Source organism: Chrysemys picta, chromosome 5 (assembly GCF_011386835.1).
Source record: "Chrysemys picta bellii isolate R12L10 chromosome 5, ASM1138683v2, whole genome shotgun sequence".
Taxonomy (NCBI): Eukaryota; Metazoa; Chordata; order Testudines; family Emydidae; genus Chrysemys; species Chrysemys picta.
Genome location: NC_088795.1, coordinates 97,819,385 through 97,963,563, shown reverse-complemented (window position 1 = coordinate 97,963,563; position 144,179 = coordinate 97,819,385). Strand labels below are relative to the sequence as shown.

Genomic DNA, 144,179 nt, shown 5'->3' with positions numbered 1-144,179 from the left:
ACTTGAGCACAACATTTAAAGTGAGGGCATAGCATTTATTTATACAATGGCATGATAATATTTTCCGTATTATTTCTTATTCCATTCCTTATGCATCCTAACTTTTTTTTTAACCCTGCCGCTTATGCATATTGTGTAGATGTTTTCACAGAGCCATTCACAGTCATGCCCAATTCTTTTCCTTAGTGGTTTCAGTTTAGTTAGAACCCAGTTCTTTGTTTGAGGAGTTCAAGTGATTCCTTCCAATGTGCATTTCTTTACATTAGTCAGCACCAAATGTCACCTGCCATTGTGCTGCTCATTTACCAAATTTTGTTGGGTCCTTCTGAAGTTCCTCATAGTCTTCTCTTGTCTTGATTAACCTAAATAATGTGGTGTCCTCTGTAAATGTTGCCAGCTCATTGTTTGTCTCCTCTTTCAGATAATTTAAAAATACTTTAAATACCAATCCTACTACAGAACCTTAGGAGACTTCACTTTTGCCATGAGGAAAATTGACCATTTATTCCTACTTTTGACTTCAGTCCTTTAGCCAGTACTTTAACTGTCTTCCCATGATTATTAATTTCCTATGAGTTTCTTATGGGAGTCTTTGTCAAGATAATTAACTGAGCTTGTTCTTCTTTATCCAGCATTTTATAGACATGTTCAAAGAATTCTAATAGATTAGAAAGGGAGGATTTTTCTTTCCAGAAGCCCTGCTGGTTTGTTTCTGTCATATCATATGCACCTAGGTGTTTTGTATTTGTCTCTTTAATTATTAAACCAGTTTACCTGAAACAAAAGTAAAGCTCATTTTTTGCAGTTCTTTGAATCATCCCTAGTGGCTTTTTTAAAGCTATGTACAAAATGTGTTACCTTCCAGACTTCCCGCACTCTGATAACTCCTTAAAATAGCCCTTTTTTCTTGAAAGAGAATAGATTTGAAATACATGTGCAGTGAATTCAATGATGCTGAGAACAGCAATACCTGTTGTTTTATTGTAATACCTTAAATTGAATTGTGAACCAAGAATAAATCATTTTGCTGCGACCTGAGCTATTTATGTTAAAGGTACATAATGCTATTAGTCCTTCAAACCCTAGATCCACAAAATCATTAAATTGAGACAGCTGTGAGCTATTTTATATATGTCCTACATTTACATTTTACTCATAATAAATATAAATTGAAATAATTCCCTTTTTAAAAAAGACAGTAGGAAAAGTAATTATATGAGAATCATGAATTGATGCTTATTAGCCTCTCTACATCTTATTGTGTTATAAGTTTAGAAATTGTAAGTAAAGTCACTTTTTTTTCTTTCATACAATTTACTGGGTTCATCATGATGGAAAAAGCAATCGCAAGAAACAGATAATTTATTTAAATAGTTACACTGTTTCCTTCATTTAGACAGCAATTGCAGGGCTAGAATAGGTTGTAGCCTCTCAGCTTCCCTTTGCTGCTGGAAACTTTGTAATAGCGCTTAAAGAAAGAAAGAAACTGAGTAGGAGATTATTGCTTTCATTGTGCTATTGAATATATGTATTATATAGTCACCCTATAGATTGACACAATTAATTGAATGTGGGACAAGACAAACGTTGTATATGACAGTGGGGTAGTATTGAAAGATGACCCCATATCTAGAAGGCTAAGAGTTATGGATCCATTGATAGCTGTTACTAGCATTTTAAAGCGTGGCTGTTAAATTTTGCCTGCTGGCTTCTGGCTGCTGGCCTGTCTGCCTGGGCAACAGAGCATTTGAATGGAACTGCAGGCAGCTTTGGAACTTTGTTCTTCTTTCATAATAACTGACCACTGACAGGAGGAGCCTCTGAAACAAGCCCCACAGAACACTTCACAGCTAATCTTTGTTGCTTATTTCATTGACTGCACTTTTGTTGTTAAAGCTATCTAACTAACTGAGAACCTTTCAAACTGCTGCATATTGTGACACAGCTGAAGAAAAGTGTCCATGTGCATAGAAAATATTGTAAACAAAACTGGGAGTTCCAGTAAAACATTCAGTACACTCTCTATGGAGATAAGATACCCAAGTTTTGACCTTAGTGCATTAAGTTAGCTACGTTAAACCATATTTAGACACCTAGCAACAGTGGTGGCACCACATCTATGAATATCAGGTCACTTTTATTTAGGTAACTAACTTTAGTATCTTATCTGGAAGATGTTGGCCTAGGCTTTCATTTCCTTTTATTTATTTATTTATTTATTTACTTAGTATCTGATTTTATATATATATAATGGGTGTAGTGTAGTATTAAGGTTTTATTGTCATGAATATGGGATGACTCCATTACTCACATATAGCAAAGCCAACAGTGAGTTATGCCAGTCATCACAAATAAGAGGCCATTAAATCTTTATACCACAGCACACCTTCATGCATTCCACATACACCATGTATTTCATGGGGAAATTATTTTAGCAATGTTTCTGAGAATTTTTTTTTAAAGCTGTCAGAACTGTTTCCCCCATGCCCCTGTCTATGTCAGTACCATGAGTCCATCTGTGCAGGCCTCAAAGGGAGAGAAAAGTTATAACTGCTAAATCTTAGAAAGCTCCCAAAATACCTGAAATTGCTTTTCTGTGTGTAATAAAGTTGCAATGTTAAGATCTGACACGATCTGTCCAGGCTGGGGAAAAAAGCCTTAGACCATTGTAAAGTTATGGATTCCTGGCTGTCTACAGATAGAGAACAGATTCAGAAAGGTGCTTAAGAATGAATCTCACTAAATATGAGTAGTCCCATTGACTTCACAGGGTTAAAAATGGGCATTGCTGAATGGGGACCATAAAGTGTCATTTCTACCTTAGCTGGTCATGAGATGTTGGTTCTTCAGCAAATCACTAGTCCAGGACTGAATATTGCTTATTGTGGGTATCAGGACTGTATAATTTCACATTGGGGGATAGTAAGAAGTTTTTTTTTTAACTATAGGCTTTTTTGAAGCTACCCAGTTTTGGAATATTAGCTGTAGTCCTGGTAGGGATGGATTGGTGGGCAGAGTGTAGGTTAAACATCCAAGTGCACGATAAATGGAGTTTCACATGACTCTGCAGTTTATTACAGTGATATTGGCTACACACATATATATTGGTACAGAAGTTATCTCTATGATTTGAAAGATACCTTGCACACTTATGGGGACCTATAAATAAACATTTTCCTTGTCAATAATGATTATAAATAATGGGTCCACTCTTTCTTTATTCTGGCAAAATCCATGATGAGGATAGGAAACTTGTGTATTCCTCTGTGCAGTTTCCACCATATTACTCTGTCAGGAAGGGGGTGGGCCTCCCAAAATCTCCATTCACCCACCCCTGAATCCCATGGAACTGGCAGGTGGTTTGGCCACTTAATTTTGTGTATCCTCTGGGATCCATGCAGATAACAGAGATATGTGGAGTCCCTGTGCCTTTGCAGCTTCCTGTGTCCTCATTGGCCTCTGTGGCAACGCTTTTCCCATGGGAGTTGTGCATGCAGAAACTCCTCTGCTGGTCACTGCCCATAATTCCCTGTTATCCCTAACCCTTCCCTTCCCCCTTTGTATGTGTGAGGGAGACAAACACTTAGCACAGAGAGAATTCAAGTAAGACAATGCAGTTAATTACATTATTGAGAGATTCTGTGCAGGACCAGGGTTATAATACAGAAGAAAGCAGCCAAGCTCCTGATATCACCCCCACCCACCCATTTCTTATTTGTGGAGCATCTGTGGAGGATTTTCTGTGGGTTGGAGGGAAGATGTACTGTGGAGCTGGCATCTCCCCCATCCACTTTCATGCCCTTTCCAACAGGATCCATTAAATATGGGTCTTCTCAGCTTGCAAAAGGTGGAGAGGGGATGATCTGGTGCAATAGTTTTATCCTAACCGTGATAGAAGGAAACATGGTTTGGTTGTTAGAGCATTGGACTAGGAGACTTAGGTTCTGATCCCTGCTCTGAGACTCTTACTTACTGTGTGACCTTAACAAGTGAGTGTGTCAGACTGATGGTTAGTTCACAAGTAGCTACTGGTTTGGGGTGCCTGAGTTTGTGAGTACTCTACCTGAGAAATCGTGAGCCAGATTTTCAGACGGTTTCAGCACCTGCAACTCCAACTGAAAAATCAGGCCCCAGCTGTCTCAAATTATATACCCCAAAACTATTAGCACCCAATATCAAAATGTTGGCCTTAGCCTTGCTGTGCCTCGTTTTTCCATATCTGTAAAATATGGCTAATAATACTTACCATGCCTACCTCACAGGGTTGTTGTGAAACTTAATTGGCTAATGTTTGCGATGTGCTTTGAGATCCTCAGAAGGAAGGTGTTTTATAAGTGCTAAATAAGATTGCTTCGTTACTGTTAAATTATTAATGAAGTATAAAAGTCACTGAGATCCTTGGATCTAGGACACTGGAAATGCAGTGCAATGATGTTATCAATGCTAAAATAAAGAGAATCTAGAGATAAAAGCAGTTAGATCAGACACAGTTCCGTGTAGGAAAAACAATACAGTATTTAAAATGACAACCAACAGTTTAAAAATTTCCCTTTCCAATGGGACGTCTTCTTTCATGTTCATGAAATAAATTGCAATGTACTAATAATTGCATTTAACTCACTGACTTCCTTTGCCTCCTATTTTTAAAGCATTTTATTATTACTTTGCCAGATAACAATGCTCAGGAGTGTTCTATTTCTGTTCTGTTCATATTTCCTAATAAAGCTGCTCTATTATTTTTTTCCTAACTTCCTGGGGTGCAGGAAATTTTGCATAGTATACAGTTAAATTATTCTATTAAAGCAAGACTTCTCTTCTCATCATCTGCAAACTATGGGCCCGATTCTGAAAACTTTACTGGTGTGAGTAATCCCTAGGAAGCCTGTAAGGGGCTGCTCATGTGACTAAGTGTTTGAAGGTGGTTCCTGTTAGATCCTGGCCGAATCCTGTTCATTTTACTCATGCATATAGCCCCATTGAAGTTGATGGGGGTTACTTAAGTGAGTAAGGTGGGTCAGATTTAGCCCACTGACTTCAGTGGAAATTTTACTAGAGTAAGGGCTGTGGAATTGGTCCCAAAGTAGATAATTTAAAGACAAAGTGATAGGGACAAACTGTAGAAATGAATAGCCATCCCTTTCTCAGGAGCTGATATATTGTTTTGTCCAATCCTAAGTCTGTTTAATAAAATATATACATTAATTATGCATTTTAAACAGTATTGAAGAAAACACATACAGGCATGGATATGTTGCAACAAATATTTCCAAAATGTTCCTTTATTGAGAAATATAAAATGATACAATTACCTTACTTTTGCACAGTGCTTTTCATCCCAAAGGATCCCAGAGCAGGTCTGCTGCTCTTGTTCTTGTGTATTCAAAACAGTATTTCATTGTAAATGGAGTGGTATACATAAGGACTACAAGATAAGTCCCTATATTGGGCAATTTCTAGCCATTGATTTGGCCATATAGCATTTCTGTTCCTATAGAAATCACTTTGCCCATTATTGAAATGCATACTTAGGGCTTAATCTTGCAAATACTACTCAGGATTGTGCTTCAACGGGACTCCTCATGGGAGTAAGCATTATGGTCAGCAGGGAGTGTTTATAGATCAGGCTTTAGATACCAAGGGCTGATCTACATATACAAGTTTGGTTTTTTTTTTAACCAATTTAAGCAAAATTGCCATTGATCATTCTTCATTCAAAATAAGTGTGTCCAAAGTAGGGGTTTGCACTGATTTAACTAAATCAGTTTGTATACTGTGGGTCATCCGAGCATGACCTAGTTGGCACTTCTTTTAAACCACCTTAACCCTTCAGTTTTATATTATATCTGAAAGATGCATTTCCAGCAGTACAGTACCCTAGCATCATGCTGGCACATGAGTTCAAAGGGAAGAATGCCACTAACTGATTCACCAACATCACATTACTTCCTATATAGCCTCTGGAGTTTGCTTGAAATACTGACCAGGCCTGGCCTCCTTTTAGCTTGGGAGAGCTGAGGCGTTCACAGCTCCAGGAGATATAGCTCATGCTTTCCTGTACAATATGCACCCAAACATTTTGCTCAGCTCCTTAACGGTTGCATATATTTAAATCTGTCCTCTTGTACTTTCAGCAACAATGGTTCTTGTGCATCTCTCTAGAGAGAGACACCCTTGGGCTGTATGTGTGTATTGTTTTAATTTCAGCATCCTTGTGCCTATGTAATATATGTAGATATGATTTTTAAAGGCATTCTTTTCTTTGCTAAATAACGATCTATTCTAACATGGAGTGGAGACCGTCATTAATCACCAAAATGTTCCCCTGGTAAATTACCAACTGGACCATGCACGTGTCCCAAGGGGAGGGGAAACCCAGCTTTGTCCAGCGCTAAAGATGCTGCGAACGTTCCGTTTGTACTTTGACTTTCTTCGGGCTCCTTTCTCTGTCCCCCTCCGTCTCAGCCAGTTCCCTGGAGCGAGTGCCCTAGTGCCATGCTGTGTTCTCAGGCAGCTGGATCTCAGCCCTCCCTCCACCGGAGTGGGGGTGGTGGTGGTGTGTGTCAGATACGTCCCCTTTCACCCTCCTCACTTCCTCTCCAGCGCTCTCCTGCTTCAGGCGGCTGGTGGCTCAGTGCACAAACTGATTAGGTAACAACAGAGCACCTTCCCTCCCTGTTTTGTCTCAATGCGTTTGGGCCACGGCTTTTGAAGGAGCCCAGCCCTGCCACTATCCAGCCATTATGACGGGATGTATGGGGCTTTATCCGGAAAAAGCTCAGCCTTGCCCCTGGCTTCATCAATCATTTAGACCAGTTCAAATCCCCTTCATAGTGTTCCGCCTCATTAAACCCATCCAGGGCACTGAAGAGAGGCTGTATAGCTCCAGAATGCCTGTACACTCCTTCTCACTAGCTGATATTGCCGAGATGAAAAAGGCCGCAAAAACATTAAGGAAAAGAATCCCGTGAAAGGAATTGCGCTGCTATATCGACTGACTATATCGAAGGCCGCGAACCTTCCCAAGGTTTTCCTATGATTACAGCTGGGGGAGTGAATTGAGGACTGCTTCACACACTCCGCCGGAGCTTAATTCTGTAAAATCCTCCAAGGGCTCAGGGACTCTTCCTAGAAAAAGCTAGGCTCTGAGAATGAGTGTTGTCTCTTCATCTTAAGGCGTGGGTTAACAAAAAAGCGCATTTTGCTGCGATTATCAGGGGATTTGAAAATTGGAACTACCCTTTCCCTTTCATTTTACCAGCTGCACACATTTTCCTTGCTTTTGTAATACACTGTGTCACAGTATCAATGGACCGAGGGTGTTTTCCTTAAATTGACAATGTAGATGAGCTCTGACTCCTAAAATTACAGTTAAAAAAAGAGAGAAGGGTTCAAAATGCTGAATATATATTTAAACAAATCTGATTTATATATATGTATGATCTGTGTTCTTAAATTACAGATTCTTCCGGGGCAACATTTAACTTCTTTACATCTGTTTGACAAGTAAAGGGAATATGTGAACACATACATTAGAGAGAGAGATTAATGTACCTGGTCCATTTTAAAAAAATGTATTATTTCGAGCATTTAGCAAGAAAAACAGAACAATAACTTCGTGCCGATAAATTAATTTTTGCAATAAAATTTTCTGATATGACGGTTGCATCAACTCGAAAACTATTTTCTTAACATGTAAGTTCAGCCTGCTATTAGAATAGTAGTGAATTGACTAAACCTAAATGCCACCGAATCCACAAAATACATTGGAAATGTAGAAGTCAGTTACACAGTTGTAGAAATCCTAAAAAAATACTTTTAATAAGCCTGATCAAACCCAATCAAGTCGTTCTGCTTATAATGTGGGCGGGGAACGCAGTCATTCTCCTAAGTGAGGCAATTTAATTCTCAAATGTTGACATTTACATTTAAAACAAAGAGGCGTGAGGTACATTAGCACCGATCCCCTTTGATATGAATAATAAAAATGGCATTATTACAAAAAGAGAAAGTGTTAAATGTCAGGAACCTGGGTAGGATTTTAAAAGGCAATGCACTGAATCCAAGTCTGTACTTTAACTTTTTTAATAACGATTTTTCTGTGCTGTAAACTTGCACCGAATCCTGGAGGAATTGCTAAATCAGATTAAGGTTATATTTTGCAACAGACTGGATGGAGCAATAAAGGAGAGAGCGCGGAAATGGGACTTCACCCATCAATTAGATCTCTATTAGCAGCCGATGCAGGCTTCACCACAGGAAATGTCACATCCCGGCATAAGCAGCCCCTTCCACTTTCTCCTGAAATTAAACAATTCTTCATGCTCGCAGATTCAGCGCAAACAACCCTTTTGTTTATTCGAGTGCGTGCGTGTGTTTTAACAGCACCTGCTTGCTCACCAAAATAATAAACGAAGAAGCGCATGAGATCACAGTGTGAACAGGTCGCTTGAGACACCTGCGCAGCACACCCGTCAGCACAGCACTGAAGACGAGGGTTTGGCGTTATTAATATGAAAAGGGGTTATTATAGTCATAAACTGGCTTCGGTTAAAGGCGATTACCAACACAATGGACAATATTTTGAATAGCACTTCGGCTCATCTGCCTCCATAGATCATATCTGCCAAAGCCCAACCGGTTTGCTGGCTCGGATGGTTTTGTGTCACGAAAATGGCAGGGCGGGGGAGGGGTGTTAAACGGTTCAGCAAAATATAAGAAAGTCAGCGGCTGGATTAATTTATTTCATTTATTCGGAGGTTATTTCAGCGGCGTCTTCGCCAGTGTGGACGGTAAATAAAGAAGCCCGTATACGTGTGTGATCCCTAAATATAACCGCAGCAGCACAATCGGCCTGGTACATATTAAGGAAATAAATCACAGTGTCACTTCCTGACACGGTCGCTATGGGATTACCAGGACGGCACCTTTCTTAGCCCTCCGTGGGCCTGGGAGCCGGTGGCAGGGCAGGGTGGTTCTGGTGTCCGTGTTTGCAGAGGAGCGAATGCAAGGCCCTTGGTGGCGTGTGTGCTGCACACACAGGAGCGCTCGGGCTCTGCCGCCGGGTTCCTCCCTTGGAGCCAAAGGTTCCATCCGCCGGGAGTGAGGCGGGGGCGACACGGGCCTTTGGCGCTAACTCGCTGCCCCTCCCCCCAAACAGAACTTTCTGCATTTGCCCAGGAGCGAGAAAGGTGCAACCTCCAGGGAATGCGCAAGCAGGGGCCGTGGCGGGCGGGATAAAGGGAGCTCTGTTGCTCTCCTCCTTGTTCTTGCGGCTGCTCCATTCAGGCTCCGAATTCAAATGGTTCTTTACAGCCCAGCCCAGCTGAACGTGGCTCAATGCCTGAAAGCTGCCGGGCTGCCTCCGCGGACATGCTCTGCGCCGCCTGATATGATAATTGTCATAATGCGCTTTTATGTAGCGCCAGCCTCCTCCGGTGAGGAGCCCGCAGCGCGGCTGAAAGAGGCTTTGAGAGACCGGGGAGCGAGGCTGCTGAGAGCGGCGAGCCCCCCGCCGGAGTGAGTGGCACCGAGTGCCCCGGCCAGGGCGCGTCTCCCGCCATAGCCCCTTGTCTCCGCGCCCTTCCCCTGCGCCTGATTAACATGCACAGGCGGTACGGAGCTTGTCCTACAGCCGCCGCGGCGCTCCGGCAGGCCGGTTCCAGCCCTCTGCACTCCGGATCTGGCCAGGCCCGGGCCCGGGCCTGAGGCTACAGGCTCCGCCAGAGTCTCCAGCACGCGCACAGCAAAGGCTCGGCCCCAGAACGACTTCCCCCAGCCCGAGTGGCTTGTCCCCGCGCCAAACAGCCAAACACACCCAGCTCGCGGCTGCACTTTGGCTGGCTGAGACGGACCAGGCCCTTTGGGTACTTTCACCTCCCGTCAGCGAGAGGAGAGCGTGAAGGCTTGAGCAGTGACTCTAGCCCGCACACGCCCGTGTGACTTGTTAGGACTATGAATCCCTCACAGGGCAGTATGACGGATCCATAGTAGCAGAGCAATGCCGATCATGGGTGCACGTTGACATAACACGGATACATTTATCCGCTCATACTTCCGCGTTTGAAAGACCAGGGATTAGGCAGATATTGGATAGTGTGTACGAGCCCACGGGATCGTAACGCCAGGCTCGCGAATACGTTCCAGATACATATTTACAGGATAGTCGGTAATGATTTGCACTTACATTGGGGTGAATTATTTACATTTTTAAAAGACTCGGATAGGTTGGGAAGCTCATAAATATTTACACGATCAGGTAAAGAATCGGCATTTTAATAAGGCGCCTTTTAAAAAATTAAGATGATGGTTCTAATAGCTCAGAAAGCCCTCTTAAAATGGATATTGTTTTTTTTTCTTAAAAGCACAGCAGCAAAAGAAATACAACCACAGCAATACCTAAACACCTTCGTGTAGAATAGCAGGTATATAACCCACTACTGATGTTAAATAATACAGATTTTCTTCCTAAAATGCTAGAGAGATATTTTCATAACGCCCATTAATGTTGGTAGGGAATTATTTGCGCGTAGCACAGGACGAAAAAATAGACATTGTAAAATATATGGATTTTTAAAACCTAACTAGGTATTTTTGCTAGGAAACAATTTTTGAGTTTAAAAAATGCCCTTAATTTTTTGTTTGTCAAACAGATGGAAAGAGCCCAAGGAAAACAAAGCGCGACAATCCAAACACCCCGATAAATTCAAAGCTAAAGATGAAAATTGAATTTGACACGTTGACTCTCAGAGACACACCCAGAGCCAAACTCTCCCCTTGGATGCATGTGCTCAGCTCCCATTGACTTCTGTGGGAGCTACGCACATATCCCCGGGCAGAATCAGGTTCCTGGGTTTGTCTAGGTATATTGGGGGGTCTTTCGCCCAACGGACCAAATTCTAGCCTTTGATTTTCTCTGCTTTTTCTTGCATATACCAGTTGTTTTTGAGTTAATGGGAAATCAGCAACTCGGTTGGAGATTAGAATCTGATGCAACTATTATGTGTTTATATTACAGTGAAGTCCAAAGGCCCGAGACAGGAGCACTGTAGGAGACGCTGAACAAACACATAGGACACAATCTCTGCCTCAGGAATTCACACTCTATGTTAATCACCAGATAATTAAACGCTACAAAATGACTCTGGATAGAGAGTCAAAGAAGCGTTCTATGTATCTGTTTACATGAAGGCCTTTATAGTTTGATCATAACTAGAGGACACCATAGAAAACGAGTTACCATTGCAAACTACCTATAACAAATATCTTCACGCGACACCTTTTGCAGAACAAGGTCTAGAAGCTGCAATTTGTTTCTCGTGTCCCCCGCTCTCCCGATTTATAAATACAAGTTGACAATGCTTTTGCAATGGCACCAAATAATAATATTCTAAAATCTGTATTTTCTTCCCCATTTTTGGTCGGACTATGTCGGATTTACGAATGAAATGACAGCTATATGCACCTCCCTCAGAGCTCATCCATGCCTTTGAAAAGCAGTCAGGGCGGTCTCCTTTCACTCAGGTGATTTGGGGGTTTGTAAAGGAGGGGAGTATTAATTTTTACATGTCACATTGGTGACCCATAAATCCAGCAGCTTCACCGTTACCTCTTCCCTTCTACATTAAAGGGGCTTAGTGGTGAAATATTTGTTAGAGGATTCACACTTGCAAAGAATAAGTAATTCGGGGGTGGCGGGGGTAGTAATACTTGTGTTCAAGTATCTATTTCGGTTACTATCTCTGGCCTTTCTAATGCCTCTGAGAGCTCTCTCTCTCAGGCCAAAATAACGTGAGACTAGCCATCTCCTTGTATTTCATTTCTGGAGGAGACCAGATCCCAGACCAAGCCTGTGGCAAAACTCCCATTGCCTTCAGCTGCCTGAATAGGGACTGTAGGTTCAGGGTTTTCCCATTTTGTTTTAGTTGCACATTGCTCAGAGTTCCTGTGTCAAGTGTGTGTGTGTGAGAGGGAGAGCCCAGGAAACACAAACACAAATACCAACACTGAGATATTTGGGTTTATTCAGGTCCATTCAAATCTCTAACACGGCTTTCCTGCTCAGAGAGGCAGAGGAGCCAGTGTATACCTCCCCCCCCCCCAAAAAAAAATATGGCTGTGATTTTACTTGTATATTTAAGGAAAAGAAAGCGAACAGTGAGCGGTAACACATTCAATAGGGCCAACGAGAGGCCTGATCTTGCTCACTTGAAAGTCAACAGCAAAATTCCCATTTACTTTAAGGAAATCAGTATCCCCGGCAAAGTGTGTACACGTGAATGATCTAGCCTGTTCTGTATATGGATTACATATTCCAAGGGTGTTTGCTTGAATGCTGTAGTGGTTAGAATAAACCCAGCTGCCTTTATTATTTCCCCAGTTGGCATATACATGTACATAGACGGTCATATGTACGTGTGTATCTGGGACACCACACAATACTTTGTTACCCAGTCTGTCTGTCCTGCAGTGCAAAGCTTCCTCTGATTTTAGTGGGAGCTTTTATTTGGCCCTTACCAGAAATAGCTGCCTGGTTTTGTAAAGTGGCACATGATTTTCAAACAGATAGCTTTCTTGTTCCTACATCAATGACAATTTGAAACATGTGATAATACAATATTTTAATATCCAGTTGCAAAAAAATGAAGATAAAATATTTCTGAACTTGGGGGGGAGGGAGATCATTTTTGTCATGGTCAGATGGAATTTTACCAAACTTTCCCAAAAGATTCGCCTTAGAGATGAGAATAAATGGAGATACCTGGCCACACCAGGATTAGCTTATTACTCAATTTAAGAGGGGTGTGGAGATGGGTGGGGGCGGCGTATAAAGACGTGATGTCCATGAAACCCTAGTGTGTGAAAAACCTGCTTAGCCTCTTAGCAAACGCCAACCACTGGTGAGTGGAATGGAGCATTTCATTTTAAATTTCATACAGCAGTGCCTTTAAAATATATCCCTGGAAAACAAAACATTGTTTTCCTATTAGTGAAAAGGGGCCCATAACATAACCACCCCATTGTCTTGGATTTATCGAGATAGTGAGAGAGCAGAGAATCTATGATTTTTAAACAAAAGTCTGGGTGATTTGGGGAGTAGAGTTTGGAAAGAAGAGAAAGACCCGCTGTGAGGACCCAGGATAGCATTAACACTGGCATTTCTGGAGAAATGTTTTCAGGGTTGTTTTAATAGGAACCCTGCCTCAGCTCATGTTACAAAATGTAATTAATAGTAAAAGCAGCTTTCACCAGATGCATGAGAGGAAGCTGTACATTGCAGGTCAGAGGCTGCATTATCCATTAACTGAGTGTTTAGCACTTAGTAGTGTTGTGGTGTTCAAGGCTAGCGAGAAAAAGCTTGAGGGAAAAAATCTCTCTCCCTCTCTCTTATGTATATTGTATATGACAGATCTGGTGGAAGAAACAAGTGATTTTCAGATATCTACTTTCATAATAATTAACCACTAAAAGAAGTCACTATCCTGCATCGTTCTGAACCAATAAAAGTACATACGTTTTTTTCCCCAGGTCATATTGGAATAAGCCTTCAGTCCTTGCTCCTACAAAACTCTCATTGACTTAAATGGGCGTCTTGGCTGCTGGAATAGGTCAATTTTATGCTATATCTATATTAGATTGCACTTTATTTATGTTTATAAGATTGTTTCTTATAGCTTTTAGTGCACAAGAGCAGTTAATAGAAAATCACCGAGTTATAAGAATTAAAGATGAAAAAGACTCATTACGTCCTCCCCTCCGCCAGCAGGAGTATTCCCTTTGTTTCCTAGTTGTAGGGGGAAAGTGTGTATATATAACTAGTATATAACTAGCTAAGTACAGAGGTTAGGTGGATGGACTCATAGGATTGGAAGGGACCTCCAGAGGTCATCTAGTCCAGTCCCCTGCACTCATGGCAGGACTAAGTAGAGACCATCCCTGACAGGTATTTGTCTAACCTGCTCTTAAAAGTCTCCAATGATGGAGACTCCACAACCTCCCTAGGCAATTTATTCCAGTGCTTAACCACCTTGACAGTTCCGAAGTTTTTCCTAATGTCTGACCCAAACCGCCCTTGCTGCAATTGAAGCCCATTGCTTCTTGTCCTATCCTCGGAGGTTAAGGAGAACAATTTACTTCCCTCCCCCTTGGAACAACCTTTTATGTACTTGAAATCTGTTATCATGTCCCCTGTCAGTCTTCTCTTCTCCAGACTAAACAAACCCATTTTTTTTTCAATCTTCCCTCATAGGTCATGTTTTCTAGACCTTAAATCATTCCTGTTGCTCTTCTCTGGAATGCTCAAAAGAATCCACTGCTTAGCTGAATGTATTTGATCAACTCAGGTAATATAGATTGCTCCTCTATATAGGGACCTGAGACTGGGAATCAAGAGGCATGGATTCCATTCCCTGCTCTGCCACTGACTTCCTTTCTAACCTTGGAAGCGTTACTTAACCATTTTGTGCCTCGGTTTTTCCGTCTGTAGAATGAGATTAATTATACTTAACTTCCTTCGTAATGCACCTTAAGATCCATGGCTCTATGCGAGGGCTATTTTATTACTATAAGTATTAAAGATGTTTATGCATATTAATATACATCGCATAACTATGTAATGGCACATGTCTGTACACAATGCACACCTGTGTTTACTAAACGGCAAATTGGACTGCACCAGTCATACTATATTCCTATGCAAGATGTTTCCCTCTAGCAAAGTTCAGGCCAGGAATCCGGCGAAACATAATGTCCGAAAACGTGTTAAAACCAAACAGCAGTTTGGGGCAGCAGAGTCAAGAGTAGAAAGAGAATACGGGCTAAACAGAGCATGAGCCATGTGGCAGGCAGCATCTCAACTAGGATTAAAATAATTTGTTTTACTGTGAGAAAAAAGAATGGAAACTGGGTTTTTTTTTCATTCACAGATCACTTTCAGATAAGATTTCAAGCAGCCCCCCACCCCCAGGGTCTGAGGCAGACTGGTAAGACCCGTTGAGGCTTCTTTAACTGCTTTGATTTCTTTTAGGGCGTCTCTTCATTCGCCTTATTCAAAAGGCCCTTCGTCAAGTTCAAGAATACACTCTGAGCAAGTCCAACAGGTTTGTGTGAAACCCAACTTGGACCACAGGTATCGAAAGAAGCACACGGCAAATCACCAACAGAACACAGTTAAGCTTGATATGGGCTACTACCAGAAGAAATAATCTATTGATTTTGTCTCTAAAAAAAAGAAACCTTTTCTGTTCTTTGGGGAAAACAAGCAAACAAACACATACCACTTGGTAACTCAGTGGGGAAAAAGGTCAAGTTACTATTGACAAGTATGTAAAGACATCTTCTAAACCATGGGAAAACATGTATAAATTGTTTCGACTCACTGCATTCAAAACCAAGGAAGTGAATTACAAAACTGCACTTCTTGCATTGTTGGGCTGAATGGATATCTATTTATCATCTCATAAGACAGCCGAATGATCTTTATCTGCTTTGCCCACTTTCTGACCCAAATTCAGGGTTTTTATGGAAAATTGCAGTCAGTTTGATTGATGAAATCCAAAGATGTCTAAAATGGCACCAAAGATCTCCAACTGTGCAGACTCCAACCGAGGGCTTCAATGTTGGCATTGTTCCTGCAAAAAAAGTTGAGAAAACGAGCAAAAGTTAGGGAATTTCTGTTTAAAAACTTCAAATTTCAATGAAGATCCCAAACCTATTATCCCTATTCACAGGGCGAACTGTGTGAACATAAAAGTATTTCCCACACATTGCAATAAAAACAACCACTTTAATTTTAAACCATGTCATAAACCTCCTTTGTAAAAAGCTGAATAACTCTCTATGACAAAATAGCAGGTCGCGTTTAGAAGTAAAATATTTAAATCGGATGAAGAAGAATTGTGCAAGCTAAAGGGGTTTAAAGGAGCAAAAGAAAAGATCTGAGGCGCTATAGTTCTGAAATGAAATACGTTGGACTCCTAATCGCAATTCCGTTTTAAAACTAAAACATGACTTAAAAGTAATGGTCTACGTTTTAAAGCAGACAGTTCCTTATAGAAAGCTGCACCCTAAACAGGCTTGAAGCGCATTCTCCACAAAATACCCCTTTCTTATAGGAGCATTGTAAAATGATGCCTGTTATAATTTAGTTGGTAATACATTTAACTCCAGGCTGCAAACTTCCTATATAAATGAGAGCTCGGTGCCTCTTGGATCAAACTAAAACCAAAGGGAAGCAGCTACAGTGCAGAATCCCAGTGTTATTCAGTGACAGATTTGTTCGTCTGTGGCTCCCCTGTCCTGTTTAGGGCTCTGCATTATTGTGGAATATTGTCACCTGCCTAATTGTTCTAAATGGCCACCTCCTATTATTAATAATAGCTGGAACGTGGCTCCTAGACATGTTACCAAGGCTGGGAAGCTGATGAATGAAACCCCTACTAGGGCAAAATCTTGGTAGCTGTCTTCTGTCCTATTACCCAAGGGGGCCGACTATAAATCTTCCTTCATTTTAACCACGTTTACCCTCATACTCCTCCAGGCTAGGGATGCTGTGTTAAGATTGCACTGATGTGCCAATGCTTTGGACCAGCTGCTCCTAAATACAGACAAGTCCTTGTCAATTAAGCCATTGAGGAGCAGGTCCTTGGAGCCCTGGGGCATTTTAGCAGCCAGCAGTGTGCAGCCCCAACAATTAGTATCCATTTTGAAGGGACCTCCAGGGCACAAATGCACAGGCAGGGAAGAATCAAAACACCAGGCAACTTCAATTCTGGAAATTGGTCACATAATGATACTGAACAGACCGGCCACAAGAAGTGAGCCAATCTTTCTTGGGAAGGACATTTATTCCTTTACATATTCTCTCCATCCGCCAAGCTGTATGGCCGAGGCATGAAGCAAAGTGTTGAATTAGGAGAGATAAATGAACACATTCATTTGCCTGTGTGAGCTGAAGTTTCCTTTGCGGTTCTCCTTTGTAACTCAGTGTCACCTCAAGCAGCTGGTGGCATGCAATGCTCCCATGAGCCTGGCCTTTGGCCCAGGAGGAGCTGGACAAGGCAACCCGCTCCAAGGAGAAGAGCTGCGATGTCTCAGGTCAGAAAGGCCAAGCTGCCAGTAGGACAGGCAGAGCATTAGCAGTTCAGCTAAACAAAACCCGAAAGGGATTAGGAAGCCTAGGGGATCATTAGGGAAGGTGTTTGTTTAAGTAATTAGGAAGTTGGTAGCTAGGGGAAAAAGGCTTGTTATACAAGGCACCTCATCAGAATAGCAAGGTTGGAAATGCAGAGAATATCACAGCACAAGACTATGTGACCCTACCAAGTTCAACAACAGAGCAAACAGCACATGCCATTAGGGACAGCAGTCAACCGGGAGGTAACAAAGAGGGGAGGGCACTGGAAAAATGTTTCAGTATTAAATATGGAAAAGTATGGGGATAGGGGCCGAGGGTCAATAAAAGTCAACAAGAGAGCAGCCTTAATGAGAGAAAGAATTTAATATCAAAAATACATAAATCTGCGTGGGAGGGCAGCCTCAGAATAGACAGAAAAGAAGTCCGGGTTGGAGTCAACATTCACTTGGTAATAGCGCCATAATAGCTAGGGCCAGGTTGTTAACATTTAACACAAAAGTTAACAGGAGAATAAAAGAATAAAGGGGAGCTCCTTTAATTGTAGATTCGCGGGAAGATTTCCATATGCCACGTTAAATGGATAACACCAGATCCGCTTTACAAGGACTCGGAGGGGACTTTTCAGGGGAAGCCTCTTTTCTTCCTTACCATTCACTCTTGGTGCCCCTCCCCACCTTCCCTTCCTATAGTTAGGCGCCGAGTTTCCCAAAGGACAGAAACAAAGATCTTGTTTCAACAAACGTTGTGTGAGAAGCCTGAACTCCATTCCCGTATTTTAGTAGGCAAAGGAATAGGGCTAAAATAGCCAAATCATGGGATCAGCAATTGTAGCTAAGAGGCAATAGATCAAAATGGAAACTGATTACAACGTTCTTACTGAATGAAAAATGCAATGTTTCTTTAGTTGGTGTCGCAACAGCTCACAATAGTGACGCACTAGTTTCCCATTACAATTATGTTTTCAAGGGCTTCTTCTGGTGTGTTTAGGTATGTTATTTGTTCATTTACACATTTAAAAAATAAATACTATCTACAGAGATACAGATAAATGTTTGTGTGTATTTCAGCATTTCAGTCATTCAATATTTTTCACTTGACAGTGAAATGCTGTAAGTAGTTGGTCTAGAGTGTAGACAAACTATTTGTTTGCCTCTTTCCTTTGGAAAATTATTTAATTTCACATTTGACTACTGAGCACGTGCAGTAAACGGTTGTGCTGTTGAAGCCAATGTACCATACTGTTGTCACTCAGATAACAGCATTCAGATGTGTTACGAGATATTGGGTTAAGGTCTCCAAACTCGCTCTGGTTAAACTCCATGCTTTCAGAAAGGACACGAACAAAGGTGTCTATGAGAGACGTGCTTTTTACAGTGTAGTGTGAAGGTCCCACTCGCTTCTCCATTGTCAGGCCTGCAGGTCTTCTTCCATAGCTGTTATATTGCATCAAGTTAATAAAATGAGATGTGAGAAACGTTCTGTATCTGCTTACACGTATATAATTGTGTAGAGCCGCATCTGATCTACAATGATCTCAAATCCTCCTCCTACAGGGACTCTTCAAATCGAACAAATACTCCAGTGAGGTTGAGGAAGTGCTGAAGTTGTCTATGTGCTGTTCCAGATGTAGGTCTCTCAAAAGGAGCCGCACCCTGCAGCCCTTATTCCATCTGGGCCATATCTTTAGGGCCTTATTCACAAATACCTTCCGGGCAGTTCCAGGGGAGACTGCAGATTTGTCATTCACTTGGCAGTAGCTTGAGTAGGGACTGTAGAAACGGACTCGCACGGGGTGATGGGTTTGATTCAAAGCCCACAGAAGTGAATGAAAAATCGCCCCTTGGTTTCGGTGGGCTTTGGACCAGTCGCTATATCCCTTATGTGCAAATAAACCCTCGGGGGTGAGTAGAAGCTATGTCTTCAGGCCGAATTTAGATGAGCTCTCAGAACACTTATGTGGATTTCAGCAGCGTAGAGTCTGAGCGCCAGATTTGTTGTATTTGGAGACGTGAGTGTGCAGGAGTGGAATCGTCTATAAACTCCATGTCAGTCTGCTTATCCCATCTGCTCTGAGGCCCTTCTTCTGCAATCCTGTTTAAAAGCGTGGGCGTTGGGATGCTTTAAATCAAAGCTCATATTTTAAATATTCGGTCCGTGCTTTGGCCTTTCGCAGAGTAGCCGGTGGGTTCATGCCATGCGAAAGGGAAGCGAGAAGGGGACAGAATTAGGAAAGTGGTGGTGGCGGTTAAAAAATTAACCCAGGAGAAATCGAAGCTCTCCGTCCGCTTGAGCACGGATGAAATAAAGAGCCTGTACCACAATCTTTGGGCAGAACTGGCTTGGGAAGTAGCTCGAAATTTGTTTATATTTTAATAGCTTAAAAACCTGTCTCCTGGCTCAATACAGCAGTGTTTTCGCACTAGTTCAGGAGGTCAGGCAGGCGTAGCCACAGCATGGGAGTTATTTATGTCAAGTCGGGTTATTGTAAACTAAATCCAGCAAATTGCAGATAAGCTCATCAGGGCCGCCAGTGGGCCAGTGCGCCGAGGTCAGTCTGTCCATCCGCTTGGAGACAGTAATTGTCCCAGGTCTGACACCGCGTCGGGGGCTCGCAGCAGCTCCATCCATCTCCATCCAGTTAGCGCCGTGCTCCCAATAGAGCGCGGGCTGAATTGGCTTTACGTCCTGGAGCTAAGGCTAGCTTTGCGCGGCCCTGCCATTCATGGCCGGGGTAACTGCCCAGTCTGCTTTTGCTTTGGGGAGACAGCAGAATTCAGAGACACAGTTGGCCCTTGTACAGGGACAAATGGGAGAATTTGCTGTTTTAAAAAAGCCTTTGACGTGCAAGTGCTTCAGGTCCCCCCGACAGTATCCCCCCCCCTCAAAAGAGGGGAGAGAGAGAGAAATCCTTATTGAAAAATCATTTTACCAGAGGAAGCTCTAGCACTAAAATTACGTCCGTTTTCCTAGATTAATTCCTTTTATTTTACTAAATAATGATTTACACAGGCAATTTTCCCTCCCCAGCAGTTTTGCTTTTAGAGCATAATCCCCCCCCCCTTTTCGGTTTTTCCTTGTTAGTCTCCGATCTGTCTCCCCCTGAACCCAACTCTATAATTCCCCATAAACCCTTATTATTAGGGAAATTCTTCCTTTCTGACAATTTAATAGTCTAAAGTAATCAGCTGCGTGACATCGCCCATCCATCTTCTCAAAAGAGAAAACAAAGGGGATGTTTTTTTCTCCGGGCCTCTCCAAATCCTTTTCTATTTTGAGAAGGGTTCCCCACAATGGGATCCTTATGAACCATAATGGTTATGTTTATGAAGCCAGCGATACCAGTGTATGAAGACAATTTTATGCCTAATTAGAAAATGATGTAACCAAGAGGGAGACAAAGAGGAGTTGTTTCCCATTGCTAGGTCCCGGGCCATCACTCCTGGGCTAATGTATCGCCTCTGATGTGCCTTACGTCCACTATTTTTCTAACATCCCGTCCATTAGCTCCTCAGACTGTTTAGGGTGTTGTGGACAGTTAGTAAAACAGCTCAATTTAGCGGTGGATTAAAGCAATTTTGAAACACGTTCTGAAGGGAATCGCAGGGAAAGGAGAGGAAGAGGCCCTCCCCGCTTCTATCCAAGGGGACCTCACCTCTGTGGAGACTCCAATAACTTCAACCCCAGCCCTGCTCGATTAAAGGATAATTTTTAATATATATGCAATAAATGTTCACTTTGTTAGACTGAATGACAGACAATAATATCGGCAAATCTTCATCTCCATCCATTACCGGCAAATGAGCCGCACAAAGGACATATTTGCTTTTGATTAATTTATTTGCAGACGCTGTTTGATAAAGCAATAACTATTTGGTTAAACTTGACATTTGGTCTTCGGGGGGTTATCTGACAAATCCCCCTCGTTCTGGGGAGATAATAAAGCTGTTTAAATTGGATTAATTATTAATTGGTTGCAATTAATTTCCTCTCTTTCTCTGCGATGACAAACAATGAATATCACTCCTTTCCAAACAAAAGACTGCCCTAGGAGCTCCTCGTCCATTACAATCTTTTCAGTTATTCTGTAGTTAAAGTTTAGATCGAAGTAAGGCGATCTATCTATCTAATCTACCCACCCCCACATAAGTAGTCTCCAAGAATCTCTGCTCTTCCCTTATAAAGGCGATACAAATGTTTATATGGCGTCGTTTATGTGCCAGATAAACATATTGCCTCCCGTCTTTTCAAGACACAATTGGACAAGATTTTAACTTGGAGGACAGGCACCTTTCTAATTCCTCCCACCGGTTATCAGGAAGAAACCAGCTTCACGGAGCTCTGGGGAAACTTCTCCCCCCCTCCCACCCCTCCAAGTCCTTCCTTGCTCAGTGAGTGTGACTGAAAGTTCCCTGGTCGAATGGATCAGGGCAGGAGTTTGGGGCATACTCCGGCCCAGCCGCGAGCCTCCAGTCTCTCTATGTGACTGCACTGGGTGGAACGCACCAAGCACCTTACTAAAGAAAGCGGTATTGTGTAGTGATCAGGTTCGAGCCCTTTCTCCTCGTTTGTGGCCCTCTTCTTCAGATCCTTTGTCCTACTGCTCGGGGAGCCCAGAGATGGGAATGTGACATAAACCTAGAGGTGCTGCCGCGAGGCTCCTAGCAGAGGTCCAGGGAGGGAGAATTTAGCTGAAGACAGAACTCCCAATTCAACTCCAGTGATGAATTGCTTTGGAGAAGGGAAGAGGGAGAAAGTTTCTCTCTCTCTCTCTCTCTCTCTCTCTCTCTCTCTCTGTCTTTTCAGAGATGAATGGGCCTGGAGGATGGATGGTCCAGAGTGTGTTATATCTTCATCAAACTGTGAAACCCCTCCCTTTACTAATAATCTGTCACAACTTTACAGAACACACACTGAGACCAAAGGGAAGTCTCTGCCCTGGAGCCTTGTCAAGAAGGGCTTTATCCGGGCAGGAGGCTATGGAAAGGACGGGGGAGGGGGACGAGCCAAACCAAAGGCTGCCGCTGTGTCAAACTTTCCCGATCGCTCTGGACTTCAGCCCCCTAGGAAAGAGAAGCTTTAAACAGAGAGATCCTGCGCCCACTTAAATCATTGCGAGTAGGAGCAGGATCGGGATTGTAGGCTCGGCATAGAGTTAACCCCCTTAGCCATTCTTTGATCTTTAATCTATTAGTTTGTTCTGGCTTCAAAAGCAGGAAAGTCACTGGGTTTGCGTAGCATTGTTGAATCCGTGTAATTCCATGCCAATTAGCCTTCGAATATGTGTCACACATTGCGCGCAGAATTATTCCCACTCTGCAGAAGGAAGGCGCCTGGCTATGAGCTGGGAATGTGTCTGTTGTGTATCATTTCAAAGGCTGCACAAAGAGATGTCTAAAAATATCCAATTCAAGGAACAAAATCACCCGAGAAAATCTTGGCTTCGTAAGGAATGTTTTGTTCTTTTTTTTTGGGGGGGGGGGGGAGGGAAGAAGACGGAATGACATGCGTTACCCCTGTGCAAAAGCGAAGCGCATGACTAGGAGTAGCATGTGCACTCTCTTTCGTTTTAAATAATATTTTAAATCAGTTTTAAGTTACGATCGAATTAGACGTATCTTCCTTCCATCTCTGTAACCACACTCACACACACAACTGGTGTAGACAGAAATTCGAGGAGATGTAACGGAAGCGCATTTGTTGTATATACTCTTTACAACTTCAGGACTTATTTGTTTTAAAATAATAAGCCAATATGAAATGCCGTGAATATATAGATATAGGTTATATTTCAGGACTTGGTTTTTTTAATGGATCACTATGAAATACTTGAAACATACGATTATTTCATAGTGATTCATTTTAAAACCGAAATCCTGAAATATAACCTATCTCTATAGCCAGAGATTAGCTAAATCGATGGTTGGATCTATTTACCCAGAGAGAGGGTGTTTGTCCCATATTACTTTAGTTTTATACCTAATAATCGCCGCTCTATCCCGGGAATAGTGTAAGGCACAAAACTGAAGCGATGAAAGACATTAGTCTAATGAGGTTTGTCTTGTGGAAGCTGTTGATATTATGTTTTCATTCATCTCATTTAAAGTCCAAGGAAATGCATTCATGAGATTGTTTCTTTATTTTTCCTTCTTCCCTTTTCTTACTGTTTGAAAAAAAATCGCTTTCTTTGGCTGTTTGCTTTAGGGCTTTTCATCCGTGTGTTTCAGATAAGAAAAGAAATCAGGTTCTTTTATTTTTCGATTGGATCCGAATTCCTATTTTGGGAGCCTTTTGATGTCCCTATTTAGTGCCTTTGACTTCTCTTGTGAATGGCAGCCTTTTGTTTCCGTCCCACATGCCCTTTAAGAAATTCTCTCTTAAACGCCTGGTACCCGCTGATGGATCCGTTTTCAAATGGACCAGAAGGAAAAGGCGATGCGAGAGGGGCCCGTTTCCTTAGTAATTGCTCTCGTTTGGGTGAAAATGCAGATATTTTGTCTGATGTGGGAGGATTTGGCGCAACAACATCAGCAGGGGTTTAAAACAAAGATTGTCAGCTGCGATCTCTGTGCACAAGTCAAGGAGCTCCTTTGGCAGTGCTTGGTGCTAGATAGCTAGGGAGCTGGAGGTGTTTCCGAGACTAGAGCAACTTTGACTTAACCGCCCCCCCTCCAGTCATTACTTCTATTTCAATAAGCGCCGTGGAATACTGGAGACAATGCATGTTCATTGAGAAACCGCTCGCTCGGCTGAAAACTATTGGAGCGCCGGAGATTCTGACCAGCGCCGAGAGCTCTAGAACGGAGTTTTCTTTTCCGCTACAGACCATTGTCTGTGGCGTTATTTTCAGCAATATTTCCTTTTCCCCGCTAAATAAATAAACGCGCCTTCCAGATGACCTGTCAGAGGACGCTAGTACTAAAGAATCCGCCGTCCCTTTAGATTCTTACCCAAAGCATCAAGAGACGTTTTAGTACCCCACCACTTTTTTTTATGCTGGATCTCTAGTAAGCAAAGCATAGATCGCACCGAGCCCCGATTACTAAAAATAACATCTTTCACAATTCACAAATATTTATTGTTCATAAATGTTCGCCGCTTTCCCGGACTCGCGCTTCAGTTGTTTACCCTGCCAAGTATTCCAGTTAAACAAGACATCTTCCTAGTGTTTTGTCTACTGTCATTCGTGGGGGCTCTTGATCAGAGTTTTAAGTAAACGATTATAAGTCTATGGAGTAGGAAAAGCACCATTGCCACTGAAGATCCAGTTACTAACTCACGAGAGGGTTAGTCCACATATTGTATATATAAAGTAAAGCCACAATTCTAGTTGGTTACCTATTAAAAGCGGCAGAAGTAATGCCATGACGACTTACCTTTTCTTTCACTCACTTTTATACACTCCTTTATATCCGAATTTTTATGACTCAGGATATTGACGGATAATTAAATACAAAGAGAAATAGACAAGGCTGGATTGAGGATTTAAAATTATTTCTCTCTCTCCTCCCCCCCCCGCAGCGCCCAGTATTTCGGGTTTTAAAGGAGGACTGATATTTGGAGCTTGGGAGAAATAGAGGCAGGTGCCTGCTACCTGGCTGAGATGTCTTTGCTGGATACCCGGGGAGCTGGGCAAAGGTCGAAGGGATAGAAAAGCTAAATCCCCCTTGTTCTGTTTCTTTTGGCAGGACATTGCAGTGGCCGGAGTGAAAGAATCACTTTTCTTGGGGGGCGGGGGTATGGGGCTCTTCAGTACAGACACCATCTCCCCAAAAGTACCAGAACTACCAGGAGTCCTCCAAGGGATCTATTCTCCAAGGGAAAGAGGCTCGCGCTGAAGAGAAGGGAAAAAAATCAAGCAACAGTTCCTCTAGAATACAAATGTGCGGGGAAATATTGCGGGTATTTGGAAACAAATCTGTAGCCAGATATAACATTCATATTCTCCATGTACAATGGCAGTAAGAGCCGAAGGAAAGGTGCCTACTTACGTTTTAGGTGACTGCTTTCCATTCCGCACTGACCTGTCTCCTCTGCTGTAGATTATTTTATACATTTCTCCGAGATACACTTATAAACAAGTGGAAATTTTGCATCCTCCTGCACCATTTTATACATGATGAGCCATCAGTAATAGGATTATTAAACAAAAACCGTCTGAGGCGCTGGCGTTAACCTTTTTTAAAATGGCTAATTAGGTTTTGCACAGAAAAATTAGATTTAACATTGCATTGCCTACATTTTCAGTTGATGCTACAATAATTTGGGGGTAGGATGGGTAAAACAATTCGAACAGATAATACAAAATTAACTATTTTAACATATATTACAGGTTCCCTTTGCTAGTATAAGGCAAAGAATATTTTCATGATCAAATATTATATACATAAAACTAATTATCTTTCGCTGCTGCCGCCATCAATTACGGAAGAGAAGAGAGGTCCAAGGTGCCCTCTTGTGGTTGAATCAGGAAACGCACTTGCCAGGTCTAAAAATGGAAAATATCTTTATTATTTATTATTGTTCAATGTATTTGATAGTTTGAAAAAAAATTACCATTCTCTTAATAAGTCTGTAGATTCACATTCAGATAAAACACAGGACATTGGCGAGAGGGCGTGAGGATGCTGATTACTAGAGAACATGAGCTGGAAAGCTGTCCACAAAAATAATCACAAACGCCGTAGTTATTAAAGTAAGAAAAGCGAAACGGTTCATTTTTCTCTTTCAACACATTTGTGTAGGGTTCCGTCACAATTGTGGCCACACGAAGTCTTTAACATCAGGCACTTATAAATGCTCACATATATATCTACCAGAAGCATAGACGGACAGACAGAACCCAGACAGAACCCGTCCTGGCTACGATACTGAAATCAGAACAAATGTGTCGGTGTCGGAGAGCGTTCTCCTTGCAATGGCCCGGACATCGCAACCATCAGTCTCCTCTAGCTGATGCTTACGACAAAATCCGGTGACGATACTTCAAAAGGAGCTGCTTTTGGAGACCCATCTTTCAGTTCTGATCCGAATGCATCAAGGGTCTCCAAAACAGACGCTCGGACAAAACTATGTTCAATCAATTGCTTCCTTTATACCGCCCCATTTCCCCAGACGGAACTCATCAGTGGGTGATCTTTTTGTTTGTTTTTTGGTGAAAATAAGATTTAGGGAACATTGGACAAAATAGCGGTAGTAAGGAAGAGAAAGGCAACACGGAAGCACAGTCCAGAAGTGAAACGGGAGGGTTCTATCTTATTTTTTAATTGTAGTTATGTGTATACCCAAAATAGCTGAGAAATAGTGTCAACATAGCTACAGCGGTGAGATAGGTCTTTAAAAAGATTGCTCCAGACTCCGAAAGACTGGAATCTGATGTGTGCGGGGGAAGCTCAGATAAAGACAAACGATCAAACATCAATGGCAGGAGTCTGCTAAATCAAAATTTGTATTTAGCCAAATCTGCGTACTAAAATCCCCTGAAATAAATGCCGTTTTACTCACCCAAGGTGTCTATGAACATTCAGCGTTGAGATATAGATTCATTTTGAAACAGAAAGGGACACAGAACATGACGGCTTAGGGCTTTTTAAAGAGTTCAGATCCCTTTTAACGAATCTGCAACAAAAGCTTTAGGGATTTTTGTGTATTTGTATTTAAAGGAATAGCCACTGGCCCTGATCTTTTTCTCTACTCAGCTCCTATTGATTTCAATCGGCGTTTCGTTTGTGTAAAGGAGGAAACGACCAGATTTACCGATCTTCAGATTTAAGACCCAAATCTAAAGGCTTTCCTTAGTACAGGGGAAAATATCTATTTACTTAGAATATAGGGAATGTAGGTACAGGGGACTAAAACCATAGTCTGTCTGATTACTCTACCTCGAATTGTTAAATAAATAAATCACATGAAGTGGGAAGACATTTTCAGAAGGTAGGGTTGTCAAGAGATAATCACACCCCTAGGGAGGATTTGGTTGTGTCTAGTGTAATCTCACCCTAGGGCAGTGATTATCTCATGGTATCCATACTCACACGTCATGCTTTATTTCTTAGCTAATAAATCATTACAAATGGCGCAGTATATGCTTGGGGCAGTACAACCAAGAAAGACAGCGTATTGAAACCAGTGAAACAGAGGAAATATAAGAACCACTAGCTACTTCACTTTGAAAGGTTGGAATCTGAATTAGGTCCGACTGCAAGGACACCTTTTCATTTCAGAGTTCTGGCTTTGTATGCATGGGGGATGGCTGGCTGTCGCATCCAGGGCATCTCGTGTGATCTCTTGTAGCTGTATAGTCCAATCTGTGATGAGCAATGTCCTGAACAGATGTCGCATAGGAATGTGTAGACTTGGAATGATGCGTGGCCAATTTTTCAATCAGTTTTTCTCATCTGTCTTTGCCAAAGTGTTTACAACCTTTATTGATAGTTGCTCTCCATTCAGGTCTGTCCTTGACCATATCTTCAAAATTATCAATATTTATGCTGCAGGAGTTGAGATTCTGATTAAGGTTGTTTTGAAGCATTTACATGGACCATCCTTGCGCTTTCTGAAATTCAGGAGGAATTTTGGGGGGAATCTATCATCAACCATTTTGATAACATGACCCGTCCAAGCTAAGTTTTGATAATCATTGCTTCAATGCGCCTTCTTCATCCTCTTTCAAGGATGTTAATGTTTGATGCTTTGTCATGCTAGAGTGACTTTGTAACATCAATGGTGATGTTTGGGTCAGTGGTAGTGGTTGAAAGAAGACTTATTTTTTTCCAAGCTGATGGTGACTCCAAACTGTTTAGTTGTCCCTGAGAACCTGTCAAGGATAAGCTGTAGGTCATTTTCACTATGACTAAGTACAACATAATCACAGGGCTTCATCTATGAGTTCTTCGAGAACTTTTGTCTTTGCAGTAAGCCTTCAGAGATTGTAGAGTTTTCCATCAGTTTATGCAGATGGCCTTTTGAAGATCAGAGAGACAAGGTGGGTGAGGTAATATCTTTTATTGGTCAACTTCTACTGGTCAAAGAGACAAGCTTTCAAGCTACACAGAGCTCTTCTTCAGGGCTTGAAAACTGTCAGTTGTATAATTCAGAGTGGATAAAAAACCTCACTTCTTCAGATGCATGGCTCCATGCATCTGAAGAAGTGAGTTTTTTTGCCCACGAAAGCTTATGCCCAAATAAATCCATTAGTCTTTAAGGTGCCACCGGACTCCTTGTTGTTTTTGTGGATACAGACTAACACAGCTACTTCCTGATAATTCAGAGTGGCTACCAAAGAGGACCAGTGAAAGCATGAAGCCTTGTTTCCCTCTGTTAGATACGGGGAATGGTTCGGGTAGGCTGTGACAATCTGCACCCGTAAGTTCACCCCTTTTCCAAGACTATAATACATTTTGTACAAAGTGTGCCTTGTGAGGTGCCATTTGAAAACTTATGATTTGCTGATTTTTATTTTTCTGGTAAAATATGTGTGGCAACATTTTATGTAAAATTATAAGAGTCTACTGTATGACGTTACTAAGACATATTCCAAAATCTGGGGAAGCAGCCACAAACCAGTTCCTCAGAGAGAAAAGGCCAAATGATGCCTCAGCCAGGTCAACTAAATCAAATGGACTATCACCTGGTTAAGTGGCCACTCTTGGCAGGAAAAAGGGTGTAAGCAAGAAAATTACATCTTGGCAAAGAAACAACTGGAGGTTTCTGTCCCCACAGACTTCCCATCTCCTGAACCCCAGTTGGAGATGATTCTCAAAGAAGAGAAAAAGGTATAAGAATGGGAAGCAGATGCCCCAAGATATTCCTCCTTTTCTCTCTACCCACAGCAGCCACAACTCCTGAGGAACAAAGAAACAGGTTTGGAAGGAAGGGATTGGGCCAGTAAGATTCTGAAAGGAATCCGGCCAGTAAGACTGCTGAAGCATGTGGTGAGAGAGACTTTTGCTTTGAATTCTCTTAGCTTGTTAGTTGCATTTTACCTTTTATTTCTTTGTAACCAATTCTGACTTTTATGCCTCATTCCTTGTAATCACTTTAAATCTATCTTTCTGTAATTAAATAAACTTGTTTTATTGTTTTACCTAAACCAGTGTGCTTGGATTTAAGTGTTTGGGACAATTTCATTTGAGATAACAATATTTGGGCATATCATTTTCTATTAATAAAATGACAGGCTTTATATGAGCTTGTGTTATCCAGGAGGGGGCTGGGCAGTACAAGATACACATTTCTTAGGGAAAGTCTGGGACTGGGAATTTACTCGTGTGGCTCCAAAGTGTAATTCCAGAGTAGCACTCATACTGTATAGCTGGGAGTAATTTATAAGTTGGCGGCTGTGTGTGATTGTTCTCACAGCAAAGCAGTGTAAAAGGCACCCCAAGCTGAAGAATTGAGACCACACAGTTGTTCAACACTCCAGATTGTACCCTGGGTAATTTCACAGCAGCCACCAGGTGAGAGTACTTGACCAGTCATGGCTTGATGGAATTGACATGTGATGTTAATGAATTTGGTGGAGCAGTCATAGTTTCCTAGAATTTTCTAGAGACTATTTCTGCATATATGTTGAATGCATATTTTAGATCAGTTACGACAGAATACAATTCCATGTTTTGTTCATTGCGTTTTTCTTGAATCTGTCTCAAAAACAAAAACAATGTCTATGGTGCTCCAACCTGAGCTAAATCCACACTGGGAGTGGGCCTCTGGCAGAATCTTCTTTCAGACTGTTTTGACAAGTCAATTGAGCAAAGTATGAGCAAGAATTTTACCACTAAGGAGATACCCTGGTAATGGCCACAGTCAGATTTGTTGCCTTTATTTTTGTATAGCGTAACTATGATTGCGTCTTTGAAATCCTGAGGAATTTTCTCAGATTGATAGATATCCTTGATAATTTTGCATAGATAGTGGACAGTTTTGTAGCCTGCAAGTTACAGATTTCAGCTGGTATGCTGTCTTTGCCCAGTGATTTACTTGCCTTCATTTGTCTGATAGCTTTTTGCCCTTCCTCATCAGTAGTTAATTGGGCAATTTCTTCCTGTGTGGGATGCTAGATTAGTTCCTCTAGCCTGTGGGTTGACAGAAGAGGGATGGCTGAGTAACTCAGTAAAGTGCTACACCCATCTTAGAGAGATGCCTCTTTTGTTCTTTATTAAGGCAGCTCCATCTGAATTCTTTAGTGGAGCTGGTCCCAATTTTCATGGGCCATAAATGGAGTTATTCAGAGAGTAATAAAACAACTTGGTGTTGTTTGTATGGACATAATGCTGTATTTCTTCTGCTTTCTTTTCCCACCAGTTATCCTGTAGAACACAAAGTCATATTTGAGCCTTGGCTTGCAGGTATTTGAATTTGTCTTTCTTTTATGTTGATTCTTTGTCATTTTGCCCGGACATAAATACATTGTTCTTTTCCTTGAGGATCTTTTTGATTTCCTCATCATTTTCATCAACTCAATCCTTATGCTGCCTTTGATTTTAACCTAGAGTTTGCAAAAAGGGTGGCTGATTTGAATAGATTCCACTTTTCAAGTGTGTTATTGAGTGATGATGTAATGCTACCAATTTTTACCTATATGTTTTCCCTCAGTATTTCTTGATGAAATGGATGTTTCAACCTTACTAAATTCAGTTTGGGTTTAAACTGTTTAGCACTGTTTCACTGAGAGGCAACAATGTATAAACTGAAAATGGTTCTGATCATCCAGTGGTCAGTTCAGCCGTTTTCTCCTCGCATTGCTGTGGTGATCTCTATGCTGTCTGATGACTCTGCTGTATAATGACATAGTCAATCAAGTGCAAGTGCTCTGATCTCGGAGGCACCCCCCAACTTTTATATTTGTCGGTTTGCCTGAAGATTGTGTTGGTAAGGATGAGCCCGTGCTCAGTGCACTTGCTGTAGTATATTACTCTAGCAGTGCCCATCCTGGTTCTGGTATCTCTGTGGTGGGATGTGTCCGTGTACTTAAAAGTTTCATGTACAATTAATGCTCTTCCCATTGTATTTGTATTCCTGAGCCCTGATTTTCTTTGTGTGCTTCATCTCCTTTAGCAATCAAGGCCTGCTATATAATGTGGTTATATGCCTATGTACATTGCAACATCTTAAGAAATTTGGGACCATCACAATCCTATTTGCATCTTGTAAACAAAGTTTGTGGATAGTATAAAAATGTTTGTTTTAACTTACAGATTGCATCAAGCAAGGAGAGAAGTAACCTCCCTAGAAACCTACAGGGTGTTTGAGTTCACTCCTAACTTGTATGCTGTCCTGAAACCAAGGAGGGAATGGGAAAGAACAACAGTAAGAAAGACAGTGGGAAGAAGAGAACTGTCACAAGGTAGGGGATTAGATAAGAACAACAGTGAGAGAACCTGACAGGAAATGGCCATGAATGGGAGCAATAGCGACTGAGGCAGCCTTCTTACAGGCTCTTAATTAATTCTCTTAATTAATTGGCCTCTCAGAGGTGGTAAGACAACTCCCACCTGTTTATGCTCTCTGTATGTGTGTATATATATCTCCTCAATATATGTTCCATTCTATATGCATCCGAAGAAGTGGGCTGTAGTCCATGAAAGCTTATGCTCTAATAAATTTGTTAGTCTCTAAGGTGCCACAAGTACTCCTGTTCTTCTTTTTGCGGATACAGACTAACACGGCTGCTACTCTGAAACCTTACAGGCACAGTGAGGATGGAGGAGGGTCTTCTCCTACTTGTTCAACTTTGAATATGCCTTTGAAAACTGATTTGGCCAAGCCAAATATCAGAATTTTGCCTAAAATTCAACCAAATACCTCTCAGAAGCCAAGGTTTAAAGTAGGAACTGAATTTCCTTGGGCTATAGATTCTGCTAAAGAACAAAGTACAAAGCTGCCCTCATCCTGATTGGGACCTGTGGTAGCTCCTGTAGCATAAATGATTAATAACAATAATAATGTATCTTGGGTCCTGATCTTGGAGATTTTATGCTGGTGAAATTTCTATTGAAGACAACAGCAGTTTAATCTTCAGAGAGACTAGAATTGAGCCCCCATCAAGTGAACAATACAAATAATGGAGAGGCAAGGTGGGTGGGGTCATATCTCTTATTGGACCAATTTCTGTTGGTGAAATGGACAAGCTTTCAAGCTATATGGAGCTCTTTTTGCCATGAAGAAGAGCTCTGTGTAGCTAAAAAGCTTTTGTCTTTCACCAACAGAAGTTGGTCCAATAGAAGATATTTCCTCACCCATCTTGTGTCTCTAATATCCTGGGACCAACATGGCTACAATAACAATGCAAATAAAAATGATGAATAATAAATAAGCATGTATATAGAGTCCTGTTGTTGAAAAGTCCAAGCTATGCTCAGTACAAGTTCTGAGGTGTGAGAGTCAGAACGATTGTTTTATTCCACCTTTGCAACTCCTTAATCCTAGTGCTGGTCAAGAGCCAGTTTGGCTCTAGCATAAATAAGAACAACCCAAAGGCTGCCTATATGCTCAGCTGCCCACAGCCTTAGGTAGCCTGGAATAGACAGAACACAGAGGCTTCCTGACCACACTCTCTATGGTTCTATGAGCAGTGGTGGCGTGGAGTCACTACTTCAGTTCTACAACATATCTGACTTTATACCATCTATTCTGAATAAGCTGGTTCTGCAGCCCCTTTATAGTGCCAGAATGGCACAAAGGACCAGAGCAGGACCAAGATCTTTGCCCTCAGTCTCTTCAATCTGAGGCTTTCATAGCACTTTACAGAGGTTTGTTTTATTATCCCAATTTTCAGTTGGAAAAACTGAGGCGCAGACTAGTTGTGACTTTGGCCCAGGTTACTCCACAAGCTAGAAAACATCCTATTGCCCTTTCAAGCAGCTTTTATTTCTTTAGATTGACAAACACAATGAATTGTGTGGCGGCTTGTGACTTGGACAAACATCTGCAGGGAACAATGATAAGGACAGTAAATTGATTTTTACTTGTGATCCTAAAAAAAGATTTCAACCTAGGTCTCCAGAGGTGAGAGGTTATGGGGGATTAACCGCTGCACTACCAAGCTTTCTTCTAATAGTCTTAAGAATTTTATTCTTCCTTTTAAAAAAAAGACACATTTTCATAATATCTTTTAATAACTTTACTCATAGTGATCTCAGTTGATAACATTACTAAAAAAAGTTTTTAGAAACCAATGGAATGGAAGAGCCATCCCCACTCTTACACAACATACACATACTTTACATTAGTTTCTACTATTTTTCAAATCAGAGAGCTTGATGACATTATGATACATCTAACATATATAATGAATTATAGAATAGGAAAAAAATTAATTTTTTACTCACACTGATGAACACAGTGGGAAGAAATTAGATTTCTGATAACTAGGAATGTGCAAGGTTTCATGAAAACAACCTTTTAAAATTATGATTTGAGTATAAAGAACACCCAGAACAGATCAAATCCAAAATGCAATAACTGTCTTTCTATTCACTGGGTATCAATGTGCCTCTTTTATTGGTCTTTCAGAATCCCAGGAAGTCATGATTGCATGGCATGTGCTTTCCATTTTCAAAAGAATAGATTAAAAAGCATGAAAGTCCTCTTAACAGTTTTGGGGAAAAAAGTATTTCTGGTAAACTCTGCTGTTCTTTGAGAAATACCACAAAATTCCTTCAAGCTATCATGCAATTATAGCACTGTAAATGCCAGAAAAATTACAATGTCAATAACACCGAAAAAGCCCTGCGAAATATTATATGCTTTTACTAACCGCTATTTTTGTCACAAATAATGTTCATTATTCATTTTTAGTGATATTCACTTTTGTTTCTGTGTTAGACTTCCATATTGCTTTGTACTTTAGCACAAAAATTATTTTAATACAGTGGTTACCAGTGAAATGTTTTGAGGTAACTAATCAATAAATGGTGCATAAAGTTAGGTAACTCTACTATTATGCAAGCCTTGTCGCTCTTTCCTTTATTGTTATTATTTATTGTGCTGAAATCAAATATTTTTTTTATTATTTATTTATTTTATCTGTACCAACAGAATAAGAGACAATCTTTTCCCTAGAATGTTTATAATCTTCTGTCTGAAGTAAATGGGATTATTCACATTCTTGAAATTAAACACATGCATAGGTGTTTGACGGAAACAAGGCAAAATCTTTGTCAGCCTAGTGGCACAGCAACAGTGTGTAGTTAAATATACAGAGCTCCAGGAGTCCAACTCCTGGGCCACTTGGAAACCTGGCACATCATGAGGTCACTTACTTGGTTTCCACTGGAAGGCGTCAACAGCCCCACTCTTTGAGTACACATCAGTGGCTAACCAAGGAATGACATTAGTTATAGTATCAGAAAAAAATATTTCATGTTGTCTCCCTGGTTGGAGGGAAAAGCAACACTATGGATGAGGGGATGGAAGAGAGCTTGACCAGAGAAAATCAAGGGAGAAGGTGTCGTATCTCAGAACTTGCTGTTCTTCAGTGGAAGATGTTATCTGTGCTGTATGTCACAGCCAAAAGGAAGGGTGTGAGAAGGCTTGAAAAGGGGGTGACTTGGAAAAGTAGAAATTCTAGATGGAGAGCTCATACTGAGACAACAAAGAGGAACCTCAGGGAACATCTGCACTGCAAAAAAAAAAAAAAAAAAAAGACTTGTGGCAGTGAATCTCTGAGCTATTGGGCGAGAAATAGCAGTGTAGATGTTGAGGCTTGGGCTGGAGCCCAGGCTCTGAAACCCAGATTGTGACAGAAGGTCTCCGAGCTCAAGCTACAACCTGAGCTCAAACTCTACACTTTTATTTTTAGTCACATAGTGTGAACCCCTTCAGCCCAAGTCAGTTGACCAGGGCTCTGAGACTCGTTGCCAGTAGTCTTTTTGCATTTGCAGTGTAGACGTTTCCACGGTTAACACAAATATTAACGTGTCCCCTGATTCAAGCAGCTAATTTACAAGTAGGTAGGAGTATATCTACCAGGAGTATAACCACCAGATAGGTAGTTAGTTACCTGCCCTTATGTTGAGGATACCTGAATTATTGCATATATGCTCAAAACATCCTATTTCCAAAGATATAACAAACTCACTAGGAATACCAGTTTGGGATGCATGTGTCTGAAAACTTTTTTCACATAAGACAAAACATAACATTTATCAAACTTATCTGTTTAAATTCATATGGCCTAGTGACTACAACACATGGCGGGGTGAGGGGGGGCAGAGACTCAACTGACTCACTGGGTGAACTTGGACAAGTATCAACCTCTGTGTGAGTCAGTTTCTCAATCTGTAAAAATATTTACCCTCCCTTATTAAATGCGTTCAGACTAGGGCTGTCGATTAACTGCACTTAACTCACATGATTAACTAAAAAAAATATAATCACGATTAAAAAAATGAAGCATGATTAATTGCAGTTTTAATCGCACTGTAGAATACCAATTGAAATTTATTAAATATTTTGGAGGTTTTTCTACATTTTCATATATATTGTATTCTGGGTTGTAATTGAAATCAAAGTGTATATTATTTTTTATTACAAATATTTGCATTGTAAAATAATAAAAGAAATAGTATTTTTCAATTCACCTCCTACAAATACTGTAGTGAAATCTCTTTGTCGTCAAAGTACAACCTACAAATGTAGATTTTTTTTTTGTTACATAGCTGTAGTCAAAAACAAAACAATGTAAAACTTCAGAGCCTACAAGTCCACTCAGTCCTACTTCTTGTGCAGCCAATCGCTAAGACAAACAAGTTTGCTAACATTTACAGGAGATAATGCTGCCCTCTTCTTATTTACAATGTCACCAGAAAGTGAGAACAGGCATTTGCATGGCACTTTTGTAGCCGGCATTGCAAGGTATTTACGTGCCAGATATGCTAAACATTTTTATACCCCTTCATGCTTCAGCCACCATTCCAAAGGACATGCTTCCATTCTGATGACGCTTGTTAAAAAAATAATGTATTAATTAAATTTATGACTGAACTCCTTCGGGGAGAATTGTATGTCTCCTGCTCTGTTTTACCTGCATTCTGCCATATATTTCATGTTATTCATTTTAAGAAAACGTTCATCGCAGATTTCACAAAACACAAAGAAGGTACCAATGTGAAATTTCTAAGATAGCTACAGCACTTGACCCAAGGTTTAAGTATCTGAAGTGCCTTCGAAAATCTGAGAGGGACGAGGCGTAGAGCATGCTTTCAGAGTTTTAAAAGAGCAACACTCTGATGAGGATACTATAGAACCTGAACCACCAAAAAAGAAAATCAACCTTCTGCTGATGGAATCTGACTCATATGATGAAAATGAACTTGCTTCGGTCTGCACTGCTTTGGATGGTTATCGAGCAGAACCCGTTATCAGCATGGACGCATGTCCTTTGGAATGGTGGTTGAAGTGTGAAGGGACATATGAATCTTTAGTGCATCTGGCACATAAATATCTTGTGACACTGGCTACCACAGTGCCATGAGAACGCTTGTTCTGACATTGTAAACAAGAAGCGGACATCATTATCTCCTGAAAATATAAACAAACTTGTTTGTCTGAGTGATTGGCTGAACAAGAAGTAGGACTGAGTGGACTTGCAGGCTCTAAAATTTTACAGTTTTATTTTTGAATGCAATTTATTTTTTTGTACATAATTCTACATTCGTAACTTCAACTTTCATGACAAAGAGATTGCACTACAGTACTTGAATTGAGTAATACTATTTCTTTTGTTTTTTTTTACAGTGCAAATACTTGTAATAAAAATTAAATATAAAGTGAGCACTGTACACTTTGTATTTTGTGTTGTAATTGAAATCAATATATTTGAAAATGTAGAAAACATCCAAAAATATTTAAATAAATGGCATTCTATTATTGTTTAACAGTGTGATTAATCAAGCAGTTAATTATTTTAATCGCTTGACAGTCCTAGTTCAGAGCTTTGGCTGAAAGGCACTAGGTGCAAAGTTACAGTATTATTTCTTTAGAGGTATAAATTCTAAGACAATACAATATAGTAAGGAAGCAATGGCATTATGGGGAAGACATTATTCCCAGATATTTGGAATAAAAATTACCACTATGTTATGTTCAAGATCCCAGTGTTCCTAAACAAATACTGGAAAACACTGTGCCCAACACACTATTTCCTTATAATTGACAACTCTATAGTTGTCAGAAAATTCCTCCAGATCACTCAGTGTTAAATGATTGAATATAACAAATATATAACAAATAAACTGCAATAAGGACTCTAAAATCATATTAAAAATGGTTTACCAAGCATTGTCTATATTGTCACCAATGGTGTGTTCCCAAAAATAGTCATTCAGTGGGATGGAGACAGTTGAAGATGTGACCTGCATCTGATTTCATCTTGCTATCCTAAAAGAATATTTTATTATTTTATTCAGCACTTGCACGAATATAGTGACAAGAATTCATCCTTAAGATACAGTAACTCTTGCTGGTGCAGCTGAAGTGATGTCTTCAGGCTTCAATGGGCCTGAAGTGATCAGGGAACATACTAATTTTTTTCAGCATAACAAAACGTATTTAATCACGCTAGCCAAAACAATTTAATAACAGTGACTGGATCATCCTCTCCGTTTACATGAATGGATGCTGAGCAGACTCTCTCTAGCTGCATAGAAGAGACATGCTATCTCTGTGACACTGTCCCCACTACCTGCAACTTCATGAATTCCCCTCCACTGATTCTCTGCACATAAGAAACTGTGGATTTGGGAGGAGGGGCAGTGACAGGCGCATGAAATATAATTGATGGATCTGCTGCTGCGTGAAGCATGATATCCTGATCAGCATGGGGATTTCTGTACAGTGGCAGTTAATGCTGCTTTACAGTCATCACCTAGATATTTTAGTACAGTGACTGCATTTTAAATATGTATTGATGTGTAATGATTTCTCTTTCCACAATGTACTCTGCACATTTAATTTCCTATAATTTTTAATAAAAAAATTATAATTGCTGCAGTTGTATTGAAATTTCTCTTTAAAGATGTCATTCTAGTTATCACCTTTACCTTTGACCTCCACATGGCCTACCAGCCCCATTTCTGCAAGTTTTCTATGATTTGGCTTTCCTCTGAATCATGCAATAGAAGGGAGCATATCATCTTGATATGGAAATTCAGATAGATAATATTTGTCATCACTTCTTGACTGATATTTGTTTTGACCAACAGTATAATAACCAAGTAGAAGAAAATACAGGTGTTATTTTTCTTATGCTAAATCATTTTAGCATTTGGAAGATACTGATAATGATATTTCTTAATTTTAAATTATTTGTTTATTAGAAGTGAAATTAATATAGTAATACATTGCTAACATTCAACTGAGGACATTGTTTCAAGGCAGCGTTGCATATTCTTCTTGACTCTTCACAAATTTAATTTTTGGTGGCTCATTTCCATTTTAACACTAGGTGAGATAAACCCCAACAAACACTGTAGAAATAAATTACAGCTAAATATTTTGTTTACCTAGACTGACTTTTTTCTATTACATTTGGCAGCCAGGTAAGTGAGAACAAGGGAGAATAACAGTCTTTTGGATAATGCCTGATGTGACTGTGATTTAAAAAATGATCTGATTGAAAAATGATGTGGTTGCATTTGATCTTTATAGTTGTGCAGGGCCATTTTGGGGTCTAATATAATCAGCTCTAATTTACAAAAGCCAATATGCACACTCTGCATTCCAGATATTTTCTTTTCTTCTTTTAAACTCAGAACTCCATGGAAGGAGATACCTTTTGTGGTGGAAGAACTTATTGAAGAAATGGATTTTGTGTATAGATCTGAACACAAGCTTAGGCTCCATCTAATGTGCTGTGACCATATTTTCCACCACCAAAAATGCTCTGATCCCTGCACCCAGAATAAGAATCTTAATTTGGGCATGACAAACTGTAACTGTAATTCCCATGGAGGGTTGCCTTCTTGGATAGTCCTGGATGGGTGGGTAATCCTTGAGACAGCCTAGTCCTAGACATTAAAGGCCTTGAGTGTGAGGTCCTTGTCCTAAATCTACAAGACAAATAGAGAGCAAGATGAGGTCAGAGAGCACTGGTATGATGTGTTCACGCCATCCTTTGTTCCTCACTAAGCAGGTAGCTGTCTGCTGTACAATTTGTAGTTTCCATCTGGCATTTACCTTCAGCCCTAAGTAGAGTGAGTTGCAGAAGTTCAAAGGTGACAAAGACACTGTCACACACACCAGAATGTAGGCAGTACAACCCCAGTGGTTGGAACAGGAGTCTGGCCTACTGATTGGAGCGGAATCAGAGTAGTGGTCAGGAGACAAGCCAGTGAACCAGGAGTTCTGAAGAAGGCAGGGACTAGGGGTGGAGCAGCAGCAGGCATAGGCTGGAGCAAGAGCTGGTACAGGCAGCAGGATTGATGCAGTTATGGATGTGGAACACACAAAGCAGCAGCTGTGCTGCTGTTGCTACAAGGCTTAAATGGTGAGCTGTTGTTCCTTCTGTCCAATCAGGGAGCACTGTTACTTAGTGAGGGTTTATTGGGAACAGCCAGCTCATTGAGTTGCTTGGCAACCACACCCTGAGCCAGCTGAGTTCCTGACAGGCATGGAACCTGCAAGGTCCTTTGCTGAGAAAAAGGAGGGGGTTAAATAATCGTTATATATAATACATATATTTTATTGTGGATGTGTAAGATTAATTATTATAATGGATTTATAAAATGTTTCTACAGTGTCTGTAATGCTCCTCTCACAGTAAAAATATGTATGTGTTTTTAAAAGTTAACTAACCCTAAAAGGATCTGTTTTCACTGGACCTCAAAGGATGTGTCTACACAGCAAGGTAAACCCAGGCCTGAGTATGGGCTCAAACCTAACTCCCCTTGCATCCACATGCCAACTGTGCTAACCTAGGGCTCAGACCTAGGGTCCGAGGACCTTGCAGGGCTGGAGGGTGTGAGGCTGTGTTAAGCTGGGACCTAGGATCTGAGCCCTATTGCTTTCCTGTGTGCACACAGCCTCGACTTGACTTGGGTCCTAGAAGTCCCCCACAGACTCGTTCTCAGCCGCAGAAGAGCAGCACTGTAGGCAGCCAGCGCAGCGGCAGGAAGTGCCATTACTGCCTGGCTGAGCCCGCTCCCCCTTCTTGCTCCGGCTCCTCCTTGCTGCTGCCTGGAGCTGGCCTGGAGTAGGGTTACCATACATCCTCTTTTTCCCGGACATGTCCGGCTTTTCGGCAGTCAAACCCCCGTCCGGGAAAATGGCGGCTCTGCTCCTCCCCGACTCTTTGGCTCTGTTTAAGAGCCGGGCTGCCCGAGCGCTACCGGCTTCGGGCAGCCCCGTGCCTCCAGACCCTGCACCGTCGGAGCCCGGGAGGGGAAGTGCCCGGCTGGGGGCGCAGGGTCCGGAGGCACGGGGGCTGCCCGAAGCCGGTAGCGCTCGGGCAGCCCGGCTCTTAAACAGAGCCGAAGAGTCGGGGAGGAGCAGAGCCACAGCGGCTGGAGGCTCTGCTCCTCTTCGGCTCTGTTTAAGAGCCGGGCTGCCCGAGCGCTACCGGCTTCAGGCAGCCCCCGTGCCTCCGGACCCTGCGCCGCCGGAGCCCGGGAGGGGAAGTGCCCGGCTGAGGGCGCAGGGTCCGGAGGCATAGGGGCTGCCCAAAGCCCGAGCGCTACCGGCTTCACGGTTTGCTGGGCAGCCTCCAGACCCTGCGCCCCCGGCTGGGCGCTTCCCCTCCCGGGCTCCAGCTGCGCTGGGGAAGCGCCGGCTGGGGGCGCAGGGTCTGGGGGCTGCCCGGCAAACCCTGAAGCCGGTAGCACTGGGGCAGCCCTTTCCCCCTGGCTGGGAGTGGAAGGGAGGAGGGGGCGGAGTTAGGGTGGGGAAGGGGCGGAGTTGGGGCGGGGCTAGGGGTGGGGAAATGGGTGGGGCCAGGGCCCGTGGAGGGTCCTCTTTTTTTTATTTATGAGATATGGTAACCCTAGCCTGGAGCAGGAAGCAAAGTTGATAGGTGGGAGGCGGCTTCCGGCTGTCAGGATGTTAGGGGTCATTCCCTCCCCCAGCCATGCAGAGCCGAGGGTTCTGCAGCTAACCCTCCCTGCAAGGCAGCCACTTGGTCCTGCTCCGCTCTTTGGCTCTTGCTTCCGAACTCCCCCTACCCCCTGGGGCTGCATGTGCAGAGGCACCAAGGCAGCATGTACTGCGAGGGTGGTGAGTGGAAGCCAGGCCCAAAGCTTCCCTACAGCCTCCTGGGGATCCCTTAACCCTGCCTCCTGGGGTGCAGCAGTGGCAGGGATAAGGGATTCCCAAGGGGCGCTGGAACAAACTGCACCCCAAGCCCTGGGGATGCATTTCACCTCTCTGCAGCTGCCAGCAGCCAGGCTGGGGTGTGTGTGTGTTTTCTTCCTCTGAAACCCACATTTTAGGTCAAACTTCAAAACAAACAGACAACAAAAGAAAATCAACAAAAACACCTTCATTGAACATCCCAGTGTAAAAATTAAGAATTGCAAAGTTTCATTTTAATAGTTTGACAGCCCTGGAGACTAATGTCCTAATTATCCTAATTAGAACAGCTGCACATAGGCATTTTCCTGCCCATGTGACTCAGCGTAAAGGTGGAGAGCCCACTTCTCAGATTAGATGATAGTTCAGTATAAAGCCTTCTCAAACTGCAGTCATTCTATTGAGACAGCCACCGAAGGAGTTGATTATGCAGTGTGTGTACTCATGTGCTCCTTATGGGCACCTGAGCCCCATCAAAACCATTATCACAGGTAGGAAACTGGGTGGGCAGTAGAGTTTTCCCACAGTGCAACACATTTGTAGGGCTAGAGCAATGTTTCTCAGTCTGGGGCTCGTGACTCTTAGGGTGGTCATGGGATGGGTTTAGGGAGTTGCAAGCAGGGCTGGCACTAGGAAGTAGGAAGCAGGGCAATTGTCTGGGGCCCCATGCTACAGGGGGCCCCACAAAGCTAATTCACGTTTCAGCCCTGCTTGGTGTGGGACTGAAGTCCAGAGCCCCGCACCCGACGGGGCTGAAGCCTGAGTCCCGAGCTTAACATAGACGGTCGCAATTTTTTCTAGTAAGGGGGTCATGATTTTTTTTTAAGTCCAAAAGGGAACACCAGTGCAAAAAGTTTGAGAAACACGGGGCTACAGTGTAGGCACTGTGGGGGAAAGGGGAGGTGCTAGGCAATCTGGGATAGGGTTACTTTGACTTGGGTCTGTGCACTGTAGTGTGGACACTAGAGCCCTAGGTGCAAGCATGGGTCAGAAAATCCTTAACCTAGGGTTAAAATCCAATGTAGACACTCAAGCCCAGGGTTTCCTGATATGGCTCAATTGACTCAAGTCCCACTAACCCTAGGCTTATATTGCTGTGTAAACATACCCAAAGTGGCATCTAAATTTGCATATGCAATTTTGCAGATGACTCTGTATGGAAGCAGTAGTGATTTGGGGTTAAAGAAGAGAACTGGGAGTCAGGAACCCTAGGTTATATTCCCAGTCCTGCCACTGATTCGTATGTCCTTGGGCAAATTATTAACTTTTCTGACCGGCATTCTCCAGACCGTACCTAACTTACAGCATTGTTGTGAGCCTCAGATTAAAGATACTAAATAAATGCAAAGTATTATTATTTCATTATATGTGTGAGCTAAACCCACATTTATGCACACAAATGGGTTTTTGTAAGTGCTAATTGGGATGCTGGAAATGGGTGTATGCATTTTTGCAATTGAAAAATTAGAAGCCACAGCTCAAAATTTGGCCTGATGTGTCCACATTTTTATAACATAAGAGAATGTGTGAAGGAGTCGACTCATCGCTGGCACCTCCTCATGGCTGGGCATGGCGTAGCAGCACTCTCTCTGCTGGGGTCTACTGCCATTGGCTGCTCTGTCTCTTCCTGTGACTTGGTCTCTGGCCTGGTCACTTCAAAGTCTCTCCCCTTCCAGGGTAGTCCATAAACAAAAACCAAGGGGAATTAACACAAATAAATGGAGTTAGTAAGAGATAGAGGAGAATGACTTCCTCTCAGTGTGTATCAGAATCTGATCCTCTCTCCCCACAGGGAGGGGCCTTCAGGCAGTGGTTGTCTAGGAAGTTCCTGCCTTCAGTCAGCCCTTTCCTCAGAAGCTTAGAGTTGAAGGTTTGTTCTCTTCCCTAGTCTGCCCAAAGGGACCTGTTCTGCTCCCTTCTAAAGCCTCTCTTCCAGCCTGTGCATGCCTTACAGGTGTGGTGGGTCCGAACTGGCTGAGCCCAGTGCAGTCCTCGACCCTTTGTTGTCCTGTGCGGGGTTTGTATACCCCATCACAGAAGGAAGATTGGGTGTTCTTATTCTCACTGCTTTCTCCTAGCCTGATAGGCTTATAGTCACACCATATCTTGAGGGGAAACAAAAGGAAATGTGTTAGTTAAAATTTCAAAGGAAATATGCCATCTCTGTATAATTTACTGTGCCCAGGGTGTCCTGCTCCCACCTACCAGGAATGGGAATAGATTCCCAATGAGATAAATAACTCCTCACTTAGCAATTATTATGAGATTCTACCAAACAACTGATAGAGGCAGAAGAGAGAAAATTGATAGCTTGATGGGATAGTAGAATCCTCTTGTAACAGTAGAGAGCCGAATCGGTAATAACATAGGAATCAATTCCTGCTCCTCCTTTGTGGCGCAGTCATGACATTATAGCAGAGAGCAAACAGGAAAGGGGGAAAACTAATAGTTGAGGCAGCTACCACTTAAGCTACCACTTTGTTTCCCCCCCCTCAGATTAAAAGGGACAGTATTGTTGTCCAGAAAACTCAAGATAAGAGACTCTCATCAAATGAAAAGCAACGACTGATATAGATATAAATTTATGGAAGCACAAAAAAAAAGAAAAAAAAAAGAAAAAAGGGAAAATACCGCAGAAAAATTAAAATGAACCCAAGACAAGAGAAACACCACTTGAGAATTGCTCTCAACTTGTCATGGCCCAAATGTGTAATATTTTGAAGTTATGTGGGATTAATTTCTTTCACACAGTTTTCCATAATGTAAATGTCAAGGTTTGTCCTTTCCAAAGTCATTACAGTCTGGTAATAAACAATGAAATAACATCAGATTTGTATGGGACTAAGCTAAATCTGTAATATTCTTTGTAATAAAGGGAGAGCGTATAGTCTGTACGAGCAGCAGATACTGAAGGTGAGTACTTTGTATGTGTGCATTCAGTCATTCCTGAGCTATCAATGACAGGTAATAACTATATGATTCTGATTAAGGTATTCTAGGCCCACATTCACAAATGTATTTAGGTGCCTAACTCCCATTGACTTCAATGGAAGTTAGGCACCTAAGTGCCTTTGTGAATCTGGGCCTTAGTGTTTGTGGTTTCAGATCAGATAAAAATGATTTGTAAAGACAGATTAGGTTTTTTCTCATGACATCACTACAGGGCAGAGTTAAGGTGTATAGTTGCCTTAACTGTGCATTTTCATACCTGAACATGATTGGATTTCTTTTAAGTTTCAATCTAAACTCTGAATTTCCTAGATTTTTAATGCTTTTTAAGGGGATAATTACAGTTGTCTTGGAATGTTTTTTATCCTTAAATTACTGATCTAAACCCACAACCTTAATTCCAATTTCACATCAGTTTTTCTTTTTGGCTCAGGATATATAGTAGAAATTTCCAACTTAACATAATACACATTTTTGTTGGTTATGTTTGGTTTTACTGAATACAAAAACCCGTGTGCAACATCTTATGGCCATATTTACAGTTCTGATTCTGCATTGTCTTGCACCCTGGGTAATCATTTACATCTGTGGAAAATGAGTGTAAAACACTACCAAAAGAGATGTGTTGCACTTAAGCCCACTTTGCATTCACTTTATCCAATTGCAAGTGACTACACAAGGTACAAATAGTGAAGAATTGGGTCCTACATTTTCAGTTTAAGTTTGTTAATTGGCTCTAGGCCTTACTTGTAACTGTTATTAGCTGCCAATGTTCTTTTACTCCCTGCCTATCTAGGTATTTCACTGCACACTCTCCTGGTTTACTGAATCTTTTCCAATCAATCCTCAGAGTTAATTATCATAAATCAGAAATTACTCTGATTAGCTGATATTGATTCCAATATATTTAGTCACCTAAATATGCCTTTTTGCTAATAAAGAGTAACTTTAAGTATCTTGAGATATTAGAAATCTGAGCAGATGGCTTTGTTTCCCAAAATCTCTGTCACCGGGAGGGGGAACCTCATACACATCGTTAAGAGAAACCACAAGAGTTCAAATCATGTCAGAAGATGAAAAGTGAAATGCAAAGGTGCCAGATGGTGAGGACCTGAGTTTGTTCTCCTTGACTAGAAACTGACTTTAATGGAGTTACTCCAGATTTACATAGGGATGAATAAAGCCCTCAGACTATAGATGAAGGAGGTGGTTCTGTAAGGAAATTTTTGCTTTCACCATTTTGTTTCTTACAAGTTGTTGTTTACTCTCCATATTGAGCCCCTTACTTGTTGAAAGGTTTGGCGCTCTTTTCTTGTGTGGCGGGAAAGCGGCGGTCAGGTGACTTGGTAATCAGCAGGGTATATAAGGCTTGATCACCTGGTATCAGTCGCTGTCTACCATAGTGGCAGCCCAGTGTCTGTGCTTGCTCACAGCCAAGACATCGTGTCAAGAATAGAAACATTGTGTCAAGAGAAGATAGAAGAATAGCTTACCTGTGTCTGACCCTGGTGTGTCCTGATGTCTTCGTGGTGTCCTTCGTTCCTGAATCCTTGCTGGTGTCCTGTGATCCTGATCGTCTTCTCTGGTGTCCGTATCTATTGTGAAGAATGGTGATGTGTTAATCCCTTTTATCCTCTTCTTTTCCCCACCCATAGTGTGTATTGGTTTTGGGGGTTCTGGGCTTAAAGCCTATTGTTCAGTTAAGAACCGAGTGGTTTTATATACTTGTTATGGTTATTTTGGGGGTCCTTGTTTAATAAATTATTTGTTGCACCTATCCGTGTCTGTTTGGTCCCTTAATTAATAAATCTAGAGGCAGGAGGGGGTGTAACCTGTATCCCTGGAGTAACCCTTTCAAAGATTAACATTTTCTGCCTCAGATTAAATTAAAAATGTTACAGCAAACCTGTATTTAAGTTCTCCAGTTTTAAAGTGCAAGGATTCTTAACTTTAAATTAAATATCAGTTCTGTTGTGAGGTAATTAATTAATTAATTTTAAAATCATATGTATGGCACAAGTTTTATATAAACTCCTGGACTGAGTTCATACTCCCTTCTCCCAATCTAGGGCCTGGCGGTTTTGCAGGGATAATAACCGGAGTTGGTAAAGCTCAGAGCTTATGCCTTTTTCTATGGCCAGGGTATCATTGGCAAACTGGGTGAGAAATTTAGAGAGTCTCCTGTAGAGTTGGGTTAGCTGTCCCACCCCATAAGTAGGGATGAATATCATCCCAAACCTGTCTCCCTCCCCGATGGGTTCAATGGTAGCTCTCAAGGACCGATAGTACCTGGGGTGACCTGAGGGAGCCTGGGTCAGAACATGGAGGGGAGGAGCGAGATAGCCTTTATAACAGCTACCATGCCAACCATGAGGAAGCCATTTGTAGGCAGTATTACCACAGACCCAAATGCTTCACCATAACTAGCCTTTCCATTGTTACCTTGTAGGTCCCGTAGGGTGGCTTGTGGGGAAAGGGCAAAAAAATGCAGTGCCGGTATGCCAACCGGTGGCATTTAGTACAGGAACAGTGAGACTTATACCAGGACCAATATAAAATCTACATGTACTAATGCCGGCAAACCAGGTATGATTACTTGTACTGGCTTGCTGAAAACATATGAGACCAGTGGGTGGAGAGCGTAAACGAATAGGCTGGGGCTTAAGAGTGCTACTATAGTGGGAATTCCAAGAGCCATTGTGTAGGCCATAAGGAGCTTTCGCAGTACAGTTAGATCGCAAACTTAAATTGTCAGAGGTGCTGCTGCTGGTAACCATCCACCTTTGACAAAAGTCTGACCAATTTTGGGGAACTATTCTCCAGGGCAATCCAGCCGAATGGTGGGGAGTCTGGGCACATATCCAACAGTGGGAGAGATTGAACTCACGAGCAAAGGCAATTTTCAGGGCCTCATAGGTATTGCTAGCCATGTCTGCAGGGATGGCTCCCCATCCTGCATGCGATGTGGGTAAAACAGTAGGTAACAGAAGGATTGCTTCTGTGACAAAAAGGAATGTTGTGAGAGACCCTAAACCTGAACCCATATTGTGATTACAACAACCCAAATGCCCAGAAGATAAAAATTATTGACACCAAACAAATCAAAAAATAAAAGGACCAGGACCATAGGCTAGGTTGGCCTTCTGTGAATAGATAGAACCAATGCTCAGGGTTCTCACGGGGAGTGGGCTGTGGCTGTTCAGAGAGATCACTAGGTATTCCCAGCTGCCCTTACTGTCTTTGGAATAACAGCTTAAGTCCCAAATCGTCGCTGGCAGTCTTTCCTGCAGGGTGGACAGTCCACTGTTCAGGAGTGGGTACTGCTTTCAGTCGAGAGTGATGAATCCAGTTCTTGTGTCCTTCGACCTTTGCTGCCGTGTGGGAGACCAGCAGGACGGTGTGGGGTCCCTTCCACTTCTCTTGGAGAGGCTCGTCCTTCCAGGTCCGAACGAGAACGGAGTCACATGGTTGCAGGGAGTGGACAGGGGCATCCAGCAGAAGAGGCTGTGAATCTTTGGTGTATCTGTGAAGAGAAGAAAGAACAGCAGACAGAGAGCACATGTACTGAGACAAGAAACCACACCCCATTTCCCACTCTCCTGCCGGAACCGGTGTACCGTTCAGAGGCCATGCCCTTCCAAACATAATTTCAAAGGGACTAAGCCCTAACCTGCCCTTGGGGAGAGCACGAATGCGGAGTAACACAAGGGGCAAAGCATCAGGCCACCTAAGAGAGGCCTCCTGACAGACCTTTGAGAGGTGTCGCTTGAGTGTCTGATTTGTGCGTTCCACTACTCCACTGGCTTGTGGTCGCCATGGTGTGTGGAGCTTCCAGGGGATTTGCAAGGCACTTGATATCTTTTGAACAATTTGAGATGTGAAGTGTGTTCCGTTATCAGATTCCATCCACTGGGGGAGTCCAAAGCGAGGAATGATCTCCTTGACAAACTTAAGAGCCACCATTTTGGCAGTGTTGTTACGACATGGGAAGGCTTTGGGCCATCCGCTGAATCGATCCACCAAGACGAGGAGGTACCTGTACCCTTGGGTCCGGGGAAACTTTGTAAAGTCTATTTGCCACACCAATCCTGGGCCTGGGGTAGGTTCCAGGATGGCTGGCAACACTGCTACTCCTGGTCGAGGGTTATTCTTTTGGCAGATTAAACATTCAGCTTGTACCTGTGATGCTAGGGGTTTAAGTCCAGAGGTTAGAAAATATTTATTCATAAGCTGGGTAAGAGCCTCTCTGCCTGCGTGGGTGGTTTGATGCAGTTTCTGCAACACTGGTCGGATCAGGCCCTTGGGCAGGAGGATTTTTCCCTCTGTGGAATAAAGCCATCCCTCCTTTTCCTGGAAACCGAGTCTGTCAGCCACGTTTCTGTCATCATGGGAGCACTGAGGAGCTGCAAGCTCACCTACTGATGGGATGAGGGCATGCATTTGGGCATTCTCCTCTGTTGGTGATTTCAGGGTAGCAGCGCGCTTGGCTTCCCTGTCTGCTCTGGCATTGTCCTTGGTTACATCTTGATCTTCCTTTTGATGGGCTCTGCAATGCACCACTGCTACTGCTGAGGGGAGTTGTACTGCTTCTAACAGCTAGAGAATTTGAGACCCATGCTTAACCGGGGAGCCTTGGGCTGTTAGCATCCCTCTTTGCCTCCACAGATCAGCGTGAGCATGCAATACCCCAAAAGCATACTTTGAGTCAGTAAAGATATTAACCCATTTATCTTTTGCCAGCTCGAGTGCACGAGTCAGGGCCACTAGTTCAGCAAGCTGGGCAGATGTCCCAGCAGGTAAACTCTCAGCTTCCACGGTATCATGAAGGGTCACAATAGCATAACCCGCCCTCCTTTGCCCATCCACAACGGCACTACTGCCATCGGTATACCATTCCAAGTCAGCATTTGGGAGTGGTTGATCTTTTAAATCTGGGCGGCTGGAGTATTGGGCATCTATGATTTCCAGACAGTCATGTTCCTGCTTTTCTGTTTCTGGTAGCAGGGTAGCTGGATTAAGGGAGGGACAGGTCTGCAGGGTGACTTCAGGGTTCTCTAACAGTTTTGCCTGGTACCGAGCAACCCAAGCCTGGGTGAGCCAGAGACTACCCTTAGTGTCCAGCAGGGCTTGGACCATATGGGGAATACACACTTGCACAGTTCCTCCCAGTGTCAGTTTTTCAGCTTCCCCAAGCACTAGGGCAGTGGCTGCGACTGCCCGCAAGCATGCTGGCCACCCCTTTGCAACTTGATCCAGTTGTTTAGAGAAATATGCCACAGGACGTTTCCAGGTGTCTAATAACTGAGTAAGCACTCCCAGGGCTACCCCTTTTCTTTCATGCACATACAGTTGGAACGGCTTAGAGAGATCTGGCAGACCCAGGGCTGGGGCTTCCATCAACTTCCTTTTCAAGATTTTAAATGCCCTGTCCGCTTCTGGGGACCAGTGAAAGGGGTCATGATCCGCTCCCTTGACACATTCATACAGAGGTTTAACCCACAGTACATACTCTGGGCTCCATATTCTGCAAAAGCCTGCCATGCCCAGAAATGCCCTGAGCCATTTACGGTTGCTTGGGATAGGAACTTGGCAGATAGCCTCCTTTCTTTCATTTGAGAGCTGCCTCTCTTCCTGCCTTATGTGAAATCCCAGATACTGTACTTCTGAGAGAGCAATTTGAGCCTTGCTCCGAGCTACCCGGTATCCTCGGAGTCCAACAAAGTTCAGGAGGCTCACAGTGGCTTTGAGACAAGGGATCAGATGCACAGCAGCAATTAACAAGTCATCTACATATTGCAGGAGGAGGACTCTGTCCGAATTATTCCACTCCTCCAAGTCTCTGGCCAGAGCCTGGCCGAACAGAGTGGGGGAATTTTTAAATGCTTGGGCCAATACTGTCCAGCAAAGCTGCTTTTTAACCCTTCTGTTGTCCTCCCACTCGAAGGAGAATATCTCCTGAGATTGGGTGTCGACTGGAATCGTGAAAAAAGCGTCTTTTAAATCTAGGACCGAGAAATGGGTATACTGCCCCCCCCCCTTTCTTGGTTGTCAGCCAAGTCTTAGCTGTGAACAATGTCCTTGGTTGGGGCCAGCATGACTGAGCTTCCTAGCTATATTTTCCAGTTAACTCGTGCTGTTCTTTTTCCTTCTCCCTTTCTTGGCTTCTTTTAACCTACAAAGGAACCTTCCACTCTTCACTCATACACCTTTTCCCAACAATGAACACATACACATTACCATTATACACCCTTTCAGTAAAATAACTTCTATACAGAGCTTTGAAGCAACAAACCAGGACAAGCACACCCACTTTTGAGGATTCCACTCGGTACAACCTCTGGTGTCCAATAGCTTTCCTTTTTAAACTTTACATGCCTTCTCTGTGCCTCCTCCTTAGCCTTAGCTATAACCTGATTCCGCTCCACCTCAGACAACAAGGTTCTCATAAGTATATTGCAATCATCCCAGTCAGGCTTATGGCTTGCTAGACACCCTTCCAAGATTGAAATAAACTTGCTTGGATTCGTGGAGAATTCCCCTGCTTGTGCCTTAAAGGCAGCTAGGTGCACTGGGTTAAAAGGAACATGAGAGTACACCGGCACAATCTGGGCTGCACGATCCTGTGTTCCTGGACGGGCTACCACATTCTCAGTAATCAACAGATACAATCCCACTGAGGGGGTACTCTCTGGAGCCTGTGGGGGTGCTGGAGCCGAAGGGGATACCGATTCTGCCATTACAACTGTGGGAGGGTTCTGGGGATTAGCGGCAGGTACTACCGAGTTTGTCAGAGTCAAATGGCACTTGTGCAAAATATCAGGCCTATTTCTTAACATCATAAATGTATACGCATAGAGATGTTCATTCCATTTACCTGTTCGCTGACAAAACAAAAGTAACTGAAGGATTGTGTTGTAATTAAGTGATCCTTCCAGTGGCCACCTTTCCTGGCACTCTAGCTGGTATTGAGGCCAGTCAACTGTACAGAACCTTTTCAATTTACTCCTAAGCATCGAATCTGACCCAAACACATCCCAATTTGCTAGAATGCATTCTAAGGGTGTACATTGTGCCCCGCCGGCTGTACTCTGTCCCTGCCCCATACTCTAGAGAGACACTGGGCGTCCCCAGGTCAAAACAGGTAAAGTCCCCACTGGACTGTTCCTACCTTATCCAAGGGTCCAGTTCCTCACCGTCGCCCACAACTGCTTCTCCACTACTCGAGCGCGTTGCACCGTTGTGCCCTCCGAGGTCGATCACACCACATCTCCGCCGAGGCCCCCGATGAAGTCACCGGTGCGTGCTGGGCGTCGGTCGTCGCCATAATCCGTCGGCCGCCAGGAGGGATCCAGGCAAGGCTAAATTTCAGCCTCGAGCCCCATGTTGGGCGCCAAAACTGTTGCCGGCCCAGAGGGCCCGAGGGGGCAACAGGGTTCGTTGCCCGGTGTGTGTCGCACCAATAGACACACCAGGGTGGAGAAGCAAACCAAATTTATTTGAGATCTCAAAAAGGCACTCAGGAGACCAGCATGTCTCAAATCAGAAGCGCAGCAAATACAAGAAAGTTTCCCATTTTATATTCCAAGCTGTTTGTGTGCAAGCCTTTGTTCTGTTTCCCCCTACCCCTCCCATTCCCCAGAAGTTCCTTTATACCCTCTCATTGATGATCCCAATTGCACGGAGCTTAATCGCATTTTGTCTTTAGCGTATGAGAAAACTCTGCCAAAGGTTTGTTGAGTGTTCTCAAAGGAGGGAATTGTTGGCGTCACTATGCATAGCTACCAGGTAACTTGGGGGGGGAGGGGTGGAAGGCCATAAACCCCCTTGCTCTGGGTCTAAGTGAGCCACAGTAACTCCATCTTGTGAACTTTAACCCGCCTCCATGCTAACAGCCTAAATGCTGAAGCAGAATATGTAACGGTCAGCTTTTTTAGCAGACAGCTGCAGTTTCGCTCACACTAGCAGAAGTAGTAGTGATAAGGAGGGGAAAAGGGGGAGGGAGAAGCCTACTACGTCTTAGCTTGCAAGGCCAAAGATAAGCATGCGGACAAGAACTTTTCTAACACGCCACAATGTAATGCCTGCTGTAACTGCTGTCGGGAAGGGAGGGGTAGGGGGAAACAGAACAAAGGCTTGCACACAAACAGCTTGGAATATAAAATGGGAAACTTGTTTGTATTTGCTGCGCTTCTGATTTGAGACATGCTGGTCTCCTGAGTGCCTTTTCGAGATCTCAAATAAATTTGGTTTGCTTCTGCACCCTGGTGTGTCTATTGGTTGGTCTATTGATCTACTGACGAACCCTGTTGCCCCCTCGGGCCCTCTGGGCCGGCAACATCTCTATATAGTTTGCAGTTCTTTGTTTGCCATATCTCTTGAACTAGGTCAATCCAGTATATGCTATTTCCCCAGGGGGAGGAAATTCCACAGACTTGTTACCTGCATTAGGGATTTAAATTAATTATCCCCCCAGTGACTTTAGTTCCTACAGGAAACATCTTTTAACTCACTCATTGAGCCAGCCCATAAAGATACAGATAACATTATAAATTGATGCAATAGTCTTTGCATATTCCAGGCTTCCAAAGCATCACATCTGTCACATCTATGAGATATTGTCACTGCACCACATTGTCATGAAATGATGCATTAACGCCACCATGCCAAGCTGGCATAGGCAAAGTGCTGTCATACTGTATATGTATAAAGTTTTACGTTGCCATTACACTTCTTTCGTGTGAGATTGTATAATGTCACTGCATTGCATCAGCAGGAGGTTACATGTCATCCTTCTATGGTGGCATGAGGTGTTGATGTGGGCTTAGATGATGTCACTCTGTCACCAGATCAGTGCAAGATGGTGCAAATGTCACCATGCTGTGTTGGTATATAATCATGCAGTGTTACCCTGCTCCATGAGATGATGTGATGTTACCACATTGAGGTGAGGCAATTGATGTGATATGACTGGGTGGAGGTGATATCACTGGGACAGGGTGATCCCTGTGATGTCATGGGGAAGATGAGGTGATTGATGTGATGTCATTTGGATGGAGATGAGGCAATTACTGTGATGTCACTGGGGTGGAAGCGAGGCAATCACTGTGAGGTGACTGATGTAATGTCATGGGGTGGAGAGGTGATTGATGCGATGTCACTGATACAAAGTGATCAATGTGATATCAGGTTGGAGGTGAAGAAATTGTGGTGATGTCATGTGGCAGAGCTGAAGTGATTGACGTGACATCGCTGGGGTGAGGCGATCATTGGGATGTCAGGGGGTGGAGGTGAGGTTATTAATGTGATGTCACTGGGGAGAGGTGATCGCTGCAAGGTCACAGAGGGGAAGCAAGACCGCCAGCATGATATCACTGACTGTTACGGGCAATGATACGTTCTGGGCCCGTGGGGCGGGGGGACAGCGCCAGCTCCAGGCACCAGCCTGGCAAGCAGGTGCTTGGGGCGGCCGCTCCGGAGAGGGGCGGCACGTCCAGGTATTCGGTGGCAATTCGGCAGACGGTCCCTCACTCCCGCTGGCAGCAAAGTACCTCCCTCCGAATTGCCGCCGCAGAACGCGATCGCGGCTTTTTTTTTTTTTTTGGCTGCTTGGGGCTGCCAAAACCCTGGAACCGGGCGGGGGGGGGGGAGGTGCGTCACGAGGTCGGCGAGCATCAGAGTCCGTTGAAGAGGCCCCTTGGCCAACAAGGGCTACTTAGCGCACTGCTCGCGGCGCGTGGCTCGCTGGGCGGGGCGGCTCCGCCAGTGTCAAAGAGCAATAGGGGGCGGTCCTCCCGACGCTGCCTACGTTACCCAGCATGCCCTAGCGCCGAACCCAGAACTGACTCTCTGCTGTATCCGGGTCGGGCCCGCCTCGCCTGTCAGGTTGTCGCCCCTGTGTCGGCCGGGTGCTTTCGGTGTCGGGTCAGCCTGGTAGGTGCCCCCTCCCCGGAGTGTGCCGGGGCCAGGCCCCTGGGGCTCCTTCCGCCGAGGGGCTGGGCGCGGCGCAGGGGAGCGGCGGGGGCCGTGCCCGGGGCCACGCGGCTCCATGCCCGGCTCTGGCTCATGCTCTTTTCTCTCCCCGCAGAGCGTGTCCCGAGCGGCCGGCCATGGCGGATACAGCGCAGAACGGGCCCATGCCGGGTGGCGCCGGCGGCGGAGCGGTGGTAAGGAGAGGCTCCGGCGGCCCTGTCCCAGGCGGGCGAACGGACCGTCCCTTCCGTGCCCTGCAGTGCCGAGCTGAATTCTCCCCCCAGATATACCCCAAGTGGGGGTAGAACTGATTCTAGTGCCCCAGGGCCCCACAGTGCCCGGCGCTGTACGGCCACAGACTCCCTCTCTGCTTTCAAGTATGCCTCTTGTTGAGCTGCTGGGCCTATTCCTTAACCTCAGCACTTTCCTTTCTTTCACATCCTCCCTCCACCACCGTCTTCAGGCAGTTCTGCTTCTGTCTCTTGCTCTCCTCAGCCGTTGTGCTAATTGTTTCCAAGCTTTCTATAACCATCATATTCCAATATACCAGAATCCCTGAGGGTTTGTGCCTGCTTAGAAACCACTAGGGAGGTGCTTAAAATGTGATAGCTAGCATGTTTGAAAATCCTGTGATAGACAGGGCAAGCTGTAGTTTTGATAATGTGTCCGTTGGTGAAGGTTCAAATTCTCTCCTAGAGTTCACCTTGACCTACTAACATGTTCAAAACTATAACTTGTGCTGTTCCCTCTAAGGTTGGAAAAACATGCCTTATTTCCTACTGTGGACAAGCTGTTTAGTCTTGGCTTTGGGTGAAGTTCTTTCTTACAGTATCCTTTTTCCATCTCATTGTGTTAATGTCCTCTTATATAGTTTTGGTCCCAGAATAGAAAGGTTCTTCCCCTCATTTCTACCTTTAGAGTCCTGGGCTGAGCACCTGGCCCTAGAGATGGGAAGTGTAGACTTCAGTCATAGCCAAGAAAGTGGATGCTTGCATCCATACAGAGACCTGGGAGAGTCAGTTGGGCTAAGGAATTCATATGATCAGATCTTATTGCAAGACTGGCTCTATACTGAGTTACAATCTAAGTAGCAAAATAGACTCTATAGGCTAGTCACAGCTAATTTGGAATTGGCATATAAATGAAGTCTCCTGATAAACTATGCATTACTGAAAATAGGAAAGAATGTCCGGCTTGGATATAACTAAATGTTTAGACACCAACTTGTGGGGGTTTCGTTTGTTTTTTCTTTTCAATATAGCAATTTCTGATGACTAACAAGTTGGACACAGCAATGTGGCTTTCCCGTTTGTTCACAGTCTACTGTTCAGCTTTATTTGTTCTGCCCCTTCTAGGGTATGTATTGTACTATTTTCAGTAGTTTGAATGTTACAAAATAACTAAGTTTTATCTTATGCTTATGCAAGCTTTCAATTTCCCAAAGGTTACATAGGTCGTAAAGAAATGTGTGCAGATTATTTGTTATAGCTTGTCTAGGTTTTAACTTTTATTCTCACTTCAGTAGAACAGTTTGAGAATTTTAAGTTGTTAAAAATAATTTTAATAAAGTATCTAACTTCTTTCTTAAAAAAAAAAAATCTTTAATTTTGTTTCCTTGGAACTGACTAGGAAGACTGCTTTTTTCCCTGTATTACTATGAAATAATGCTTTCAGTAGTTCTGTAATGTTGAGTGCTATGCACATCAGCAATGTTACGTAAATAAAGACTTAAAAAAAAAATTAATACTGATCGTTGTCTTGGCTGTAATAGTAGAAATAGCTTCAAGTATTGTGCAGTCATGATGCAATCCTCAAGGGAGGATGGTTTGTATGGTAACCTCTCCTCTGATAATTTACAGGTTGCATGAAGCCGCTAGCTTTTATCAACGTGCCTTGCTAGCAAATGCGCTTACCAGTGCTCTTCGACTACACCAAAGGTTACCACATTTTCAGCTAAGCAGGGCATTCCTGGCTCAGGCTTTGTTGGAGGACAGCTGCCACTACCTTTTGTATTCTCTCATCTTCGTTAATTCTTATCCTGTTACAAGTATCCTTTATCTAAGTACTCTTTCACATATTATTATTATTATTATTATTATTATTACCTTAAACATTACTCCATGTGTGAGGATTGTGACACTTAATTCTCTTCCACAGCAGCCTTCATTGTGATTGGAGAAAATGATTTAAAACCAAAGTGTGGCTGCTATCCATAGAACATACAGCATAGTTAAGACTGTGATTATGTCATGGAGGTCCCGGAAGTCACGAAATCCATGACTTCTATTGACCTATGTGACATTCTGCCCCAGGGCTGGAACTCCCAGCCGGACCCCCCGCAGGTCCCAGTGCCTGCCATGGTGGGAGAATCCCCTGCAGCTGCCCAGCCACGGGGGAAGGTGGTGGTGGGGACCCCCTGCAGCTGCCAAGCCGTGGAGGGGATGGGGGGGAGGAAGAGCCCCCTGGGCTCCTAGCTGCTTGAGCAAGTTGACCCTGCAGCAGCCCAGCCCCCGCAGGCTGCGGGGACCCTGGAGCTCCCACTAGTCGCAGGTGGTGGGGAACCCCCTGGAGCTCCCTGTTGCTGCGGACAGCAGTCCCCCCTCCCCCCCGAGCTGCTCAGCTCCCACTCACTGCAGCAGTGGGGGACCCCAGAGCCCCAGCAGCAGTGGGTGCTGAACCCGCCTCCCCATTTTGTCAGGGATATTTTTAGTGAAAGTCAGGGACAGGTCACGGGTTTCTGTGAATTTTTGTTTATTGCCTGTGACCTGTTCCTGACTTTTACTAAAAATATCTGCGACAGAAACTTAGCCTTAAGGATAATCAATATAGCAAATCTCTCCCACATGGCATGTGGCCCTTACCTGGAGGGACCACTCTTACGGTGAAAGTACATTTCAGTCTCTGCTTCCAGGCAATTGTGGGGGTATTTTTGTTTTTCTTTTTGCGGAGACTCAGGAACTATGGCAGTGATATAACAAACTCATTTCATGTAATCCATTGAACAGTCATCGGATGGTAAGATCTCTGTCACTACCACCATGGGCTACATGGGCTATATCTGATTTGGTACCTCACTTCTAAACTATTTATAAGAACTATTGAGGCTTCTCCTTAGATACGTTTATTTTCACTGTATTAATGAAAATTTTAGCTGTTGAAATAGTAGCTTTCAGCTTGATGACAAGCAGCAGGAATTTAGTAAGTGGTTATCTTCCTTCTTCAGGTTTACCTATTTTATTTAGTGTTTCACTGTACTAAGATGTGCCTGGCAGCAGAGACATCTGACTGCCATCGTGAAGTATAGTATGTTAATAAGAAGTGTGATGCCATTCTTTGTCTAAAACAGCATTGTAAACCATTCTTTAGGGATTTCATGCTTTCACTGTTGCCAGTTAATACTGTAGTAGCTCGTAGAGTCAAGTATATACCAGAGTAAACATTTTTTATGGGGAAAAAAACATTCCTGATTACTAAGTAGTATACGTTAGGATTGTGATACTTTGACAGTACAGACTAGCTTTTGAATAAGTATCTTTAACACCTTGTTTAATCTGTGTGCACTCTGTCCATCTTCTGTTAATACTTCAGACTCGTCAGTCTGAGCAGTCAGTTCACACTAAGATAAGCCCCCTTTCCTTCACTTCAGCGCCAGACACTTGATCAGTTACACAAAGGACTTTAATTTGCAGTTCTGCGACCTTGGCTTCAGAATGAAGTTTTGAACGCACACTGTGACATGACATAATACCAGAAAGTGGGTCTGGAATGTATTTTCTACTTCTACATTCAAGTTCACTTCTAGAGAATAAAGATGCCAGGCAGTAGTAATCTGTCTCAAGTATTAGGAACAAGAGAGCTTTGTGGAATTTAGTTTATGCCACTTACACCTGTTACATTTCAGTATCTGTTGTAAAGGTTGATCATAAAAAGTTGTGGTGACAGTGCACTAGATATCTTCCCAAATTCATTCCATTGACTCATCTCGGGAAGAAAAATGTAAACTCCATTTGCTGACTTTGGTTGATAACTTTTTTCTATTACTGTAGTGCCTCAGAGTCTCAGCTGAGAGCAGAACCGCATTATGCTAGACAAAGTTTACGATCTAGATAGACAAGAAAGGGTGAAAAAATGGAAGGATTATTACTCCCACTTTGCACATGGAGAGCCAAGGTATGAGGCGATTAAGTGACTTGCCCAAAATCCTTGATGGAAACAAAACAAATCAAGAAATGTTTGGGTCACCAGTAATACAGCTGTGTGTGATGTCTGTCTCACAGTTACACCTAGTTCTGCTAAGTCTTTTCAGAACATCACAAAAGAGGCTGCTAGCGGATTATGCACCCCTCCTCTTTTTAATATTATTTTTTCAAAAGGAAACATAGCTACAGAGAGAACTGTTATATACATATCTCTGAGCTCTGTACAACTGTCACTGATTTTGAAAACTTCTTGCTAAGGATAATGCTATACTTTATGCTATAACAACTGTATTATATAGATATGCCGACATGATATTCATCGTACAGAATAAATGTTTAAAATACTTTCTGGCCTATAATTTTCCTTATTCCTTGCTTCAGTGAGTATTTTCCCAGTTCTGCTGTTCTCATTGCTTCATGCTGCCACATATACAAAGAAGGTTATTGATGTAAGTATGGTGCAATATATTGCTCAGTTCTTTTTGGTGTAAAATGGCTTGTATCTAGGGGTTGTAAACACATTTCAAAGGGTTGCGATTATCCTCTCTTTCTTTATGGCTAGTTGGGAGAGTGGTCTTGAAACGCTTTTGTGTTCCAATGTGGGGTCACAATATGGTAAAGTTGAGAACCAATCAGTTTAATTTTTGCATAATAAATACAGTTGGATGGTCTAACCTCCTGACACACAGACACAATGATTGTAGACAAGCCTCTTCTTAGTTTGAGATGCTCATCTTGCTAGCCAGCTTGTTGATTCAATACCAGTACTTTAGAATATGTTAATCCTATTTAAGCTTTGTGCTCTCTCTTTTTCTCTCCAGTTACTATCCATATGGAAGCAAATGACTTCCACATTTGCCTACTATGCAGAAATACTTGAGATATCTGACTGCATTGCAACAGATTATGGTGGGTTGCATCTGGACCCCCTTCTAGCTGCACTTAGACAAGTGCTGTTTCAGTAGGTGAAACAGCAAAGTGCTTAAAATGAAGTTGGAAAACAAAACAATATTTAAAGAAGCTGCTTCTCAGCCCCAAATCCTCACTATGTTGTTTTATTTATATAATACACACACACTGTCCTTTGGAATCTTTTTTTTCTTTTAAATTAAATTTTCCATATGCTACGAGTACATATTTCGTTCTAGTGATCAGAATAAAGCTATTGGCCATTGCTATGGCATCTGTAACTGAAGTGAACAAAATCACATATTTTCTCCATCTGTCTTGTGGATAATGCTGGAAAGTGGAAGATGCTTACTTGCCTTTCATAGAAAGTGTTAGGATTAACTGTTTGGGAAGTATGTAAATTTGGGGTATTTTTCTGCAATGCTTCTCTTTTCTACAAAAACCCTGTATTTGAAGTATCCTTTAGAGGATCCCAGAATCTTATTAGTTTTTAAGTAACTAGGTGGGTCTCAAAAGTTGCTGAAATTAGTATGGCTGACAGTCATTTGAATGTTTGAGTTAAAACTAGAGCAAGAACAGAACTGGACAATCTAACTGACTCTAACTATAATCTAACTATTATTTTCCCTTTCTAAAGGCAAGAGGTTTGAATAGTCTGCCTTTCCTGAGAAGTCTTTTAGAGAAACTAAATGCTAATCAACAAAATATTCTAAAATTCATTGCTTGCAATGAAATTTTCCTGATGCCAGCTACAGTTTTTATGCTTCTTAGGTAAGAATTACAGAAACATTTTCTAATCTATTGACTTCCATACTTGAACATTTCCTACCCAAGGCCTCAATCTTGCAGTTAGTTCTACGTGGGTACAGGTGTGAAGCTCATTGCAGGATCTGTCCCTGAGCTTGTTCATAGAGACAGATACATTTAATTTCTTCTAGATAAAAATCTGACGGATTACTTAATTTCATTCTGCTAAATCAAAGTGAATTTTTGCCATTTTATCAGTGATCACAGAAATAGACTTGAAATGCCTGGTATGTGTCTGTTTTTATGTGTGTTTTGTCTGAGTAACAGCAACTGAGATTTGACTGTACACTAATTTATTGGGTAGAGTTGAATAACTTTGGTCAATGTAATGGAACACATGCCAGTGGTAAGGTAGCTGGGATTTTAGCTTTTAAAAACAAACAACTGGTGCTTTTATTTAAGTAGAGCACTCAAAAGTCTAAATAGGATCGGGACCTCACTGTGCTAGGAAATGTGACCAGAAGCAGTCATGGCCCCAGTCTGAAGAATTTTTGATTGAAGGTCTTGATGATTTATGATTGAAGGCCTATCTCCATGTGGTCCTGATCCTTCAGTGATCTCCCTGCATCTCTGTAGAGCCCCATTAACTTCAGTATAGAGGCTACAAGCCTATCCATTGAAGTTGACTTCAATGAGGCTCCATGCAGGCATAGAGGTCTAACCACACACTGGTCGTTCTGAGACTAGAGCCCTAGGCTGTCCCTTAACCTCTTTTTGTAGCAGGGACTATCATTTATTCCTCGTTTGTGTAGTTCCTAATACAATGTGTGGCCTGAAGGTACTACTGTAATACAAATAGTAATGATCTGTGTTGTTTTGGCTTTGGAGCTCATAGCATGCAATTCATTTTAATGGGGACATTATTGGTGATAAACTGTGATACCTTTGTGATGGGTTTGATCACAGAAACCCCCTTGGGACTGTTACCTGATGTGCTGAGACTACCTCTGAGCCTGTTTTTTCTGCCAGCTTGGGCCTCCAGAACCCTGCCTTGTCGAGCCAGACACACCAGTCTGCTCCAACACAGACCTAGGGTTTGAACCGCATGCCCCAAACCTGCAGACTTAACTGAAAACAGCTTAAGAAGTGCTCCTGTCTCTAGCACCCAGACACCCAGCTCCCAATGGGATTCAAACCCCAAATAAATCCGTTTTACTCTATATAACGTTTATACAGGGTAAACTCCTAAATTGTCCGCCCTCTAACACTGATAGCGAGATATGCACAGCTGTTTGCTTCCCCCCAGGTATTAATTACATACTCTGGGTTAATTAATAAGCAAAAAATGATTTTATTAAGTATAAAAAGTAGGATTTAAGTGGTTCCAAGTAATAACAGACAGAACAAAGTAAGTTACCAAACAAAATACGCAAGTCTAAGCCTAATACATTAAGAAACTGATTACAGATGAAATCTTACCCTCAGAGATGTTCCAATAAGCTTCTTTCACAGACTGGACTCCTTCCTAGTTTGGGCCCAATCCTTTCCCCTGGTACAGTCCTTGTTCCAGCTCAGGTCGTAGCTAGGGGATTTCTCATGACTGGAACCTCCTTTGTTCTATTCCACCCCCTTATATAGCTTTGGCACAAGGTGGGAATCTTTTGTCTCTCTGGGTCCCCACCCCTCCTCCTAAATGGAAAAGCCCCAGGTTTTAGATGGATTCCAGTACCAGGTGACATGTTCACATGTCCTGTGAGACCCCAAGCCTTCATTCTTCCTGGCCTGACTCTCAGGAAGGCTTGCAAGTAAACCAAGCCATTTACAACCAATTGTCCTAGTTGATGGGAGCCATCAACATTTCAAACCACCATTAATGGCCCAGACTTTGCATAATTACAATAGGACCTCAGAGTTCTATTTCATACTGTAATTCTAGTTTCAGATACAAGAATGATACATTCATACAAATAGGATGAACACACTCACACTCATTAGCATATTTTTATAAAATCATATCGAGTGCAACGTCACAACCTTAATCAGTTTATAGCATGTGGGTGCACAATGTTGGGCAATGACTTGTAACAAATGACTAAATCAAGAGTCCAATAAATTCTTCAGTCAGCAAATTTAAAGTTGTCTCAAGATACAAGGCAGATGCACTAAGATCAAGTAAATCTTTGTTTTGTATTTTTTAAACAAAACCCAAAGTCAAAACCAGTGATCCCACAGTGTAAACAATCTGTGCATAGTTTCATGATCTTTAGGATGTGAAATATTTGTAGGAGTGTTTAGCTAAGCAGGTAGAAGTTAAAAGCTAGCACTTCAGTATCCATTCCATGCCTCTCCTATTTTACTATCGGAGGGAAACAGTCTCTGAGCAACCAAATACTTTTTTTTTTTTTTTTTTTTTAAATTTTGGCAGCACTCAAATCAAGGACTCCCCCTCAGCCTGTACACAGAAAATGCATTTTCCATTCATCACCAGGTTCTAGCAGAAAGAGGGGGGTGGATCTTCATGGACATATATATTTCCTAGTCCACAGGTGGAAAATCTGGAAGGATTTCTTCCAACCCATTCTTCATGTATATATAACTTAGATTTTTGTTGTTCCTCTGGCTACATCAACCATCCAGTTTGAGGAATTACCTCTTAAAGATGAGATTTAATTCTTTAGGAAGGGCATATTGGACTTTCTGAGATGTCCTCTGAAGAATTGTATCTATCAAATCTCATTCCTCAGTGTGGCAGGCTGAGGACACTTATGAAGTCAAATGAGAACTCATGACTACCTTTAGTGTTGCAAATGGTCTGTGTAGATCCTTTTCCATTGTGTGTTCCTTGAGGCTTTGTGAGCCAAAGAATGACCTATTAAAGAACTCTGTTCTATAAAATGTACAGGAAAATAAACTGTGCTATTATTATTATTATTATTTTATTATTATTTTTTAAGGATAGCTACCTCCAAAGATTGCTGTTACTCAAAATATTATGCTGTAGTTGTAGAAAGTTAGACTTAAATTCAAGAGGGGAATGTGGCTTTTGCTGGAGAAGATGTATCTTAGGCAAGCTGGTCTTGGTGTAGAACATGATGAGCCTATCTAACTCTTAAGCAAAAAGGAAGGGAATGTGCTTAATATAGCTTGTCTTGGACATCGTACAGAGATAAGCAGTTGCTGTCTTTAGTCAGTCATACAACATAGTGTTTGTCTAACTGATTAGGAAACCCTATTTTCAGATGCTGAAATTATTTTAAAAATCATTTGAGATCTGGTCTAAAAGTAACATTTAAAAACTTCTCATCTCCTTTTGGACCTTTTAAAATCAGTATAAAGTGTGTGCACACACACACGCACAAACCCCTCTCCCCCTTTTTTAATGCATTTTTTTTCCCCCCACTGTAGCTCAATTTATTTTACACTTCACATTTCCATAGCCCATGGGATAAAGATGCCTTTTAAATGTTTGAAGAAATCCAGTTTACTGAAAAATAGTCTTGCCTATAGTTCGCTATTTTCAGAGCTCTTAATGTAACAATATATGAGCGAGCTTTTCACAAATCAGACTGCATTGATATTGAGCTACACGTGTGGCAGATTATATTTTCCATCCAATGAAATTAAATCAGAATGCTCCTTTTCTTACCCCCTGGGTTTTATGTAGTGGTATGGCTACACAGCAATAAAACCCCCATGGCTGGCCTGGGCCTGTAAACTTGCTGTGTGGATGTCTGGGCTTGGATATCTACACAGCAAGTTTGCAGCCTGAGCCCCACAAGCCCAAGTCCACTGATGTGGGCCAGCCTTGAGTGTTTTATTGCAGTGTAAACATGTAGCATGTCTTGTATGAAATACTGTAGCAAAGAATTTAGTGCTGAACAAGTTGATGCAAAGTTTGTAAAATGTAGTAAACTTGTGTTGTCCCAGAACAGCCACTGCCAAACCCCATTAAGTATATATAGTATCTTGTATACAGTATTGACTTTTAAGCCTTAATATGCATTTTGACAGCATGCAGGGGTATTGTGAAGAATAGCATTCTGTGGAAAGGATTCAAAATGCCATGCTTAGTGTCTCAAGCAATTACTATAATTGAACATACAAATCAAGTATTTATGCATGTACTTGGCCAGTTGAATACCAATTTGCAAGCACATACATGGAATTTCCTGTTCAAACTACACAGGCATTTGCATCCACTTCTGTGTTTGTCACATCTTGAAAATTGGGCACATAAAGCACTTTATAAATGGTAATTTTAATATGAGAGCAGTAATACTGCGTTTCTTTCGTTGTGTTTTTAAAATTTCAATTATGGTGTAGCATGCAGTTGTTGCTTTTTATTTTATAACTTTCAGCCTTAGTGGATATGAATATGCTGGTGTTTCTAGATAGCTTATTGCTTTTTTGTTTGTCAACTCTGGATTCTCAAACAAATGTGATCATCTGACTATCCTCAACATATAAAATATATGTAGTTGCCTTATTTCTAATTGCAAAACTTATTGAGTTTGTGATGACAAAACTCAGAACAATCTTTTTCCTTTCCTTTCAGTGGCCAGGGAAGTTTGCTTCAGCCTTTCATTTACTATAGATTTCTTACATTGCGTTATTCCTCCCGTAGAAATCCATATTGCCGGTAAGCATTACATTGATTTGAGAATTAATAATGTATTAAAACTTATGCACAATAGTATGCTAAAATGTTACATGCTAGAAATGTAATTCATATGTAACTGGGCTTAAAAAAAACCCCTAATTCAAAATTACATTTTCCAAACAGCACCATAAATGGGAGGTTGCTCTTCTCCCTCACTAAATTGTAGTTGTACAAGTAATATACTGTGAAAAGTTTTCTCATGACTGTTTTTAGATACGCTTTTTGTGAAGTGAAGCTCCTCAGTTCCAGGACAGGTTTTGTTGCCACAGACTAGTTTGAGAACCAAAGCCTCAAAAGTACAGTATACTACAAGAAATCAATCATTCCATTTTACTATTCATGTCTTTCAACAGAAATCCAGGAAAGCATTTCAATCCTTGACATCTTAAAAAACCCTTTAAAGCAGTGCAGCATTATATTTGATTCATTTACTTAATTATATGTGCCCTGAAGAGATGAACTGGGATTTCGCTGGAACTTATAGGATATTCTGAATTGTTTCTGTTGTGAGAGTGTTGCCATGCAGTCTTTTTTCCTGGAGGAGGGGAAGGGGTTCGTGTCTCTTCCTTTCTTGGTGTCTCTTTGCTCCGTTGCTTGCACCTTCTACACTACCACCACCTCTCTCCCCTTGTAAAAACTATCATCTTTCTTTCATGGTGCTCCCTTTTTGTCTGAGGCTGCCTTTTAAGTTTGAAGTAGCTTGCAAAAGTGATTAAAAACCTGAAGAATTTCAGGAACAAGAATTCTCAGGTCCACACTGAACATTTATCTCTCACATAAAAGTATTACACTAAGTTGTTCTCGGATGCTTTCTAGCTACTTTGGGGATCTAAGGGTACGTCTATACTTACTTCCTGGTCCGGATGTAAGTGATGGATCTTCTGGGATCGATCCCGGAAGTGCTTGCCGTCGACGCCGGTACTCCAGCTCAACGAGAGGAGTACGCGGCATCGACGGGGGAGCCTGCCTGCCGCGTCTGGACCCGCGGTAAGTTCGGACTAAGGTACTTCGAATTCAGCTACGTTATTAATGTAGCTGAATTTGCGTACCTTAGTCCGAAGTGGGGGGTTAGTGTGGACCAGGCCTAATATGAGATTCTTGAATAATGTAATTGAAGACTGTTTTGAGGTGTAATAACGGCTGATCAACACAGCTGTGATGTAAATATATTTCTGATTTTTTTTATTATTATTATTTTCAGGACTCTTTTCACAGAGCTGAGGATTGTTGTTGAACACCTAATAATGAAGCCTTCATGCCCTCTTTTTGTAAGAAGACTGTGCCTCAATAGCATTTCCTTTATAAGCAGACTAGCACCAACAGTTGCATAATTAACTTTCAGAAATGTGTGTATGTATATATTGTGAACATTATGAGCAGCTGGCATTTCTGCTAATGGTTATAAATTCCAGTTTTTACACTGATCTCACTCTAGTTTGTATAAAATTGTCTATACGTTTCCCTCTGAGATATTCAGTGCATTGTCTCACAAAGTTTCTAAGTTGTCCTAAGTTTCCAAGAAAATATTACTATGCTGTATTGCTAATTGGTGAAAGTATCTGTTTGCGTCTTAGCCAAAATTATTTTAAGGAAAAAATACCCAGTCATACAGAATGTTAAACAAGCAAAAAACCAAATGGTTAACAGAGAATTGTACCTGTTTCCCCCCCATAAAATAGACCTACTGAAAGCAGATATATATTTAAGAATTTTAGTCAATCCTAGCTGTATGCATAGCTACTATAAGATGTTACCACAGAATAACTTGTAGTCTGTTACAGATAGCAATTGGCATACGGACATATGCAGTACATTTTGGACAGTATTCTTTTCTGCACTCCAAATATACCCAGTACACCTAATTTGTTTAAATTCACGTAGTCAGTTCATGATTGCAAACATGGCCCATTTAGGAGGTAATCAAATGGATTAAAAATCTCATGAACTGTGGTGGTTGATGTGACAGTTTTCTGGGGGGCGAGTCTGTTTTTTAATGTCATTTAAAAGTGAACACGCCAATAAATCACCTAATGCCCTCATACTTTCACATCCTACATTTGGGAGAATTCTTAAACATCTGCCCATATCAAACTCTCTGAACAGTGAGCTTGTGTTTCTATATGATGAATGTCTCTTTGTCACTATAGTGAAGTCACTGACCAGTAGGCTTCTGTATAAAACGAAGGTGCAGTGTTTTAACTTCTACCCACCTCAAGTCATTGTGTAATGTAATAGTGCAAAAAATTATTATTGCAAATACAAGTGCTTTTGTGCCTAAATAAGGTGGGACTGCAACAATTCAGGCATGGCTACTTTTTAGAAAATATAGGTTAATCTGTAGCTAGTCCTATATGAATTCTTTTCCCAGTTTCTAAGAACCCCACTGAGATGGAGAATTTACATAAAGGATTGTACCTGGTCAGACATCTATTGAAACAAATTACTGTAGAGAAAATTTGGCGTAAGTCAATCTGTTCCTATAATAACACTACTAAAATATCTCGACTTCAGAAATGCATGTGAAATTGAGTGCTGATTACACATTCACCCAGCATACCTCATTATTGTAAAGGTATTCTTTTTTCCAGGAATTACATATGTCTGAATTTACCCAAATTTTAAGGAAACAGGCTAAGATGTTTGGGTGCGTAGGCATAGTATACAATTGATACTTTAGTTGCATAGAAGTTAAATTTTATTCATTGAGCTTCTCCTTTATAATTCAGTGTCCTTTACTGCATGATCAGATCAGACCTTATACTAAATATTTGGAAAACTCTTGCTCCTTAAGTCAAAATATTTCCTTGTAATTATCTAGTTTCCTTACGTATGTTGCTGATGTAATTTAGACTTGTCAGTCATTAGTTTCTGTCAGGAGCCATGCATTGTACATTTTTGCTCAACCTCCAGGTACTGATAAAAATGATGTTGTGAATAATTTTACTTGATTGCTCTGACCTTGGCTTTTTGAGCATAATTAGCTATTTATGGAACTATTACACACTGTGCAGAAGCAACTGCATGCTATACTCTGGTTCAACTGCTCAGACTTGCAACCAGCCTCAATATCTATGTGTCCTGTGATCTGAGTGTTTTTATAAAAACTAAAATTTCTACAGCAATAAAATGAATGTTAAATAGTTTGCTAGTAGATGGCTTTTCAAGTTTATTTCCTCTGTGTAAAGTAACTGCAATATTCTGAGACGAGTCCTGAAGTTGAGCAGAGAGTGCAATTTATTTGTGTGTGTGTGTGTGCTTTTCTCTACCTAGTCCCATTGCCACACTTGAATCTAACCTAAATGCTACACAGATCAGAGCCCTGACACCTCCTTACATCCACCTTTATTTTGGAACCACCTTTTTACTTATTCTAAGAAAGCAAGTTTTTAAGCTTTAGCACTGGTGTTCACAACCCTGGAGGGCAGCTTTCAAGAAAAATGTCAGTTTTTCTTTTAAATTTAAATTGCAGTGCATCTTTTGGACCCAAAAACTTGTAACCAGAAGAACAGAAATGTAAATCTGCTCTTGAGCCTAACTATCTTTGTATGGCAGCATGCTGTGTCTAGGACATTGTTGAAAAGTTAACACGTTTATCATTCTTAAATGCCATGCACGTATGTGAGGCATGATTTGTCTCATTTACACCACTGACTTAAGAGGAATAACTCCTGATGTACACTTGAGTAAGTGAAAGGTGAATAAAGTCCTTCGCAGTGGTGGTGTAGCTGCGTTGGTCCCAGACTACAGGAGACGCAAGGAAATATCTTTTATGGGACCATCTTCTATTGGTGGAATCATAGAATATCAGGGTTGGAAGGGACCTCAGGTCATCTAGTCCAACTCCCCTGCTCAAAGCAGGACCAATCCCCAGACAGATTTTTGCCCCAGATCCCTAAATGGTCCCCTCAAGGATTGAACTCACAACCCTGGGTTTAGCAGGCCAAGGCTCAAACCACTGAGCTATCCCTCCCCTGAGGTGTAAGCGTTTTCAGATCTTTGGTATTTAATTTGCATAAGTTCATTGAAACCTTCATCTCACATTGTTTTCTGTTGTCAGATTCTGAACCGGCTAGGGGACCATATGCTAGTGACGTTGTGCCTGATTCACCACTTCATTTTTATATGGGTGTGACTCACTTGATTTCAGTGGAGTTATGCTGGTGTAAAACTGGAGTAAAACAGTGGATAACAGCACCTGTACCATACTCTGAACATGTGGGAGAATAGCTGGGTGAGTAAGTGAGTAAGTCTGATATGAATAGAGAATTTGAAGCAGATGAAATGGCTAGAAAGAGCAGAACTAGCAGGCCTGAGGAAGGTATGATTCTTTCTTTCAAGATTTAACTGGGTTGGTTTGGTTCTACTTAATTTTTTTTTTGTGAGTAAACTATTAGAAATTGATTATGAAACTTTCCATATCTAGGATTTAGTTTGACTAATACCCCATGCTTTGTGGGAGGTTTCCTTATTACTCTGTCACAATATTACCCAGATTTAGCATAGAGCACAGAGATATGGCTGGACAAAACTGCAGATATAGTTCTGCCTTTAGCTTGAACAACCTAGTTAGTCAATGCTTTAAAGTACTCACAGGACAGCTAAGTAGTGGGAATAGTTTTGACCCCTTATTTTGCTTGCAATCTACAAGCCAACACTTTCCAGCAAGCGTTCTTGATCCTTTGTCAATCCTCATAATACCTATTATCTGACAAACAGTGTTTTCCCACCATCACAAAAATAAGGTTGGAAATTTTTGTTGAAAGTAAAAAAAACAAAAAACAAAAACCCAGCTTCTTCCTTGTCCCTTTACTACCTGTTTCCCACCATTACCTATGTGTGTGAACGTTCTTCTAAATTATAACTAAGTTGCGCACATCATGTGCCAGGGCTATCATAGTTTGCCTGCTGAACCCATGAGTATAGGTTTCACATCACGGAGTAGGTGAGCCTATCACACGTGACTGTGACATCAGAATGAAGTTTTGCAACTAGCATGTGAAACTCGGGTTCCAATCATGACTACCCATAACAAATTTCACATCTAATTCCAATGAAAGGTTTTTAGGCTGACCAAATAGGTTGTGCTAACCTAAGTACCTCTTCTGAAACCAGATGGAGTTTTGAATGATTTAGCTTTTCACAATAAATTCATATGGCTGCATACAGAGGAGAGAACTGGTTGAGGAACATCAGATTACCTTTCTTTCAGTCCTCTTTAGATAAACATAAACTAAAACTACATGACCAATTTGGAGAAGTCTCTGACATACAGTTGGGAAATGAGCAATGTCAGATTTTTAAAAAAACAAAATAATAGGTGTCTTATATACACACACACACACACACCTGTCTTCTTCCTCATCTCTATCCAGATTTCTTCTACTTGTATTCCTCTTTGTACTTTCAGCTGTAAATGTATTGTCACTTCATTAGAAATGGAAAAAATACCCTGCTGTGTATAAAGGGGAGCACTATAAATTAAGATACTTTAAATTCTGTTCTTTAAGAATATTCTATTTTCAGTCACAATGTATTTTTCAATTTCTGTCCTAAACCTGTACTTCATATTGTTTTTGAGATGCTAAAGGTATTTTGTGATAACATGCCTATGTATATATAATTGCTTATTAGGTACTTATATCGTCCCCATTACTTAGTATCTGAATGTCTCACAATCTTTAATGCACAACACCCTATGAAGTAGGGAAGTACTATTCCCCTCTTACAGATGGGCAACTGAGGAAGAGAGAGATTAAGTGACTTGCTCAAGGTCCCATAGGAAATCTGTGATGGAACAGGGAATTGAAGCGAGGTCTCCTGAGTCCCAGGCTTGTGGCCCAATAAGTGGAGCATACTTCCGTTCAGTAACAGAAATGATAGTTCTGTTCTTGTTCCAAAAAATACATTAAGGCTTGGATCCACAAGGTGGATCACCCCCAGCCCCTATGTTGGGGAGTGCTGGGCAGGCGGTGTGGTCTCAATGCCTCCAGGGCGGACGGACAGGCAGCATGGCACAGCCCCAGCCCCAGTCTTGTGCTCACCAGCCCCAACCTGCCTGCCCCTGCCAGCCTCTTGGCCACACTAGGAAGGGAGGGAACTGGAAGCAGGCAGGAGGGGACCTGGGGATGGAGCATGGGCGAGGCTATGCCAGGCTGTTTTGGGGAGGCACAGTCTTCCCCTGCCTATGGTACTCACCGCCCATGTGAGAGATGCTGAACCTCTGTTAAAATCTTGCTCCCTCTCAGGCAGACAGGGGAATTGAACCTGTGTGTCCCACATCCCAAGTGAGTGCTCTTGGACTAAAAGCAATGGACTAAAAGTTAGATGATAGGCACCCCCACACCATCTATATTTTGAATGGGACCCAATCTGGTAGGCAGCCTTTGAACATACTTACTGACTGGATTGTGCTCTGCATGTGAATTAGACATTCATCTGCTGCCTACAGTATTTCCCCTTGATTTGTGGATTGCTCTGGGGCATAGGCAGGAGATAGGCATCCAAATGCCCAGAGTGAGGGAGCAGTGTGTGTGCTCAGAAACATAGGCGCCTAGGGAACTTTTATCCTAAAAATGCATGTGCCGAGTGAGTAGTGCACCTACAGTGTTTGGCAAGAGTTTTGTGGATCACAGTGGAGCCTAAAAATGAGATTTAGGGCTTGCCTGTGCACTTCTCCAGTTTGGACTACAGGGGTGTGATTGGCAGCACTCACTGGCATGCTGTGCTGAAACCACCTTTCCAGCCCGTGTAGACACTGCTGGTGTGAAGTAAAGGGCGCCTAGTTCACATTATCTTGATCCTGTTTGAAAGTAGCACAAAAGGAAGCAGAAACTCCAATTCCTCAGCAGTCAGTGAGCAAGCGTAGCCAGCTCCTATGACTACTCCTATGCCCACAGAGCTGATGTAGAAAGTAAGGGAGAAGTGGCCATAGCATAGAGTGACTTTGAGACCATCTGCAAATTGGTGGAATTTAGAGCAGCTTGTTCTAAATTCCCCTGGGGCTATGGCTGGCACAGAGCTGGCTGGAAAAATGGAATCATAACTGCCTCCCTGACATCTCTCCCTCTTTGCTATTTCCAGTAGAATCAAAGTGCATCAGAGAATCTGATTCCATGAATACTGGTATGTGAGAGTATGAGACCATGCTGTTTTACTGTAATCACCTATACTGGCTCATTTTGAACAAAGGGGTGTACAGTATTTGTGGAGAGAGTACAACTATTGTGGAAATATTATATTGCAATAGTATCCTAACTGCTAGACACTTCCCAAAAACACAGGCAGAGACAGTCCCTACCCCGAAAAGCTTACAGTCTAAAAAGTTTTCTTTTTAAGAACAGGACCTTGAACAATCATTTGCTATTTCATAAATACAATATCAATGTAATGAAATAAAGCTTCAAAAGCTTCTTTTATAGCGCATGCCAGCATTCCTTAGTAACTTTTCTGCAAACGCTGGATCCATTTTTAATTGCAAATATTGTACAGGTAAGAGAGTTTCATTGCTCCCACCATCTATGCTATCCACTCTGTATAAATTTCTAAAATAAATTGAAAAATTCATTGTTTTCCTGTATTCAAGGACTGAGGCACACAAATGCTAATGTAGGGCTCAGAGGGGAAATAACATTCTCCTGCATATTTGAGAAAATCTGAAGCTCTTTCAAGAAAATCTAATAAACATAATAATCACAGCCTGCTGACACTAAGGAAAAAAGACCTCATTCGCTCTTTCTTTTATGCAGCGATTTACTGGTCCCTACTGATTTCCAAATTGGATCACCGTAGTAAATTATCCATGCCAGTACCTGTGAAAGTAAGCACTGGGATCCATATTTGTTTTGTGTTCTGCTTAAATCAGCAAGAATGATAAATTTGATGGTATGAAATTGGAAATATCAAGGGCTTTCTTCAATGAATGAGCAAAATGTCTCCACTTGTAATTTATTGTGACCCTCTTTCACTGTATGTGCTTTGTATGTCTAGTATTTATTTCAACACAAATTAAATTGCTCTCTCCTTCTATATTGTCACATCTGTGGTATTATTTGATGTAAAAATCAAATCGTGTAATAATTTTTTTCCTAGATTCAAAGCAATCTTACAATGTTTTGTTGCAAAGGAACACTTAGTACTAGAACTCAGCTTTCTTTTGAGTATAGTTGAGTTACTAGTTGGAAACTTTACATATAAAATATCCTCTTGTTTACCAAACAGTGCAAGATACATTACATCAGTTCCCAGTGTTGTTTTATTTAATGGTGGAAACGAAGAACTAAGTTCAAAATCTCAAATGTCAATAAAGACTTAAGGCTGGATTATCACCTTGAAGCTATGCTGATTTATCTCAGCTAAAGATTTAGGCCCCAATCCTGCACACACTTATGCACATGCTTAACCTTACTATCGTGAGTAGTCCTATTGATTTCAAGTTAAGTTTGCAGGATCAAGGTTCTGTTCTGTAAGTCTGTAAAGAGGTTGCTTTTTGGTGATTATTGCACAGTAATTAAATAAGGCCAAATACTGATAACTGTTTCCATGGGTTTAGATCTGGGGTAACACTGCTGAAATTAGTAAAGTTGCTTTGAATTTACACCAATGTAACTGAGATCAAAATCTGCCCCATAACAAATATATCAACCAAATCTGATGTTAAATAATGTGACTATGGACCAGATCCTGCTTATTTTATTCATGTGATAGATCTAGGCCCTGTGTTGGGACAAGAGCCAGCCTTAGCAGATTTACGGTGGGCTGCCAAACGATTTTTGGCTGCCACTCAATCTCTGCCCCCGGGCAAGTTGATTCTTTTCTATTGTAACATGTGACATATGATCACGTTGCTAGCGTGCAGTATCGATCAAAGGATCTGGGGAAGAGATAGCAAGATAATTCTTTGGGATAAAACCCAAACACAACTCACTTCATGTTTACATACAACCTGAGAGTGAGTGAGATAATTAGTTATCTTGTGAAGGGTTTGGGGACAGCATTATTAAAGAAAACTTCAGCAAAGGACTATTTTGAAATAAACAGTGGTTAACTAGTGCCCAGCCACTGGAGAATGTTGTGTTCATTCTGGTAAATTTCAGCACATTGCTTCTGTATGCAACACATTCTACATAAAAGAGGATAGGCAAAGCTCTCACCAGCAGATTGTGAGATCACTCCACTGAGTAATTAAGTTAAAAATCATAAATGATAATAAAGACATAGGACCAGATCATTAACTAGTATAAATTGGCATTGACTTCTGGCCATCAGGAAGTTTAGACTTGAAATTAAACGAAGGTTTCTCACCATCAGAGGAGTGAAGTTCTGGAACAGCCTTCCAAGGGGAGTAGTGGGGGCAAAAGACATATCTGGCTTCAAGACTAAGCTTGATAAGTTTATGGAGGGGATGGTATAATGGGATAGCCTAATTTTGGCAATTAATTGATCTCTGACTACTAGCGGTAAATATGCCTAATGACCTGTGATGGGATGTTAGATGGGGTGTGATCTGAGTTACTACAGAGAATTCTTTCCTGGGTGTCTGGCTGGTGAGTCTTGCCCACATGCTCAGGGTTTAGCTGATTGCCATATTTGGGGTTGGAAAGGAATTTTCCTCCAGGGCAGATTGGCAGAGGCCCTGGGGTTTTTTCGCCTTCCACTGCAGCATGGGGCACAGGTCACTTGCTGGAGGATTCTCTGCACCTTGAAGTCTTTAAACCATGATTTGAGGACTTCAGTGGCTCAGACATAGGTTAGGGGTTTGTTGCGGGAGTGGGTGGGTGAGATTCTGTGGCCTGCGTTGTGCAGGAGGTCAGACTAGACTATTGGTCTCTTCTGACCTTAAAGTCTATGACTCTATGACTTCAGTTGCTCCAACTGCATTGCAATTAAAGCAATCTAGCAGTTTGCAAAAAGGGGAAGAGAAAGTTGAAAGAAGGAATAGGACACAAAGAAGGAATGAAGGAGGGGGAAGAACAAGAAGGAAAAGGCAGAAAGACAAACAGCAACTTAAAAAAAAGTCTATATAATGTTAATAATAAGAGCTAAGGAGCTCCTTGGGCTTTCTGTGATTACACAACCCAAGCAAACTCCGCTCTTGTTTATGACATTACCTGAATCCTCTGGATAGCCTTAAAGTCTTTTAGCTGAAAATTACTTATAATTTATTCTATATTAAAGTGCCATTGGAATAATATTTTTGGTGACTTTCACTTTGTACAAAACTGAGAGAGATTGATCTTGATCTGTTTAAAATGAAAACAGATTGTGGCCATGGGGGGTTACTTGGCCCAGCCTACCATGGTGGAGGATGCTGCAGTGTGTGAGGACTGAGTTCTAGCTCATCCGCCATTGCTGCTGCTTGGCTGAGCCACTTGACTGGCTTTTGAAGTTTTTACCTTCCCTGTTTCTATCTGTTACTTTTGTATATTAGCAATTTAGGGAAAATACCATATTTGGATATGTGCATGGGTCTCTCTCTACATCTGTCTGCATGTGTGTTTCTTGCTGGTATTAAATTTTATACTACCTATAACCGAGCAGTTTAACAGCCTGCCTTGGGTTTGTATTTAATTTTTTTTCTGTCTTGAAAATCTTTTTACTTTATTCTATTATCTTAATAAAGGGCACACTCCTCATTCTTGTAATTCTCATAATGCCTCCAAAGCAGAGAGAGAGGATGAAATCTATTGTGGCATCTAGGACTTTGATAGGTAGCATAAGGAAAACATCCATTGTACTACACTCCCTGCCACGATCCCCTCTTGCTGTTATGGTCAAAGAGGCAGTTCAATTAAGGTCTAATTTGACACACATTGAAATCAAGAAAAGTCTTTCCACTGACTCCAATGTATTTGGATCAGGCCCTTAGTGGACAAGATTTCTGTAACTACAGATCTTTGGCCCAGAGCTACAAAGCTGTTTAAACCCCAGACATCCCTGGTGAATGCTCTGACCACCGGACTAAAAGTTATAAGATGGACACCATCAAATCTTTTTGTGGCCATTTTGTGTGGAGTGAGGGAGGCACCTAACTTATTCTTGCAAGAAACTACCTAGGTGCGTAAGCCGCCTGACTCCAGGAGATGGGTTCCCTATTAACGGATCACTATGCAGAGAAAGGTGCCTCCCTACAGCCCAGACTTTGGCACCTGTTTCCATAAGGGGGCAGGGCTTAGCATACACCACTGTTGTCAACATCTCCCATTGGCTAGTCCCACCTAACATGTTGGCTTTTATTGACTACATTTTAAGGCACCTATCTCTCCACATTCATTGTATAGGGATCTTAGATTTCTAATTCAGGTTTTGTGAATAGTAGTGTTGTTCCTGTAATTTTCTAGGCATCTAAAAGTTAGGCCCTGCGACACTCTATGTTGCAATACTTAAATTCCTTTGTGGATCTGGTCCTTGGTTTTCCATTTTAACATGGAGTCAAGCCCTGCTATCCTTGGCGGTCCTTTCCCAAGCATAATTCGCAATGTAATAGAAACTTCTGTATTCCTTAATATGCAACCCAGATTTTTAACATCTTACACAAACGGTAGTTTGAAGTAATGGCCTAGAACATTGTAATGCTTTAGTAGCATCAAAGAACTGAAGACCTCTGATGGTGGTGTAATGGGTCCAACTTTCACTTTCTCATCTCATATTGGAGAAGACATTTGCAATGATCTTTTACAATAATCAGTTTGCTCTCTGGTCAAGGTATGACTTGAACACAAAATTTTTAGTATCTAAAACTGACTTCATATCCCGAGATACAAGCTTAAAATAACTATTCAAGAACTATTATTTATGTTGAGCATCATGGTTGAAATCCTGGCCCTATTAAATGAAATGAGAATTTTGCCACTGACTTCAGTGGGATCAGGATTTCACCCTAGGACTATAGCTATATCTATGCAGAGCTCACACGGGAGTTGCAGCAGCAGAGCATCAATATGAGAATTCCTCTCAGCATGGAGAAGTGTGCAGCCATCACCATGTGGAAGCTCATGAGTGGCTAGCCAGTTTGGTGTTGGTAAATAAAAGCTGTTGTCATGGAGACATGAGTTGCTATTGAGAGGGTACTGTCATAAAGCTTGGCAATGCGCAGGAGGTTACTGACAGCTTTGAACACCTGGCGTTTCCACATTGTATAGGGGCCACTGATGAGATCCTATTATCTATCCCACCACCACGCTTCAGAGTTCATCAGCAGAAAGGAATATTTCTCCATGAGCATGCAAAACCTGATTGATCTCCATTCTTGCAATAGCCACCAACTTGTCTGTGATGTTCCATCTTTTTTTGCTTCCTTCCTGCACCAAAATTATGAGTTCAAATATAGAAGAAGCAGAGACAGTAGGAAAATGAGAGTGGACTGTCCAGAGGTAACTTTTGCATTGCAGGAATGGCACATCAGAAAAAAATGTTTTAAAAACTGCCTCTTTCTCCTTTGGAATTTGAGTGAGACCCATCAGAGATTTCAAATGTTTGAATAATTCCTAGCCAGTCACATTCTTTCAGATATCTTTACACATAGGAGAATGCTTTCCCACAATATAGGGAACTTTTTCTTGTCAACCTTGTTTTCCCCTTTTAAATTTTTATTACTGGACCCCCTGCCAACATAGTAATAAGTCAGCTGAACATGAACGCACCAGTTTACACTCTAAATTATAGTGGAGAAAACCTATTCCACCTTTACTCTTTGCAGTTTACTCTAGTTTACAGCTAATTTAATGTTTAACTCCATTGCAGTACATCTGGTACTTAATGATAACAGCATCTGTTGCAGTACTAGGGATACCTTGGTATAGCAGTGATTGGGCTATTGGGAAGATGGGTGTTAATATCATTATTTCATCTAAGTATCTTAGTTCAGTCTGCCTTCACCATGCTTACAGGAATACTTAAATTGGCAACACCACTTGCAGGCAGTGAAAGAAGTTATGTGCCAGTGAAAATGCCCTTATTCAAAATCAAATTGGATATGCATAGTAATTCTCTTAAGTGTTCAACTGTGTTGTGGATTATCAGATAAATTAATTATCCAACTCCATTGCCAAGTTTATTTTCTGATTAGATTCATGAGCATGGTCCCCACAGTGATGCAGACCAAGAGAAGTAAACCAAAGAATATTTGGCACAGTTATATAAATGAAAATCTAAGACATTTTGGAACTTCCTCAAAGTTGTCAAAAGGCTTCCATGAAAACATAATCTGATTTCAGTGGGATTACTTAAATGCTTAAATTAAGTACATGTGTTTGCAGGAATGGGGCCTATTTTAAAATAAGACCAACAGAAGCAGGAGAGGGAACTCAGAGAGGGAAAAGGGTATGATGAGGGTGAGAACAATGTGATTATGCAATCAGTGGGGAGGTTAGTGCATGCATCCTGAAAGTGAATTTTGTTTATATTCATTTGTTCATTTTATTAAAGCCATAGCTGTAACCTTAAAACAGTAAGTTTTGAGAGAGACTTCAAGCAGGAGAAGGTGGAGCTGTGGCAGAAAAGATCAATAAAACTTCTATGTACTTATTTTCAGTATTTAGTATGATAATTTAAGCAGATTTCAAACATTACAAAATTGATTAATTAATTGTTGCTGTTGGTTGTTGTTATTATTATTTGCAGCAGCATAGTCTGGCAGACAAAGATTGGTCTGAGTAACAGGAACTCCTGACTTTGAATTCAGTCTCTGGCACTGATTTGCTCTGTGGCAGTAGGCATGTGATATAAACTTGCTGCTTCAGGTTCCTGGACTGTAAAATGGTAATATTATACTTACCTGCCATTCAGAAGATTAATTATTTAAGGTTGTGTATATCTCTGAATTATACTAAGTGTTACTGTTTGAATATTAAAATATGAAAAACCTACATTACATTAACATTGACAAAAACAAAGGTGTCAGCCCTATTGTAACTAGTGACTGTAATACACCAGGATACAGCAGAGGACAATGCAATAAAAAAGCAATGCTATACCACTGAAAAAAATGTTAGGGTACAAGCCTGGGTAACTTTAATCGTGAGAAAAGTGTAGTCACCTTATTGTCTTAATAGTTATAGAACTGAATTTATAATGAAAATGAGGGAAGCAGCCACTCCAACTGCGCATTAGCGATTAATGACAGGGGCTCTGAGCCTGATCACACACGCATTTCTTTAAGTTTATGCACCTGATTAGTTCCACTGACACCAGTGGGGCAGCCCCCTTGGGAAATGTTATGCGCCTGGCAGATCCACGACCCCGTTATCGATGACAGACACACGAAAGAGCAGCCAGGCTGTGAACTGTTACTGGGCCTTTCCAAACCCTAACAAATTAAGCTTTTTTTTCTGGGTAAAGGGGTATGTGAGTATATTAGAGCAGGGTAAATTTCTACCCTCCGAACAAAACCCCTCGCGTTCGTCAATTAATTTTACGGTGCTGCGCGTGGTAGGTGGTTCCGGTGCCTTTCCCACGACCTAACAGCGAAGATTAGCCAGACCGGATTAGAACCTGGCACCCCCTCCTTTCCTGGGCAGCTGCGCTAATCAATGCGCCACCCAGTCAACCGGCCAAACAGCCTCTTCTTGGCATTCGAGGCGAGCGCGCGCCCCTCCTAGCGCTTGCGCGTTCACGAGGAAGGCGGCGTGCGTCTGTCCGGGGTCCGGCACCGTTTTACATCCGGGTCCCGCAACTCCTCCCTCTCCCGCCGCCGCTCTGGGCGCTTCGGGGGCCGCCCCCCCACCGGCTGGCCGGCGCCGGGCGCTCCAATGAGAGCGGCTGCCTCTCCCTGCCTCGCGGAGCCAGGCGGCGCCGGCCGGAGCCCGAGTCCCGGCCCTGCGTGGGCGAGTCCGGCCAGCAGGCGAGGATGATGCCGGCTCTGGCCGCCCAGAGGCGGGGATGGCGCTGCCTCTACCGGCTGTACCTGCGGTGCCAGGCGGCGCAGCTCAGCCGGGTCTGCCACGGTGAGTGGGGGCTGGCGGGGAAGCCGGGCCCTCCAGCCCCCTTTCCCCGGCCGCCGCCCACTTTGCCCAGACCCACTGATGACACGGCTCTCCTAGGGCGCCTCCCACCCCCCCACCTTACCCCTCCTACACGGCCACGCTGCCAGACCCTCAGCGTAGCCTCCCCCTGTGATCTGGGCTCCCCGCAGTCCCCCCCATACAGTGCCGCCCCAAAGCCCCCCATATCTTATCCCATATTCTATTTCCAAAATCCCCTTAAAACCTTCTGTCTCTCCCACTCCATGATCCATCATATTCCCACAATTTGCCAAAACCTGGTGCTCTTCAATTACACTCCCATATTCCCGTTTGTTCCTTATCCTCACCACTTCAATGCTCCTCTCACCAGCTCGGCGTCTCTCCAAGGTCCCATCATAATTCATATTTCATAGCCCTTAGCCTGTCTCACTTTTTGTCTGTCCACTGTGCTAAAGGGAGCACCCCCAATGTTTTCTCATCTTGACCTCTGTCATTTAAAAATTGCCTGTTTGCTGTGTTGCAAATAGCCTCTCCCACCTATTCCCTGTTGAAATTGACTGAAGTAATCAGTGTGGGATGAGGCAAAAAGTGGACAATAAAAGTACTGGATAATAAACTGGAGGAAACAGTCCTGCACTGAATGTTAAGGGGGATAAACTAATGTGACTTAAGAGGTCTTTTTTGTATCTGAACTTCTATGAAAAGGAAGTAGTTGAGTAAATTTCATGACGACTTCCTGTAGATCAGGTTCTTAATCATTGTGATGTCTAGGGCCACATTGGCAACTTGCGGAAACCCAATATTTTTAATAAAAATTCATTTATATATTTTCTTGTATGATGGGCAGAAGTTTCAGAAATTGCTTGTCCTTTGAGTTCACTAGCAATAAAAACCTGCAGCTGGTCAGTTTTATGATCATGTCGTAGTGGGAGAAGAGCTTCTTTGGGTATGCCTACGTAGCATTTTAGGGCGATCCTCCCAACCCTGGTCAATAGCGCTAGCTCTAAATATAGCACTTTGAACTAGTTAGTTTCTTGCGTTTGTAGAATCCATATAATTCTTTTCATATAGCTGTTTTCTCCAAAACACATGCTGTACTGCTGTTTTATATAAAAGCTGCCTAGGACTCTTGAGTAAACTTTCCAGTGTATATCACAGACAGTTTCTGAAAATAAACACAATAGTTTGAAGCAAGAATGTAATGGCTGAATTATTTTAGTCCGTTATCAAGAGGTTTCCTCTTTGAATGTGAAATGTAGATACATTCAAAATACAGTTGGGTTTAAAAGCATGCATTTGTCAAGTACCATAAAGTGTTGTTTCTGTAATTTCTTAATTTATTAGACATGTGTTTAGCAGAGCATATTGAACATTGGCATGGTATTTAAAGGCCTTTTGTTATCTGAATCACTTTGACATTAATGTAACTTACGTATATTTTGTGTACAGTACCTTTATATTCAGATGTATCTGTTCTAGCTGTAGTGGAACATAATGTATGTAAAAAGCTGTAAGGAATTTTTATGGAGCGCATGCTTTTACCAAACAATCTCTATGATTGTGTTGTGAGATGACTTGTGTAATAATAATGTAGTCCTCTGTTTAATGTCCAGTTATATGCAATGCAAGTAAGATAAGCAGTACTTGATTTTATAAGTATTTCCCAAAGACACCACACCAGCTTTTTTTTTTTTTTTTTTTTTTTTTTTTTTAAAATAGGTGGTTGCATTTCAATGGTGGATGAAGTTATGTTTGCAGAGAAGATATATGCATTTTATGTGTCGATGCTTTGCTTGCTTATGTTGCTTAACAGAAGTTGGCTGCTAATGCTGATGGACCAGAACTGTGTTCAGTAAATTTGGTATACTGTGGGACAGTCTTTTAACACTAGCAATTGCCTGGTAAAGGTGGTGTCTCTGCAAACACAGAGAAAATGTTTGTGTGTAATATTTATATATCACACTGTAAATCACACTTTAATTGTGGCTTATATGTTGTGGGTTGAGATATTACACCTGAATTGCAGACATCTATTACATATTTAGTCCATTAAAATATTTGTTTTTGGGTGTAGGGAGTGGAATTAAAGGACAAAACTGTTAGGATTATCTTGCTAATAGTTTTGCAGTGTATGCCATTGTCATTCTACTGTAATATCCTCTCTGACTGCCAAGTATTTTGGTCATTATAAAGATGGTTTTGTGCAGAGGGTGATTAAAATAGGGTTTATTCGAGCAGTAAGACAATCTTAAAGTAGCTTTCTGTTAGATAACTAAGAAACTCTCATGCAGTGTTTCAAAGGACTAGGATATGTGAGAAATTTAGCAAAACATATGAAAGTATATTTGTGTGTTAAAATGCTTGAGGAGAAGACAGGAGAAGCTTGGGAAATTGGTGAAAGGACTAGTTTTAGCTGTGTAGAGTTTACGAAATTCGAGCACACAGGTAAAATGGGCAAAAATATTTATTAAAAGCTAATTTCCATAACTAATCTTGGCAACTCCTATTGAAACACACTTTCTCTTTTCTTCTCAAACTGATATGTGTAAAACTTTTTTCTTCTCAGGGTGGCCAGGCTCAATGAAATGTGGAAGTCTCTCTCACATACTGCCATGCAGTCATCTACCAGTCCAATCACTGAGTCAAGTGAGAGTTTACACCTCTGATGGTCAGAAAAAAGGTCCTGTACCAGGTCCTGAAGGAGCTGTGCACAAACCTGGAACAGGTCTGTGTGCTTTACATTTGTTTCGTGAATGTATGGGATGTGGTTCTTACCTGTTTTATATTTAAAAGGAGCACATATACTAGAGCATTTATTCAGCAAATGATTGTTAGTTTGCCTTGTGCAATTAAAAACAAATCACAGTGTAGAACTGCATGTATTATGCTACAGCTGCAGAATTTGGAAATAGTCAAACCTCCCTCCGTATATCAAGACTTCCAGTGAATGAGCATGGGTAAAAACTTAGATTTCCTTTTTGTAAATATATGTTAAACGATAAATGTTGGGGAGAGACAGGATGGCTCAAGGGATAGATAATGGGATGCCTCTACAGTTTAACAATCTGCCCCTGTTTAGTTACTTGTATACAATGAGTTGGTGCTAAAGATTGAATTGGCATAAAAATTGAACATGCTGATTAGTAGTAATTCCTTTCCCTCATGCTTGAGGCAAAATGGTGAGAAAGCTTAACCTGCTGTTTAAGCTGTTGATGTTCTGAGTATAGAGGATTTCATCCTGTAGAATTGTTAATCCGGCAATGTCCACAAATACAAAATTATGTAACATTTAATATGGTGGAGAAGCCCACAGGCAACTTTTACTGTTGTGAAACTGGATGGCCCTGGAATTCCTACTGGAGAACTCTTCCCTACAGTTGCTTGAAGGTCTTATTTTTTTTCAGTCTTAAGCCAGATGTCTCATATTCCTGGTAGGACAGGAGCACTACCAATTCTGAGTACTTCCGTTCAAGCTGGTGACGGCACCAAAGCGCTTCACGAAAGTCATCTCTGTGGGGGCGGCCCAGATGAGGCACAATGGCCGCACCATCTTCCTGTATCTAGATGATTGGCTACTAATGAGTAGATCATGTCAGGAGGTCCAGTTGGTGATCCTTGTCTTATTGCACCTTCTGACATCACTGGGGGTCTGTGTAAACAGAGAAAATTCCACTTTGTCTCCTACAAGGACTATAGATTTTTATCGGAGTGACCTAGAGTCATCCTCAGGAAAAGCCTACCTTATAGACTGATTTCAGGCTATTCATAGCCTGATAAATCAAGTCACCCTCAAATCTTGCACCACAATCAGGGTCTGCCTTTTCCTACTAGGCCATATGGCGCTGTGTACATACAAAACACTCAAGTATCAGAGGGGTAGCCGACTTAGTCTGAATCTGTAAAAAGCAACAGAGGGTCCTGTGGCACCTTTAAGACTAACAGAAGTATTGGGAGCATAAGCTTTCGTGGGTAAGAACCTCACTTCTTCAGATACAAAACACTGGTTGCCAGACTCTGCATTTGCTACCTGTAGGCCTGGCTTCAGTTTGTTTATTCAACAGACAAGGACAACATGAATACCAGTGTAACAATCCCACCAAAAGTCAGAGCCTCTCTCGTTTGGTGGATGAAACTAGACCAGGTACAAGTGTGAGTTTCCTTTCTTCCATCCATCCCTGACACAATCCTAATCACGGGTGCATCATTCATAATATGGGGACCACATATCATAGAATCATAGAATGTCAGGATTGGAAGGGACCTCAGGAGGTCATCTAGTCCAACCCCCTGCTCAAAGCAGGACCAATCCCCAGACAGATTTTTGCCCCAGATCCTTTAATAGCCCCCTTAAGGATTGAACTTACAACCCTGGGTTTAGCAGGCCAATGCTCAAACCACTGAGCTATCCCTCCCCCCAATCACACTACACATGCATGGTACGTGGTCCCCATGGGAGGCCAGATTGCATATAAATCTTCTGGAGATGAGGGCAATTTTTCTAGCCTGCAACATATTTTTCTCCCTCATAAGCTCTCCCCACATCCAAATAATGTCGGTGACGGGGCTTTTTATGTAAACAAACAGGGTGGAGAAAAATCTCTTCCTCTGAGTATAAATGAAGTGACTTACCTACCAGATGTGCAGAATACTCTGGCGGATTATCTCAGTAGGTACTTCTCCATAGACCATGAGTGGGAAATACACAATTCCCTCTTGACTGAAATCTTCACTGAGTGGATAACACCATCTTGGGACCTATTCTCCTCACAATCAAGCAAGAAATTCAACCTCTGTTGTTCCAGAGCATCATTAGGTTGAGACTCCAGGGATGATGCCCTTGTGTTATTCTGGATGGACCATCTGAGGCAGGGGTCGGCAACCTACGGCATGCGTGCCAAACACGGCACGCGAGCTGATTTTGAGTGGCACGCTGCCTGCCTGGTGAGAGGAGGAGGAGGAGGGGCAGAGGGGCCGGAAAGTGCCATGCTGGGGGAAGAAGCGGAGGAGGAGGGAAGTTTGGCTGCTGCAGGACCAAGCTTCTGCCTCCTGCCCCGGCAGGGGAGAGTGGGGGGAGGGGGATCTTTTAACTCAGGACAAAGGATCTTTTAACTCAAGGCAAAGGCAGGATCAGACATCCCAACCCAGACCTTAATCTCATGGCCTGGTAGTTGGATGGTCATCAGATTTGGAATGTTCATGGTCTGAGGCCATCCACACTATCCTTAATAACAGCAGAAAAATGTCCACTAGAAAATGCTGTTTATCTAAATGGAGGTGTTTCTATATCTGGCCACAACGGAATCAGTTATCACCAGAATCAGCAGGTGTCCTTGTCATTTTAGACTATCTTCTATCCTTCAAAATGTCAGAGCTTTTTTTTAAGTTTGCTGCCAGGTGGACTTTCAGCTGTCAATGCCTTTCATCCTCCAGTGGAAGACCACTCTATCTTACTCACCCAATTCAATTCTTGAAAGGTCTCATTAGGACCTTCCTGTTGGTGATGAAACCCACACCACCATGGGACTTCAGCTTGGTGCTGTCAGCTCTTACCAGATCACCTTTTGAATCAATGGCCACATGCTCCATGTCACACCTCTCCATGAAGGTTGCCATCACATTGGCTATGTGGGTGAGCAAACTGGGAGCACTCGTTTTAAACCTACAGTATGCCATATTTCATAGAGAAAAGATCTCCCTTCATCGCCGCCTGAAATTGATCCCCAAAGTTATTTTAGAGTTTCACATGAACCAGCCTCTTCGCTTACTGATATTCTGCCCAAAGCCTCCTCTTTCCAGCAAGAAAGAAGCTGCACTTCCTCCATTGCAAACGGATCTTGGCCTCTTCTCCGCAAAGAACAAAAGCAGTTAGGAAAACACGAAGACCATTTGTCACAATAGCAGAGCAATGGTGAGGGCATGTTATCAGCACAGAAACTCTCTAAGTGGATCTCTGGATACATATTTCTGTGTAATCAGTTGGCATGTATTTTTCCCCTGAATGGGGTGAGGGCCCACTCTGTGAGCACACAAAGAACCTCAATGGCATCTCTTTGAGAAGTACCAAGTACTTGATATTTGTAAGACCTCTACCTGGAGGTCCATCCATGTCTTTATGAAGCATTATGCTCTGGTCTAGGCTTCCTCAGCATCTGCAGCTGTGGGGACAGCAGTGTTAGACATCCATACCAACTGCATCCTCGTACCCTCCACTTATTTCAGTACTGCTTACCAATCAACCATGTGTGCAATATACATAGGGACCAGTGCTTGAAGAAATGGAGGTTACTTACCTGTAATTGAGGTTCTTCGAGATGTGTAGTTCTTATTTATATTCCACTACCTGCCCTCCTTCCCTTCTGCTTCATATCCTGTCTGATTCACGGTAAGAAGGAACTGGAGAGGCATCGGTCCACTCTGCCCTTTATGCCTTTAATTGCGAGAACAGGGAGAGCAACTGCTTATGTGCGGATCAACAGACGCTACTTGCTACAAATCTCCTGTCTCAGGCATGTGGAGCACATGTGTATTCACATGTGGAATACAGATAGGGACCACACATCTCCAAGAACCTCTAGTTACAAGTAAGTAATCTCAGTTTTTAGTGATTATGTCCTTAGGTAAGTCTGTCAACCTTTTTGAGCCTCCATTTCCCTATAAGTAAAAAATGGGATATTTTCCTACCTGACTGGGCATTCTGAAGATTAATTTATTAATGTTTAAAGGGCATCTCAACCTCTGTCCATCCAAAGATCAGCAGTTCTGAATTCTAATACTCCATTCTTTTCTTATTGGCTCATTGTGTTTTTTGTCAAGTCTCCAGAGCAGGGTAATATATTTTAAAAGGGTACTTAATGCTGTCTGAACAGTCAAATATAAATCTTGACATTTTGATGTGTAATTATTTTTTTCGTATGAAAGTTTATGGCATAACCTTTCATTAAATAATGTCACTGAGCTACGTTTTTGAACAAGAAAAAATTTATCTGTACAATAGAAGGTGACTTCTGGCAAACTGGAAGCAAATATGCCAGACAATCTTGTCTGTGTATATGAAGAACGATAGTTTGTCAATGCCCATTGTTTTTAAGTATGATGAGAAATGAACAGCAAAGAGTATCTTATTTATTTTGAACCTTTTTTTAACATTGGTGTTCTTCAGGCTATCCAGAGAGCAGGTAACACTTTTCAACAGGAAGAAAAGGGCTGAGTTATTTTTAGGCTTTTCCAAACTCACTTGCTGCAAGATTAGTGCAAATACATTAGAAACTGTTTTGTGTTTTACTGTTACCTCGGTCTTTCCAAAATAATATACTCAGACCATGTTAGACCTTCTTGGTAGTTCCTGTCATATCTAATGGCTACGTGCTTGACTTAAGAGTAGTTGTGTGGCCTTAGCTTCAAGAATATTTGACTTTTGAATAATTCAAATCAGATGTTAAGTCAGGAGCCTCTCATTAAGCAACATAGACCTACTTGAAGAATCCTTAAGGTCTTCTGAGTACTCCAAATTGCTTCAGTTTCAATAAAATTAGTTTTAATTTTGCTAATGACAGCAGATGTGTGGCAAACATCCAGTGCTAGAGTACTAAACACAATGTTAGATCTGTTATTGGAATCATAAGGATTTTATTCTGATGATACAGTGAGTTTAGATGATGATTTTCAAAATAAATATTCAGACATGCATTTGAACTATCTGATAGCTTGCATTTGGAATTTGAAATGTTAATATACTTCTGTTGTCCAGTTTCAACAGAAATTCATGACACAAGAAAATCTATGGATTTTGATTTTTCACAAGCTACTGTGTTCTTCAAAATCTTAGCTCTTTTGTTTAAAATGTTTCCAGGTCTTCAGATGGTTTTTAATCTGTAAACCAAAGCATTTGTGATATTTTCTGCAGACAGAAAATATACAGTTTTAGACTTCATTATCTTACTAATGGGGTAGTAACTGCAAACCTCAATTCTTACTGCTTACGGGTAAAATTTTGCATCAAGTTTGTCCAGAACTATAAAGATGCAGCTGAAAACATTTTGATTCATGACCATTTTCGAATAGCTTATAATACAGTGAAAACCCGAACAACTTTGTTGAATATCAAATTTCAACTTTCATTGTTTAAATTAATGTGTATTAATATTTATACATTATCTAATTCACATTATATGAGAATATTCACAAATACAGTACAATGAGCTAAAAGTGGTAAATTTTTAATTCACATGATAGTAATATAACTTTATGCAATTTTCTGCTGGCCTGCTAACAATAGTCTTTTATTTTATTTAATTATAATTGTTTACATGTATCAGCAGTGAGGGTTTTTTTATTTTTTTACAGCACGGGATACCAGCAGTGCAGGCCAAAAACCACTTTTATTGCAAGAGCCAATCCAAGTAAAAGGTAAACATGTATGTTATGTTGCAATGGTACAGTTGTTAGGCTGTGGTGTTTCCTTTTAAGGTATCTTTCCGACTTTAGAAGTTATGAGACTTGGAGGAAATCATCTTTGAACATTAGGAGGCCCATGAGTAAGTAGGAAGTGTGTAAGATAGTTTGTGTCTTGGGCTTACTTACATACACATTTGTGGAAAAACACTCACATATCAACTTTCCATTTGGTGTCTGTTTCTTTTAGAGAATGTCTTCTGAAAATAGTACTACTCAGAGATGGAGTGAATAATTAGAAATAGTGTTGCTGCCAAAAGTGTGGCTTTAACTACCACTTTAAGCTGATAAATCTATATATCAGCTGATGAACTATGATTTGTCTCCCTTCATCCAGTCTAGTATCTCAGCCTGTCTTTCATCTCTTCATGGATGTCCAGTCAACATCTTAAACTCAGCGTGGCCAAAACTGAGATTTTTGATCTCTTCCCCCACTCCTAGCCTCAAGCCCTCCTTTCTCCCCTTTCTCTTATCATGATGAGAAACATTTAAGAATGCTGCAGCTAAAACACCTTGGCTTGTCATTCTGACCGTGTCAGCCCCTTTCTTCCAGGGGTTCCCTTTTCACACTTGCTTCCTTGTCTTTAAGACCTGCCATAAGTTAACTTCAGCCTACCTAGCTGATATAACTTATTGTCATGTTGACTGCTGCCTTATCTCCACCAGTACTCCTAGTCGTTGCTACTTACTGGTCATCTTCTTCCTTAACCACCTCTGTGCTTTTAACTACTCAGCACCTTATGCATGGGGAAAAACTCCCTGATAAAATCTGAATTGTTGTACTTTATATTCCTTTAAATCCTTTAAGACTTGCCTCTGCTCAATACCTACAAAACTCAGGCTGCTGATCCTGGCTAGACAGGTGACACTCTGCCTGTTCCTCCTCTCTCCTCTTCTACTTCCTTACTCTAAGCCCAGTTAACACTCACTTCTCCCCTCTTCCCCCATCTACAGTACATGTAATTAACAAAGCGGTTCATTTGCTTGTATGTTCTGTTCATATCCTCTAACCTTCATCAGTTTGGGCCTATTGTTGCTCAGGAAAGGTGTGTTTTGTATAAAGAGATAGCTAATTTACTGTAAAGCAAACAGACCCACAACTTTTTCCTAGTGAAAAAGGGTGAGGATTCCCTCTTTTGTATTTGTATGATGCTCAGCTCAATGGGGCTGTATAGGTCTTTAGGCACAATTGTATCCTAAATATTTACTATTACAAATAGTAATGAAATAACAAAGCACTGAAAACGCTTAAAGGGGACGCTCTTCACCGTAAAATTTGTGTGATGTTTGGTGGGTTATATTTTAAAGAATTAAAAAAAAATGTTTTTTATTACATTACTGTGGAAACTTAAAATTGACATTATTTTTCAAATTTGTCTTTTATTTTGAAATATTGAGTGGATACTTTGTGACCTTTTGCTAATCTATAACCCAAGATATTAAAGTTAATAAACTTTTTCAAGGGTTAGTTTAAAGAAAAAAAATTAAAGCATGCAAGAGCCATTTTCTCTATTTGACAATTGTTCTCTTCCATTGCACTGCCCAAGCAACTCTTTGGTAGTGTCCATTAGATCCAAAGAGATCATGATGCAGCACATACTATTAGATGCTGAAAATTTACTTTAAAACAGTGTTGTAGATTAAAAAACCCACTGGATGCCATAAATACACCAGAATTTTTGTAAATAAATGCTGAAATTTGTAATGCCTGTGGGTTACTTGGTGTCAGCTGAAACTTTTTGCTTCAAAGCTTCCAGAATTCAGACCAGAAAGAAGGCACACATGTTAACATTGAGGATAGTTAACCATTGGAACAAGTTAGCAAGAAATGTGGATTTTTAATCACTTGAAGACTTTAAATCAGGACTAGATATCTTTCTAAAAGATATGCTGTAGCTCCAACAAAAGTTGTGGGCTTGATGCAGGAATTACAGGGTGAAGACTTAAGACCTCTGTTATGGAGGAGGTCAGACTAGAATCCTAGAGGTCTCTTCTGGCCTTAATCTGTGAATTGTAAATTTTCAAAGATCTCTGTTCTCCTTTAATACACCTAATATCCTTCATCAACTGTAACTATTCTTTAATGGCAACCTGCCTAACATATTAACAAAAGTAAACTGAATAGTGATTTTAAAATTAAAAATCACTGTAAGGATGTTGTACTTGGGTGACAAGCAGCCAAGAATGGCATAACTGAAAGTAAGGGTACATCTACACTACAGGGGGGAGTCGATTTAAGATACGCAAATTCAGCTACGTGAATAGCGTAGCTGAATTCGACGTATCGCAGCCGACTTACCCCGCTGTGAGGACGGCGGCAAAATTGACTTCTGCGGCTTTCTGTCGGCGCTTACTCCCACCTCCGCTGGTGGAGTAAGAGCGTCGATTCGGGGATCGATTGTCGCGTCCCGATGGGACGCGATAAATCAATCCCCGAGAGGTCGATTTCTACCCGCCGATTCAGGCGGGTAGTGTAGACCTAGCCTAAGATACATTTGCATTTAAAATTGTATATGTTCTCATGGTCTCCTGCTTGTGCATCAAATTCTAAAAAGATTATAGTAGAATCTCCTAGGTAGATGCTACATATAAATAAGGAATGTGTACTTTTAATTGTTCTACAGTCCACAAAGCACAGTATGGCAATTTGAAGAGAGAGAGCTCTGGAAAGTACTAGGTGGAGTATTTAAAAAATAAAAAAGCGGAGGGTACAGTCTGTTTCAGTTCTGGTTTAGTTCTGAAAAGATCAGTAGCAATAGCAAAATAATTAACTACTGAGATTAGAAAATAATTTGCTAAGTCTTTGGCCACCAGTGACTGAGTAGAATGTTTATATCTGCTTTTTTTGTTGCCAGAATAGCAATTTTTATTATATTAAATGACAAAATTAAGTTAAATTACTCTGTTCTTAACTATGTTTATTTCCATTCTGTCCAGAAAATTAATTTTTCTATCAGAGTACCTTCCTCTTTTACTTCTCTTGTTAAACCTCTTTATCCCAGAATCCCTGGCAGGAAGGAAGAATTTACATGTCTCCATTTAAATGGGGTAAATTCACTATTTCCCATGATTTCACGGAGGGCTAAATTGTCTTTCAGGGCCTATACTGTAGCATGCTCAATATGACTTTTAATTGCACTTAATAATACTTTTTTTTTTTTTTTTTAGTTAAAGCAGTTCTTAAAAAGAGAGAGTATGGACCAAAATACACACAAAATAATTTCATCACTGGTGTCAGAGCAATAAATGAGTTCTGTCTTAAATCCAGGTACAGTAGTTTAAGTGAGTTAAAGTATAATTGTCTATATATTTTTGACTTGTTTGAATGTGTTTCAGAAGTGAAGAATGGCTTAGCACCGTGGGACACTAATCCTGATTGAAATGTCTAGGCGCCACTCCAATGTACACAGTAAATTGTAGACTGACTGAGCTGACGCTTCATTTGAAAATGACTAAGCTTCAAGCTAATTGCAATCATGGTGGCTGATGTATTCAAACTCTTTCAAAGGGGCATTGTAATAGTTTAATATATATATATATAATATTTTAAAAACAAAATTAACTTCATTTAAGTTCTCTTTCCAACACCGCTATCCTTCCTCTTCTCTAAAGTGCTGACTCTGCATGCCAAGAAGTGCAGATCCTATTAGTCACTGAAGAGACAATGCTGTCTCTAGAACAGCCAGCTTTTCATAGGGGGCACAGGCAACCTTGTAACAGTAGTTAGAAACCTTGCAAATCTCTAAAATATGAAAGCCCACTTAGAAGCCATAGGAAGCTTCATGTTAAAGTTTAAGTACTTGAGAATTATATCTGTTTACATGTGCTTATTATTATATTATAATAATAAGATTATTATATTTTGCCAAATTAAGACTTAACTCTCACTATAATCCTGACTTAATCACATGTATCATTCTGGACCATGGTTATTGTTACTTTACCTAATTCTCTTTAGTGTCTGTCATCCATCGCTGGCATTCACTTAAACAACACAGTTCAAATGTGTGATCTCATTTATAAAATCTGTTTGACCTTTATTAAATAAGTTGTTTGCAGTGGTGGTGCTTGTGTTGCCATGTTTACCCCAGGATACGAAAGACAAAGATAGGTGAGGTAATATATTTTATTGGACCAACTTCTGTTGGTGGAAAGGACAAGCTTTCAAGCATCACAGAGCTCTTCCTCAGGTCTGGAAAACATAACCTGAATGTCTTGTCCCACTTTGTATTTGGCTCATATTGTTAAGCAGAAGGGTTTCACGCATAGGAGATCACCCTTCTGCTTAACAATATGTCTCACCTTGTCTTTAGCTCTGACACTCAGGGTACCTTCTCCAAACCTGAGGAAGAGTACTGTAATGCTCAAAACCTTGTCCCTTCCACCAACAAAAGTTGGTCGAATAAAAGATATTACCTCACTAGCTTTGACTCTCTCTTTATTAAATATGAAAGTTTGACTTTTATAGCAGAATTTAAAAATTGTAACTATTTCTGCTCTGGGTCTTACTTATCACCCTAGTATCTTAGTCCAGCCAAAGGTCTTAACTAAATGAAATCAGTTTATCATAACTTATTTTCTCTATAGGCAGATTAATTTGAAAATATATTTGTTGGCTTTTACATAGAAAGTTCTGGACAGAAATAATAGGACCATAGGTTAGTTATTGTGATCAAACCAAATGATTTCCTATTTTTTATATATAAACATCTTCTATAATCGAGTGTCTTGATTCAGATGGTGGAGGAAGTAACTAGGGGGACAGCCATCTTAAACTAGATTCTGACTAACAGGAAGGAATTAGTTGTGAATCTGAAGGTGGAAGGCAATTTGGGTGAAAGTGATCATGAACTAGAGTTCATGTCTCTAAGGAAAGGAAGGAGTGAGAGCAGCAGAATAAGGACAATGGACTTTTAAAATGCAGACTTTAACAAACTCAGAGAACTAATAAGTAAGGTCCTATAGTAAGAAAACGTAAGGGGAATAAGCAGTTCAGAAAAGCTGGCAGTTTCTAGAAAAGACAATATTAAAGTCACAAAGAAAACTATCGCAAAGTGAAGGAAAGATAGGAAGAATAGTAAGAGGCCAATTTGGTGGTATGAGGAGCTCTTTAATGACCTGAAAATCAAAAAGGAATATATAGAAAGTGGAATCATGAACCAATTCTTAACTGTGAGTACAAAAGTATAGCACAAGCATGTAGAAATCAGAGCAAAATCAGGCTAAGAAACAAAATGAGTTACAGCTAGTAAGGGGCACAAAAGGCATAAGGAGAGATTCTATAAATACATTAGGAGCAAGAGAGAGACAAAGGAAAGCATAGGTCTACTACTTAAGTGAAGAAAGAGATCTGCTAATGGACTGCACCAAGAAGGCTGTGGTGTTGAATGCCTATTTTGCTTCAGTCTTCTCTAAAAAAGTTAATTGTGACCAGAATCTTAACATAGTTTATATTAACAAAAAGGGGGAAGGGAACACAAGCCAGAATAGGGAAAGAACAGGTTAGTTAATATTGGGTAAGTTAGATACATTTCATCCAGCCCTGACAACCTGAATATATCTCAGGGTGCTTCAGGTAGTTCCTGAAGCAATCTCAGAACTGTTAGCAATTATCTTTGAGAACTCATAGAGGACGTGTGAGGTCCCAGAGGACTAGAGAAGGGAAAATGTAGTACCTACCCTTAAAAAGGGGGAACAAAGAGGACCTGGGGAATTATAGACGAGTCAGCCTAACTTTAGTACCTGGAAAGATACTGGAACAAATGATTACATAATCTGTTTTTATAAGCACCTAGAGGAGAATAGGTTGATAAGTAGTTCCAAATTTAGAAGCAAAGGAAGATTCCCAGTGTTGTCATATTATCACAGAGATAAAGAGACTGCCATTTGCAGATGCAGGCAACCTCTCTCAGGTTTCAGTACCAGGTGTCTGGAGAATGAAAATATGCTGAATGCAATCATCAGTACATGAGTGTCATGGACACTCAACCTAAGCTTAATGCAATGGCAAACAGAGCAGCAGGTAAAGAGTATGAAAATGAAGACAACTATGCTAACATTAGATTCCGGTTTGTTGGAATTGAAAACATTCCTGTAATGAGATCCAGCCTGCAGAAACTTTTAGAAGTCAGTGGTACAAAAGCTCTGTCTATCAACAATTTCTTGTCTGGTTTGGAGAACTCTAGCTGGCTGTGTCATATCAAAGCTGTGTTGGATGCTGCTATCTTCTTAGCCAAAGCAATAGCAGTTGAAAATGTAACTGTGCTAGTTCATTGCTCTGATGGCTGGGACATGACTTCCCAAGTTTGTTCTCTTGGCTCGCTTGTTGGATTTGTTTTATAGAACAATATAAGGTGTCATGGTTTTGATAGAGATGGACTGGCTCTCTTTTGGACACATTTTCTGAGAGGTGTGATCAATTGGATGGTGACCCAAAGGAAATCTCTCCAGTTTTCACTGTTTTTAGAAGGTGTGTGGCATCTCACAGAGCAGTTTCCACGAGCCTTTGAATACGATGAAGCTTTTCTCCTTTAGAGCCATGAACATGTCCATTCATGTCAGTTTGGAAACTTCCTTGGAAACTGCCAAAAAGAGCTAGAAGAACTAAAATTAAAAGAGAAAACTTATTCCTTATGGCCATTCCTTCTGGACGAACAGAAGAAGTATCTGAATTCTCTATACGATCCAGATTTTTCCCAGAAACTTGCCTTCTTGGAGCCTAACACAGTGTCCTTCAATTTTAAGTTATGGAGAAATATGTATCATCAGTTTGACTGAACTATGAACTCCAGGCAATCTGTATTTAATTTCATCATGACCATGAGTGAACAAAATAAACAACTGGAGAAAGACTTTAAAGAACTGGAAGCTAAAATGAAACTGAGAAACAGGCAACCAGAAGAACTCCTCACTAAGGAACCATTGCAGTCTGTCCATCCTGCTTCACCAGCACTTAACACTTCTTTGTGCTTTAAGAAGGAGCAGCCTCTGTTAACTGTGAATGACTCCATTCGAACTATAGAGGGCAGCAACACAGCAGACAATTGCTGCAGTGAATAAAAAGTAGTAGCCAATATGAATATGTCAAGAACAAATCATGCCAGAACCTAATTTCTTCCTTTGACAGGGTTACTGGCCTTGTGGATAGCAGTCAATATGATATATCTTGATTTTTAGTAATGTTTTTGACATTGGCCCACATGACATTCTCATAAGCAAACTGAATTACTGTAAAGTGCATAACTTGTTGAAAAGCCATACTCAAAGAGCAGTTATCAATGGTTTGCTGTCAAACTGTGAGAATGTATCTATTGGGGGTCCTGCAGGGCTCTCTCTTGGGTCAGGCACTATTCAGTATTTTTGTTCATGACTTGAATAATGGAGTGGACAGTATGCTTATAATATTTATGGAAGACTCCAAGCTGAGAGGAGTTGCAAGCACTTTGGTGGACAGGAGATTAGAATTCAAAAGGACCTTGACAAATTGGTCTGAAATTAAAAAGACAAAATTAAATAAAGATAGATGCAAAATACTACACGTTGGAAGGAAAAATCAAATGCAAAATGAGGAATAATTGGCTATGTAGTAGTACTGCAGAAAATAATTTGGAGTTATAGTGGATCACAAATAGTATATAATCCAGCAGTGTGATGCAATTATAAAAAAGGCAAATATCATTCTGGGATGTATTTAACAGGAGTCTCATATGTAAGGCACAGGAGGTAATTTGTTCTGATCTACTTGGCACTAGTGAGGCCTCAGCTGGAGTATTGTCCAGCTTTGGGTATCACACTTTAAGAATGATGTGGACAAATTGGAGAGAGCCCAGAGGAGAACAACAAAAATGATAAAATGTTTAGAAAACCTGACCTCTGAGGGAAGATTAAAAAAACTGGGCATGTTTTGTCTTGACAAAAGACAGCGGAGGGGACACCTGATAAGTGTTCAGATATGAAAAGAAATGTTATAAAGAGCAGGGCCGGCTTTAGGGTGATTCAGCCGATTCCCTGGAATTGGGCCCCGAAACATCCCAAAGGAGCTGCCGCCAAAGTCCCGCCACTGTCTTCGGCGGCAGCTCAATCGCTGCCGCGGAGGAAGGACCCTCTGCCGAAGCGCCACCGAAGGCACTGGCAGCCAATTGAGCTGCCACCGAAGTCCCAGCACTGTCATCATCGGCAGCTCAATCGTTGCCACTGTCTTTGGCATTTCAGCAGAGGGTCCTTCCTCTGCGGCAGCGATTGAGCTGCCGCCTAAGACAGTGGCGGGACTTTGGCGGCAGCTCCTTCTAATCGGGCCCCGCAGTGCCTAAAGCCGGCCCTGATAAAGAGGATGGTGATCAGTTATTCTCCGGGTCCACTGAAAGTAGGACAAGTAGTAATGGGTTTAATCTGCAGCAAGGGAGATTTAGATTAGCTATTAGGAAAAACTTTAAGGGTAGTTAAGTACTGGACTAGATTAGCAAGGGAGGTTGTGGAATCTGTCATTGGAGGCTTTTAAGAACAGGTTACTGTCAGGGATGGTCTAGATATACTTGGTTTTCCTCAGTGTTGAGTACTGGACCTATATGATCTCTTGAGGTCCTTTCCAGCTCTACATTTGATTCTATAAAGTGTATTACAGTGGGGCTGGGGGGGTGGGGGGGAAACTGATAGCCAAACATAGCAAATACTTGCTCAGCCACCGTTTTTACATAGCTTTAGACCTGTGTTACTGAAAGAGGGGGAAATAGCCTGGGTATTGTGCATAATCCTTTAGGCTTTCTTAAAGTGCCACATGACCTGTAATTTTCATGTAGGTAGCCACCAGAGAGGAATAAGAGGGAGTATGAGTTAATTTATCATCCAAAGAATTTCCTCCTTTCAGTTGCTAAGGTATAACATTCCCATGTGTTAATATGGGCCCACAGTTTGGAGTTTGAGCCCAGGCAAATGCCATATGAGCTTCAAGAGCAATTTAAAGAACACTTTATACTGCTTGTATTGCCACTGGACTGTGTTTAAGTAAAAACCCTCAGCTTCCTGTCAATTTCTTTAAACTTGCCAAGTTAAGAAAAAATTTAGGGTAGATTTTTAAACATAATGATATAATCCTTTTAAGGATCAGTACATTTGATCTTTATATTGACTCCTTTATGTATAGTATGAACATGTTTTTTGTTGCAATAAACTGTTTCCATCCTTCAACAGTGATCTAGAACAGCTGAGGAAAATCAGACGACGAAGTCCCCATGATGATACTGAGGCTTTCACTGTATTTTTGAGATCAGATGTAGAGGCAAAGTAAGCTAATTAGTTTAAAAGGAAATTAGTTGGCAATTTAAGTAATTTAACTTTGGTTATATGAGAGAATGGTATAAGATATAATTTAAAAGGTTAACTTTATAATGGAAGGGGCAGTAATATTTTCCTTCTCTGTCTAAATGCATTTATATGTGCCCATTGTTGTAGTAACTCGGTACAGTATACAAAATTGAAGGGTCACATTGTATATATCCAAATTGAAATCTAACTCCCCCCCTACACTGTCTTATCATGTGAGATTAGTCTGGATGGATTTCTTCCAGAAGAAATATTGATAAGACATTGCTACTCTGGTGTTAATGAAGGCTTGGGTTATGTCGTCAAAAACTTGAAATTCAAAGCATTTTGTTTTGTAACATATAGTGTGTGGAAATCAAAAGGATTTCCAAATTATTTGTATTTTGTGCAGATCTCTAGAAGTTTGGGGAAGCCCAGAGGCTCTTGCTAGAGAGAGAAAACGGCGTAAAGAAGCAGAGATAGAATACAGAGAAAGTAAGTGTAGAGGTTTTTTTTTTTTTTTTTCCCCAAATGTCTCCAAAATGCCTTAGCAATCAGTGTTAACTTCAACTTCATACTGCCCCATGGGAGAATAACACATCATTCACTTCACCCTTGTATGGGTGTCCAACATATACATATGTTTTTGTTAAGGTTTTGTGGTATAGTGTGGCCATGAGAAATGTGTGTATTGTTAATGTACACATAGGGGGTATATATGATGTGTTTAAATGAGTTAATCTTAACTGAATGTATCCTTGCTTTTATGGATTAATTTGTAGATATTGTTAAACAACCTGAATGGGTTTTGAGCAAAGCTTTTTTCTTTGTGAGAATTTACAAAAATATCAAAACCAGTTCAAGCTTTGCCTTTTATTTGTTTTATGCTATTTTAACTACTGATTCATGATACCTTATCTTTTGTAATTTTAGTCTAATGCTTTTAAAAGTATGTATTCTGATGATCCACTCTTTCCTTTAAAACAAAATTGTAGATTTTATTCATAATGTTACAACAAAACTCAATCATTTCAATATTTACAATAGATTCAATTTTTCTCTTGTTGGAAGCACTGGCCAATTAAAATTCTTGCAGAAGCAATATTAATTGAGGTGATTGTTCCAGTTACCAATTTTAAAATTAGAGGTCTGTTGTAGTTCATAAAAATAAGTTTAACATTGAAAAAACTGAAAGTAAAACAGGGCCTGATCCTGCAAACATATAGCACCTTTGTAACTTAATACATGTGTAGTCCCAATGGAAGGGAGGGGTACATGTCTGCAACTATTTGTAAAGATTGTAAGAATTGAAACTGTTTCTAAGGATTTGAGCCAAATATTGCAAAGTGGGAGCCTGAAAGATTAACAACTAGCAAAAGTTTCCAGATCTTAATGTGAAAGCAAAATTGAATAAAATAGCAGTGGTACCGTGCTGTTATATGGCTGTACATTTACTGTATTAGAGCACTGTCCTTTTGAAGTGGGAATTGTCTATCAGGCTGACCAATATTGTCTCATTATTTCCTTGTATTCCCATCTGCACCAGTTTCTTCTCTCTTGTCTTGTACTTGGATCGTAAACTCTTTGCGACAGGAACCTCTTTTTGCTCCTTTTGTGTGCCTAGTGGAATGGGGTTCTGATCCATGACTAGGGCTCTTAGGTGCTATGGTAATGCAAATAATAATATTTGTGACAGAGCAGCAGTGTAGGAAAAAGGGTTCTGAAGTTGAGGGGGCTGAGGAAAGAATCTGGGGTGAGATCCTCACATAGGCTCTGACCCCTTTACTCCAGGTAAAAGGGCCAGAGCTGCATAAAGGGTCTCTAGAAGCCTAGATCTGGCTAGGGGATGAATCCTTCAGCACAGCAACTGTGGAAGACAGCTGTAAGGCTACCTTCCAAAGACCCTCTTGCAAACTCTGGCAAATGAGATGTCCGTAGTCAGGAGAGGTGTGTCGGGGCAGGGTCATAGCACAAAGAGCTGTGGAGATTGTGGGCAGCACTGGGACAGACTGTTATTTAGACACATCCTCCCCAGGGCTCTCTGTGTTATGCCAGGGGCTATGGAATATCCCAGAGTTGGGAGGCTGAAAAGCTGGTTTAGAGCCACCATAGTTCCCTTCTCCCTGGCCTGTAGATTGTGTATGGCACCTCTTAGAGATGACCTACAGAATCTCACCCCTAAACTTAAATTATTTTTCAAGATGTTATGAGTCAACTTAGACACCTGTCAGCTTTTTGGTAAAGAAGATACTTTTCAGTTTCAATTCCAGTGCTAAGTATTTACAATGTTATGCCTGGGTTCTGTTAAGAAACAGAGATCCTTGAAGAAATCTAAATTTGACCAGATCTGCTTGTTTAATATAAATACATTTGTATGCAGTAGCAAACTTACCTGAGTTGTGTAAAGAAAAAAAATCTTGAAATCCTGAAATTATTTTCAACTGCTAAGTGCAGCATGTAACTAGAGTTGTCTTATTGCAGATCTGTTTAGAAACCAAAAGCTGTTAAAGGAATACAAAGATTTTCTTGGGGATACTAAGGTAAGAGATCATTTAAATTCCTTTGGTAAAATCACCATTAAGGTGTGTGTGATTGCTTACAGCATATTTCTGAGAAAAAGAATGTGGGAAAAGATGTATAGGCAGCCTTACAAGATTTTGTTGAAAGTTATAAATGACCTGTAACATATCTGTTTTATATCATTCTGATTGTAATAGAATCTTAAATTTTTAAAATACTATTTAAATGGATTCTGATCTGATCGTAGTATGGCCCATTTGCAAGAGCTGGTTTGTGGATCTCCTCCTCTCCCAGATTTCTAATGACAATCTCATTGTGATTCCACTCCAGACTTGTGGCAACTTGCTGAATGTGTACAATACACAAAGTTAATTACATAAAATCATATTGGTTGTTTTTTTCTATTTCATTTTCCCTCCATCTGTTTGAACAAATCTCCTCAGCCTGTTTTGGCTTTCTTGCTTCCCTCTCCCTAAGCAACCTAGTTGAGAGAGCTCCTAACTCCAATCCTGCTGGGTGACACCTAACACTTCTTTCTGTTGGACTCTGGTTCCTCTCCTCACTCTGTTTGTGGTTGCAGTGGCCCCTGGTGGAGGCTGCAGTGCTTGCTTAACCTCCTTTACAGCTATTCCTGCACTGTCTATTGAGCTGAAAAGGGAATTGTCAGTATCATGTGAATAATCAAGAGCTCCACAGGCCACAGTTTGAGAACTTCTGCACGAAAACTAGGTATCTTAGTTATGCATGAGACCAAACTGTAAATCTAGTGAGCTGTCCATGATAAATTACTGGATTATGCAGAGCAATACTTCAACTGTTAACAGGAATTCTAGTACTACATGATATTGTAGGTGTTGTATGTGGTGTACAGTAGACTACTGATAGTCCCTTCATAAACCCAGGATTTAGCTATATTACTACTTCATTGTTCAGTTTAGCAATTTATTTTAGCATTCTCTCATTTCTATATTTAGCCACGCTCCAGCACAGCCGGTATGTTGCTCAAAGGACCAGGAAAGGTGGTGATGGTTGCTATTTGCATGTAAGTTTGGAAAAGTAAATGTTTTGTAAATGCAAGAGTAAAAAATTATATATCCTAGAAATGGAAATAGTCTGTATTTTTGAGTTACAGATCCTAGTGTTCTCTGCAATTCTGCAGCTATGAAATTTGCTGAAGAGCCCACCATTGCCGCAGCAATGTGACCCAGAAAACCATATTTATTTAAAAGAAATTATGGGCAAAATTTTTTAAAATGGGTGCCTAAAATTTGGTTCCAAGTCCATATTTAGGCATTTAGTTAAATAATAGGCATGACTTTCCAAAGTGCTGAGAATCCAGCAGCTCTCATTGAAGGTACTTATAACCTAATAATAAAGCAAACCTGAAAAGCAGCTAAAACATTAGTTTCACTCCCCTTTCTCTGTAATATAATAAAACAAACTACAGCAGTTAGGTTTCATTAAGATTTAATTACCTTTAGGAGATGCTACAGTACAGCTTTAGTGTTCTGTGGAGTATTATAAATGTAAAAAAAACCCGCTTATCAAAGTAAGTGCAGTATCCTTTGTTTTTAAAAACATTACTTTCCACTGTACATAATCTGTAATGGATCACCCTGTCGATAGTAAGAATTAGCAACATTCTTCTCTCTAGTTTAGTCTGTAGACTCAGATCTTAGTTGAAATTAATAGATTTATTTGCATGTCTTGAAAACATAGGTTAGGCTCCTTTTAGGAGTACATTCCTCTATATTTAGACATCAGAAAAACTTGTTCCTTCTTTGATTAAAGAAAGGCTAGTCTTTCGAAGCTGGTCAGCTAGACAATTAATAGTTAAAACAGCAACCAAAATTCTTGAAGGTGAATGGCATAGGCAAACACTTTTTATAGCTCATGCCCTTTCCTGCTCTTGTATGATGTATAAAGAGAGCTTCATGTATTTTCAAACAAGTTTTTGTTTTTTGTTTTTTGTTATAAACTTTAAAAATGTCAAAAGTTTGACTTTTCTGCTTTTGCTGGAGAGATTTCTTAAGGACCCCATCAGTAGAAGGGGAGGAGTGTTGAATTTTTCACAAAGATGATTTCTTCCTCAAGTATTTGTCAGGAGTTTGAGTTAAGTGAAACAAACAAAACCCCTACCTTTAAATAAACCTGATTTGAAAACTATTACTAGTTTTTCACTGAGTTTACCCACAAGAAAAGGAAGTGAAGACTGAATAAAACTTTTTAGAGGAGCACAGTGAATCTTTTAAATAGATTCACTTAATTTTTCTAAAAAGTATGGCTATTTCCTGAGATCCAATGGAAGGTAATAAATGAGCAAAATAGCAGGAACTATTAAGAAAATAGTAATTTATAACCCCAAAAGAAAAAGCTGCAATTTGATGGGAAATATCCCTGAATTTGTTTACAGCTCCTTCTGCTTTTTGTTGAGGGGAAAAAAAGGATCAGGAAAGTAACTTCACTGAAAATTGCCCTTTCCATTATTCAAGAGATTCTATTATTAATTACTGAGTCTCGAGTTTGCTCTGTTAAATAAATGTACAATAACCATGACTGTATGTGTATACGGGGGGGGGAAAGAGTGGCCTATATTCTGCTCCCTTCCTTTTTCTTTCCTGTACCAGAGATTCATGTACAAATTTGGCCCTCCTCCTTTTAATTGAGCACAGCCATGATCATGGCACTGTTTCTTCCCTGCACTCATGACCTCAAAAGGACCCCTCTGCAGATTAGGGGTCTGCAGTAGGGTGGAAGGGATGGATACCTGCCAGGCAGGGGCAGTCGATAGGGTTACATGCATCCTTCCTTCTCCAGCCGTGCAGAGAATCTCTGAGAAGATAATTGAGTAACAGGCTCTTATCTCTTATGTGGTGCTCTTTCAGGGCAATATGAGAGCTGGGAGCTGAGGAGCCGCTTCAGTCTGGGGCACCAGTAGGAGAGGAGGGAACACTGCAGCTGCCTGTTCCATGGCACCAGCCAGAGCAGCAGCTGCCCTGCACTGCCCGGCTCCCGCTTCCTGCCTCTGACCTGGGCAGGGAGAGAAGATGAGAAGGAGGTGTGGAGCTGCCTTGCTCTTTTGCTGCAGTTTTGGGGGGAGGGCAATGCCCTCCATGTCCCCAACTCTGCCCATGGGCTCAGGGCTTCTCCCCCACAGGGAGCACCAGGGCTTGGGATCGGGGCTTCAGCCCTGCGCTTCCTGGCTTCAGCCCCGTGGGGGGCACCGGGGAGCCCCAGGGGGCCACAGACCCCTGGTTGAGAACCACTGGTTTAGATTTAGAAAAGTAAAACAAATTTATTCTATCAAAAGAGATGTTTTAAATGAGTTCAAGTATAAGAGATAAAGATAGAAAAGGTTACAAACAAAAGTTAAATCACTTTCTACTGGCTAAGACATAACTTAATAAGCTAGTCTTTGTTTAAGGTAGTTTCCTCACCAGTCTTCCTTTTCCAGCAATGGCTGACTGGCTCTTAGTCAGGATCCCCACAGAGCCCAAGATGCTGGTTTTTCTTAACTCCTCGGGTGAAGGATAACTTAAGGGTTCTCTGCTGCTGTCTGTATAGTCCAGTAAACCTTTAAAAGTCTCTCTCTCAAAGTTCATTGACCCTGTCTCAAAAGGTAGGAAGATTTCCTGGGGGTGCAGTCTTCCTCCTCCCTCCACCCCCTTGAGATTGTTAAATGATTACAGCCCTGCAAATCTGCAGCTATCCGCAGACCATGTTTGCGGATTGGATGCGGTTACAAATTTTGTATGTGTGCAGGGCTCTATAAATGATTACTTTTCCCCCACTTGCCCTCCCGATGGCTTTGTTTGCCTGGCATGCAAATGTTCTTTTCTTTGTCTTTGGTCACATCTTTCTCAGTTTACATGGGAGACACATTCAGACAGCTGGAACCACATTCCTTTGGAAAAAACCTGTTGATCAGATCCCTCTGACATGCATGGTTTAAATATTCTTGCGTGATGTATGTATGATAAATGAGTTATTCGTTTTCCAGTGACATATTACATGACATCTAGGGATGTAAATACCGTTTAAAAAGTTAACTGTTTTTAAATTATTAAAAATATTTTGTTTAAATGATTAACCGATTAAGCGTCCGGGGCTGCTCTCGCCGGCCGGCACAGCTGTTAATGGTTAAGGTGGGTTAACCAGTAAGACTTATGCTTACTGGTTAACATTTTACATCCCTAATGGCATCTTTGAAATACAGATTATAACAATGATGAGTTGGGGTACACTGAATTGGTCAGGTCAGCTGAAACTCACTGTTAGATACCAAGGAGCTCCTTTCCTTCTGGCATAAGGATGCTCTTGGGTTACAATGGCTCCTTAGTCTACTTGTGCTTTGTCATGTAGTTCTTTAATTAATAGCTCTCTGAATCTCCCTACTCCATGTTTTCTGTTTCTAACCCAGACGGCACAATAATAATACCTAGATCTTATGTAGGTCTTTTGACAAGTGGATCTCAAGAGCATTTTGCATTTGAGGAAAAGGTTTAGCCATTCTGTTGGGTTCTGACATCTCAAATTTGGATGCAGATTTTGCATAGTCCTCAAGTGTATTGTGTTCCCACAGACAACCCAAATCTGGAATTTGGAGGAGTGCAGTAGAATATCATTAATCCTGGTGGACACTCCTGTGTATTCTTAGAAGGCAGGAATCCCACAGCTTTATTACATCTTCAGATAAACCGATTGGCTCCTTTTTTCTTTAAGTGCAAAAAATTACATTGTTACAAGAAGTCAGGAAATGTGGTCATGATTCCTACAGCAATTTGTTTGCACTGCTCATTAGTGCTAAAACTGTGTTGCACTATGGATAGGAAGAACAGCTTTGTAATTAAACAAAGGACTGGAGCCAGGAGAACTTAATTATTTTCAGTGTTGCTACAGGTTTCCTCTGTGACTCTGGTTATTTATTAATCTGTTTTCCCATCTGATAAAATGTGGAATAATACTTCCTTAATCTGTGGGCTGTTGAGACTAAATTAATGTTTGTAAAACATATTGAAATCCTTGAATGAAAAGCACTATACAAGAAAATTTATTTAGCATTTAAATAACAAGATTATAGGCACCTTAGGAATTCCTTAGATAAGGCCTTAAAATTATCATTATATTCAGTAATATGCACAATTCTGTATGTGTCCAAGAGGCAGATTTATGGATGTAGAAGGAAATATAATATTCAATGTCTTGGTTTTTGTTTGTTAAAAAAGCACAACTATAGCATTCCATTAACTTTTTTGTTTATAAAGGATTAAAAAGCCCACATGGCAGTGTCCTTTTGAGAGTTCCAATTTTGAACATTTTTTATTACCAGTGATTTAAGAAGTTGTAACGCTAGAAGGGACTGTTATGACCCTCTAGTCTGATTGACTGTATAACACACAGCATAGAATTTCACCCAGTGTCTCCAATAGCTAGTGGGTGAACTAAATAATATGTTTTAGAAAGAAACTTTTATATTTTAGAAATACACTTGCCAATGATTATACTACTATTTATTATTAAGAGCTGCACTCTGGTCCTTAGAAGACACAAATATCAACATGGTGCATGCCCTAGAGAGTTTGTAATCTAGAAAACATGTTTAGAAAGACATAGCACAGTGGGACAAAGGGGAGGAGTTCATTTAATTTTTTTCTTCCTAATGTAATGATTGTTTCTCCTCCAACCACCCCTTTGTATCTTGGAAGGAACTTAAGTGAAACGAGACTGGGAGGTTACAGCTGGCACACTGCGATTGAAGGGAGGCTTTATACAAGAAGGCACAAAAATCTAAGTGGGAGAAAGAAAGAAAGAGAGAGATTGCTGAGGCGTGTGCCATTGTGCCAAGGGTGGCAAGGATGGATTAAAACAGTGGTTTTCAAACTGTGGGTTGCGACCCAGTACTGGGTCGTGGAATGTAAGGCACCGGGTCGCGGCAGCTCTGGTCAGCATTGCCGACCTGGCCATTAAAAGCCCCATTGGTGCTGCTGCCCGGCTAAGGCAGGCTAGTTCCTACCTGTTTTGACACCATGCTGTGCCCTGGAAGCGGCCAGCAGCAGGTCTGGCTCCTAAGCAGGGGGGCCACAGGGCTCTGTGTGCTGATCCTGCCCCGAGCACCGGCTCCCGGCCAGTGGGAGGTGGTGGTGCCTGTGGGCAAGAGCTGAGTGGAGCTGCTTGCACGCCTCTGCCTAGGAGCTGGACCTGCTGCTGGCTGCTTCCGGGGTGCAGCATGATCCGCGGTGCCAGGACAGGCAGGAAGCCTGCCTTATCACCCCCGCTGCGCCGTTGACTGGGAGCCGCCCGAGGTAAGCCCGAGCCCCAATCCCCTGTCCCAGCCCTGAGTTCCCCCCAAACCCAGAGCCCCCCTGCACCCCAAACCCCTCATCCCTGGTCCCACCCCACAGCCCTCACTCTTGCACCCCAACCCTCTGCCCCAGCCCTGAGCCCCTCCCAAACCCCTCATCCCCAGCTCAGTTGGGTCACGGGCATCAACAGTTTTCTTCAACTGGGTTGCCAGAAAAAAAGTTTGAAAACCACTGGACTAAAAGGTCTGACATGTTTACAAATTGGGAAGGAGTTGTGCAGTGTCTTGAAGGTGAGGGCAAAAAGATTGCAACTTTCAAAAGAATAGCTTATGATATGCAATTACTTTAAAAAAAATCATGTTTTCCAAAAATCCTAACTGTATATCCCTATATACTCCACTTAATTGAAAATTTTTTTAATCTAGTAAATATTGCAGAAGATGTGTACACATTCACTGTATGTACTAATCACTGATAAACTGACTTTTGGTGAAATTTAGTTTCCTTAGTTGCTGATGGCCACATATGGTTGTACAAAATATCTGTGATTTCACTGTGATGATTTAAAATACTGAATGTTAATTTTCATATAATAATGCTAATTCAGCTTTCTTCTCTCCCCAATCTTAGAAATGGGTTGAATTTTTTCTTTAAACTACTCGCTTGGGTTTACACGGGTTCTGCAAGCATGTTTTCAGAAGCTATACATTCTTTAGCAGACACTTGCAACCAGGTGAGTAGTGCTTCCGTTGCCCCTGTTTAAGTTAAAGTGATTGTAGTTAGCTTCCAAGGAGGAACGCAGACCCTTGAAACAGTTGTGTTGGTAGCAGATAGGAAGATTGCTCTCAATTTAGAAATCAAGTGGCTGTCTCCTGGTGATGGTTGATTAGGGTGAAAAACTACAGGGCACATGACAAGTAGACGCAAAGTAGCACATTGTGTTTAGTTTTGTGAGGCGAGTTGGAATGTCAGAATACTGCTCTGAGAAGCTTTCTTGGAGCATGTTTTGTAAAATAATGCTGCAAAGTTGGAGGGAGAGAGAGAGAGGCTGGAGACCAAAAATTGAGCCTTCAAGTTCTCTCTGGCTTTTAGTTTACATTGATGATGTTAATTTGTCATTTCCATTTTTAGAATTAGCATAGCTACAGCTGTTGCATATTGCAGTGGTTTTGCCTCTTTTAACATTTTAGTGGATGTTTTTGTATTAATTTCTGTGGTTTTGCATGCTTTTCATTTGCAAGTAAAATAGCAGGTAACACTTCAGTAAGAATAGCTTTGGATTTCAACAAGTTCAGCAGCCATTTTAACAGTGCCAAGGCTGATCAGTTTAAGAATTTACTTACCTAGACTGTTGTCACATCTGGGAGAACATGCCTTCAAGTGTCAGTTAACTTATTACTAAATAATTCCTGCCTTGCAAAGCAAGGCATTCATATTAGAGACCGTAACATGCTGTGATGACTAATCCATGATAAGGGCACATTTGTTTATAGTATGGGCATGCGATTTTTGTAGTACGTGAATATATGTTTTAGATGCAATATAAATGTGAATTCATTTAAAGAAGAAAGGATAACTAAATAGTTTCTGTCAAGCTGCATGGTGATTTAGGCATAACCTTGTCAGAGAATGATGGGGGCATATAGCAAGCTGCCCTGGTTTGGTGATCCTTCCAGGAACAATGTGAGTTCTGAGTACAACATTATCATTACTTTACTTCGCACTTTTACTCAGAACCTAAGGGTCTCTCCTTATATTGCTGTAGCCAACTTGTCTCTTAATATTATCCTGTTTTGATGTACATAATTTGGTACACAATTAATAACAGAATTATTATTTAACAAATTCATACTGACTCTCTCTAGCCTAAAACCTTGGAAATGGAGAGAATCTGGAGATTCTGTAGCTATCTTGTTTCTGATTAGTGAAGTTTGGACTAATACTTCTGCTGGTGTTTCAGGTTTTGTTTATATTTCAGATATGTAGAAGTGTTACTCTTCCTTTCTAAATTAATAATTTTCCATACCATTGACCATGTATCCGGAGAGGTGGTGTGGTTCAGTGGAGAAGATACAGGGTAGGACTCAGGAGACCTGGGTTCTATTCCTGGCTCTGCCACTGACTTGCTGGGTGGCCACGGGCAAGTTGCTTCTCTTCTCTGTTCCTCTATCCGCTCAGGTGAGGCTCATCAGCTGTGACAGACAGTCCACCTAGGACAGTGGTTCTCAACCACTCCTGGGGGTAGGCAGAGGTCTTTAGGGGGCACATCAACTCCTCTAGATATTTGCCTAGTTTTACAACAGGCTTCATAAAAAGCATAAGCAAAGTCAATACAAACTAAAATTTCATACAGATGATGACTTGTTTATACTGCTCTATATATACACTGAAATATAAGTACAATATTTATATTCCAATTGATTTATTTTAGGATGATACTTTTAAAAATTGCTTTCTTTCTCATTTTTACCATAATAGTGTGCTGTGACACTTTTTTTTGTATTTTTGTCTGATTTTTGTAAGCAAATAGTTTTTAACTTAGGTGTACATTGAGGGTATGCAAGACAAATCAGACTCCTGAAAGAGGTACATAACAGTAGTCTGGAAAGGTTTAGCGCCACTGACCTAGGAAAAGGAAAACTCTGATTTCAAACCGAAGTAGTCAGGCCTGGCCAGCTAGTTTGTAAAAGTGTTTTACTAATCACACACGCTTAGGGCCATATCAAATTCATGGTCCATTTTGGTCAGTTTCAAGGCTGAGGTTTTAAAATTAGTCAGTTTCATGTTTTCAGATGTTTAAATCTGAAATTTTGTGGTGTTGTAGCCATGATGGTCCTGATCCAAAAGGTGGTCAGGGTTAGGGGGTTGCAAAGCTATTGTAGGGGAGTCTGGGATTGCCACCCTTAATTCTCCCCTGCTGCTGGCAGGGGTGCTGTCTTCAGAGCTGGACAGCCAGCGAGGAAGGCTACTGGCTGGGTCCCAGCTCTAAAGTTAGCGCCATGTCAGCAGCAGCATGGAAGTGAGGGTCGCAGGGTATTGAGGGGGTGGGTTATACCATATATCCGGTTTTCCTGGCAATCTGTTGCCCCAGTGTGGGACTGACAGCTGGAGCTGCAGCTGCTGCGCGTGCGGGTGGGGTGACAGCTGGAGCTGTGGAGCTTCCTGCAGCCAAGGAAGGTTCCTGGAGGTGGGTCTGACCCACCCAGGGAGCAGCCCCTGCAGGGGGAGAGGAAGTCTCATCCCTTCCGATCCCCAGTTCGGACTAGCAGCTGGAGCCCTGCACAGAGTAGAAGCCCCTGGCTGGGCGCCAGATTTCACAGGGGAGATCAGATTTCACAGTCTGACACATTTTTCACAGCCATGAATTTGGTAGAACCTATAGAGAATGCTCTGTAGGTCAGCTTGCTGACCCTGACTAATGGGGAAAGGCAAAGAAGTTTCCTCCTCATACCTTAGCCTGTTTTTTTCCCCCTTTGGTCTAAGTCACATCACATTTCACTTCTTGACTCCTTTTCCCATTTACATGGGGTTAGAGGTGCCCACAGTTCTTTGCCACTCCTTCTGGCATGGGCTTGTAGGTCTTGGAGTTCAAGTTCTTTTCTCTTCTCTTCATACTTCTCTTAACAGAGAAGTATGAAGAGAAAAGATCGTCAGTCTTCCATGTCCTTTGTTGCTATCGTTGTCTTCCCATGCTTTCTTTGCTGGTCATTCTTTTCCCATTTTTATCACATGCCCAGCCTACCTCAAACTTGTGCTCTTCAGCCTATCTATTGCTGAAAGTCTCAAGTTCATCTTCCCCCTAGTTGTCTAAGTAATAAAGTAAAATTACATTTTAAAAAAAGTTAAAAGAATGTTAAGGATGAAACATTAAGCACTCAAAAGTTAGGAAATACTAGAATTAAGGATGCTGATACAACCTTAATTTGGCCACTTTGTATGTGTTATAAAAGTCTTGTCCGGCATCACATAGGAAGAGCCAGGAATGGAATCCGGTTCTCTAGTGGCTGAGTTTAATGCCTTAAACACGAGAGGTAACCTTCTGCCTCACTCATTGTCCATCTTGTACAATGAATATTAGTAGAACAAAGGATGTGATAATGTAATTGAAGGCTGTATCATAACGCATACATATTGAGGGGGGGCAAATCAAGGATACCTGGGTAACCATAGTTCTGGCATTTTCCATCTTTTAATTGTCTGACTTTGCAACATTAATGCTTTTCAATGTAATATTTCAAATGTAATTTGCTAGGTTTTTTTAAAAGCAAGCAGAAATAAAGGAATTGTATCATGTGGAACAATACTGACCTCCTTCATGGATCATCAGCAGGATTTATGAATTCAGGATGCTCAGATCTGCAGCATAGACCTCTACCACTCTTGCTAAAAGAATAACTGATAGCAGTAGAAGGCTGTTATCCGCAATGTGGACAGTCACCAGATGGGTGTATGACAAATTTGCCTTTCTTACCCAGTTAGTTGCTAGATAGCAGAGGAGTGTTGGGAATCTGGTGTCTTGGATTCTATTACTGGATCTGGATGGGAGAGTGGCTAGTGCAGGGGTGGGCAAACTATGGCCTTCGGGGCTTTGGATCCGGGCTGCGGGATTACCCCCCGTGGGGCCCCTCGCTGCTCTGCAGAAGCGGCCGGCACCACTTCCCTGCGGCCCCTGGGTGGGGCGGCAGAGGGCTCTGTGTGTTGCCCATGCCTCCAGGCACTGCCCTCCCCCCCGCCAGCTCCCATTGGCCGGGAACAAGGAACCGTGGCCAATAGGAGCTTCTGGGGAGGTACCTGGTGGCGTGGCAAGGGCAGCGCTTGTGGAGCCCTCCGCGCCTCCTCCTCCCCCCCCCCCCAGGGGACCTCAGCACTTCCTGGAGTGGTGCTTGGCCTGTGATAGGGCTGCTGTCACCCCGGAGCCGCTTTAGGTAAGTGGTCCTGGGCCAGAGTCCGAACCCCTCCTGCACCCCACTCCCCAGCCCCCTGCCTGCGCCTCGCACCCCTCCTCTGCCCCAGTCCCTTGCCCTGAGCCGCTTCCTGCACACCCCCACATACCCCAGATTAATCGTCCTTTTATGCTGCTACTCTGATGTGCAGGGGCCGGAAAAGGGGCAGAGTAGCTCCAGGGAGAATTCTTCCAGTGTAGAAGCAGTATAGAACTGGTGTGTATGCCTCCTCTACATTGTGCCCCTTGCAGCCCCACTTGTAGGGACATTTCAGAGACTTATGTGTGAATTATGGGAGAAGTGACCGGAACCCTCTGACAATTCTGGTCTATACTGCAGAGAAGTCTGTGGGTAACCTATGATGTGAGGTTGCCATAAATTATTAGAGCAGCCTAGAGAGTCTTCTCTAACTGACTCTGAAGGCCACACAGGCTCTGAGACCAGCCAAAAATTAGTGATGCAAAAAGTGTCTTAAAATAATCTTTGCTACTGATCTGCTCAGGTTGTGCCTTGTGTGTGGCATTTCTGTGGAGAGGTGCAGCATAGAATCTTCCCCCTTGGCTGTATTTCCAGTTCTGCCAGAAGTGACCTTGTGCAGCCTTTCATGTACTCCATCTGTAAAATGGGAATGATACTACCAGTTCTGCTGCTTAATATTTAAAGACATGTATGGAAATAGCCTTAAAGACAAGACCTTACAGATGACTTTGTCAAAGTAGATCCATTTTAAGGCCAAACAAATTTGACAGTTTGCCTTTAATGGTATTGTTTACCAATGTATATGCAGGAGAGCATTTCTAATTTTAATTGGGAAATTATCAAGAAAAGTTAAATATTTATCCCATTGGAGAGGAGTCTTTTTTGTTCAAGTATTTATATGTGAGTTGTATATATGGATAAAGATACTGTGGTTCAAATCCAGCAAAGGTATAGCATGTGCTTAAACACCCATTAATGTGATTAAGGGCATGTCTACACTTACTGGGGATTGACGCTGCAGCGATCGATGCACTGGGGGTCGATGTAGTGGGTCTAGTGAAGACCTGCTAAATCGACTGCAGATCGCTCTCCTGTCGACTCCAGTCCTCCATCGGAACGAGAAGTGTAAGGTAAGTCGACGGGAGTGTCTCTCATGCAACCCAGCGTAGCTAAGTCAACCTAAGCTATTCACGTAGCTGGAGTTTCGTAATTTATCCCCATAATGTAGACAAGGCCTAAGATTACTCATGTGCTTAAGGTTAAGCACATACCTAAATCTTTGCAGTAGCAGGGCCTGGATTTATAAAAGACTGCGCCATCAGATTGAATCCTTTCCAAACTATCAGAAAAGTATCAACTCAGACAATCAGTTTTTTCAAGATGTAGGCGCACACAGTATATTTTTATTTTTTCCAATTTAGTGACTTGTTGCAACTAAATGTATGCTTAAGAAGTTGAAATGTAAATGTAGGCTATTTTAATTTTAGTTTGCCTTAAACCTAATGGAGATGAGTATACTAATTGCTATAGTTTATGCATAAACTTCTGTTTGGACAGTTTTTTTTTGTTTTGTTTTTTTAAATTAAACAGCCTTTGTTTCCTGATTACACCCAGTGGAGAATGCTACAAAAATATTTATACTATTATATTAAACATGTTCTTAACGTCTGTTTAAATTGTTGCTTTTAAACTTCTTGCAGCTAGAACTAACCAGATTTAGGGGAGTTAGTTTTGGATGACATTGTCCTGTCTGGGAGTGGATGTTTTGTGTGAAGTTACTATAATTTGAGCTAATGTGTTTTTGTTTCTAATGCTACATGAAAGAAAACAGCAAGTTGGATCTAATTTTATTTAATCATATTCTTTCAAGTTAGAACTAGTCTTAATATTTTTAAAACTTCCTACAGATGTGTTTTTCCTTTGCATTATGCAGGCTTTGCTAGCATTGGGCATCAGTCAGTCTGCAAGGACACCAGACCCTAGTCATCCGTAAGGCCATTGTCTTTATTGAATTTATCTTGTGGAATAAATAATTGCGTTTCAATAATTATATATGGGCTTAAAATCTTTTATTTCTTGTGTTCAACCCTGTTTTTATTTAAAGGATCTGTTGTTTCTGAATAGAAGATGAACCATAGATTTTCTTTTTTGTTCCACCATATTAATCCAGACAACTTGAATTATTTTAAGTAAAATGGTGGTACTCGTATGTATATCCAATGTTTTAATTTTTTCTAAACTGAAATGAATAACTTCCAGTTTTACAGTAGAAATAATAAGAAAAATGTGGGTTCCTACCAAATTTCAAGAGTTCTAAATGGTCATAAGTTGGCATGTTGTTTTGACATTGTAAGCTACGAAACTTGTATTTCATTTTCATTGCTATTAGGAAGATACATTTTTATAGGCCCTACCACCTTTTCCACTAGATAGCTGTACAGTATGCTGTTCATACACCTCTACCCCGATATAACGCTGTCCTCGGGAGCCAAAAAATCTTACCGTGTTATAGGTGTTACATTGAACTTGCTTTGACTGCCGGAGTGCACAGCCCCGCCTCCCTGGAGCACTACTTTACCGTGTTATAGCTGAATTCGTGTTATATCGGGTCACATTATATCAGGGTAGAGGTATACTTCTGATTTTTTCCTGCATGGATGGCAGGATTTGGGCAATAGTAATGAGACTGCCTTTCCCTCTTCCCAAAAGACACTATTTTTAGGAAGGAAACCCTTTGTTGAGATGGTAACAAGAAGTTCTTGCTATAAACACACTAGTTTTAATTTTTATACTAATAAGGGATTTAAGGTTATGTTCTTACTGCTTCGTAAATTTTAAAGTAGTCTTACTGATATACTGTGGTTCCAACCTAAATTTCAGGGTTTTTTCACCTCTGAGGGCCATCTAGTTACCCTCCTGGATAGTAGTTAAAATGTTCTGTCTTATTTGGGTTCACGAAGTCAGGCAAACTTTTCTTCTATTAAGAATCTGAGGTAGCTTCAACTAAGGGCATGGCTACACTTGCTAGCTAGAGCGCATTAAAGCAGCCCTGGGCGCCCTAGTTCACTACCCATCCACACTGGCAAGGCATGTAGAGCGCTCTGACTCCAGGGCTAGAGCGCTCCTGGTACTCCACCTCAGCGAGAAGATTAATGCTCGGTGCGCCTTGGCTGAAACACTTGGGCATCAGTGTGAATGAGGTGTTGCATTACTGCACTCTAATCAGCCTCTGGAAACGTTCCATAATCCCCTTAAGTCAAGTGGCCACTCTTGTCATTGTTTTGGAATTGCTGCAGGAATGTGGATATGCCCTTTGAAAGCTCGGTTTCTGACAGCAGCCATTACTGTGGAATGGTGTGTGTGAGAGAGAGAGAGAGAGAGAGAGAGAGAGGCGGGAGGGGAGGGGTCTGCTGCTGTCTGAATTTACAAGACAGCATGCTGACATGCTCTCAGCCCCCCAAAAACCCACTCTCTCTCCCCCCAACATACACACAACACACTCCCTGTCACACTCCACCCTACAGCACCATTTGAAAAGCATGTTGCAGCCACTTGCAGGCTGGGATAGCTACCACAATGCACTGCTCTCTGTGGCCATTGCAAGAGCTGCTAATGTGGCCACGCCAGTGCGCTTGCAGCTGTCAGTGTGGACAGATTGCAGCACTTTCCCTACTGCGCTTTACGAAGGCTGTTTTAACTCAAAGCGCTCTACATCTGCAAGTGTAGCCATGCCCTAAGGCTTCCGATTTATGTTTGTTTACCAGATTCAGCCTTCTCAGAATAGGATCTTTTTTATCAGGGTCTCTTTCCCTTCTCAGTCTTTCCCTTTCCCTCAAATTATGCCCTTCACCTGCACCATCATCTCTTTTGCAATGCTGCTAATCAGGAGTGGCATTTAACACACTGATGTATTATTAAGATGCCATTTTAATTTTACCAAAAATATTTAAACCTGCAAACATTGTGGATTTGCAGTCAGCTGAACTATTAAGTTTTATGCTATTAATTTAAAGGAAATGAAATTTGTAGGCTGCACATGAAGATTTCAATTAAAAGCAGCATTGCAAGGCAGTGTATATATTAGCCCATTCATTAAACACCTGAATGAATAAAAAAAATTCATTTCATTAATATAGCCATGGTACATAATATTAAAGTAATACAACTAAATTTAAATAGCCTGTGTGGAGAAGGGATTAGAAAAAATCTAAATTAAATACATCTACGTTGTTTTATATATATTTTTAAGAAACTGGATGTCCTTTTCCATCAGTATTTTCTTGGATTAGATTTGATTTTAGCAACTATATTTTAATTAGCTATCAGGAGCTCTAGTTTATCATTTATCATCAAGCATCTGAATATATTTTTAAAGCAGGCATTTTTTCCTAAACCACTTTTTGTTTTTACACAGGTATGGCTTCACAAATATGCGCTATATTGCCTCCCTAATTAGTGGGGTCGGCATTTTCATGATGGGTGCAGGACTTTCCTGGTATCATGGAATCATAGGTTTACTTCATCCTCAGCCCATGGAATCTCTTCTTTGGGTAAGTCCAATCTTTTTCTATTGGGTTTTTAAACTATGGGTGGTGGGGATGGTTTAATGTAATGAAACCTCAGTATCTGAAATACCTAGACACCCTGAAACAAAAAAGTTTGAATCCTAGTAGGGTGAACCAAACCGTCTGAGGTAGTATGTAGGGTGGAACTCAGTGTATCTGCGTGAGGTTATTTAAACCAATTTTCTCTCTGCTTTGCGTTGACACTGATACTTTAGTCCGTTTTTTAAGAATATGGGGTTGTCCTGGTGTCCTTAGCCAAAAATTTCCCTCTCTCTCCTTATACTGGGTAGTGCATTATAATTTGGTTGGTGGTTCAGTCTTCTGTCTGCCACCTAGAGATGGCTGCATTACAGTTGTAGGTAAAGTGATTCTTGTATGTAAAGTTCTTATGAAGGTTCTATATAAATGTGAAACTGTATACATTCAAAATAAAATACTAGTTTTTTTTATATTTACAGGCTTATTGTATCTTAGCAGGATCATTGGTGTCTGAAGGAGGTATGCAGTATCATGAAATATTTGTGTTGCTTTATTCTTAAGCTGATAATGCAGGCTCAGCAATCTGTGGTGATAGTTTATTAAGCTTTTGCTTACAGAACTGCAAAGTTTTGAGCTCTGTTATTCACAATTTCATTGATGTTTGATATCCAGGAAAACTTCTTCATTGCTTTTAATTTACTTGTGTGTTCTATTTAATCTTCTGCTTCAGGCAAAGGAAGGAAACTAATATTAGACTAAAAGGTGTAAAAAAACTAGGGTGATGTCATGCTAGGAGTCTACTACAGGCCACCTAACCAAGTGGAAGAGGTGGATGAGGCTTTTTTTAAACAACTAACAAAATCATCCAAAGCCCAAGATTTGGTGGTGATGGGGGACTTCAACTATCCAGATATATGTTGGGAAAATAACACAGTGGGTCACAGACTATCCAATAAGTTCTTGGACTGCATTGCAGACAACTTTTTATTTCAGAAGGTTGAAAAAGCTACTGGGGGGAAGCTGTTCTAGATTTGATTTTAACAAATAAGGAGGAATTCGTTGAGAATTTGAAAGTGGAAGGCAGCTTGGGTGAAAGTGATCATGAAATCATAGAGTTCACAATTCTAAGGGAGGGTAGAAGGGAGTACAGCAAAATAGAGACAATGGATTTCAGGAAGGTGGATTTAATAAGCTCAGAGAGCTGATAGGTAAGGTCCCATGGGAATCAAGACTGAGGGGAAAAACAACTGAGGAGAGTTGGCAATTTTTCAAAGGGACACTATTAAGGGCCCAAAAGCAAGCTATTCTGCTGGGTAGGAAAGATAGAAAATGTGGCAAAAGACCACCTTGGCTTAACCACGAGATCTTGCATGATCTAAAAAATAAAAAGGAGCCATATAAAAAATGGAAACTAGGACAAATTACAAAGGATGAATATAGGCAAACAACACAGGAATGCAGGGGCAAGATTAGAAAGGCAAAGGCACAAAATGAGCTCAAACTAGCTACAGAAATAAAGGGAAACAAGAAGACTTTTTATCAATACATTAGAAGCAAGAGGAAGACCAAGGACAGGGTAGGCCCACTGCTCAGTGAGGAAGAAGAAACAGTAACAGGAAACTTGGAAATGGCAGAGATGCTTAATGACTTTGTTTCGGTCTTCACCGAGAAGTCTGAAGGAATGCCTAACATAGTGAATACTAATGGGAAGGGGGTAGGTTTAGAAAGCTAAAATAAAAAAAAGAACAAGTTAAAAATCACTTAGAAAAGTTAGATGCCTGCAAATCACCAGGTAAAGAACAAATCATGTCAAACCAATCTGATAGATTTCTTTGATAGGATAAGGAGTATTGTGGGTGAGGGAGAAGCGGTGGATGTGGTATACCTAGACTTTAGTAATGCATTTGATACGGTCTTGCATGATATTCTTATCAATAAACTAGGCAAATACAACTTAGATGGGGCTACTATAAGGTGGGTGCATAACTGGCTGGATAACCATACTCAGAGGGTAGTTATTAATGGTTCCCAATCCTGCTAGAAAGGTATAACAAGTGGGGTTCCGCAGGGGTCTGTTTTGGTACCGGCTCTGTTCAATATCTTCATCAGCGACTTAGATATTGGCATAGAAAGTACACTTATTAAGTTTGCAGATGATACCAAACTGGGAGGGATTGCAACTGCTTTGGAGGATAGGGTCATAATTCAAAATGATCTGGACAAATTGGAGAAATGGTCTGAGGTAAACAGGATGAAGTTTAATAAAGACAAATGCAAAGTGCTCCACTTAGGAAGGAACAATCAGTTTCACACATACAGAATGGGAAGAGACTGTCTAGGAAGGAGTACGGCAGAAAGGGATCTAGGGGTTATAGTGGACCACAAGCTAAATGAGTCAACAGTGTTGCAAAAAAAGCAAACATGATACTGGGATGCATTAACAGGTGTGTTGTGAGCGAGACATGAGAAGTCATTCTTCCGGTCTACTCTGCTCTGGTTAGGCCTCAACTGGAGTATTGTATCCAGTTCTGGGCACCGCATTTCAAGAAAGATGTGGAGAAATTGGAGAGGGTCCAGAGAAGAGCAACAAGAATGATTAAAGGTCTAGAGAACATGATCTATGAAGGAAGGCTGAAAGAATTGGGTTTGTTTAGTTTGGAAAAGAGAAGACTGAGAGGGGACATGATAGCAGTTTTCAGGTATCTAAAAGGGTGTCATAAGGAGAAGGGAGTAAACTTGTTCATCTTAGCCTCTAAGGATAGAACAAGAAGCAATGGGCATAAACTGCAGCAAGGGAGGTTTAGGTTGGACATTAGGAAAAAGTTCTTATCACCCTGACAGTTTAAACACTGGAATAAATTGCCTAGAGAAGTTGTGGAATCTCCATCTCTGGAGATATTTAAGAGTAGGTTAGATAAATATCTATCCGGGATGGTCTAGACAGTATTTGGCCCTGCCATGAGGGCAGGGGACTGGACTCGATGACCTCTCGAGGTCCCTTCTAGTCCTAGAATTTATGAATAGTGTGTGTATATTCTAGATCTATATTCATCTTATAGGATGTGAACAATACATATAAGAATGTCTGGCACATAATCTGAAAGTGTGTGCAGCAAGCCTTTTGCCATTATGTCACGGTAGTATTCATCAGTGGGTTGGCTTGTATGTAGAGAAGAGGGCATGGGTAGGGCTTCTCTTTATGAATTGCCACTGCTCACAATACTGATTGTCACCAGGAAAGTTTTTTGGCCATCACATGTAATTGTATATTGATGTTTTGTTTAATAGAACTATTGTTTGGGGGTATTATGTGCTGTGTAGATACAAGATTAGAATTCTTGAAATATTTATACTTTCTCACATTTGAAATTCAGAATATTACAATTTTCTTTGTATTTGTAGGAAGAAGTTATTGTACTCTGTATGTGTAAAACTTGTTTATCCCTCTACTTTATGGGTCTGATCTACTAAAGAAATTTGTTGCTGGTATGGTTGGTAGGAGCACTGTAATTAGTTTGCTATGATATGAGCAAGTGTTTCTCTCCCCCCGCCCTTCCTATAGTAGAAAGTTGGTCACTTTACCTCTAACCATTTTCAGCAACAATATTACTTTTATTTCAGCTACCCTTCTTGTTGCTATAAATGAAATTCGAAGGAGCTCCCGGGCCAAGGGTCTGTCATTTTATCAATATGGTATGTGTCATTATTTAAAAGAGGATTTATTACCTGAATTTGCATACAAATAAGAACAGTATAATTAGCTGTTTCTCTTGTTTTACATGAGTCTTATGATTATGAATGCTAGTAACAAGTATATTTTACAAATTGGGTGAAAACCTATTGCCTTATTTAATACTACTTAGACACTTGAGTACTAAAGTTGTTGCATTTCGCAGAATTTCTCATTAGTTTTACACATCTTCTGGACTAGTTTCCGTAATTGGTGTACACTGTGTTACATGCTTCAGAGTGGTAGCCGTGTTAGTCTGCATCCCCATCCTTTCATGTACTTATACCTGCTCCTGTATTTTTCACTCCATGCATCTGATGAAATGGGTTCTAGCCCACGAAAGCTTATGCCCAAATAAATTTGTTAGTCTCTAAGGTGCCACAAGGACTCCTCCTTGTTCTTACTGTTATATGTATTTATGAACACTTACAGAAGAGTTTACTTATAAAGTATAGGTTTTTATATATGTATAAATGTATCATCTTTTACATTATTAGAATTAGAACTGTTTACAAAACTCTGTGAATGATGTAACAAAGCTAAGATTTCAACATTAGTGTAATTTTTATTAAATATTCAGTCAGGCTGAGTCGTGATCCCAGTACAAATGTGGTGTTGTTGGAAGATGCTGCAGCAGTTTTGGGTGTGACGTTAGCTGCTACTTGCATGGGTCTGACTTCTTTAACAGGTAAAACTCAATCTTAAATTGAGGCTGACTTGATTTGAGAGAATATCCTTGTGTTTTGTATGCATGGTATGACTATACCTTTTGACTCCCTTTGTTAATTGCTTTAAATTTATGAATTTTTTTCCTTTGGATTATGGGACTCTCCTCATCTCCCAATTCTACAAAGTCAGTTGATAAGAAAAGAAAAATTTCACTTTTGACGTCAACCATTTTAAATGTTTTAATCCGTTGATTAGTTTTTTATAAACTACACTATTGTATGATATATGACTGCTGTTTGATAACTAAGGCTTCGATTTTTGTCATGGATATTTTTAGTAAAAGTCAGGGACAGGTCACAGCTTCTGTGTTTTTTTGTTTCTTGCCTGTGACTATGACTTTTACTAAATACATTCCTGACAAAATGGGGAAGGAGGAGGGTCCAGCACCCTGTCCCTGCCCCGCCAGCAGCAGCTGGGAGCTGCAGGGTCCCCATTGCCTGTGGAGCTGGAACGGGGGGCGGGGAGTTGTCCCTCTCCCCCTTCCCCCCTCCCCCCCCGCTGCTGGTGGGGGAGTTGTGGGTAGGGTTACCATACGTCTGGATTTTCCCGGACATGTCCGGCTTTTTGGGCTTCAAATCCCCAGCCGGGGGGAAATCCCAAAAAGCCGGACATGTCCAGGAAAATCGGGACATGCGGTGCTGGGCCGGGGGGCCGGGCCGGCGGTGCTGGGCCGGGGGGCCGGGCCGACCCAGGCTGGAGACGCCGGGGGGGCCAGACTGGGCCGCACCTCCTCCTCCCACCCCCCCCTTACCTGCTTCAGGCTTCCCGCAAATCAAATGTTCGCGGGAAGCAGGGGAGGGGGCGGAGTTGGGGCGTGGGCGGGGCTGGGGGCGGGGCCCTGTGGAGTGTCCTCTTTTTGGACACTCAAAATATGGTAACTCTAGTTGTGGGGGACCCCTTCCAGCAGCAGCTGAGCAGTTCCAGGGTCCCTCTGCCATGGCTAGAGGCGTGTGGGAGCTGTGGGGAGGGCAGCTGCTCGGCTGCTGAGCAGCTCTGGGATCCTTCTGCCTGTGGCGGGGGGAGGGGACCGTCTGCTTGCGGTGGCAGAGCAGCTGCAGTGGGGGGCCCTACCAGCAATGGCAGCTGGGGCACACAGGAGTCTCTGCCGGCGGCCGGTCAGTTGTGGGGATTGCCCGCAGAGGCTAGGCTGCTACAGGGGTCCCCCACTGCTGGCTTCAGTAGATGTTACTGAGCATGCTTAGTTCATGTGAACATGCTCCGTATACCCTAAGTAGCACATTCAGTCAGCAGTTTTTTCACACTACAGGGCGTCTGGTCAGCTGTGGGGGGCCTCCAGTGTCACAGAAGTTGCAGAAGTCACGGAATCCATGACTTCTGCCACCCCCGTGACTTAATTGTAGCCTTAATGATAGCACTACGTAAGCTTCAGTTTATAATCTTGGTGGCACCACTCTGCATACATGCATCCTGCAATAATGCTGTTTGTCTCTGTGATGACATTCAATTACATTTCATATTGCTTTAAAAAAGCTTGCATTAAAATCTGTCAGAACTGATGAATCTGAGTGATTTTCTAGCAGTATATTTTAATGAAAATCTCTCTGCCCCTTTGCAGATCTTTTGGAGGCAGCTTTTACTGTGGTGAGCTTCCACAGTTGTATATTACTCTCTAATCTGATTTCAAGTATATTGAGTTGAAGATATTTGAAATTAGGAGATATTTGAATGCCTTTTTTCAAATCCCTGTTATTGTTGAGATTATAGCTTGAAACAATTCTAATAATGCTATTGAAGGATCATATGGATTGGCCTTCCTATTCTGAAGACATGAGGGCTTGAGTCATTCACTCTTACTCACTCCAGTAGTTGCATTGAAGCCAGTGGGACTACTTGCAGATTTTAAAGTTTGTATGATGGGTCATTTCCTTTTAACTGGATTCAAGTTAACCCAAGTTGTAGTTGAATCTTTTTATGAAAAGAGAATCTATCATAGTCAAATATGTAAATCACTTTCTCTCTTGTCTGGTTACATAAACTCATATCCTGGGAAGCCGCGCACAGCCTTGTTACTGGGCTGTGCACTGTTTTACTCTGCATGAAGGGAAGGTTTAGGGAGGAAATCCTATTCCCGTCTCCCAGGATGTAGCTTTGAAGTTATGACTTTAGCCCCAAAGATATATGGTAGCCCAAATACTCCCCATCTGCCAAAGTAGATGAGGAAAACAGAATGATCTGTTTAACAGATTTTGTGGCCCCACAGAAGGGCTTCTGAACGAAGCTGTGTTAAGAAGTGTGTGCATTCTCTGCATTGTAGCTCTTGCTTCCCCACCATGCAAGAATCAGAGAGACTTGATAACTGTGAGATGAGGGTTATTTGCCTGTTAAAGGGTGTTGGTTTTTTGGAATTGACTTAGTAAGAATTGGATAAACATGGCACCTTTCTTTATAGGTCTTCACTAATTACTTGCCTCGCAGCTTTATTTGCTTTACTTCATCTTTGACTCCTCTATAAAATGTTTTGTGATACTTTGCATATTTTTACATTGTATCCTAAATATAATATTGCAGACAGAAAAATGAATATAAATAAATGTATAACGTGCCCATTATGTAAGTACTGTAATGCATTCCAGGATGGATTTCTGCTACTGTCCTGTTTTATAGTATTACTTGCATGTTTTAAGGCAAATAAGAGAGATTCCTGTTTTTATAAAAAGATTGAGTAATGTTTTTCTCCTTCTTCTCCACCAAACTGATGGATCTTACTGCTAACTTGATATTTGTTCCTTTGAAGGCTTTACTCATCACATAGCACAGAAAGTGGGTCAAGATTTTGGTTATGCTGATGGTATTTTTACTTGCATGATGCCCATGCCCGGGAATCTGAGCACCTAACAAAATAGTCTACAAATTCATAAGTCGTAAGGGAGGGAGGGTTGGGACATGGGGCTTCCAGGACCTGGGACAGGAAACATTTTACTTTAAATCTTCTATTTTCTTTATTCAGTTTTATTTTCTTAACCAGAAATAAAGACAGGGTTCCCAATACATACTCTAAAGAAACAGTAATTCCTGTGTAGAGATAATGTATTGTCTGCTTTTCAGTATTACAAAGGTTTTGTTTTTACACTTTTAGAAGTATTCTGTTAAATTAATTTCAACTTTTGACTGTGTGTAGGCAACCCTTACTATGACAGCCTGGGATCGCTAGGTGTGGGAACTTTGTTGGGAGTTGTATCAGCTTTTCTCATCTACACCAACACAGAAGCATTGCTGGGACGATCCATTAATCCTGAGCAATTACAGCGACTTACTGAGTTACTGGAGAGTGACCCTGTCGTTAGGTAAGATGAAGATCTTCATGATATAAAAGTCTCTTATCAAGCAGATCAAAAAAGCAGGAAACTAGTATTTGTCCGAAGGAAAATAGTTCAAGGGCATTTTAAGCCAAATTAAGTAATTGGAAACAAAGGAGCAGAGATACCTCTCTTGCATTGATTTTTCAGCCTGAATATGGCAGGATCAGGGTTTTGACAGAAAATTGGTTTGGTTTCCTGTGCTAAAAATTTTATTGACTGAATTGACAAACAAGAGAATTCAAGCTTAGCTGAAATAAAGCCTTCAAATGTGTTTTGTGGTGCACTATACTATTAACTACAGCAGTTGGCACAAGAATTTTGAGCGAAAGGGACACAAATAAAATTAGTCACGTACTGTAAAGTCATATTTCCTTGCTCTTTCAGTATCTTAAAATTCTGGTACTTCAATCCCTTTAATTTTTAATAAAATAGCTGACCCTTGCTTTCAATATCCTTTACCCATGGCTATTTTTTCTCTGTGTATTAGTAGCTGGAATATTTATGGTGTTCATCTTTATGTATTACTGTCAGTTTTGGTCAACAAAAATAGATGAGTCAGTTTCAATTTCAAGTACTCCTGTAGTACAGTGCTGTATCATTTGGGTTGCAAACAACAAATTTGAATAATATGCCCCGGGAAGGTTGCTGTAATCACAGAGCAGTGGTTTTCAACCTTTTTTCATTTGTGGACCCCTAAAAAATTTCCCTAAAAAGACCCCATTGGAAATCTTAATCATAGTCTGTGGACCCCCAGGAGTGTGCAGACCACAGGTTGAAAACCACTGTCAGAGAGATCTGGGAACCCTACTTACAACACCTCTCCCCCGTCTAAGGTCCTGTCTGAAAATTCAAACATCAGGTACTAACTCTGTAAAACATTTGTTAACCACACATTAATATGAGTGGTGGAAGATGTTTTAACAGTACAGTTAAAAATCAGTTGTGTGACCGTTACAGAGCTAGCAGCACCTTTGACCCCTTTCTGGTCTCTGAGTGTACCCTCCCCACATTAAATATTAAACCTCTTGGCTTTACCTGTCCTGATATGGAATCCTGCAATTTCCCCCACACTTAGACTGGGTCTCTGTGAGCCAATTGTGATTTCTCAGCAGGTCTCACAGAACTCAGCACCTCTAAGTCTTACCTTTGGGAGCTGTAGCTAGTGGTTAATATGATGAAAAGAGAGGTTTCTTAAAACAAAGTATTGTTTAATCTTATCGGTAAGAACACCGCAAAGCATAGGAGAAAAAGGATTTTAGCACAATAAACAGTCCACACCTATATCTTTCTTCCCCAAGACCAGGGCCGGCTCCAGGCACCAGCCTACCAAGCATGTGCTTGGGGCGGCACCTGGAGGGGGGCGGCGCTCACCCGGGGAGCGTGGGGCCGCGGCCGGGCTCGCTGCCCTCCCCCCGGCGCTCCGGCCGGCCGGGGAGAGCGGGGCCCCGGCCGGGCTCAGCACCCTCCCCTGCCGTGCTCCCCGCTGGGGGGGCGGCGGAAGGCTTTTTTGCCTGGGGCAGCAAAAAAGCCAGAGCCAGCCCTGCCCAAGACTTACTATCCCCCGGAAGTTTAGGAGGGCTTGACTGCTTCAGACACCCTTCACAGGGCCAGTCTGTGTCTCTGTTAGCTTATTCTTCTGCGAACAGCTCACTGGCAACTGCCTCACCTTCTTCTCTCTCCTCCTCTCCCCCCTTGTAATTACTCAGAGTTCTATGCCAGAAGGGACCATTAGATAATCTAGTCTGACTGCCTGTCTATGGGGGGAGGGATAGCTCAGTGGTTTGAGCATTGGCCTGCTAAACCCAGGGTTGTGAGTTCAATCCTTGAGGGGGCCACTTAGGGATCTGGGGCAAAATCAGTACTTGGTCACTCCTAGTGAAGGCAGGGGGCTGGACTTGATGACCTTTCAAGGTTCCTTCCAGTTCTAGGAGATAGGATATCTCCATTAATTTATTATTTTTATTTATTTATTTATCCTAGTGGTTCCTACAGTGAGCCAAATAACTTATTTGACTAATAATGTATCTCCCAGAAAGGCATTCAGTCTCAATTTGAAGACTTCAAGAGAATCTACCCCTTCTCTTGGTACAGTAGTTAATTACCCTCACTGTTTTTTTTTTTTTTTTTTTTTTTAAAGGTGCCTAATTTCTAATATGAATTTGTCTGGTTTCAGCTTCCAGCCATTGTTTTTTTTTTTTTTGCTTTAGTTTAAAGAGCTCTTTAATACTCAGTATTTTCCTCCCCGTAAAGGTGCTTATACACTGTAATCAAGCTACCAACTCTCCATCTTCATCTTGGTTGAGCTCTTTAAGTCTCTCACTGTAAGGTATTTTCTCCAGCCCTCAAATTGTTTTTGTGCATCCTCTATCTACTTGAGGCCCTCATCATCCTTTTTAAAATGTTGACACCACAACTGTCTGCAGTATTCCAGTATCGGTCTCGCCAGTGTCACAAGCAGAGGTAAAATCACCTCCCTACTAGTACTTGCTATTCCCTGTTTATACATCCAAATATTGCATTAGCCCTTTTTGCCGCAGCATCACACTGAGAGCTCATGTTGAGTTGCTTGTCCACTATGACCCCTAAGTCATGTTCAGAGTCACTGCTTTCCATGGTACAGACCCCCATTCTGTAGGTATGGTCTGTGTTACTTGTTCCTAGATTTATAGCTTTGCAGCGGGCTGTATTAAAATGTGTTTTGTTTGAATGGGCTCAGGTTACCAAGCAGTCCAGATCACTCTGTATGAATGCCCTGTCCTCAACATTATTTACCACTTATTTATTTAATCAGAATGTCATGTGGTACTAAGTCAAACACTTTATAAAAGTCTAAGCATTGTACATCTGTGCAGTTACCTTTATCACCCAAACTGTTAATCTCTTCAGAGAATGAAATCAGGTATTTTTTTACAAGATTTATGTTTCATAAAACCACGTTGAATGGTGTTAATTATATTCTTAGCCTTTAATTCTTTATCAGTCGAATCCTGTATCAGCTTTTTTATTATATTTCCTGGGATTAATGTCAGACAAATCAGCATATAGTTGTTACCCCATTTGTCTTTTTGAATATTGACACATTAGTACTTTTCTTGTCTTCTGGAATTTCCCCAGTATTCCAAGTCTTATTATAAATTAACATCAGTGGGCCAGAGATCTCTTCAGCCAACTCTTTTGAGAAATTTGAATGCAAGTCATTTGGGCCTGCTGACTAATAAATATTTATACTAATGGATTTTATCTAACATAATTCTCTGTTACTAATTGCCTGGAAAGCACTTTCACATCCTCATGATTTGAGTACAATAACTTGCTTTCTTCTAAATATAAAACAAAAATATTTATTGAATTCTGCCTTTTCTGCATCATCAACAGTTTTATCGTCTCCATCAATACGTTCCTAATACTTTAAAATCTCATTGTCCTTAGCCCCGCTGACCATGGGTTTGTCCCTGATGTTTTCAGCTTCCCTTATCAATTTTCTGCACTTCATAACTTCTGATTTATATTGATTGCTGTCTCTTTTCCCCCCTTTGCCATTTGTTATATATTGAGTTTTTTATTTCTAATTGCGTCCTTCACTTTGCCACTGAACCAGATGGACTTGAGCGAAAGGTGGACTCTTTTCTGATTGTGGAATCATGGCTTTTTGGTCCATATAATAAACTCTTCTTAAAAAAGTTCTCATCAATTTTGCTTATAATCTTCTTCATCTTTGGGAAATTAGCCCTTTTGAAACACTGTGTGTGTGTGTGTGTGTATGTATATATGTATGTGTGTGTATGTATATATGTATGTGTGTGTATGTATATATGTATGTGTGTGTATGTATATATGTATATGTATAGATATAGATATAGATATAAAAAAAAAAAAACACACTTCCGGCTGGGACTGTTCTCTGTCCATATTTAATGTAATCAGGTCATGTTCACCAGTCTCTAGGCAACCACCAGCTTCCAGTCCAGTGATGAATTTTTATCCATCACAGTGAGGTCCAAAAAAGTTACCTCATGGGCACAATACCTTTTGTGTTAGAAAATTATCTGGCATGAGCTGTGCCATTCTAAAATTCCATCACTGTATAAACAAAGACAGAGACATTGTTTTGGACACTTTTTCATGGAGTTATAAGCTTGTGACAAGTTGTAACGTGCACAGTATGCTTGGGTCAATGCGCCTATCAAGAAAGCAGACCAAGCTTGGTATTATGATCCTAACGAAGGCTCAGATGGGAACTTCCTAAAATTAGTTTTGAGCATGCCTTGAATAGAGCATACGGACCTCAGCTACCAACTTTTCACTAGAGTAATGCGTACCACATAATAAAATCTTTAAATATTTGGATCCTCATGTCCCTGGAGCTTTAGATTCTTGGCTCCATTTCTGAAGCAAAGGTAATGCAGTATGGTTGCACTTCTCCAGCTGGAACCTCTCAACTGCCATAAAGTCGGTAGCGCCTTCTCCTCCACAAATTTCCGTCCTACCCATGCCGTGTAGCCTGTCTGCTTGATGTGGGGACAGGACAGAGCTCAACTAATAGCAACTTTCATCTGGTGTATGGCCTTACCGGGATTATAGTCCCTTGTGGTAAATTAGAGTAGGTATGTCGGGGGTGGGGGAGAGCTTGAAAATCTACGAGTAAGCAGGTCCCTGATGGATGGGGGACACTTATTCCTGCATCAAATATAACTTGGCACAGGGGAGAATCTGTCCTTTATTCTCCAAAAGTGAAGGTGTTTTAAGTGGTAGCAGTCAAGGAGAGGAAGTGACTTATCTGCTATTGCTGTTCATTGAAGACCTAAGTTGTCATAGATCACTACTACTTCTTCGAGTGCTTGTTCATGTTGATTCCAATCAGGTGTGCGTGTGCGCGCATGTGCACAATGGCTGAAAGATTTTTCCCGTAACAGCATCCGTCGGGTTGGCCTGGGCGCCCCCTGGAGTCGTGCCTTCATGGCAGGCGCCTAATATAGAGCCCAGCCAACCCGCCACCTCAGTTCCTTCTTACCGCCAGTGACGGTGGCTGGAACTTCCCTTGGCTCTTGCTCAGCAAGTTTTCTTCTCTATTCCATGTATATAGTTAGTTGTTAGTAGTACTCCAGTTAATAGTTAGTCTAGTTAGTAGTTGGGGGTTTCCCCCCACTCTGGACGCAGCGCTGTGGCATATCGCGGTCCCCAGGCTTTAAGAACTGCGTGGCTTGCGCCAAGCACATGCTGAAGAGTGACCCGCACTCGTTGTGTCTTTGGTGCCTGTGGGAGACCCATCAGAAAGATCATTGTAAGATCTGCCGTGAGTTCCGACCGAGAACACTTAAAGAAAGGGAACAGCGGCTGAAGGTGATCCTCCTGGAGGCAGCCTTACGCCCCCACTCCGACCCGGGCTCGAGAGACCCGACCCCTACGGCGGCGTCCTCGACACAGAGTGCCCTGGCGACTTCGGCGCCGAGGGAGGACTCTTCCAGGGACGCTTGGCACCGCCACGGCTCTTCATGGGGCCCATCTGATAGTAGGCACCACTTCCACTCGCGGATACCGCAAAAGAAGAAAAAGCCCCAGGTGGGCCACTCCTCGGCATCTCCTTCCGGGGCCATGTCGACTCCTGTCCAGGTGAGGCAGTCGAGTCCACTCCCACCTTGATCACTGGTGCCTATGCAGCAGCTTCAGCTCCCGTCCACGCTGGAAGCTGCTAGAGATCTCCTCCACCTGACGGCACCATTCTTGCCTGCCAGGGAGGAACCCTCAGCACTGATGGAGCCCCGTCCTCTGGTGCATTCTAAGGGAAAGCCGGCTATGATGTCGAGGCGCTCCCCTTCGCTGCCTACACACTCCGACAAAGAGCCTTCCCACTCCCCGAGCTCTTGACTTTTGAGGCACTGAGGATCGGCTCCTCCGTGGTCTTCAGTGTCTGAGACCTCAGAGTCGGAGCCCGCCTTCTGTCGCTCAAGTAGGAGCAGAAACCGTAGAGCGAGGTTGGGCAGAGACAGAAGGGAGCAGCAGGCATGGTCTCCGCAGTGGCAGAACCCACCTCAGTGGCCCTTCTGGTCTCCCTGGTCTTATCACCAGGGCCAGGGAGGAACCCAGGGCCCACGCTCAGCGATGTCTTCAGTGGCCTCTGCCACTTTCGTGCCGCCTTCCGCTGCGCATCCTCCCCCGGTGCCTACGGTCCCGATGCCTTTGCCTCCGGCACCATGCTCTGCTCTGACTTTGGCACCGACCTTAATGACGTCGACACACCCATCTCCCATGCCTGCACCGTTGTCGATGTCGACCTCAATGCAGGCACCTACGGCCCCGGTGCTGATGTTGGCACTGGGCTCCCTGACCCCGGCGGCTCCTGTGAGCGTGTCGATGCAGCTACCTCCAGAGAGACTGATGCTGACTCCGACGTTGGGTACAACGCCTATGGTCCCGGCACTGTCATTGGCACCACCTCTTCCAACGCTGCCCCAGGAGTCACGTGACCCGTCCGGGGCAGACAGTAGGGAGCTTCCACTACCTGCACATTCTTCCTCCTCGCCGGACGAAGCGTTGGCAGGGATGACCGTAGCTACTGCATTAGAGCATAACAGAGTCCTACAGCAGTTGCTATGCAGGGCTGCCCAAGATCTGGGCATCAAAGCCGAGGAGGTCATAGAGGACACGAATCCCATGGTGGACATCCTAGCACCATTGGGGCCTGCACGGGTAGCGTTACCCCTCATAAAGATGGTGATGGACACCACAAAGACCTTATGGCAGACACTGGCATCCCTGCCACCCACTGCCAAACATAATGAGCAGCGGTATTTTGTCCCCTCCAGAGGCTTTGAGCATCTCTACTCCCATCCGCCTCCAGATTCGCTGGTCATCGATGCGACTAACCAGCGGGAGAGACAAGGTTTCCAAGTCTTCTCGAGTCTTCACCAAGTGCATGGCAGTTGTCGCCACCTTTCTACGGAGACACCAGGTACAGGCGTTCCCGTACCTCGATGATTGGCTGATCAAAGGCTGATCCAGGGCTCAAGTGGAAGCTCAGGTGGCATTCATCAGAGACACCTTCGAGAATCTGGGCCTGCTACTGAACGAGGCGAAATCAACTCTGTCCCCCATCAGAGGATATAGTTCATAGGGGTGGTTCTGGACTCAACCCAGGCCAAAGCGTTCCTCCCACGGGCGAGATTCCAGGCCCACGACACCATGATACAGGGACTCAGGAAGTTCCCCACCACCACTGCGAGAAATTGTCTCAAACTTCTTGGCTACATGGCAGACTGTACGTGCATGCTTCGGCACGCCAGACTCCGACTTCGACCGCTTCAGTTGTGGCTTGCGTCAGTGTACAGACCTGCCAGGGATAGCGTGGACAGGATTGTGACCCTGCCTCGCCCCATCCTCAACTTGCTCCTGTGCTGGATGGACGCTCAGCAGGTGTGTTCAGGAGTCCCCTTTGCTGTCCCACAACCATCCCTAACGCTAGTGACGGATGCATCAGATTTGGGGTGGGGAGCTCATCTGGAGGACCACAGGACTCAGGGCCTCTGGTCACAGACAGATCGCAGTCTTCATATCAATGTCAGGGAGCTCAGGGCGGTGCGCCTAGCATGTCTGTCATTCTGCCCATATCTAGCAGGTCGACGCGTATCGGTCATGATGGACAATATGACCGCAATGTTCTGTATCAACTAACGGGGTGCACGCTCCTCTCCCCTGTGCCAGGAAGCCCTCCAGTTATGGGACTTTTGTATAGAGCACTTAGTCGATCTGCAGGCATCGTACCTTCCAGGGTTCCAGAACGAGCTGGCGGACCGCCTCAGCAGGACTTTTCACAGGCACGAGTGGTCCCTTTGCCCAGATGTCACAGCTTCGCTCTTCCAGACGTGGGGTTGTCTATGGTCGACCTCTTTGCCATGCGACATAACAGGAAGTGTCAGCAGTTCTGCTCCTTCCAGAATCACAGTCCGGGCTCCACAGCAGACACGTTCCTCCTCCACTGGGGGGGACCACTTCTGTACACCTTCCCACCCATAGCGCTCGTCCACAAGGTCCTGCTCAAGATCCGCAGAGACCGGGCTCGGGTCATTCTCCTAGCACCAACCTGGCCCCGCCAGCATTGGTACATGTCTCTCCTAGACATGTCCGTGGGAGCCCTGATTACCTTGCCGCTCTTCCCAGACCTTCTCACACAGGATCACGGCTCCAGCACCCGAACCTCCAGTCGCTGCATCTCACAGCATGGAGGCTCCATGGCTGAATCTGTTCGAGCTCTCCCGTTCAGAACAAGTCAGACAGGCTGTCTTAGGCAGTAGGAAACCCTCCACTAGGGCCACGTACCTGGCCAAGTGGAAGAGATTTTTCAATCTGGTCAGCTCAGCGCGACTTTCTCCCGGTGCTGGCCTCAGTGCCCCAGATCTTGGATTACCTTTTCCACCTAAAGCAGGAAGGTCTCTTTGTCTTCTATAAGAGTACACCTGGCTGCCATCTCGGCTTTCCATCCGGGGGTATAGGGCCGATCGGTTTTCACTAACCCCCTGGTTGGTCGCTTCCTGAAGGGCCTCGACAGGTTGTACCTGCACAGCCGCCAACTGGTTCCTGTTTGGGACCTTAACTTGGTCCTCTCTAGGCTCATGGGGCACCCCTTTGTGCCTCTAGCAACATGCTCCCTGCTCTACCTTTCCTACAAGGTTGCGTTCCTGGTGGCGATAACGTCAGCCTGGAGGGTGTCTGAGCTTAGGGCTCTAATGTCCAAGCCGCCCCACATCATGGATTTTTAAGGACAAGGTTCAGCTTAGGCCCATCCGGCCTTCCTCCCGAAGGTAGTATCGCAGTTCCACATCAACCAGGACATTTTCCTCCCGGTTTTCTACCCCAAGCCTCATGTGAGTAGCAGGGAGCAGTGGCTACACACTCTTGATGTCCGCAGAGCGCTGGCCTTTTACATCGAGAGGACAAAACCATTCAGGAAGTCGGTACAGCTCTTTGTCACAGTAGCGGATAGGATGAAGGGTCAGCCTGTTTTGACACAGTGCATTTCATCATGGATTGTGGCCTGCATTACCGAGTGCTGCAGTCTAGCAGGAATTACAGCGCCGCCCCCCCCCCCCCCCCCCATAACGGCGCACTCTACAAGGGCGCAAGCTTCATCAACAGCTTTCCTGGCTCAAGTCCCCACCCAGGAAATCTGCAGGGCGGCGACGTGGTCATCAGTACACACTTTCGCCGCACACTATGCAATTACTAGGCAGGCCAGAGATGATGCGGCTTTGGTAGAGCAGTACTTCAGTCAGTGGACAACTCCGACCCCAACTCCTAATTTTGCTTGGGAGTCACCTGATTAGAATTGACATGAACAAGCACTCAAAGAAAAAACAGTTCCTCACCTTCTCGTAACTGTTGTTCTTCGAGATGTGTTGTTCATGTCCATTCCAATATCCATTCTCCTACCCCTCTATCGGAGTAGCTGTTAAGAAGGAACTGAAGGGGTGGTGGGTCGACAGGGCTATATATTAGGTGCCATGAAGGCATGACTCTAGGGAGCACCCAGGCCGACCCGACGGATGCTGCTAAGGGAAAAATCTTTCAGCCATTGTACACGTTCTGACACCTGATTGGAATGGACATGAATAACACATCTCGAAGAACAACAGTTATGAGAAGGTGAGTAACCGTTTTTTCTTCCCCCAACCAGTTTGTCATATTTTTAAAATACGTGCATGTATGAGTTTCTAACTTGCTCTAAAGGAACTGGTGATTGAGCCACTAGGATCACTTAAGTTCCAGGACAGGAGCAAACGCTACTCCTGAAGGAATACTGCGTCAAAAAATTAAAAATTCTACACACAATATTTTAAAATTCTGCATATTTTATTTGTCAAAATAACACCATAACACAATATTATAATTACTCCATTTTCAATTATTTGCTGACAAGTATTTTGAAATAAATTACTAAAATAATTGAAAATGGTGTAATTATAATATTGTGTTATGGTGTTATTTTGACAAATAAAATTTGCGGAATTTTTAATTTTTTGGCACAGAATTTTTAATTGCTGTTGTAGAATTCCCTCAAGAGTACCAGAGTTCTGTGTGGCGCAATCTGGGTGTGGGCAGCTCAGTGGGGTTGGGGGTGGGGAGGAATCTGGATCCATAGGGGGGCTCATTGGGGGTGTTCTGGGTGCAGGGGGGAATTGGATCTGCAGGGGAGTCTAAATGAAGGTGATTAGGGCTCAGTGGGGGGGATGAGGTGGGGGGCAGGGTGCAGTTGGTTGGAGCTCAGTGGTGTGGGGGCTTCTAATGCAGGGGGTAAAGCTTGGGAGGGGTTGGCAGGGGGCTTGATGGAGGGGTTCTGGATGCAAGGGGCTCCCAATGTGGTGGGGTTGGGGTGGGGAGCTTCTGAGTGCGGTGATGTGTGTCCAGATGCATGGGGGTTGGGCGGACAGGGGGAGCAGCTCCATGTACAGTGACCCACTGCCCTCATAGGTGAGGAGTGATGGGGCCAGGAAGTGGGGGGCAGGATCACTGTATGGGAGCTGCTCTCCCTGTCCGCCCAACCCCCATGCATCTACCCCCACCCCTCCGACGTTTCTGGGGGTTGATCTGACCCAGCCCCAGCTGTTCCATGCAGGGGACGGGGAACTCCATTGTCCTCGTCCTCCCCATCCAGCCGGGCATCCCCAGACCTCCTGTTCCCCCCCTCCAGGGAGGAGTGAACGAGCACTGGTGCAGCTTTTCTTTGCTTCCCCACAAAAACTATTTTTCTGCGGGAAAGCAAAGAGACTCTGGGGGGGGACGGGGGACACATGTTTCTGCATGCATGCAGTGGTGCAGAAACCCTCCAAAAGTAAAAAACACAACTCCCTTGCTGTAGTAGATAACTTGGAGCTTTCACTTTGAACATTGCTCTAGGAGTAGTTATCTATTAACTTATCAGAGAATGGTAATTACAGATAGGAAATTTTCTGGGCTCTACAGTTATCTGTTAACCACAAAGGGAAAAAATAAACTAGCCACCAGGTCAGATTCGAATGCTCCTGTAATCAGTTCTCAGCCATTTTATCCCTCTCACAAATGACTTGATGCACTGTTGCAGGCTCAGCGGTCATATTTGTAAAACTTGATAGATTTAAACTGTATTTAAATCAGTACTAAACAGGGAATATGTAGTAATGAGAGTTTGATTTGAAAATATTCAGAGGCTCTAATGCAGGACAAAAGGGAACAGTGCCCCTACATAATTAAAAAATCTTTGAACTGTGACAATTTATAGTGAATACCAGAATTCAGATCAGCCAATTGTTTTGCTTTACATTTTTCCACATTTCTAAAAATTATCTATTTCAGAGCAATTCATGATGTTAAAGCCACAGACATGGGATTGAGCAAAGTGAGATTCAAGGCAGAAGTAGACTTTGATGGACGGGTTGTGACTCGTTCTTACCTGGAAAAGCAAGACATTGAACAGCTGCTACAAGTATGTTTAATAAAGCAATATTGTTACTTCCAGCATTTTTTTCTTTCCCATTATCAAGCATATTAAAAGAAAAATTTGCAAGTAGATAGGGTATATTGTTTTGCATTTATATAGCTCCTCATCCTGAAGGATCCCAGATGGCCTTACATATTTAACACACTGATACAAAGTATACACAGAGATCATACCATCAGTCTCCACCTCTGGGCTCAAATAGCAGTAGTGTATAGCAACACTACAAAACCTTCGTAGTACAAGAAGTGTAAAAAAAAAAAAAAATCTTATCTAGGTCAAATTACAAGGCTAATTTTAAATAATCAGGATATTGCCCAACATTCACAAGTTGTTGTTCTGCCTAGATTTTCCAGTATGATTCCCAGCTCCTTACTCTGAAATGCTTTTTCTAAGAACTACCCTGATTCAGAGGAAGACCAGGGAGATGAAGCGAGGCCAAGCTCACCCTGTGACAATGCCAACACCACTTCTGCAACACACTGGGATTTTCTCTGGAAATTTCTCATCCAAAAACTGATCATTGTAGGTCTTGCAAACGAAGCAGGTTCAGATCAGAACCAGAGTGGCATGCTTTCAAGTCTGGTTTGTGATCGTAGAGCACATTATTTCTCTCCTTCCACTTGATTTTTAGAGACTAACATATGTTTTTATTGATATTGCAGGAAACGTTTAATTTGACTTAAATAGTCTTCTTGCTTTGTATCCAAGGAGTACTGTTGATCTTATACTGTGCTATGTCTATATTAGTGATGCAATATTTGTGTCTTAAATGTACTGCAGCCTTATTGCCTATGGCTGTGATATTACAAGTTAAGAAACATCTAGCCAGCTCTGTCCTTGGATATGAGACAGCCAAGAAAAACTCATGTTAGTACTGGGATACCATCTATAGTTCTTATGCATCTGTTAGCTTGGGTTTTATTATTTGGTGAAAAATTCCTCTCTATAGAAGAGGTCTGCCTAGTACTTCTATAGAGAGCGTTGCATCCTGTTTTCCTTAACCTCTTTCCTTCTGTTTGGTACATTGTTGGCTTCTCCTAGCCTCAGTTCACAGCTGTTTTACTTGGCTCTTTCTGGGGGCCAAGGATGAGTATTTCCTGCAGGCTGCATAGTGAATCTTTAGGTATTACTACATTTACTTTGCTACCTGCGATGCGATACATTATACAGCTACCACTAAAAAAAGAAGAACAGGAGGACTTGTGGCACCTTAGAGACTAACAAATTTATTAGAGCATAAGCTTTCGTGGACTAGAGCCCACTTCTTCGGATATGCATCCGAAGAAGTGGGCTGTAGTCCACGAAAGCTTATGCTCTAATAAATTTGTTAGTCTCTAAGGTGCCACAAGTCCTCCTGTTCTTCTTTTTGCGGATACAGACTAACACGGCTGCTACTCTGAAAGCTACCACTAAAGTTACACATTTTTAAATCAGCAGGTCTGGATAACTTGCATCCAAGAGTTTTAAAAGTGCTGGCCGAGGTGCTTGCTGGGACCATTAATATGAATTTTCAATAAGTCTTGGGACACCATGGAAGTTCTAGAAGAAATGTGCCAATATTTAAAAGGGGTAAATGGGACAACCAGGCTAATTATAGGCCTGTCAATCTGACATTGATCCCAAACAAAATAATGGAACAGCTGATATGGGACTTAATTAATCAAGAATGAAAGGAGGCGAATATCATGGTTAATCAACATGGATTTATGGAAAACAGATCCAGTCAAACTAACTTATTACTTCTTTGAGTAAGATTACAAGTTGGGTTGATAAAGGTAAAAGTGACGATATAATTTATTTAGACTTCTGTTGGGAGTTGACTTGGCATTTTGATTAAAAATCTTGAACTATTAAAAAATTAACATAGTACATATTAAAAGTATTAAAAACTGTCTGATAGGTCTCAGTGTAATTGTAAATGGGGAACTATCTTCAAGTTGGTATGTTTCTAGTGGACTACTTCAGGGATTGGTTCTTGGCCCTGTGCTCTTTAACATTTTTATCAATGACATGGCAGAAAATAAAATAATCACTGATGACACTTAGGTTGGGGGATTGGTAAATAACAAAGAGGATGGGTCACTGATACAGAATTATCTGGATTGCTTGATAAGCTGTGTGCAAGCAAATAAATATGTATTTTAATACACCCAAATGTGAACTTAGGAACAATGTAAATCATACTTACAGGATGGGAGACACTAGTCTGGGAAACAGTGATTGAAAAAGACTTGGAGTCATGGTGCATAATCAGCTGAGTGTGAGCTCCCAGTGGAATGCTGTGGCCAAAAGGGCTAATGCAACGGTGGGCAAACTATGGCCCACGGGCCACATCCAGCCCGCCAGCCGATTTAATCCGGCCCTAGAGTTCCAGCTGCTCCGTGCATGCGCGCCGCGGCTCCCTGCAGCTTCCATAAGTAGCGGCATGTCCCCCCTCCGGCTCCTACGTTTAAGGGCAGCCAGGGGGCTCCGTGTGCCGCCCCCACCCCAAGCGCCACCCCTGTAGCTCCCATTGGCCAGGAACTGTGGCCAATAGCTGCAGGGGCAGCGCCTGCGCATGGGGCAGCATGACAAGCTGCCTGCCCGCGCTTCCGCGTGGGAGCTGGAGGGGGGACATGCCGCTCCTTCTAGGAGCTGCCCGGAGCCTGCACCCCTGAGCCCCTCCTGCATCCCTTGGTCCCAGCCTGGAGCACCCTCCTGCACCCCAAACTTCTCATCCCCAGCCCCATTCCAGAGCCTGCACCCCAGCCGGAGCCCTCACACTTCCCCCACCACCCCCCATGTCCTGCCCCAGCCTGGAGCCCCCTCCCACACCCTGAACTCCTCATTTCTGGCTCCACCCCAGAGCCCTTGCTCCCCCGTGCCCCAACCCCCTGCCCCAGCCCTGATCCCCCTCTTGCCTTCCAAACCCCTTGGTCCCAGCCTGGAGCATCCTCCTGCACCCCAAATCCCTCATCCCCAGCCCTACCCCAGAGCCCTTACCTCCAGCCAGAGCCCTCACCACACCCCAACCCTATGCCGAAGCCCCCTCCTGCACCCTGAATGCCTCATTTTTGGCCCCACCCTAGAGCCTGAACCCCCAGCCAGAGCCCGAACCCCCTCCCACACCCCAACCCCAATTTTGCAAGCATTCATGGCCCGCCATACAATTTCCATACCCAGATGTGACCCTCGGGCCAAAAAAGTTTGCCCACCCCTGGGCTAATGCAATCCTTGGATGTATAAACAGGGGAATGTACAATAAGAGTAAGGAGGTTATACTACTGCTATATTTGGCACTGGTGTGACCACTACTGGAATGTGTGGCAAGTTTTGGTGTGCATAAATCTAGAAGGGATGTTGATAAATTGAAGAGGATTCAGAGAAGAGTCACAAGAATGATGAAAGGATTGGAGAACCTGGCTTCTGTGTTTGAGCTCCTAGAGTAGTCTGTCTACTTTAGCTTAACAGAGAAATGGCTAAGTCTTGATCACAGTTTATAAATACCTACATGGGGAATGAGCTCTTCAGTCTGGCAGACAAGAGTATCGCAAGATCCAGTGGCTGGAAGTTGAAGGTAGACAAATTCAGACTGGAAATAAGGTGTAAATTTTTAACAGTGAAAGTAAACAACCATTTGAACAATTTACCAAGGGTTGTGGTGGATTCTCCATCAGTGTCCATTTTTAAATCAAGAATGGATGTTTTTCTAAAAGACCTGCTGTAATTCAAACAGGGAAGATGTTGGGTAAGTTCTGTAGCCTGTGTTATGCAAAAGGTGGTCCGTTCTGGCCTTATGTTTTTGAGAGAGAATGAGCGGAGAGAACAAGAAGAGAGAAGCTGTTAGGAGAAAACTGAGACGTTTACCAACTTTTTGAAGAGAGGACTTTTTGGAAAGACAAAGTGCAGTTCTTTAAACCTAGTTTGTGAATAAAGGAAAAAGTGAAAATGTGTATGTACATATTGCAGGTTTATTGCCAGCCCATCTTCCTCCCCATCTATATTTTACATTCTTCATGTCCTTCGTCCTCACTGCCCTGAAAAGTCAGGAATAATAAAGAAGCCCAGCCTTTTCCAGTTCCTTGGCAAATGGTTGCCCATTAGGAAACATGAAAATGTTTAAAAATTGACAGTTGCTTGTTTTTCTTTTTTGTTTTTTTACCTTCCCCTCCAACCTCTCAAATTTCTTTTCTTGCCAGGAAATTCAGCAGGTGAAAACTCTTGAGGAATTAGAAGCCTTCATGCTTAAACATGGAGAGAATATCATTGACACACTGGGAGCTGAAGTAGACCGGCTTGAAAAGGAGCTAAAGGTAATATTCAGTTGGTTAAAATAATTAATCAATCTGAATGCTCCTATTTTGCTGATATTTAGCTTTGTACCTTTAAGAAAAGCAGGGACAAACTTCAGTTAAGTTTCACTGAACAAATCTGACCTTGAAAACAAGTATTTGTCTTGCCCTGGGTCTGCTTGACATGTATGGCTTGTATGGTGGTTTGTTTTGTCTCTGTCAAAGTCACTTGCCTTTCTAAGATCATTACTACTTATTGATTACAACTCCCATGGAATATTACCTGTTTGTGTTCTCTGAAAAATGGCACAGTTGTCTCAAAATGTCATTTATAGGCCCTTGAACTCTACATCAGCTGTAATGAGAAGCAACTTTTAAATGGTTTTTAACCATCCACTTAATGTTGTGTCAAAAGTGATGTAATTGCATATGAAGAGGGCTCCACTTACTTTACCTCTTATTTTTTGTTTTGCTCTTTGCAAAACAATATCTCTCATTGCGACTACTGCTCTACCATGTGACACAACTTTAATAGAGACACAAACAAGCAGCCATCCTTTTTTCAGTTTAGGATTTAAAGTTCTCTTTCAATTGTAACAGCAAAGGCGTGTCATCCTTGTTACATTGTGGCTACTAAAACTTTACCTGAGAAGTTATGGTGGGTAGGTGTGGCATGCTTTTATTTTTGTTTAGTTTGTGGTCTGTCCATTATACCAAACCATAACTTTATAAATGGATAGATTCATCATAAGGGCCTTTGCCTTTCTGATTTCAAATTCTAGAATGGTGTTATTGGGCTGGACAGAGATCTAGTCAGACAGTTGTGTTGTGACTCTGGTTTTGTATTGATAGTTTATGTGCTGATGTGTGATCTCACCTAGTTTTAGCAGATGCTGGGAATTCCTGAAAGTATAAGTGGATTGGAGAGGTCTGGGAAGCAGCAGATGTTCAACATTCGGTTCTGTTTTTGCAGTCTGGTTTTCTTGCTTTACATTCTGTTACATCTCACAATCTGGGAAAATGCTGGTGCTGGGAAGAACAGAGTTGTCTGTTCCTCCTAGGATGAAAAGGTGGACAGGGTATCTGTTTTATGTCCTTGGTGACTAAGCAGCAGAAGGAATAATATGTACAAATAAATCATATTTGTCTGCATGAAATAAATGGGGAAGCTGTTTATATTACAAATTTATGAAAAGCCCCAAAGGGAACTTCTAATACAGAACATATCCATTTCGTAAGGTATGATTTTTTTAAAAACGTTTTTCCTTTCTGCTGAAGAATTTATTTTCCTGCTTTTGCAGTAGTTAAGCATTTCCTTTGTCTGAAGATGTGAGGCATTTGGGCAGACAAATATATCCACAGACATAAGTAAATTCCATGGTATTTTCCAAGGGGAGCACAGAGTCATGATCATAACCATAGTGTGCCAGATAAATGTTGTGCCTTTGTGACTGCCTTTTCCCTTCATCAGAAGGTGCTGTTCAAGAGCATGTTCTAGTGTGTGTAGGATTTTTGAGAACCATTCTAAGTAATTTTAGTTTTATCTTCCCAGAGTGGTGCTATTGAAAATCAAAATCAGTGTTTTGACTATAGTTGGATTTGCTTGCCAGCCCTCAGATTTTTGAACAGCAGGCTCAATTAAGAATAATAAATTTCAAAACATTAATCCTATTTTCAGTGTATATAGGGATTTCAATAATTGTGTTGCTATTGAAAAAGCTTTACCTAATTTAAAGTCACCTGTAGAAATGTTGGTGAAGCAAGTCACTTGAAGCAAACATCACCTGTTATGCAAACCACATAATATTTTCAGTGTCTGAAGTTGTATATTTCCTTAATAGAAACTTGGTCAGTATATTAGGTCTTACAAGTCATTTTAATAGCATAGATCAGTTCTTTTCATGCACTTTTGGCATTCAGGAAAGTGTCTCTTCTATGTAGAATGTAACTTTTTTTTTATTTCATTTGGACATTTTTACCTTTAACCAATTATGTTTTTTAAATCATGAGCTGCTTCATACTTTTGAAAGCATTAGAACTAATTTAGCTATGAAGTTATCCCCATTCTAGTACACGCTGATAAATATTCCTTGGTGGACAAATTCTTTAGCCCTACCTAAAGCATGGGTTAAATGTATTAGTTAGTCTTCGTTTTAAAACAATTGCTATATTACCACGATTAGGGATTTGTTATCCTGTTGCCAACGTTGTGGCAGATCTTGTCGTCAGCATCAGTGTGATACATTTGATTGTCTATGTTTATTAATAAAATTTTGTTTTTTTGTTTCAGCAACGCAATCCTGATGTTCGACATGTAGATTTGGAAATATTGTAGATTTGACAGAAAAAATCCTTGGAGTACTCTCTTTTGGAAACAAGTTTGCACAGAGATGGAACAGCTATTGAAACTGCAGTCACTTCAATACCATACCTCATTTACTTCATGCTGTAGGCTTCCTGAACTGTTGTTACTGAGTCAGTTTCCAAAACAGCTTTAGATTCAGAGTCAACAACTTTGTATAGAAGATCAGTTCAACAAAAGCTACTTAGCATAATTTCTACATGAGACTGTTGGAGGTGAATTTATTTGGGAATTGGAACTTAAATCTTTTAGTTTCTATAAGGCAAATGTTAATGCCTGAAAATACACAGAAGATACTTTCCCCATTTCAATTTTTTGTCAACTTGCACATCAGTTTGCACTCATTTAACTACTTCCTTCTAGAAGTCATTGGAGGTATTTGCAAGATACAGATGTTTAATGCTAGAACAGGCTTTGTTTCATTTGTTCTACCTGCCAATCTTGAACCAGTTGTTATATTCTAGCTATATGGTCTCTTTTTTTCCTCTGAGATCAGTTCCTCCAAAAAGAACAGCCCTTTTCTCGAGTGTCATGATTTGGAAACTTGCTTCTGCCAGTGTTGCAACAAATCAGTCTTTTGAATGCAGTTGGCTTTGGGCTTGGCCTAGAGTACGTTGAGTTACTGCGCAGGATGTAGAAACCTCAACAAACTTTTTTTTATAGAGTATCTTGGCCTATGCCTTGTGTTTAGGTTTTTTCTCTTCAGATTTTTTCCCACCCATATGCCTTTTTGTTGCTTTAACTTGCTAATGTTGGAGGATATAACATGGAGAATGATTTACTTAGTAGTTTTCTGTTATTTTTCATTTGGCTTTTTATATTTTTAAGAAGCAATATTCTGCGAATGATCTTTGCTAGCAAAAGCAAGAGGTGTGTAGAAGTTTTAACATATTCTAGAAATATTTATAATTAAACAGATGTGAAGATGATACTAATTTATTTACACAGGCACTACTTGTATGAATCTGAATTGTAGATAGCTTTTTGGGTGTTTTTCAGAAAAACCTTTTTGTGTGGGGGAAGTAAAACAATTGTGCTGAAATGTGTCATGGCTGTCAGTAATCCCAAAAGTGAGTGCATAGAATTTACGTGTTTGAAATGCGCAATTCTAGTGTTTTACAAAATGGGTTTCTAGAATAAGGCTTTCTGCAATAAGTATCCAAGTCATAGCAGACTCTGTAAGAAATAATCTTTTAATAAAGGCTAAGTGAGTACAAATAATGCAAATCTAGTAATTGAAATATTAATGGAATAATTACCGATAAATCTTTCTCCAGGAAAAATCCTTTATGCACTTTAAAACGTTTCAGTAACATGAAAATTGCTCATGGGAGAGAGGTGGCAATAAGAGCATCTTGATGATTCTGTTGCTGAGTAGTCCAGTGACTGACATACTGAGGGCAGAAATGTTGATAGGGAACGCAAGTCATCAAAATCAATTTGTTAAGATTAAATCATATGCATTGCAGCAAATAATAATAGTGGAGACCAAAATGTCAAGATTTGATTAAATGCTTTGTAATAGTATTTTTTTTAAATGTAAAATGTCATTTGCCAGTGAATTATGAGAATTTAAAATAGCATGCCTTTTGACAATTGCAAAACACTGCATGCTGTGCATTTTAAATAAAATGACATTCCAAAGTTGAGTTTTTAGAGATGAGGCTTTATGTACTGTAATGTATGTAATGGATGACTTTGTTACATAGTTGGGAATGAAGGGTCTGTTAGTACCCTTGCCTATAATTCCTATTCTTTCTCTTCTCATCAGTCATTTGTTTATAACCTATTAATGCTTAATCTAAAGGGAAGACTTGATTTTTATCTGGCTGTCTCCCACTGTAGTACTAATTAGATTTGTAGTATACACTTAAGACTGATAATTAGAAATGTGTTTAATAAAAAGTGATATTTTTAAAGTTAATTGCACATATTTGTAAAATGTTACAACTTTGTGGGTAGTTTCCCAAATAACTAATGAGGGACACTTTGCCACATTCTACATGGTTTACTTTTGAGTCTTTTCTGCGAGTCTGCTTCTCCATATCCCAGCATGCACTCTGCTGATGACCTAATCATCCAGGAAGAGCACTGGAATTTGACTCTGATTAATGCAAATCCTATTTATCTTCTCTTCTCTCTCTCCCCAACTCTCTCCCATAAAGCACTATAAAGTACTGTTACTGAAGAAAAACAAAAATTGTAAAAACCTGGAAGGGAGGGGCAAGGATCTGAACATTGCCTCTGGCCGTTACTCTTCAGTGGTGTATGTGATATCACAAGTGACATGTATGCTGGACCATCATGAATGGGAGTCAGTAATCTATAAGGGGAGTTTGTATATTGTGTTCCTGAAACATCCCCAAAGATTAGTAAATATTAGAAATGTACTGAAATGTTCCCTTATCTAGTTTATAGAGAAACTTAAGCACATCATCTTAAGGTGCATACTACTCTGAAA

General features: G+C 41.8%; 2 protein-coding genes, 1 long non-coding RNA gene and 1 pseudogene across 7 annotated transcripts; all 4 read left to right on the top strand.

Moving 5' to 3' along the window:
* Positions 1-12,824: 12,824 nt before the first annotated feature.
* LOC135983728 (uncharacterized) lies at positions 12,825-15,161 on the top strand. 2 transcript variants are annotated; one of them, XR_010601493.1, is made up of 4 exons: positions 12,860-12,896; positions 13,525-13,604; positions 14,246-14,339; positions 15,023-15,161. It is a non-coding gene; the product is annotated as an uncharacterized LOC135983728 (long non-coding RNA). The 2 variants fall into 2 exon arrangements; XR_010601494.1 differs by lacking the exon at positions 13,525-13,604 and having other exon boundaries at positions 12,825-12,896.
* Positions 15,162-53,947: 38,786 nt separating this feature from the next.
* On the top strand, positions 53,948-72,871 carry TMEM33 (transmembrane protein 33). 2 transcript variants are annotated; one of them, XM_005300609.5, is made up of 8 exons: positions 53,948-54,292; positions 54,447-54,525; positions 55,593-55,687; positions 56,191-56,378; positions 58,912-58,979; positions 60,077-60,210; positions 64,742-64,825; positions 66,048-72,871. In XM_005300609.5, the coding sequence occupies exons 2-8, from the start codon at positions 54,469-54,471 to the stop codon at positions 66,175-66,177; spliced, it is 756 nt and encodes a 251-aa protein (XP_005300666.1). In that variant the 5' UTR covers positions 53,948-54,292; positions 54,447-54,468; the 3' UTR covers positions 66,178-72,871. The 2 variants fall into 2 exon arrangements, with proteins under 2 accessions (XP_005300666.1, XP_005300667.1); XM_005300610.4 differs by having other exon boundaries at positions 54,191-54,292; positions 54,447-54,708; positions 66,048-67,989.
* A 6,673-nt stretch (positions 72,872-79,544) lies between these two features.
* On the top strand, positions 79,545-143,642 carry SLC30A9 (solute carrier family 30 member 9). Of its 3 annotated transcripts, XM_005300611.5 has the most exons (18): positions 79,545-79,785; positions 82,370-82,528; positions 88,147-88,209; positions 91,423-91,522; positions 97,441-97,533; positions 97,964-98,046; positions 100,033-100,091; positions 101,046-101,113; positions 107,004-107,106; positions 113,229-113,284; positions 115,710-115,845; positions 116,319-116,358; positions 119,461-119,532; positions 120,150-120,257; positions 123,438-123,603; positions 134,941-135,070; positions 139,264-139,377; positions 141,647-143,642. In XM_005300611.5, exons 1-18 carry the CDS (start codon positions 79,689-79,691, stop codon positions 141,689-141,691), a joined length of 1,692 nt encoding a protein of 563 aa, XP_005300668.1. In that variant the 5' UTR covers positions 79,545-79,688; the 3' UTR covers positions 141,692-143,642. The 3 variants fall into 3 exon arrangements, 2 of the variants coding, with proteins under 2 accessions (XP_005300668.1, XP_042697720.1); XR_006172528.2 differs by lacking the exon at positions 134,941-135,070; XM_042841786.2 differs by lacking the exon at positions 120,150-120,257.
* LOC103306261 (myotubularin-related protein 6-like) lies at positions 94,083-95,447 on the top strand (annotated as a pseudogene).
* Positions 143,643-144,179: the final 537 nt, after the last annotated feature.

Bases quoted from the DNA above. Each gene is read 5' to 3' on its own strand.
- TMEM33 (XM_005300609.5), top strand. From the start codon at position 54,469: ATGGCGGATACAGCGCAGAACGGGCCCATGCCGGGTGGCGCCGGCGGC. The intron at 55,688-56,190 runs GTATGTATTGTA...GATAATTTACAG, and splicing joins TTTGTTCTGCCCCTTCTAGG to GTTGCATGAAGCCGCTAGCT. The intron at 56,379-58,911 runs GTATCCTTTATC...TCCTTGCTTCAG, and splicing joins TAATTCTTATCCTGTTACAA to TGAGTATTTTCCCAGTTCTG.
- SLC30A9 (XM_005300611.5), top strand. From the start codon at position 79,689: ATGATGCCGGCTCTGGCCGCCCAGAGGCGGGGATGGCGCTGCCTCTAC. The intron at 116,359-119,460 runs GTATGCAGTATC...CTTTTATTTCAG, and splicing joins ATCATTGGTGTCTGAAGGAG to CTACCCTTCTTGTTGCTATA. The intron at 135,071-139,263 runs GTATGTTTAATA...TTTTCTTGCCAG, and splicing joins ACATTGAACAGCTGCTACAA to GAAATTCAGCAGGTGAAAAC.